This window comes from Brachyhypopomus gauderio, chromosome 20 (assembly GCF_052324685.1).
Source record: "Brachyhypopomus gauderio isolate BG-103 chromosome 20, BGAUD_0.2, whole genome shotgun sequence".
Lineage (NCBI taxonomy): Eukaryota > Metazoa > Chordata > Actinopteri > Gymnotiformes > Hypopomidae > Brachyhypopomus > Brachyhypopomus gauderio.
The window spans coordinates 4,272,810-4,374,543 of NC_135230.1; the positions used below are offsets into that span (position 1 = coordinate 4,272,810).

The following is a 101,734-nucleotide window of genomic DNA, read 5'->3' on the forward strand; positions in this document are numbered from 1 at the left end:
ATATATATATATATATATATATATATATATATATATATATATACATACATACATGAGATATGCAGGAGGCCATATGTAGAAACTTTTGCATAGTCAGAATATCTCAGAAATTTTATCTGTTTAGAGTGACCTAGAGAAGTTGTCCATAGCAGCGATATCAGAATAAATAAAATATATAAAAAATTTGGGTCTTCCAGCCTCACAGTTTGTTCAGAAGCCTGACAGCCTGTGGATAGAAGCTGTTCAGTAGCCGGGTCGTTCTAGCTTGGATGCTGCGAAATCTCCTGCCAGATGGCATAATAGTGAACAGGCCTGGGTGACCACTATCTAGCCTGATCAGGCAGCGAGACTGGTAAATGTCGCATAAGGCTGGTAGTTTATTCCCTATGATGTATTGTGCTGTCCTCACCACTCCTTTAAGGGCCTTGTGGTCACAAGCAGTGCAGCTGCCATACCAGACAGTGATGCAGCCTGTTAGGATGCTCTCTATAGTGCAGCTGTCATACCAGACAGTGATGCAGACTGTTAGGATGCTCTCTATAGTGCAGCTGTCATACCAGATAGTGATGCAGCCTGTTAGGATGCTCTCTATAGTGCAGCTGTCATACCAGACAGTGATGCAGCCTGTTAGGATGCTCTCTATAGTGCAGCTGTCATACCAGACAGTGATGCAGCCTGTTAGGATGCTCTCTATAGTGCAGCTGTCATACCAGACAGTGATGCAGCCTGTTAGGATGCTCTCTATAGTGCAGCTGCCATACCAGACAGTGATGCAGCCTGTTAGGATGCTCTCTATAGTGCAGCTGCCATACCAGACAGTGATGCAGCCTGTTAGGATGCTCTCTATAGTGCAGCTGTCATACCAGACAGTGATGCAGCCTGTTAGGATGCTCTCTATAGTGCAGCTGCCATACCAGACAGTGATGCAGCCTGTTAGGATGCTCTCTATAGTGCAGCTGTCATACCAGACAGTGGTGCAGCCTGTTAGGATGCTCTCTATAGTGCAGCTGTCATACCAGACAGTGGTGCAGCCTGTTAGGATGCTCTCTATAGTGCAGCTGCCATACCAGACAGTGATGCAGCCTGTTAGGATGCTCTCTATAGTGCAGCTGTCATACCAGATAGTGATGCAGCCTGTTAGGATGCTCTCTATAGTGCAGCTGTCATACCAGACAGTGATGCAGCCTGTTAGGATGCTCTCTATAGTGCAGCTGTCATACCAGACAGTGATGCAGCCTGTTAGGATGCTCTCTATAGTGCAGCTGTCATACCAGACAGTGATGCAGCCTGTTAGGATGCTCTCTATAGTGCAGCTGCCATACCAGACAGTGATGCAGCCTGTTAGGATGCTCTCTATAGTGCAGCTGCCATACCAGACAGTGATGCAGCCTGTTAGGATGCTCTCTATAGTGCAGCTGTCATACCAGACAGTGATGCAGCCTGTTAGGATGCTCTCTATAGTGCAGCTGCCATACCAGACAGTGATGCAGCCTGTTAGGATGCTCTCTATAGTGCAGCTGTCATACCAGACAGTGATGCAGCCTGTTAGGATGCTCTCTATAGTGCAGCTGCCATACCAGACAGTGATGCAGCCTGTTAGGATGCTCTCTATAGTGCAGCTGCCATACCAGACAGTGATGCAGCCTGTTAGGATGCTCTCTATAGTGCAGCTGCCATACCAGACAGTGATGCAGCCTGTTAGGATGCTCTCTATAGTGCAGCTGTCATACCAGACAGTGATGCAGCCTGTTAGGATGCTCTCTATAGTGCAGCTGCCATACCAGACAGTGATGCAGCCTGTTAGGATGCTCTCTATAGTGCAGCTGTCATACCAGACAGTGGTGCAGCCTGTTAGGATGCTCTCTATAGTGCAGCTGCCATACCAGACAGTGATGCAGCCTGTTAGGATGCTCTCTATAGTGCAGCTGTCATACCAGACAGTGATACAGCCTGTTAGGATGCTCTCTATAGTGCAGCTGTCATACCAGACAGTGATGCAGCCTGTTAGGATGCTCTCTATAGTGCAGCTGTCATACCAGGCAGTGATGCAGCCTGTTAGGATGCTCTCTATAGTGCATCTATAGAAGCTGGTGAGGATAACAGGAGGTATTCCAAACTTCTTGAGCCTGCGCAGGAAGAAGAGACGCTGACGGGCAGATCTCACAATCATGTTGGTGTGAAGGGACCAGGTGAGGTCATCAGAGAGGTGTACGCCGAGGAACTTAAAGCTGCTGACTTTCTCCACTTCATCCCCGTTGATACTAAGGGGAGAGTGACCGCCCTTCTGCTGCTTCCTGTAGTCCACAATCATCTCCTTCGTTTTGCTGGTGTTTACACAGAGATTATTGTTGTGGCACCACTGTGACAGAGCGCTTACCTCGTCTCTATAGGCAGTTTCATCTCCATCTGTGATGAGGCCTAGGATGGTAGTGTCATCAGCAAATTTGAGGATGAGGTTGGAGGTGTGTTTAGCTACACAGTCATGAGTGTACAGGGAGTAAAGGAGGGGGCTGAGAACGCATCCTTGGGGGGCCCCCGTGCTCAGGGTCAGCGTGGACGAAATACTGTCACCCACCCTCACCACCTGCGGTCTGCTCGTCAGGAAGTCCATTATCCAGTTGCAGAGATGAGAGTTCAAACCCAAATCTTTGAGCTTCAGGATGAGTTTGGCTGGGATGATTGTGTTGAATGCCGAGCTGTAATCTATGAACAGCATTCTCACATATGTGTTCTTACTGTCCAAGTGTGTGAGAGCAGTGTGTACTGTTAATGCAATGGTGCCGTCTGTAGATCTATTGGAACGGTATGCGAACTGGTGAGAGTCTATATTGGCTGGAAGCGTAGAACAGATGTGAGTTTTGACCAGCCTCTCAAAGCACTTCATAACTGTTGATGTCAGTGCAACAGGGCGGTAGTCCTTTAGGCAAGTGGCAGTAGGTTTCTTGGGAACTGGAATAAATTATGGTTACATGTGGCTACAGATGCTCCATTTATACATAAACATCACATAAGCGGTCACGGCGTTAATGAAATAAAGTACTGTATATGGATCGAGACATAAAGAAAAACTCAAACTGAAGAATCATTAGAATGCAAAACGAATTGAGGCACATGTCATGAGTACCGTGTTAATTGTTATTTATTATTCACCAGTTTAACAAAGTTGTCCTAGGTGATAAATAGTTAAGAGTTACTTGTTTCTTGTCGTGACCAAAATTATATTTTAGTATATCTAGCCCTGGTTCAATTTATCCTTTTAACCTTTGTTTCTTCATACTGTATCAGAGTTCTGTTAGACATGTTTTTAATGTAATTTGCTGATCATTGCTTCTTCGTACAGCCCCGTTTTGATCCCATGATTTGTATTTCTGTATTTGTATTATGGATATGACCACCACCCATTTAAGTGACTCTGATCTTAGAATTCCCTTTAATAAATCTCGCTGCTCTCAGCTTTTGTGTCTGCCCAGTCACTACCTGACGCATGTGGCATTACACATGCTCTATATCCCTTGTCTACTTACTTGTTCATAATCAATGAATGAATAAATGAAAGAATGAAGAGATGCCCTGTCTAGGATATCTGAGTAATCAGTATAAAAGTTTTTGAGCGTAAATTTTAGTTTGTAATTTTAGGGCTCACCTAAATAGCACATTAGTAGGGTGACCTAAATAGCCTTCTTCCACCCAAGAAATATTATCAAGTCATGTTTGTTTTAAAATTAGCAGGACGCAAAGAAGTTGGCAGATGCTTTTATTTCAAACAGACTGGATTACTGCAATGTTTACTGGTCCCCTAAATTAATCGATTGAGCAACTTAAGCTAATTCTGAACTCTGTTGCAAGAATGGCAACCAAAACTAGCAAAAGAGAACACTTCACCCTGTTCTAGCTGCACTGCATTGGCTCCCTTTATCTTTAGAGTGGATTATTTGTCTAATTACACAAGTAATCCATCTCTCTTGACTCAGCCCTGTTGCCCCCACACTGTCCTTTGGATTATTTGCTTCAACTATTTACTTGTGTGCCAACTTTTGGACTTTGATGCATAAGCTAAGCTGTAGACAAGATAAGCTGCTGACCCATATGGTGGCCTTGTACATTGGATTTTGCAGTAGATTCAGAAACAGGTCCCATAAACTCACATTCCAAATTTTCTCCACCCCTGCAAGCAGGGTCAACCCAGTAAAGGTCAAAGTCATCTTCAACAGTACTGCTCCACTCTTTTCCTGCTGCTCCTCCACTTTTCTTCTCCTGCTGGTGCTCTTTGTCCCTCTACGTTGCTCTTTGTCCCTCTACGTCTCAACTTCCTCAGTGATGTTACTTATGAACATATGCCATCTGTGTTCACTAGGCCACTACTAAATCTTATAAATAAGTTAAACCTCTCTGAGACACATACATACCAGTCTGAATCTCACTTAAATCCACCAACCAACAGATCAACATTACCACGGCAACAGATTCACCAAATTACTACAATCAAGCTTGACGACGTGGCCACATGGACTGAAACGAAGGCAATCAATTCGTTAAACCGTGAATGAGACTCACATTCCTGGATTTAATAACCAGAAGGATGATTCCCAGCACACCTGGACGAAGTCGCTTTTTATCAACTAGGAGCCTGTGGTGGAAATTGCCTTTTAATTCCAGGAGATTTCAGAGAGGACGACAAAACTAACCAAAACCCTCAACACGTGAGAGTCTAACCGCTGGGCATAGTTTGTAAAGGGCTTAGTTATTTGAAGTGTAGACTAAGTTTCCTGTTAATACTTTCTGGATGTTTTTGTTTAACCCTCTATGGCATGAATTTTTATTTTAGGAGGAAAAAGATTTTTCATTCTAGTATTTGCTAGATTAGGGGTCCCTTATAATATATAAATAATAAAATTTGCCCCCCCACCCTCCTGCCCCCAGATTTTGGTTTGTTGCCTCAGGGCAACAAGATGCTATGAGGGTACTAAAACGCCAAGGTTTTCTGTAATTTTCAGATAAGTGTAATGAGGTACAAACAAGTATTAATCACATTAGAGGTTTTATTTCACAAATTCCACAAATGGTTTATCAATCTGCGGGTTAGAAATTAGCTGCAATGTGTGTTTGTGTTTCTGAATGTTTGTTCCTGTGGGGTACAGATTGAATCAATGTTTCACTTTTTTTGGAAAGCACAAAGCATTGCTGTACCCATGAACTGCTCCAGTTCTTTAGTAGTGAGGTTAAGGGTTTGTTGGTATCACACTGAATGGCATATACAGGAGTTGGACAATTCAACTGAAACACCTTTCATTTTAGTGTGAAAGGTTTCATGGCTAAATTGGACTAGCCTGGTGGTCAACCTTCATTAATTGCACATTGCACCAGTAAGAGCAGTGAAGGTTCAATTAGCAGGGTAAAAACAGTTTTGCTCAAAATATTGCAATGCATGTGCATCCAGTGGTTTAAACATTGTATCCTGAAGGCTGTGCCATGTATCAGGATGACAATGCATCAATACACACAGCAAGACTGGTGAAAGATTGGTTTGATGAACATGAAAGTGAAGTTGAACATCTCCCATGACCTGCACAGTCACCAGATCTAAATATTGTTGAGCCACTTTGGGGTGTTTTGGAGGAGCGAGTCAGGAAACATTTTCCTCCACCAGCATTATGTGGTGACCTGGCCACTAGACGAATGGTTTAAAGTCCCTTTGACCACTGTACAGGACATGTATATGTAATTCCCAAGACGAATTGGCGCTGTATTGGCTGCAAAAGGAAGTCCTACACCACTCTAATAGATTATTATGGTTTAGAATCAGGTGTCTCAGTTTCATTGTCCAACGCCTGTAAATTTGACTGCTCTACAATTACTTCCAAAATGCCTTCAGAAACAATATCTGGAAGTGTTGATATGGAGACACAATATTGTCTAATTTTGGCATGACTTTGTAACACATAGTATATAAGAAGGTATATAAGAACTGGCATCGTGAGGAATAAACTAGAGTGATTTTGGTGAAGTAACCATTCTGTGTGCACGCTCTCAGAGCTCATAACTCTTCTTACAGAGAGACCCTGATTGTTGTGACAGAGGGTTGTTGTGTAAAGTGAAGTAGGTTTAAAAAGTAAAAATGTAGGTTAAAAAGTAAAATGTAGGTTAAGTAAAATAAGTGAAGTAAAATAATACTTAAGTGCATCAGATGTGCAAAAACAGCAGTGTTGAGTTGAGAAATGTGTAGCAGTAGAATGTTTGCCAACAGTAAATACATGTATGTACTGCAAACATTTACAAATGTCAATAGTCCTATCAAATTACAAAGTGTATACATAAAGGTCAATTTTGACCTTATGTTGTGCAATAGAAGGGTTGTTTTTTAAGCAAAATGTAAATAAATCTGGAAGGAGGTTTTGAAACGATCAAAAACAAGTTAATTGAGGAATTCATACAAACTTGAATTATTAAATTAATTTATTGCATAGATAATAAAAAGAAAAACATGGGTTGGGTCACTTTTGACCCAGGTTCTGCATCAAAGGGTTTTAATGAAGGTATTTCTACTTTATTACACTGTGTCACTCAGAAGAGAAGCTGTGGTGCTAAGAAACGGACTGTATTAAATACATGCTAAAAATACTACACTAAAATTATTACACTAAAATCATGACAAGAATGAAGTTCAGGTGAATACCCTTATTTATTCAGTGGCATGGTTGGCATGGCACTGTCCAAGATCAACAAAGACTGAATTCCCAAATGTAACATAATATGGGTGAAGTTTCACTGCAGTGGAATTTCAGATGAGTGTGGATGCCTTTTATGACAAGACATTAATGCAAATGAATATGTAAGTGCATCTCTTCATCCAGTTACAACAAAAAGCAAAGCTAGTTTAAATAGTGTATTCAGTATATTCCTACTGTTAAATAAACGTTGTGTCATGTCTGGCTCACATTACGGCTGGTAATGCCTAACTATATAGCGCTTGTGTTTAGTTATTTTTTATTCCTAGTACCTGTGTAAGTTATGAGGTCTTCCCCTGTTCTGAGTGTTAACCCGTTCATTTACTCACGCCAGTGTTTTACCCTTTGATTGTGTTATATGCAGTAGTCGTGTGTGAACAGCGTGGTAGGTTAGTGTTTCTGTTCCTAGTAGTGTGTTGCCTGTTAGCCGTGTTTACGTTTGTGTGCCCTTTAGTTGATTGTGTTCCCCTTTACATGTTTTTCTTCCCCTGTTCGATCTTCTGTCTTGTTTATTTAAATTAATATTTTTATTCCTGCATTTGCGTCATGCCTGCTGAGCCCCATCTTTACACTTTGGTTGTTTATGTAATGGTTTAGTGGTGTCACAACCCACTATATAGATATTTTAATTAAAATCATTTCATTTTTTCCCAGATTTTGTCATTTCATACACAAAACAAAACATGATAGAAGTATGTGACCTGGCCAATCTGAAGGCGCCACATTAAGCCAGACTACTCCACCTAGGAAGGAAAAGAGCCATAGCAACTCTTAATGTGTTCTCAATTCACCTGCAGGTCCCAGATCAGGTGATATTGAGTTCAAGTACTTAATACAATAAATTCAGAAGCAAATAAACTGTTCTTACTGATGAATGACACCTGACAACCCACCAAAAGGAAAACCCCACACAACAAAACTAAAACAACCATAAACACACAAACCTTGTTGCCAAAAAATGTATCGAAACACCACAAATCAGACACTGGGTCTACAGCACCAGAGGGGACAGTATACACAACACAATATATGGATAAAAACAATAGAATCCAAGGAAGGCACTGAAGTCAAATAGCCACATCCCACGAGAGCCATGAGGGTAGCAAATTTCCAATCTCGGTTTTCCTCGCAGAATATATACTCACGCTTTGCCCGGGAGCAGACCAATCTCAGTCAACGTCATTACCCATTGACTCCTCACACCCGACATGTCACTAGGGTGTATCCTGGTGCCCGCCGGCTGTCGTTTCTCAGTCTATCCGACATGTTTTAACATAATCTCATATCTCGTCTTCCCATTTAAAAATGACGGAACAGCCTCTACGTCCTCTAAAGCGTGCCCCTCTCCCTTGTCTTTTTTACCTATTTATAGAGAAAAACATCCAGACGCCTCCCCTCCCAACAATCCATACCAGGTAAACAATCCCATCCAATTAATACTACAACCGGGATTGGTCTGAATAGAGAAGGACATTGTCACACTCACAAGTGCATGATATTATTTGTTGATGTACAGATTTATCACAGTACAGCCCTGGTCCCTTCCCTTTGGGTGTGTGTATGTATAGTCTTGAGTCTGCTCATGTCCTTATATGTACTTTCTGTGGGTGTGGTTGTGTGTGTGGTTGTGTGTGTATGTGTTCACACCTCTCATTTTCCTAATGTGTCACACTTAAAGGGGCAGTACCGACGTGCACTCTCCCCTGGGCCCCCACGTGTAAACCAGAAAACTACCTCACTTGGAGAGCGAGGGTGACATGATATACGAGTACATGTTAAAACAGCACTTATTTCTGCACAATGAGTAGATGTGTACTAAGTTAACATATAAAAATAATATAATTTTTTAACAATAATAAATAATTATATTTTTTGTTTGTTTTACATTTACATGCTATGATTTTTTTTTCACAACAAGAAACAAGTAACTCTCAGCTATTCATCACCTCGGACAACTTGGTTGTGCCTCAATGCATTTGTTTTGCATTCTAATGACTCTTCAGTTTGCATCAACTCTGAGTTTTTCTTTGTCTAGATCGATATACATTATCTCATTAATGCTGTGATGTTTATGTATAAATGGAGAATCTACTGCCACGTGTGTTATGTTTATTTATGTATAAATGGAGCATCTATAGCCGCATGTTTGTTATGTTTGTTATTTCACAATAAACGAGCACCTTCGGAGCATCAACACCAGCATCTGTGTCCGAGCTCCCCGCATCGCGGCAACCCCGAAGCACTAACTCACTCACCGGTTACGAAGTGGTACATCTTCTCAAGACGTTGGACTTTAGTGTTGGGCCATTAATGATCCTATAGTGCCAATTACGATTCAGATCGTCTCTAGATGCTTTACAGCCGACGGTGGCATGTTATTTTTAATAGTTGCGATGATGAAAATAAATACATTAATGCATACTTTTTGCAGTCTAGGCAAAGCTAAAATATTAGTGAATATCAATTATTTGCCCAAACATCGCGATTAAGATTAATACTTTTTAAGGGCCTGCATTAAAATTTTGTGCGTACTGCTTAAGTAAGGCATTTCAGATTGAGCCCCAACCTTTAATTGTTGCATAGGTAAGACCTCACTCCCCAAGAAGAAGAAAGCAAAAATGTACTTTTTTACTAAGGAAAACAACAAATATAGTAATTCACAGTTACTTGGATAAGTAACTTAAATCTGAATACTGAACTGGAAATAGCAACTCAGATTAACACGTTACTAACCACTGCAGGCATCATGGTGAATTAACGCTGAGGCGCTAGTCCTACTGCCCTCTACTGTTCCACTGGTTCTACTGCCCTTTACTGTTCCACTGGTGCTACTGCCCTCTACTGTTCCACTGGTTCTACTGCCCTTTACTGTTCCACTGGTCCTACTGCCCTCTACTGTTCCACTGGTTCTACTGCCCTCTACTGTTTCACTGGTTCTACTACCCTCTACTGTTCCACTGGTTCTACTGCCCTTTACTGTTCCACTGGTCCTACTGCCCTCTACTGTTCCACTGGTTCTACTGCCCTCTACTGTTTCACTGGTTCTACTACCCTCTACTGTTCCACTGGTTCTACTACCCTCTACTGTTCCACTGGTTCTACTGCCCTTTACTGTTCCACTGGTCCTACTGCCCTCTACTGTTCCACTGGTTCTACTGCCCTCTACTGTTCCACTGGTGCTACTGCCCTCTACTGTTCCACTGGTGCTACTGCCCTCTACTGTTCCACTGGTCCTACTGCCCTCTGCTGTTCCACTGGTGCTACTGCCCTCTGCTGTTCCACTGGTGCTACTGCCCTCTACTGTTCCACTGGTTCTACTGCCCTCTACTGTTCCACTGGTGCTACTGCCCTCTACTGTTCCACTGGTTCTACTGCCCTCTGCTGTTCCACTGGTTCTACTGCCCTCTGCTGTTCCACTGGTTCTACTGCCCTCTTCTGTTCCACTGGAGCTACTACCCTCTCCTGTTCCACTGGTTCTACTGCCCTCTACTGTTCCACTGGTGCTACTGCCCTCTGCTGTTCCACTGGTTCTACTGCCCTCTACTGTTCCACTGGTGCTACTGCCCTCTACTGTTCCACTGGTTCTACTGCCCTCTACTGTTCCACTGGTGCTACTGCCCTCTGCTGTTCCACTGGTTCTACTGCCCTCTACTGTTCCACTGGTGCTACTGCCCTCTACTGTTCCACTGGTTCTACTGCCCTCTACTGTTCCACTGGTGCTACTGCCCTCTACTGTTCCACTGGTTCTACTGCCCTCTACTGTTCCACTGGTTCTACTGCCCTCTACTGTTCCACTGGTGCTACTGCCCTCTACTGTTCCACTGGTTCTACTGCCCTCTACTGTTCCACTGGTGCTACTGCCCTCTACTGTTCCACTGGTTCTACTGCCCTCTACTGTTCCACTGGTGCTACTGCCCTCTACTGTTCCACTGGTCCTACTGCCCTCTACTGTTCCACTGGTGCTACTGCCCTCTACTGTTCCACTGGTTCTACTGCCCTCTACTGTTCCACTGGTGCTACTGCCCTCTACTGTTCCACTGGTTCTACTGCCCTCTACTGTTCCACTGGTGCTACTGCCCTCTACTGTTCCACTGGTGCTACTGCCCTCTGCTGTTCCACTGGTTCTACTGCCCTCTACTGTTCCACTGGTGCTACTGCCCTCTACTGTTCCACTGGTTCTACTGCCCTCTACTGTTCTACTGGTTCTACTGCCCTCTACTGTTCCACTGGTGCTACTGCCCTCTACTGTTCCACTGGTTCTACTGCCCTCTACTGTTCCACTGGTGCTACTGCCCTCTACTGTTCCACTGGTTCTACTGCCCTCTACTGTTCCACTGGTGCTACTGCCCTCTACTGTTCCACTGGTCCTACTGCCCTCTACTGTTCCACTGGTGCTACTGCCCTCTACTGTTCCACTGGTTCTACTGCCCTCTACTGTTCCACTGGTGCTACTGCCCTCTACTGTTCAGCTCCGCTACAATGCAAAATAATTCGTTTTTGAAAAAAAATAATTAAAGCAACAAACTGTGCATCACTCAACAAAAGACAAACATTTTGCCCATATCAAACAGAATGTGAATGTGTGTGTGTGTTCTAGAGAGAGAGAATACTTGTGTTTGGTTTGGTTCACCCCTCCCATCGCTACTGTTACAAAATCCCATTAGAAGCAGTAGACAGATACATTTCATGCGCGTATTTTTTAAACGGTGTCGAGCTGTGGTACACGGAAACAGCTGCCACGCAGTGACGTCCCGTTCGCAGGTGCATGCTGGGAGTTGGAGTTCCGGGGACGTCCACTTCCTCCTCATCTCTCAAGGTAGAAAGTTTCAGTGTTGACGAACTGAAGTTTGCAGCTAGATTAGCTCGTTACCACGATTTTCGGTTTATCGTGTCTTCAACCGAAAATACCAAGTGAGTACTATCTGTAAAAACGCCAAAAACTCCAGATATGTTACACTAATGCTGTATATCACACAGTTATGTATTTTTTGTGACGGTAAGTTTTCATTTATAGGCAACACGTTAAATTTGTTAGCAACGTTTGGGCTAGTTTGGCCGAGCTAACTCACCTCACAATGATTACTTAGATAAAATACACCGATCAAAACAATCTGGGCGGATTAACGCGGACATTAAAGTGGCATAGTGTAATAAAGTCCATGACTGATAAACGAGGCAGCCCGTCTGTCGGGTGGGGTTTGTCTCGGTGGGGTGCTCGCCTAGCCGAGGTCGATTTATTCGGTTGCAGCTGGAAGGTTGTGGTGTCTGTGCTGCTGTATCTGCCCAGGGTCTTGTAGTATAACCCCTAGCCAAGCTAGCTAACTACCGCTCGGATTCACGATTCAGGGCTGTGGCTTGACCACAATGTGCTGGACAAGCTTGTCTCGCCGTCCACTCAGACCACGTCTTCACCTGGTCGTTTCACTACCTGGATCGTATCTACGTTCATTTACACTTGATAGACGAAACCGTCTCCGGTTAGTCACTTTCAAATCCTATTGCGATGTGTATCAGGATTGCGGTTTTAAATGTGTCTTGGGGCGCGTACAATTACTTGTATGTGGATCATGTGTATACTTATAATCCTGATACACCTACATAACCTACAGAGAGAAACTTTCTTTATCAGTCATTTAATTAACACTCTTGACACTGGAGTCATTTTGGACACTCTGAAGAGTTATTCCCTCCTCCTCCTCCTCCTCCTCTCCTCCGGTTCTATTGCAGATGTCTTTGTCCAGTTCCTCCAGCAGGCCAGTTACAGCAGTAGGCTGGACCTCCAGTGGCACCACCTGCCCAGGACATTTCACTCTGGTAACCGTGATGAAACAGCTCCATCTACAAATTAACGAGTTATCTGTATGACTAAAATAACACATTTAACCGATAACTAGCCTATATAATCTAATAGCATGACTAATTGATAAACAGTTTAGATAATTAAAAATCATTCTAAGTGATAACAATGACCAACAACCTGTCAGATATTTAAGTGATGGCTTGTCTAACTAAAACTGCCTAACAAGACCACATAATTAAGAGCCGCTCTGTCTAACTAATGAACATGCTGTGTGAGGAGGCCAGTGTAACTGTGTAACTGTGTCTCATAGATCAGTATGACTGAGGATGGAGCTTCAGCCAGCTTCACAAGGGGCTTCGGTCTGAAGTCAGGCTACTACCTGTGTTACAGCAAGGTACACCCCCCCCCCCCCCCCCCACACACACACACACACACACGATAGCGCAGTGATGTGACTGTCTGGTCTTCTACCCAGCTGCTTGTAGAGTCGTTTGTATTTAAATTATGTGTGTGCTTATGTGTGTGTTGCTAGGATCTGTCAGGTGGGATGGTGGTGTCTGATGTGCAGGTGATCTCCGATAAAGAGACCATTCCTCATGGCTACTGCTACGTCCCAGAGTTCATGGATTCAAGTAACCCACTCAAACCACCACGACATCCTCGTAACCCACTCAAACCACCACGACATCCTCGTAACCCACTCAAACCACCACGACATCCTCGTAACTCACTCAAACCACCACAACATCCTCGTAACTCACTCAAACCACCACGACATCCTCATAACCCACTCAAACCACCACGACATCCTCGTAACCCAGTCAAACCACCACGACAACCTCATTTCAAATGTCTAAGATGAAATGAAATGAAATGTGCCATATTTTGTCAATTGTGATTTTTATACCCCAATCGAAATTTGTCCTCCGCTTTTAACCCATCTGTGCAGTCAGAACACACACACACACTAGTGATTACTAGGGGGCTGTGGATCACACGTGCCCAGAGCGGTGGTCAGCCCTAGCCCGGCGCCCGGGGAGCAGTTGGGGTTAGGTGCCTTGCTCAAGGGCACCTCAGTCATGGCCCTAGGTTTGGGAATCGAACCCACGACCCTCCGGTCACGAGACCAGTTCCCTAACCGCCAGGCCATGACTGCCCCTGATGTGGGGTTATTACTTTAAAGTTCTATCACTTTATCACATTCTTATGACCGTACCCCACCATATGAAAATTAACGATGTTGCAACAGTTAATGGAAGCTTTCCAAGTAATAGTCATTGTCAATTAAATTCTATCTAATTGTGGACTCACAGTGTCTGTCTGTCTGTGTGTGTCTCAGAGGCATCTGTGTGGAAGAAGAAGCGTGTCTGTGTTCGTATTGTCCCTGTAGACAGCGTGACCACAGCTGTTCTGGACATCCGGCTGACGGCAAAAAGCAAGATGATGCTTCAGCAATACACCTGCCTGGGGTAAGCTGCTTACGGAGTGGGAGGGGCTCCCTGTTGAGTGGGAGGGGCTCCATGACAGGTAACCAAGGATGATGGGGAGGGGCAAGTCATGACACTGTTACATCAGTGAGGGTTCATGTGAGTTTTACCTTTTCCACCAGTGAAGAACCGGAAGTGCCCCAGTTCACGTAGCCTGTGTGCGTGTTTTACAGGGACATGCTTGGCTATGTGCTCTGGTGTATGAAGGGACCCTTCTCCACTCCTGTGCCCCAGGCAAAACCTCGCCATATCAGTTTTGACATGGGCAAGATCTCACTGGACAGTACAGGACCACCACTACCTCTTAGACCCAGGTGTGTGTGTGTGTGTGTGTGTGTGTGTGTGTGTGTGTGTGTGTGTGTGTGTGTGTGAGAGAGAGAGAGACTGTGTGTGTGTGTGTGAGAGACTGTGTGTGTGTGTGAGACTGTGTGTGTATGTCTGTGTGTTTATATGTGTGTGTGTGTGTGTGTGTGTGTGTGTGTGTGTGTATGTCTGGGTGTGGGTGTGTGTGTGTGTTATACTAACGCTGAATATCCACAGCAACCAGCCTGCAGCAGCACCTAGAATCAGTCGTCGACGTTCCAACTTGGATGAGAAGGAGACTCCAGAGAGCGTGTGTGATGGCAGTAATATCTACGGCATCACAGGTGGTGTAGACTAGACCTACACACACACCACACAACATGGACACACACAGAGAAACTAAGCTAGACCATCAAACTTCACACGTGTTGTGTGGTAACTGCCAGTTTCACAATATTCATTGAGCAAGAAGTTAATATAGACAAATAATTTTTAATTAGACAAACCACAAGAAAGAAACAAGCAGTTTATTGTACTGTAATGTTGTTTTAAACTATAAGGGACATAAACCACACACATGAAAACAAAATTTTAATCACTGCATTTTCTGTGCTGTCTGAAATATTTTTACGGCAGTGTCCCCAGACGCAGTTTGGCTCCACTGATCATAGTGGAGAGACCGAGCGGTTTGGGGGAGGTCTTGGCTATTTCCTGATCCCTCCACATTTGATCTTAACCCTGTTTGTCTCTTCCTTCCACCTGCCAGCGATGGACGGGGTTCCTTTTGCTCTGCATCCCAAGTTTGAGATGCGACCCAGCGGGACGGTGAGCTCACCCACACGCTCTTCAGTTTGGAGCGCATCGCTCTCCGAGTGCTGAATTACGCTTACATCTTCCTCTTCCACCTCAGCAGGTATCTACACAAGTACTGGATGACATTCGCATCAAATCCCTCCAAGACATAGAAAATGAGGTGAGATGTGTTTGTACCAGCAATATGAGCCCGTGTACACACACACGCACGTACCCCAACTACACCCTCTACACCCTGTACCCCACTGCACCCTCTATAGCCTGTACCCCAACTACACCCTGTACCCCACTGTACCCTCTATAGCCTGTACACCACTACACTGTCTGAAGGTCCAGGCTGTACCCACAGTCACTCGCATCACCGTTTCCTCCTGCTGCTTCCTCATGACTAGCTGGACATTATTAAAGTGTTTAATGTTCTCACTAAACAAAGTGTTGCGCATTCCAAAAATCACACATGGCAATTTAAATTTCATGTTCCTATTATAACCAAGTCTCATTATTTCTCCTTCTCTCTCCACAGTATAACTACACCTTTGCAATAGAGGAGCTTGCTGCCAAGCGATCTTGCCCCTCGGTGCCATCACTCTCATAATTACTCCTCCAGGTCCCCCAGATTTGCTACCCTTCTTCATGTTCTGGAGATTTTTTCACCAAAACATCTGATGATGATGATGTATGAATTTCAATGTATGTGTGATGGTATCTAGGTCTTTGGTTTAATTCATTTTAGCACTTTATATCCAAGTCCTGGTCATGGAGTTTTATTTTTTGTTTGTTTGTTTGTTTTACCTACTGTCTTATTCCATGTTAATCACCATCTCCCAACACATGCACTATACCTCCACCTCCCATTCATCCAAGCTGACCCTGCTTGTAGAATTCTTTTTGTGTGCCTCTGTTCTTGTAACCAAAAAGCATGTTTATAATTTGACACAATTATGTAAATTATGTCATGCCCTTATGTCATGCCCTTTATCTGACTAAAGCAGGCATGCTCGGTGTCACTCACAGCCAGACTCCATGGGGCAGTAGGTGTCCAGTAGAAGAACAGGCCCTGACCTCCCCGTACGTCACACGCTGTGCTGCCAAGCTTTCTAAAGCTTTTAGAACTAGCCTTCCCATGTCCTTGGGACCACGCCTGACTCACGCCTCCATGATCAGGGCTTTGTGCCTTCACAATTCCATTAGTTGAAGTCAGCTTTACACAAGCTGCATCTCAACACGGTCTATCTATGCAAGAGTTCGGTGTCTAAAGAAATTTTAGACACAGTAATGTTGGTGGATTGCTTTGGGTTATGGTAAAATGTATATTAATTTATTGTTTCCAGTATTTATCATTGTATTTGCCATGGGACCTAACTATTTTATGGGTATTTTTCTCTGAGTACTTGCTTTAAAATTTTGCATATGTATGTGTGTGTGTCTAGCTGAAGCACCCCTAAAAATAAGAATAAAAATTCGTTTTGTAACGGATGTTTGTCTAGTAAGCTGAAAATATTAAAGCCATAGAAAATATATGATTAAATAAAAAGTTATTCATCTTCATCTTGGCAAACCTGTCAAGATGAAGGATTTCTCATCAACAAAATCCGACTGATCATTGGCCGCGCCGCCGTTCCTGCTAAGCCACGATTGGCTGACGTCGCCGTCCATCCCAGACCGCAGCCAATAGCGGCGTCCGTGTGGACGCGGCGACGTCGCGGTGGAAGCTGAAGGCCAGGCCCGTGTGCTCGGCTAGTTTGTGCGGCTAACGCGGAGCGGGCTCACTTTCACTCGGCCTCGTCTGGTTCTCTCACCCGTAACTCGACATGGACGGTCGCGGATACGGAACAGGTATTTTATTCCGCACAAAACCAGTGCGTACGTACTGGTCCGATGCTGTTGGGAGTCCGATCTCCGGGCCTCCGCTCCTCCGTCTGATCGCGGCTGGCCTGCGCGGCTCGTCGGGTCTTTGTGTGGCGGGCCGGGCCGAGGCCGAGGCCTCCTAACCGGCGGCGTCTGTCCGTCTAACGTTTACACGTCCACCGCAAACTCCACACGCACACCTCCGTCTGTGTGGCTCGACCGCGGTGTGCTGGCGCTTCTGGCGGCGTTTCGTGCGACTTCAGCGGGTTACACTCGGAGCTAATCGCGCACTGCGCGGCTGTAGCCTAGCGGGGGTCGGGCTGGTTTGAGACGGCTCAAAAAATAACAACAAAACGTTTAATTTCAACTTGATAAATGTTTGTTTGTTTGCGTTTGATTTAAGACGACTCCCTCGGACGGCGAGCTAACCGAGTAATGTTTATCTAGGCCGTAGACATTAGCGAGTCCTCTCTCTCGCTATTGTTTCATTTCGTGGCTATATGAAACGCATTTATCAACAGTACCTGACCAGGTAATGACGCTCAGGTAGGGAAACACGGGCCTCATTATTCGTTTTTATGGGCCTTACACACATGAGAGATGTTTACCTCGCTGTGATATAAATGTGTGTGTTTATTCGGCCAGTCTCTTTCATGAAAGCTGTACACTTGAAGCTCGGACTGAAGGGGGGTGTGATGGTGAAGTTCAACTAAGCAAAACTAGAGAATTGATGTTGGACACCGACGCTGCGAGTAACACTTGCACGTTACAAGCTGGTATTCTCAGTTGGGCTGTAGTCGTAGAATAATCTTATAATATTGATAATATTAATATAATAATCTTATAATGTATAATAACCCAACATGGTAAACACATACTGTTCAATTGGTATGCGTCAGTCTCGAAGTTAAGTTTCTCCTTTATCGAAATATACTTGGTTCATTTGTGCTAAGTATTTAATAACCGGTAGTTTGCTAATTCTCTCCTTCCTCCTCGCTGTGTTTATTGCAGCCCCGTGTACTTTAATTTATGCTCTGCCTTCATCCTTTGACTGACATGTAACAACCTGGCTGTCCAGAGTGGCGACAGTGTTAACCCTTTATCATCTTGCTCGATCTCTTGACAGGATTCTCTAACTGGGGTGGTTCAGGTGGAGGTGGTGGTGGAGGAGGAGGAGCTTCAAACAGAGGTATGGGACATGAAACGTTCAGTGGACTATTGTGAACTTCGTGGTGTGATTATGCACAAACAAACTTGTTAACTTTTGTTCTTTCAGTTCAGTAAAAACTTAAGGTATCATGGCACATTCTCTTCTCAGGTTCAGGAAGCTACGACCTTTATGGCTACAAGGACTCCATGTCGGGTGGAGGCGGCTATGGGGGTGGAGGGTTTGGAGGTGGAGGCGGTGGGGGTCCAATGAAGAGGGCTCTGTCGGGGGCATCTCTGCTGTCCTCTACTGGCACGAATGCTGATGCTGTAATCGCCAAAATCAACCAAAGGCTCGACATGCTCGCACAGCTGGAGGGGGGCGTGAAGGGGGGCGGGCGTGGCGACAGGTAACGTGGACTCTTCTCCTGGGTGTGTCCAAGCGTAGTCTATCCCCACCCACGCCACGAGTAATCTGCCCCTCCTTTCCTGTCTCTCTCCCTCGTACACACACAATTCTCAGCTCAGGTTACTACTTTGCTTCCAGAGCTTTTAATTGTCGATTTTAGAAGACTCACTCAACCAAGTTCAGATTTCATAAGGAGATCTACAGCAAACCTCAGCTCTTTCCACATGATCGGCGTGATCGAACAGCATGTTTACACCCCTCCTTCACTTTTTAAAGATAATCCTTTTTCTGCCTGTTGAGATGTTTGATTTTTGGCACACACTCTAATCAAGACTGACTTGGTCTCAGCCATGGTACAAGAGCAGGCTAATATAGTGTTAGGAGTCTTGCCCAAGGACTTACTGATATAACGTTGTGCATTTGCCCAGACAGTGAATGACCCCCGGAAGAGGTAGCACACTAATCTTGACCTCTGACCTCTACAGACTGCATTGGAGAGGCAGCATTGTTGCTCACTACACATTATTTTTGTCCTCTGTCCCATACAGACACACTCATGAATGCTCAGTAGTTTGTCGTTCCCCATTATCTGAAAATAGAAAGTCCTGGACAGCAAATATAAATCTGTTACTGACATTCACCCCACTAAAACTACCCTGTTTGATCATCAGAGTCCGAGGGGAGGGGGGGGGGGTTACATCTTGAAGAATTAATGAGAGGCTTGCTTGGAGAGTAGTGGAGTAATGTGTTTTTTTTAAAGATCTTTAAAATAATAATGATAAAAGGATGACGTGACACCACAAAGAATCCTATACTTCATGTGGTTTAGTTCAAGTTTGATTGTCACTGAAACACTGCCTGTGTTGGTGGATCACTCGTTTTAAATGCTAGGGCGATAAGGAGCGGTTGTTACATGCAATGTTTTGCGGAGCTGGTCTGTAAACTGTTCCACCATTTACCAGCGACACCCCAAGCTGCTGCCTACCTTCTCTTTGGCTGTTGCTGTATATTGTGCCAAAAGGAACGAAAACATGCTGCTCTAGGCCTCATTCCCAAACCCTCTGAATCAAACTCTCTCCAAAGAAGCTGTCGACAGGTTGTCCAGGTGACGAGCAGCCTCAACGCTGACACCAGTGCTTGCATTTTCACTACTTGCGAACAGCAGCCCCATGACTAAATTCAGGGGTCTCATCATTCCTTCATCTTCATAGTTAAATATCTTCTGCTAGACCTCACTGTCTTGAGGTAAACCAATTTCATATTTGGTTATATGTTTGATATTTCTTGGCTTATTTTTAGGGTTTTCTATCATTTCAGCTTGACATGGTGCCTGAATATGACTGCATGTTTTGGCTGTGTAGGGTGTTCACTTACCCCACAAATGTTTCTCAGTGCCCCTTCTGTGGCCTTGATCATAAGGGATGTCCAGGTAGACATCAGTGAGGGAAATGGCTTGGATGAAGGACAACGGGCAGAATGCACCTCGTCATCCAAACTGATCACTGTGGGACAAAAAATAGTTGATTTGAGTTTACTTTTCCTCTCAGCAGAGAGACATAAAGGGAGAGAGTAAGTGAATCAAGGGGGAAATGAGGGTGTGAAGGAGTAAGGGGAAGAACTGAGGGCTGTAGAACTGCTTCATGTCTGCTTGCTCTGCGCCTCCCTCCCTCTGCAGGTTTGACCAGTACGAGTCTTTCGACTCGCGCTCCTCTGCCCTCGGCCCGCGCGATCTCTACAGATCCGGTAACTATGGTTACGGTGACTCCCGGGGCGACATGATGGCCCAGCGTGGAGGCATGGGCTTCGGGGCGATGGGCGGAGCAGGAGGGGGTGGCGGCTTTGACGGACCCGCCAAAATGCGGCAGGCTCGAGACGCCTTCTCAGGCTCCGGCTGGGGGGCGGGGCAGAGGTCCCCACGCAGGGGCGGAGCAACAGCGGGGCGCGGCTTTGGCCGTAGGCAAGATTCCTCCTCTATGGGGGGTGGAGGTGGGCGGAGCGGAGGGCAAGGCCCCTCCCCCTCAGGACGTGGCAAGCTGCCGTCGCTCCTGGCCCACCGCATGTACCCCGAGAGTGGGGCGTACCAGCCCCAGCATGGCTCCCAGGACTTTCCTGTCCGGAACTTTGGAGGGGGCCAAAGGGCCAACCGACAACGCACCCGCAAGAGGCCCCTCAACCGAGTAAGTACCTCCAGTAAAACACTGGACTTGAACCATCAACCCCTCCCCCCCAAACCCCCTCCTACTCCAGCCTGCCCAGCCTGAGAGGTGGAGACACCTGTGGAAGTTAGATTGTTACTCCACTTGCCACTCCCGTCACATCTGCTGTAGTACACATGTACCTCTGGCCCCAGTCTGAACATCTCACTCCAGTAGGCTCATAAGCACCCGTATAGGAAACCATGGGAAACACTTATTTGCCAACCCTTCCCTTTTTGTCTTTGCCTGCGTTTTTGTTTCATGTCCCAGTTAAAATGTAATTAGTCATCCTGTTGGGCCAATCCCAAACTACATCTCAGGTTCTGTCCTGTTGGTCCAGGAGTCTTAGCAGTACTGTCACCTTCTTTAAAGCCCATATTGGAAACGGCCTCATCCCAAAAACAAGCAGAATCATCTTTTGAACAATTACCTTTGTTCTAAGAGGAACCAGTCTGCATGGTTTTGTAGTGATCAGTACATTGGCAGGTATATTTGATGATGGTATGTGTAGAATTTGTATGTGAAGGTAAGTGCATTTGTGGCTTTATGCCTTCATAATGTGAAGCTGTGATGTTTTGTAGCATCATTGCTACATGTATGTTGTGTGGATTATGTGCGTCTTATAACCATTGTGTAGGCCTTTTGTCATTGTGTCTGACTAACGTGCTTCAGAGCATTTGTGTATATGTAGTGCTGGGCGATGTTTTGTGGGGTTTTTTAACTATCATTTCTGATAAGTATAATACGTGTTTTAACACTATTCTCAATGTCATCAAGATTGTAAAAAATATAACATTAAATCAGGGGTGCCCACAAGTTTTCAGCCTGCAAACTACTTATAAGATGACCAAGTCAGAATGATCTACCTATTTATTTTTGCGGTGTGTGTCGATCGTTGACTGGGGGGGGGGGGGGGGGGGTCAAACCCTAGACGTCAAATTCCTTCGTGATCGACCAGTAGATCACGATCGACGTAATGAGCACCCCTGCATTAAATGTTATTACATATAGGTGGCTATAGTAAGTGTAAGAGAATAGCTTGTAGTAGAGAGGTGGCTATAGGGTAAAATAAACAAATAAAGTGGTGTTAAAGGAGATACTGGCGCGTTGGCGTGGGATTCATGTAGCGTGAATATCAGTTCCATGTGGTCCAGTACATGGGATATAAGATCCCCCCCCAACTGCCAAAATGTCTGTTAATGAGCTCCCAGTTGAAACATTTCTGGCGTGGTGTCCTTTCACATTAGGAACATGTATTGATAAGGAAATTGGATTGATATGGATTAAGTTGCTTGTATTGCTTTTATACTGTGATGTAATTGCACAATTTTAATTCAGCTAAGGAAACTTAATTTCCTTAAGCTTTACTTTTGTAGATTTCTAATAGAAACATTCTAATAGGGAAAAAATTCAATTGCAGGGTTGAATAAGGATAAAAAAAAACCATAATCAAGAATCGCCTGAGTTTGTAATCTATAAAGTTTGTTTTGGCAGTATCGCCCAGCCCTAATGTGATCTGCGTGTTTCTGTGGTCATAATAAATAGAGCATGCTAGTAGGTACGTGTGGTTTAGGTTAATATTGTTTTTGATTGTCGTGTGAGTCCTGTCATGTCTGCTGGAGGGAGGGAGAGGGAGGGATAATGCATGTTGACTTTTGCTTGAATCTGTTCCTATAGCAACAACAACAGCCGCAGCAGGTGACCCCTCAGCCGGAGGTGCAGAAGAAAAGGAAACAATCTCTGACTGCAGCCGATGAGCCCGAACCTAAGATTGTCAAGACGGAGTCTGCTGGAGAGGAGCAGATCAACGGTACCCCTCACTCTACAGTTTAGGGGGTTTATGAGCAGGTCAACGGTACCCCTCACTCTACAGTTTAGGGGGTTTATGAGCAGGTCAATGGTACCCCTCACTCTACAGTTTAGTGGGTTTATGAGCAGGTCAACGGTACCCCTCACTCTACAGTTTAGGGGGTTTATGAGCAAGTCAACGGTACCCCTCACTCTACGGTTTAGGGGGTTTGAGCAGGTCAACGGTACCCCTCACTCTACGGTTTAGGGGGTTTGAGCAGGTCAACGGTACCCCTCACTCTACGGTTTAGGGGGTTTATGAGCAGGTCAACGGTACCCCTCACTCTACGGTTTAGGGGGTTTATGAGCAGGTCAACGGTACCCCTCACTCTACGGTTTAGGGGGTTTATGAGCAGGTCAACGGTACCCCTCACTCTACGGTTTAGGGGGTTTAGGAGCAGGTCAACGGTACCCCTCACTCTACGGTTTAGGGGGTTTAGGAGCAGGTCAACGGTACCCCTCACTCTACGGTTTAGGGGGTTTAGGAGCAGGTCAACGGTACCCCTCACTCTACGGTTTGGGGGGTTTAGGAGCAGGTCAACGGTACCCCTCACTCTACGGTTTGGGGGGTTTAGGAGCAGGTCAACGGTACCCCTCACTCTACGGTTTGGGGGGTTTAGGAGCAGGCCAGCGGTACCCCTCACTCTACGGTTTGGGGGGTTTAGGAGCAGGCCAGCGGTACCCCTCACTCTACGGTTTGGGGGGTTTAGGAGCAGGCCAGCGGTACCCCTCACTCTATGGTTTGGGGGGTTTAGGAGCAGGCCAGCGGTACCCCTCACTCTACGGTTTGGGGGGTTTAGGAGCAGGCCAGCGGTACCCCTCACTCTACGGTTTGGGGGGTTTAGGAGCAGGCCAGCGGTACCCCTCACTCTACGGTTTGGGGGGTTTAGGAGCAGGCCAGCGGTACCCCTCACTCTACGGTTTGGGGGGTTTAGGAGCAGGCCAGCGGTACCCCTCACTCTACGGTTTGGGGGGTTTAGGAGCAGGCCAGCGGTACCCCTCACTCTACGGTTTAGGGGGTTTAGGAGCAGGCCAGCGGTACCCCTCACTCTACGGTTTTATTGGGTTTAGGAGCAGGCCAGCGGTACCCCTCACTCTACGGTTTAGGGGGTTTAGGAGCAGGCCAGCGGTACCCCTCACTCTACGGTTTAGGGGGTTTAGGAGCAGGCCAGCGGTACCCCTCACTCTACGGTTTAGGGGGTTTAGGAGCAGGCCAGCGGTACCCCTCACTCTACGCTTTGGGGGGTTTAGGAGCAGGCCAGCGGTACCCCTCACTCTACGGTTTTATTGGGTTTAGGAGCAGGCCAGCGGTACCCCTCACTCTACGGTTTAGGGGGTTTAGGAGCAGGCCAGCGGTACCCCTCACTCTACGGTTTAGGGGGTTTAGGAGCAGGCCAGCGGTACCCCTCACTCTACGGTTTAGGGGGTTTAGGAGCAGGCCAGCGGTACCCCTCACTCTACGCTTTGGGGGGTTTAGGAGCAGGTCAGCGGTACCCCTCACTCTACGCTTTGGGGGGTTTAGGAGCAGGTCAGCGGTACCCCTCACTCTACGCTTTGGGGGGTTTAGGAGCAGGCCAGCGGTACCCCTCACTCTACGCTTTGGGGGGTTTAGGAGCAGGCCAGCGGTACCCCTCACTCTACGGTTTAGGGGGTTTAGGAGCAGGCCAGCGGTACCCCTCACTCTACGGTTTGGGGGGTTTAGGAGCAGGCCAGCGGTACCCCTCACTCTACGGTTTAGGGGGTTTAGGAGCAGGCCAGCGGTACCCCTCACTCTACGGTTTTATTGGGTTTAGGAGCAGGCCAGCGGTACCCCTCACTCTACGGTTTAGGGGGTTTAGGAGCAGGCCAGCGGTACCCCTCACTCTACGCTTTGGGGGGTTTAGGAGCAGGTCAGCGGTACCCCTCACTCTACGCTTTGGGGGGTTTAGGAGCAGGCCAGCGGTACCCCTCACTCTACGCTTTGGGGGGTTTAGGAGCAGGCCAGCGGTACCCCTCACTCTACGGTTTAGGGGGTTTAGGAGCAGGCCAGCGGTACCCCACACTCTACGGTTTAGGGGGTTTAGGAGCAGGCCAGTGGTACCCCTCACTCTGTAAGGGTGTTTATAGGCACTGCTGCACACATTTGGCCCTGTTTGTCTTAATTCAGTGCTGCCTGGTAGGTGGAGAGCCCTTTGTAGGCTGCCTGTTAGGCACAGCACCTTGAAATCCCTTGTTTCCTTTTGGACATGCTGGTTCTGTGCAGCTTGAGCCTTGACCGTTTTCTGGGAAACCAACTTGGAACAGCCCAGGACCACTGCATGCAAATGAAACAAACACAATCCCCACACAGGCAAAAGAACATTGATTTGTGTTCGTAGAATGCTATTTGCAGAAGTTGTACCGGTGCAACAGTAAAATGGTGGTTTTGTTCAATATCTGTGCTCAGTGTCTGTCTGTGTCTCACAGAAGCAACTGAGCAGCAGGCGGAGGAGGTCAAAGAAGTGGACACTGCAGCCACCGTGAGTGCATCCTACCTGTACATACCTGTGCACACCTGAACTGTTACAGTTCATCCTACCTGTACATACCTTCCTTAGTTTTGCTGTGTTAACCAGTTCAGCCAAACACTGTTGATATGGGTAGTGTGAGTAAAGGGTAGTTTTGGGCATGTTAGTCAAGCTCGTAATGTTGATAGTCCATTTTATTACTTCAGACTTTATTACTTCCTACTGTCTGAGCCATTAGTACTATAAATAAACTACTGGTTTTATGAACCAATAAGAAAATGGGTAAGTGGGCAAATAAATGCAAAACACACAATTCTAATGCATTTGTAATGTATACTTCCAATTTGACTATCATAACTTCAATGGTCAGCGTTTTGACAGTATGTCGAGTCACTGGTGCAGTGGTAACGGCATTTGACAAATTCAGTGTACTGATCTGGAAAGATTTCTGGAGAGAAAATGTAATTTGTAATACCTGTAGCTAAAGTGTGGCTATAGAGAAATTAACTTTCTGCTTCATCCTGCATTAATGAGTTAATGGACTTTGCTAACAGCAAAAGTTTTTTTTTGAGAAGGAGCATATGGTGTGATCTGTTTTTAAACCAATTTGTCTTTGTTTAGCTCGAGTCTGAACCAGTGGCTGAAGGTGAAGGTGCTGGTGAGATTATGATTTATTTGTTGGTGGTGGTTGTAGTAAAGTTAACATTTGCATTAATATTTAAATGGTCAATAATCTGTCTTGATGTCTTGGTTCTTTTATCTCCCTCCCTTCCATGTTTAGATCTGTCTCTGAAAGAGGAAAACCCTCAGCTGAAGACAAAGATGCAGGGAAAACAGACCCCGCCTCCTGCTAGCAAACTCAGAAAAAGGCGGGGCTTCTTTGAAAGGTCAGGGGTCAAGGTCACTGCTCAAAGGTCAGATTCTCCATCACTTAAACTGAATCGCCTAAGCTGTCTCCTGTCTGTGTGAAGAGTGACAAATACGTATTGTATTGAAATGGAGTTGGCAGATGGGGGGTGGGGGCGAGATTAAGTTTGTCTTCTGATTGGCCATCTTGGGTTTCTAGGGTTACCTTTGCTTGCTCCATCTGCAAGTTCCGCTCGTTCTACAGCGAGGACATGGAAGCCCACCTGGAGAGCAAGTTCCACAAAGATCACTTCAGGTTCCTGTCCAATCAGCTGTCAAAACCCACCACAGACTTCCTGCAGGTACACCACTTGTTGCCCTCTGTGCTTTAGTCCAAGTGCTTATGTCTTATGTATTTTGTCTTATGTATGAACTAGCCTATTCTCTCAGTATTTTCTCCCTCCACCTGGTCTCATATATATATATGTCCTTGGGTACTAGAAAGGCGCTATACAAGTTTCACTATTATTATTATTATTATATAATTATTATTATTATTAAGTGCTTTTAGTATAGGGTCCTGCAGTGCTGCTGTTGGTGGTTGACCAATTAAATTAATTGTATAATTGCATCAACCTTTTTTTTTTTTTTTTTTTTTTTTTTTTTTAACCTGCCAACATTTAGTTGAGTGCTAAAAGTAGAATGTTGGTGTTGGTGTGTTGGGAGCGTGTTCCTCTCCAGCTGCTGGGTTGATGCAGTCCACTGCTCTGCATAACTAGTCTTCTCTTCCCTACCATCACGTCCACTGACGACCTACACCTGGTTACAGTATTTGTGTGTATGTGTGTTTTGCAGGAGTATCTGAATAATAAATACAAGAAAACGGAGCAAAGAGTAAATCAAATGGAGAATCACAGTGCTGCCATCTGTCAGGTGTTCAAGGAGCAGGACCTGACCAGAGGTGTGTAGGAGTTCAGATCCTCTCCTTTTGTTTCAACTCAACTTTGTTGTTGAGTTTACTGTTAATCTTTGTCGTGGAAATTTTCTGAAAATGGATGAGGACTCAGACATGGTTAAAATTACTAATTTATTAAAATATTAAGGACAAAAGACGGACACAAACATGAGTCTCATTCAAGCATGACAACTCTGAAGGCAGGGGGGCGCTCCCCCTGCTTATATACAATCTTAAACACAATTCAGCAGTTCTAACAAGCAGGTTATCTTTAGCACAGCATGTTCCAAAACATAGGCGTCCAGCAGGCTACTTTGTTGTGTGTATCTCCTAATATGGACTTCCCTAGAGTTAGCGGAAGCAACTGATGTATCAGTTGAACACAGAGAAAGCTAAATGACCCAAGACTAGTAGCCTAGTGACTACCAGTTAACAGAGTGCTCTTACCCTAACCTGGGTCACAGTATAGCACACATGCATAATATGAACTAAACATGGTTACACTGAATCACACTACTTCATTATTGTAGTCCTTCTGCTTAATCAGAATGACATGTACTAAATCATGAAGTTCATAATGATCTCTTATAATCTAAATGACATGACCTAATCAAGAATGACTTAATTTCTGTCATCTTACATTGTGTGGTGTTCTGTTGGTGTGTGTAGACATCGGTATGGAGCACTTCATGAGGAAGGTGGAGGCAGCTCACTGTGCTGCGTGTGACATGTACATCCCCATGCAGTACAATCTGATCCAGAAACACCTCCGATCACCCGACCACAACTACAACCGCAAGGTACACACCACCCCCATGCAGTACAATCTGATCCAGAAACACCTCCGATCACCCGACCACAACTACAACCGCAAGGTACACACCACCCCCATGCAGTACAATCTGATCCAGAAACACCTCCGATCACCCGACCACAACTACAACCGCAAGGTACACACCACCCCCATGCAGTACAATCTGATCCAGAAACACCTCCCATTACCCGACCACAACTACAACCGCAAGGTACACACACACCCCCATGCAGTACAATCTGATCCAGAAACGCCTCCAATCACACAACTACAACCATAAGGTACACACACCACCCCCATGTAGTACAATCTCCTCCAGAAACACCTCCAATAACCCTGCCCCAGGTGCACCTGCCCCACACAATCACTCAAAATCCCTATTCCAGACTGTTCTGAGCTCTGGGCTTCCTCGCTGCATTTTCTATGCACTAATGAAATGCTGGTTTTACATTCTTACATACTTGCTGTTATAGGCATTTGTGCGGGTCACAGATTTTGGCTTGTTAAACAGTCGTGTTGATCTCCACCTGTTGACTGGTGCTAACTGGGTTCATTCAGCCTCCAAGACACAACTGCCTTCAGTTTGGATTACTGATTTTGCACATGAGCTCTCGGAGGTGTGGATTTCATCCTTGGAGCTTGACCTTTTGACCTCCCGTCTTTATATCTTGCAGGGTATGATGGAGCAGTCAAAGAGGTCAAGTCTGTCTGTGGCCCGGAGTATCCTCAACCACAAAGTTATCGGCAAGAAATTGGAGAGTTACCTCAGGGTACGTACACACACACACACACAACAGCAGAACTACCTCAGGGTACACGCATGCTCTTGGACATGTGCACAAACAGCGATCATATCCTATTTAATATAAATACACACTTCACATTTCTCCACTGTGGTATAAGCAGACTCTTGTCAGTTTTCTAAATTTTGAACTTACAAACCAGCTATTTATGTAAACGTTTTTCTTCCCATAAACAAGTGTTCAGGTGAAGTTGAAGTACTGTATAATTATAGAGTATTCATTGCTGACTAACTCTGTCTTTCTTTCAAATGTTAGGGTGAAAATCCTTTTATTGGTAACCAAGACGACCAGGACCCAGAGGACTCCATGGTGATGGAAGCTTCCGAAGGCGACCCAGCAAACGAGAGCATAAAAGAAGATAAAATAGAAGGGGCGGGTCCTGGTGAGGGAGAAGGGGCGGGTCCTGGTGAGGGAGAAGGGGCGGGTCCTGGTGAGGGAGAAGGGGCGGGTCCTGGTGAGGGAGAAGGGGCGGGTCCTGGTGAGGGAGAAGGGGCGGGTCCTGGTGAGGGAGAAGATGCAGACCTGGCACCTGAGACCACTGGGAACGAGAAAACTAAAGAGAAAGAGGAGGAAGTGAAGAAGGAGGAAGCTGACGGAGGACAGGGCATTGGAGGAGAGCAACAAAAGGAAGTGGAGCCTGAGGCAGACCAGAAGGAGCAGGAAGGAGCGGCCGGTGCAGAACATGCAGAGGACACTGACCTCCAGCAGGGGGCAGCGGAGGCGGGCGCTGACCTCATCGAAAACAAATGAGCAGTTCATCGACACTGTTGCTTTTGATCTGAACTAGGACCAGCTGGACTAGTGGTCTGATGAAAGACTACAGCATGTTAAACTACCCCATTAAACTGATCTGAGATCAGTGTTGACTGGGTCTGTGTTGAATTTGAAGCTGGACTGATGAATATCTTAAATTGGTGGTTAACACCGAGTCTCCTGGGAACTGTGACTTCTGCAGAGTTTTGTTCCAGCCAAAATCTGAATTAATTTTAACCATACAGTTCAGGTGACTAATTTGTATGCCCCCACTCCCAGTAGCTTTTCAGCTGACCTAGCTGACCTGATCATCAGATTTGGCTTATTTAAACTAGCAGTTAATTGGATGACTAATTAGAAATGAATTTTTGTTAATTAGACATCAGGTATGGGGAGAGAATCCGGTGTTTGGCAGGGAAGAGGGTAGTTGACCACTAATTTCAAATGACACAATATAATGAAAGCTGATCCTAGAACAGCCGTATAAAGTAACAGTTTCAAGATGAGTTCTGCACCACTCCCATCTAGCTAATTCACTCTCTGGACCAATCAGTTTGAAGACCTGTCCTTTAGTTCAATACCAGACTTCATTTATTCATCTGCAAGCATGCATATTGGTCTTTTTGTTGTTGATTTGCTCTGTGAATACTCATTTCTATGTTCTTTAGCCTGTTGTGTTCTTTAGATGCAACTCCCAAATGTGTGATTGCCACAGGACTGGCAGTGGAACTGCAGTGTTTGAACAGATCAGAATGTCAGCAGTGTCGTGTTGAACAGGACATTCAAAATGTCTGAGCTTCATCTGCGCTTTCATGTTTTGTTTTTAATTTGTGTATGTAAGAGAGACTAAACATTTAGAACTGATGTCACATTTGCCTTCAGTTGAAAAATAAATGTTTGCAAAGTTAGTGTTTTGGGCTATTGTTTGACTATAAAATGTACCTGGAGTGAGTTCTTTAAATCATTTTATCAGTATGTTTGCCCCTTGTGTGGCACATCCATGACCTTTGTGTGCTCAGCACTTGGGTCGACCCGTTTGCCCATACCAGAATAAGCAGTATTAGAGGCGTGTATATATACCGTCATCTACGGATTATGTTGCACTCCATTTTACCTGTAGGTTGTATACAGTTACATTTCATTAAGCTGTAGTTAGTATTATGAAACATGATCTTTGTTTACGGTGAAACACATGGCCAGTGTTCATATAACCAATAGCTTTAACTTCGTCCCAGAATTAAGAATTTGAACTGAAATCGATAGCTTTAATAATTTTGAGCAATAATTGCGTAATTTTTGTAAGCATATATTAGAACATGCCTTCATCTCTTAAGCGCTTACGTTGTTAGTCTTCCCTTCAAAGGGGCGTGGCCTCGCCGTGCGTCCCGCGTCATCGACGTCTCGCGTCACGCAGTTTTTTTTTTTCCGGGTCGGCGAGAAGGGAAGAGTCGCGCGCACACTGACAGCCCCGAGACTGCGGTAAATAAAACGGGTTTTCACTGCTTCGTTGCCCCGCCGCGTGGGTGGTGGCGGGGCGCTCGCGGCGCGGCCGGTCGAGCCGCGGGGTCGGTGGGGCGTGTAGCGGGGGGAGAAGCTGAGGGGATCGGGCCGCGAGGGTGAAGAGAGTCGCGCCACGGACCACCACCAGCCCGCTAGCTTAGCTACGCCGAGGCCGCTCCGGCGACTCGCTCGGTCCCGTCCGCGCCGTTTTCCCTCCGGTTCTGGGTCCGACCGGTCGTGTGTCGCGCGTTTAACCGAGAGCGCGGCCGCGTCGCGCCCGTTTCTCCCACTTTCTGGAGCGTGTGGCCCGCGTTACCCGTGTGCGTTAACCAGAGAAGGCCGTATTCCCGACCACGGTTACGCGTTTAACGTAGCGTACCGGCGTTGCTGCGCCGCGGGAGGCGCGCGCGCGTTTGACGCAGGGGCTTTCTGGAATATCGGTGCTGCCCAGGTCCAATTCACGAAACATATTTACGCAATGTATTTGCCGTAAAGTACATTAGGACAGGCGAGACGTACGCCGAGGTGAAGGACTCACCGGGTCGGTTAGCTAGCTAGCTGCTCGCGCTCTTCGTCGTACGTCGCGAGTTCAACGAGTGGATCGTTTGTGTTTGTGTTCACCGCGATGGCGATGTTGGCATATATAAATATATATAAGTCGTGTTACTGGGTCGCAACGCCACGGAGGATTCCCTGCGCTAGATTACTACTGTTGAAGATCACGTAGTCCACGTTTGTTTGGTCCCGCCCACTCGCGCTGTGTAGCGAGATCTGATTGGCTGTCCGTGGTTGTTGACGTTTCGCATGTGCGTTTTATACCGACTCGCTCCAGTGGATCAGCTGTTGCTCACTCGGTCGCAGCACACGGGTTCAATGTCTTTAATTAGGGTTCAATGTCTTTAATTAGGGTTTAATGTCTTAGGGTTTAATGTCTGTGCGCAGTAAAGAGGCCCCTCATTCTCAAGCTCCATTTTCTCATACCAGCTGTTGTTTTTGTGATGTTTGACGACCTTTGAGCAGCCAAACAATAAAAAATAAACCCTTCAGCATGTTGTTACGAGATGTTGTAGCTGTGGGGAACAAACAGGTCGTAATTTCGGGAAATCATCTCGTTATTACGATACATGTGTCCTTAAAACGTCATAGGTCATAATTATAAGAACAACAACTTATTACAAGAAAGTAACGTTGTAGTATCAGAAAATACGTTGTAAATGACGTCACTATACAGAGAATTGCTCGTTATTACAACATATGTCCTGCTATAGGTATTAATTATTCATTTACAGTGTCACAAAAATAATTTCTTTTAATGCTGCATGGTACGATTTTGCTAGGGAGACAAGGATTCAAAGCTTTATTGTCATATGCACAGTAAGGAGCAAGTTTCTCTGTACAACGAAATTCCTACTTTGCTGTCCTGGATGTAATAATGTAAATAAATAAGAAATAATGAGTAAAAAAATAATAGAAGAATAATGGAAATATATAACAAACGTGCTCTCAAAGAAATACAAAAATTATTTACATTGTGCAATGGTGGAAGAGGCTACATTAAGTATTAAATATATTGCAGTAATCTGTAATGTAGTGCAATTGACAGTTTGTGCAAAAGAGTTTGTGGGGTAGAAATAAGCTCAGCTGTTCAAGAGACTGGTGGCAGTGGGGGAAAAAAAGAGTTCTTTAACCTGCTGGTTCTGCACTTCACACTTCTGTACCTCCGGCCTGACGGTAAGAGTGTGAATAGTCCGTGTTGGGGGTGGGTGGGATCTTTGATGATGGAGGCGGCTCTCCTGTGGACCTGCATTGATAAGTGCTCTGCAGAGAGGGCTGTTTCATCCCTGTGATTTTGGTGGCTGTTTTTACCACACTCTGCAGGCGTTTGGGGTCCTTTGCAGTAGTGCTGCCGTACCACACAGTAATGCCGTTGGTCAGGACGGACTCGATGATGCATTTGTAGAAGTTGTTGAGGATTTGGGGTGACATGCCAAATTTCCTCAGTCTCCTCAAGAAATACAGCCGAGTCCTCTTTAGCACACACGTGTGGTGTTCTGTGTCCAGGTGAGGTCATCGCTGGTGTGGACCCCCAGGTATTTAAAGGTGCTGACCCTCTCCACTTCAAAATCCCGGATAAATAGTGGCTGATGAATTCTCTTTAGTTTCCTCGTGTCAACCATCATCTCTTTGGTCTTGTCTGTGTTTAGGGCGAGGTTGTTGTCCATACACCAGGTCACCAGACTGTTCACCTCCTTCCTGTAGGCTACTTCGTTTCCACCGGTGATACGATTTATCACAGCAGTGTCGTCAGCAATCTTCAGGATGACGTTGTCGGGGTGGGAGGCGACACAGTCATGGGTGTACACGGTGTAGAGCAGGAGAACTCAAATAGAAATGATGACGGGCCACATTTTATTATTTCAATCACTGAGGGGGCCGGTTACGGGGGGGGGGGGTTTGAACGCATTTGGGCGTCTGCTACCTGTTTGTTGTTGCCATGAAGGCAATCCCCGGCATCGTCTTGAGATCGCGGTGCGCAATTTCAAAATAAGAGTGGATAGCGCGATTGAAAAAAAAGATTCCTAAAAAAAAAAACACTTTTCAAAACAGCTCGCGGGCCAGAAATAGATAGCGGCCGCTATTTGAGTATGGGGGGTGTAGAGAATGGGGCTGAGGACACAGCCCTGCGGGGGTACCAATGTTGGTGGTGATACTGGCTGAGGTCCTGTTTCCAGTTCTGACAGACTGAGGTCTGCCAGTCAGGAAGTTCAGAAGCCAGCCACAGAGGGTGGGATGTAGTCAGAGGGATGAAAGTTTGTGGGTGAGTTTGTGAGGGATGACCGTGTTGAAGGGGGAACTGTAGTCAATGAACAGTATTCTGACGTAAGAGTCCTTATTTTCCAGGTGGGAGAGGGAGACATGAAGGGCAGTGGCAATAGCGTCTGAGGTAGACCTGTTGGCTCGGTAGGCATATTGCAGGGGGTCTGCAGTGTTTGGTATGCTGCTTTGAATGTGGGACAGCAACACTCTCTCAAAGCACTTCATAATGTTTGACATGAGTGCTATTGGCCTGTAATCATTCAAGCAGGATGGTGGGTTCTTCTTGGGGAGGGGGACAATGGTAGTGGTAATGTGGCGGTGATGTGTGTCAGTCGTTGACGGGGGGTGTGTCAAACCCTAGACGTCAGATTGGCTACCGTGTATGTCAATCAAATCAAAATACAACCGTCAGTGCAGATGGACGATAGCCTGTCATTCATCCACTACTTTTTAATGTCATGCGATCTACCCACATTCCTTCGATTGCGATCGACGTAATGGGCACCCCTGGTCTAAGGCCTTTAATAAAAGTCTTATCATGTCTCGTTGGAATTACAAACATCGCTGTTGTGTTTTAGATGCTTGATGCTCCAGCGTCCTGTTAAACGCTACCATGGAGCTGCATACCTGCTCTGAGCATGCACTCTGGAAGGGGCATAACAGCCTAGAATCTATTTTATATATTTTTCAACAGCATCAAAGTATCTAGATGGCAGTTAGCAAATTTGCATTGTCTGAATAAAGCCCGAATGCTTTGGTTTTAAGGTGGTCTTGGTTTTTACATTAGATATGTGTATGCCTTTGTTTTAAGGTGGTCTTTGTTGCGCTTGAGATATGTTTGTGCCTTTTTTTAAGGTGATCTTCTCCATCTTAGTTATTTCCCTGCTAATTACCTGATTGAAGCCATGAACCATATCAGTATTCTAATAATTATTATTATTTTGTTGTTATTATATTCACCAACTTGATTTATATTGCACAAACTGGGTTTACAAAGTGCATTATATAGTAGCAATAACATTGTATAAAATATAGAGTAAATTGATAAAAATGAAACAAAGCAAAATATGAAACAAAGCAAAAAAAAGATAACACATGAAGATAAAAAAAGACACTCTAAAACAGGAGTGGCCAACCCGCGGCTCGCGAGCCGCATGCGGCTTTTTGTCTGGTTTCATGCGGCTCCCCAGCCGGTCCGCGGGCTCACCTGCACAAACGGGGCGACACACTGCTACATCTTCGTGGTGCGCGGTTAGTTTACAAGCCTAGCGAGCCGCTAATACTTTTAAAACCGGCGTAGTGGAAAACACACATTTGACTGTCTTCACAGCTAATAATTTACACTCGCCACACCCCCCCCTGTTCAACAATCTACACTCGCCCATGTATGATGTGGCTCTTTGCCGTAACACAGTAAGAAAAGTGGCTCTTGGTCTATGATGGGTTGGCCACCCCTGCTCTAAAACATTATGACATGGAATGAACCACAGCAGCAGCGACTGTAGGCAGGTGAGTGGAGAGTAGATCAGTAACTGGAAGGTCACGTAACTTCACACCTGACTCCCAGGTGAAAGTCTGAGGATTGTGAGGGAAACACCCAGGCACTGTGGCAACAGTTGATAACAGAAGCAGGGACTGGATTTGGTTCTGAAGGAAAGGTCTCAAGTAGCATATTCCTGGCCCAGGAGTATCGTAGTTTAGCGAGTATGATCTGTGCATGTGCTGTTAATCTTAACCTCACTTTACCTCTGCTGTTTTGTCCTCTGGTGTTAGACATAGCATATGTTAGCTCTACTGTTTCATATGTTAGCTCTACTGTTTTGTATGATGTTGATGTTATCATAGCATTGATGGTGTTGGGTTCATCATTGGTGTTGGGGTGATCGTTGGTGTTATCATATGTATGTTGGGTTCATCATTGATGTTGGGGTGATCGTTGGTGTTGGGGTCATCATTGATGTTGGGGTGATCGTTGGTGTTGGGTTCATCATTGGTGTTGGGTTCATCATTGATGTTGGGGTGATCGTTGGTGTTGGGGTCATCATTGATGTTGGGGTGATCGTTGGTGTTGGGTTCATCATTGGTGTTGGGGTGATCGTTGGTGTTGGGGTCATCATTGATGTTGGGGTGATCGTTGGTGTTGGGGTCATCATTGATGTTGGGTTCATCGTTGGTGTTGGGTTCATCGTTGGTGTTGGGGTGATCGTTGGTGTTGGGTTCATCATTGGTGTTGGGTTCATCATTGGTGTTGGGGTGATCGTTGGTGTTGGGGTCATCATTGGTGTTGGGGTCATCATTGGTGTTGGGGTCATCATTGTTGGTGTTATCATGTGTATGTTGGTGGTGATTATGCTGGTGCTCTTCTTGCAGTGAGGTCAGTTATGGACACGTCGGCTCTGTCCACTGTGTTTGTGAAGCCACGCTGACTGGGAGGCTGACAACACATCCGGTCCATCAAAATGGGGGACACTGTGGAAGCCACGCCCCTTATCTCCAACCCTCCACCCCCTGAGACAAGTATTCCCGCCCGGCCACCGAGACACACCAATCAGCTGCAGTATCTGCAGAGGGTAGTCCTGAAAACACTGTGGAAGCATCAGTTCTCATGGCCCTTCCAGGCACCTGTAGACGCCGTCAATCTGTGCCTGCCTGTGAGTATGTGTGTGTGTGTGTGTGTGTGTGTGTGTGTGTGTTCTAACTGCACAGATGGGTAAATGTGGAGGACAAATTTTGATTGTGGTGAAAAATCACAATTGACAAATATGGCACATTTCACATTCTCTCTGTCTCTCTCTCTCTCTGTCTGTCTCTCTCTCTCTGTCTCTCTCTGTCGCCATCTCACAGGACTACTATGACATCATAAAGACTCCCATGGACATGGGGACCATTAAGAGGAGACTGGAGAACGGGTACTACTGGAACGCCCAGGAGTGCATCCAGGACTTCAACACCATGTTCACCAACTGCTACATCTACAACAAGGTTCTCACACACACACACACACCATTCAAAACTACAACAAGGTTCTCACACACACACCATTCAAAACTACAACAAGGTTCTCACAAACATACCATTCAAAACTACAACAAGGTTCTCACACACATACCATTCAAAACTACAAGGTTCTCACACACACACCATTCAAATCTACAAGGTTCTCACACACACACCATTCAAAACTACAAGGTTCTCACACACACACCATTCAAAACTACAACAAGGTTCTCACACACACCCCATTCAAAACTACAACAACTTACTCCACCACAAAGCACACATGAACATTTTATTGTCCATATAAAATCTAAATGAATACCAGCACAAGCTATTCACTGCTTAAGTGTGTGGCAGGGGCCTGGATGATATTGTGCTAATGTGTGTGTTTGTAGCCGGGAGATGATATTGTGCTAATGGCAGAGGCTCTGGAGAAGTTGTTCTTGCAAAAGGTCTCTGAGATGCCTCAGGAGGAGGTTGAGATCCACACAGCATCAAAGAGGCGCAGCAGACCAAAACTGGAACCTGGTAAGGTGTGTGTTGGGTGTGTGTTGGGTGTGTGTGGGTGTGTGTTGGGTGTGTGTGTTGGGTGTGTGTGTTGGGTGTGTGTGTTGGGTGTGTGTGGGTGTGGTTTATGTAAAATATTCCTTGTTTATGTAAAGCTTTCACTCAGAAGATTTAATTCCCCCCAGAATCTTTCTCTGTCTCATCTGTTACGGATATTGGCCCCCCCTTCACCCTTGACTGCATGTCCAACACTGTGGCGACACCCATCGACACTCCCGTTGTCATGCCGATGCCTAACAGAGCCCTGATGCAGAGTGCCACGCCCCTTACCAAGGTCAGCCAAAAGAACCATCGGCTGTTTAAAGAATCCAGATGTTTTATGGCTTTGTGATGAGGATTTTGACCACAATGATAGATTTTATGACCTTTCTCTTTAGACACAATTCAATTAAACACTGAGTACATACTCGGGGGTGTGGCGAATGAAAGTTGCGTGTGCGAGTGTCGATTGCTAAGATGCAGCGCTTTGGTGCATGGCGCTATAGTGAGCTATTTTTAAAACAAGCCCGCGGGCGACTCATGACGTGGGTGACCCCTGGTTTATTCAATATTGACAGCAGCCTAACTTTTTGATTGACAGCTAATTAAGCAATAGAACACGAGAGGGAGTGTGTTATCGTGAATATATGTACATGCCGTTACTTGACAACGCGTCCGCGGAGTGATACAGAGAATGAGAACACCGTGCTGTTATCACACATATCTGCAGGGTTAGAACACTTCTCAACCAGTCGGATTGTGAACTAACTGTTGTATAATTGGCGAATAATCATTTAGTGTTAGAAGGGGAGGGACAACTGTGAATTTTGATTGGACATAAATTTAAGTAGATTTCTCGATGGGACCAAATTTATATGTAATTCATTGGCCCTTTGGCGAGCTACTGGTAGCTCGCGAGCGACGTGTTGGAGACCCCTGCTATAGAGGGACAATACATGGTGTGAATGTGTTAGCTTTGGTTATCTTTTGACCTTTTCCTCACTTTTTACTTTTGCCCTCTGCTCTTTGACCTTCAACAACAGCAGAGGAAGAGTCAGAAGAGGAAGGCCGACACCACCACCCCCCATGCCACAGACCAGCTCGGCGAGTCTTCTCCGGGGGCTACGGAGCTCCGCCCCCGCCGAGACTCCGCCCGCCCCAGGCCAGCTCGGCGGGACCTGCCGGACTCGGTGGGGGAGTTCGGGGAGACGGCGCCCCCTAGCCCGCGCAGCAGGCCGCAGCTGCAGTACTGCGAGGGCATCCTGAAGGAGATGCTGTCGAAGGAGCATGCGGCCTACGCCTGGCCCTTCTACAGCCCTGTGGACGCCAAGAGCCTCGGGCTCCATGACTACCATGACATCATCAAGCACCCCATGGACCTCAGCACCATCCAGGTAGAGGGACAAACACACACACGACACTCACATACCACCCGGATTAGTCTAGGTCAGCCATACATCAACATCTAGGAAAACACACAAACTCTGGCTGCTCCATAATGTGACGAGCACGTGTCCCGCGTCGTGGCGAGCACGTGTGCCGCGTCGTGGCGAGCACGTGTGCCGCGTCGTGGCGAGCACGTGTGCCGCGTCGTGGCGAGCACGTGTGCCGCGTCGTGGCGAGCACGTGTCCCGCATCGTGGCGAGCATGTGTGCCGCGTCGTGGCGACCACGTGTCCCGCGTCGTAACGACCACGTGTCCTGCGTCGTGATGAGCACCCCTCTTGTGCAGGCGAAGTTGGATCACTGGAAGTACCCCAACGCTCAGGCCTTTGCAGCGGATGTAAGGCTGATGTTCTCCAACTGTTACAAATACAACCCACCGGACCATGACATTGTGCGCATGGCCCGGACACTACAGGTACAGCGACAGCCACCAGCACCTTGAGCTTTGATATGTCCCATGACCCTTACTGCTAACTTAACCCCAACCCTCCCCTGCAGGACGTCTTTGAGATGCGATTTGCTAAGATCCCTGATGAGCCAGAGGACACACCCCCTCAACCCACGCCTTCTCCTGGCCTCCACCTCGCGTCTGTCAGACAGCAGCCCGCCCCTGCCTTGCCCGCTAGCTCCTCTGACGAATCAGAGTCCTCAGATGATGGGTCAGACCAGGAGAGGGCTCAACGATTGGCTGAGCTTCAGGAACAGGTGAGAGAGAGAGGGGTAGGCGCAAGAGCAGTCATGTGTGGTCACAGTAGTGGGTATGTAGGTGGGGAGTAGGTGACTGTATGGGAGATTAGGTGATATTATGGGCCAGTATGTGATATTATGGGCCAGTATGTGATAGTATGGGTGATTAGGTGATATTATGGGCCAGTATGTGATAGTATGGGTGATTAGGTGATATTATGGGCCAGTAGAAGATTGTATGGGTGAATATGTGATATTATGGGCCAGTATGTGATTGTATGGGTGATTAGGTGATATTATGGGCCAGTATGTGATTGTATGGGTGATTAGGTGATATTATGGGCCAGTATGTGATATTATGGGCCAGTATGTGATAGTATGGGTGATTAGGTGATATTATGGGCCAGTATGTGATTGTATGCTGCCCCCTACAGCTGAAAGCTGTCCACGAGCAGCTGGCAGCTCTGTCCCAGCCTCAGCCCATCAAGCCCAAGAAGAAGGAAAAAGAGAGAAAGGAGAAGGAGAAGAGGAAAGAGAAGCTCAGGAAGAAAAGCAGTGGACTGCCCCCTTTGCTGGGGGAGGGGTTTAGCGCAGAGAGCACACCCACACCATGCCAACCAATCAGGAAGAGCAAGACTGGCAAGGACTCGATCCTTCCGAAAAAGACCAAGAAGCCAGAGTATGAACCACCTTTCCCATCGTTAATCACATCTTACATAGTAAAGCGGGAAAAACAACACGTGCTTATTAATATTCATTAATTATTAAATTAATTAATTATTAATATTTCTTAAACACCAATTAATATTCAACACTGTCTGTCTCTCTGTCTCACCCTGTCTGTTCCTCTGTCTGTCTCACCCTATGTCCCTCTGTCTCTTCATAACAGAAGGAGGGATATCAAGCCTAGTTGTTCGTTGTCTACTTCTTCATTGGCTCCGCCCTGTCTGGTCCCTTCAATGGAGTTGGAGGAAGAGGGCGTGTCTCAGGGTGTCGCAGATGGATGTCCGATCATGTCTCTGGAGGAGAAGAGACAACTGAGTCTAGATATTAACAGGCTGCCTGGCAACAAACTTGGACGTGTAGTCCATATCATCCAATCACGGGAGCCGACACTGAAGAGCTCGAACCCAGATGAGATTGAGATAGACTTTGAGACGCTGAAACCATCGACGCTCCGTGAGCTGCAGAGATACGTCTCCGCCTGCCTCAAGAGGAAGAGGACAACAGGTGTGTGTGTGTGTGTGTTTGACCCTGTGTGTGTGTGTGTGTGTGTGTGTGTGTGTGTGTGTGTGTGTGCATGTTTGACCCTGTGTGTGTGTTTGACCTTGTGATGACTGTGTATGTATACTGTAGGTGAGAAGTTGAGCAAGATTAAGATGGACTCCTCAGGCAGTAGTGAGTCCAGCTCTTCAGACAGTGAGGATTTTTCAGCAGGTACACACACAGACACACTGTAGTGAAAGTATGTTTTAGCTTATCTAAAGCAGACCCATCTAAGTATGCTCTAGATCCTGCTTAAATATGGTGTATTTTTTTCACATTATATTTAGAACAGGCCTCCCATTGAATAATCCATTGAATAATAGCGTGTTGTAATTATGTGTACCATGTTAACTCTGTATAATAGCGTGTTGTAATTCTGTGTACCATGTTAACTCCATATAATAGCATGTTGAGTAGGGGTGGGTATCACCACTGATTTCCCAGTTCGATTCGATTCCGATTCACAAGGTCCCGATTCAATTCGATTTTCGATTCGATCTGATTCAATATCGATTCTTGTTCAGTTACAATAAAAAATGTAGTTTGAATGTGAAATGTTGTAATGATACAAGGAACACTCAAACTTTATTAAAATGTATTAAGATATTAGTGTTTATACTGTGATATTAGTGGTTTTATATAAATTAATGCACACACTTCCACATAGCTCCTTTACCAGAAAAGGTATTGAAAGCGGTTTTGAACAGCCCTCTAAAGTGCAAATTAAGTTTTTTTTTTAACTTGTAACAAAAACATTTATGAACATAGTTCTGAATATTGTAAACATTACGGTCCAAAAACTAAGATTTATTCTTGACTGCTTTCTGAAATCTTGGAGATTGTCAAATTTTTCTGCAAGAAAATGAGTTGTTGAGGAGTGAGACAGCTCCTTTGTGCAGTAACAATATTGCCAGCTGTTGAGATAACTTCACAGCTTTATACTTGATGCGTTGCGACCGGTGTGAGGGTCCGCGCACCGAAAACGACGTAATCGTGGTGGCTCCGCCCGTGCGCTGTCACTTCACAAGGTTGTGTACCTCGAATTTTGAAACTTCACGCACGCAGCGCAATGAATAAAGTCATGTTTGCAGGGTTCATACACCTAAACAAGGTGCAATTAAAGCACGTCACACAATATGAAATGCGAGACGGTAAAACAGTACGCATATGCGGGGAAAATTAGCCAATTCTAAAGATCGATCTCAGGTTTAATAAATCGATATCGAATCATTCAAATGAAGATCGATTTGATTTGAAAAATCGATTTTTAAACACACCCCTAGTTTAAAGTGAGTCTAGTGAGTCTGTGTACCATGTTAACTCCGTATAATAGCGTGTTGTGATTCTGTGTACCATGTTAACTCATGATATCTTCACAGGGCTGAGCCCTGAGCACCGGAAGAAGCCTCGTACAGAAAAAGAGGTCAAAAGGTTGAACCATCCAGCGCAGGCCGCAGTGGTCCATGAGCCCCCCCCTCCCTCCCAAACAGTAGTACAGTCCACTGTCACATTCTCCTACCCAACTACCACCAGCCAGGCGCTGGAACCGTCCCATCTCCTAGGCAACGGCTTCGATACAGTCCCCCCGCACGGCATGTCACTAGCGCCCTCGCACAGTCTCTGTGCACCAGTACACACTCTCCCACACACTCTCACACACACGCCGACTGAGACACACCTGTTCCTCAACCAGAACTCAGCGCCCCTCCCCTCTCCAGGTACACACACACACACACACACACACACACACACACACACACACACACCTATCACCTGTCTCATGATCATATGAGTTGCAGTAATGTAATGTAACCTGGATTCTGTCTCTATGTATTTTTTGGGGGGGGTGTTGCTCATTCTCACACTATTGTTTTGACGTCCCTTTTCTCTTTATTTTTTCTCTTCTTCCCCTTTCTCCAAAACCCTCTCTTTCCCTTTCCCTCTCTCTCTCCCTCCCCCCTCTGCCCCTTCCCCCCTCTCTCTCCCTGTCTCCCTCTCTCTCTCTCTCTCTCTCTCTCTCTCTCTCTCTCTCCAGCTCTCCACACTGCTTTGCCTCAACAACCCTCTCGACCAAGTTGCCACGCTGCTCCTCTTCCTCCAAAACCCGCACCTCTTCCTCTGTCTCTTCCTCCCAAACCTCCTGTCACGCTTCCTCCCAGACCTCCTGTCACGCTTCCTCCCAGACCTCCTGTCACGCTTCCTCCCAGACCTCCTGTCACTCTTCCTCCCAAACCTCCTGTCACGCTTCCTCCCAGACCTCCTGTCACGCTTCCTCCCAAATCCTCTCCTCTTCTCCCCAAACCTTCTTCACTCTCTCTTCCCCCTAAATCCTCCCCTCTCCCTCTCTCTCTTCCTCCCAAGCCATCTCCTCTTCCTCTGTCCCTCCCTCCTGCTCCTGCTCTGAGACCTTTGGTCCCCCTCACCCCTTCCCTGCTGGGACAGCTCTCCGCCCAGCCCCCTCAGGCCTTACTGGAGGATGAGGAGGATGAGGCAGATGAGATGCCTCTACCACTCAGTCAGGTGATTGCAGCCCAAACACAGCATCATGGGATGTTGTTTGTCAAAGTCAGGAGGTGTCTTAAATGCTAAACTAATATTTCAGCACTACTAAAACTACTTGTGTCCGGTAAAGATACACACGCACACAATACTGTTCAAATCTTAGGCCGCTCTTTAGGTGTCATTAGTATAGTACAGGGGTACTCAACTGGCGGACCGCGGTCCGGATCCGGACCCGAACACAGTCCTGTCCGGACCCAATCTCATTCCTGATTAACTGGATGCGGACCAAAACAAAACCGTAGCATTTATTTCAGGGCTATTGAAAAAACACTCCGTCACGAGTGTTACGTTTGTCACCCCCGCTCAACAACTTACGTTTCGTGCGGCGAAAATGACGTAATCGCTGTGGCTCCGCGTGTGCCTCGCGCGCTGTCGGTTCGCGCCGCGCTTCAGCGCAATGAACAAAGTCATGTTTGCTGGGTTCATACACCTTTATAAGGTGGAATTAAAGCACTTGTACGTCACTTTCAAGGTCCATTTCAATATTTCCCAGCATGTTAAACATAATTAAGTTAAATATTTATACATATACTCGAAATAATTCGCTTTTTATCACATTATTTAATGGTTGTTTATTTAAAAAACGCCCAATCTTCACGTCTTCACGTTCTCTCATGTTTCGTCCTGGAATTACAAGAGGCTCGTATTTGTTAACCTAATACAAGAGAACTATTCAGTCAGACAGCTATTTGTTTTGAAACCAAGTAGTTACAATTTCAAGCATTTTAAAGTACTTTAACCTAAATTCCAGCACTTTTCAAACCTGAAACATATAGCAACATTAAAATTGGTCAGGTAAATGTTCATTCCCCTGTTTTGAGGGGTGTTTCTACCACATATCGTTTCGGACAAAACGCCTATCGTTTCGGAGAACACTGCAGTGATGCTCGCGAAAGTATAAACGCCTCCACCGTTCGCCCGACACCCCCCCCCCCCCCCCGCTCAACAACTTACGTTCGCCACCCCCGCCGCACCGGACCTCTGGTCACAGGTATCTGCCAAAATTGGACCGCGGACAAATTTAGTTGAGTACGCCTGGTATAGTATGACCAGAAAATACAGGAAATGTGTACACCAAATGTATAGTATTTACTAAAAGAATTAAGAACTGTGCACTAGGCCTGTCACGAAAACAAAAATTTCAGAACGATATATTGTCCCAGAAATTATTGCGATAAACGATAATAATGTCATTTTAAAGTGACATTATAGAATTTTTTCTTGCTTCTGGGCTCCCCAAAGGAGCTTTAAGACAATGTGCCACAATAATAATATAGTAGCATAATCAGAGGAGGTCTTTGCATAGAGGCGTGGCTAGGCAATTGCCTTGGGCCCCTCCCACTGCAGCCCACTGTAGGGGCCCCCTGACTAGCTAACTTGTTTCTCGCATATTAATGTTGATGGGCCCCCTAGCTAAATTCGCCTTGAGCCCTCAAATTGCTAAGTCCGCCACTGAGCATAATAATACAATTACACCAGTTTGCAGTAATGTAATGTATTGTAAAGCTCATGTATGTGGTCATATTTGAGCTTGACCACATATCTGTAGTAGCAGAGTAAAATGACATGTCTTTAATCTCCCTCAGAATGCCATCTTTCATTATATAAGGTTGGAATGGCAGTTTGGGAGATATAGGTTTTCTTTGGCAGTTCATACTGCTTGTCAAATCTTTGCAGCATGTTTATAAATGTTTTCTTTTCGACCGTATTTAACGGCAGCATCCCTTTGGCTATATAGCGAGTTAAGCCTGGTTTATACTTGAGGCGTCTCGGGCAATGCGAGGGTCCGTGCGGCGAAAATGACGTAATCGCGGAGGGCCTCGCACGCTGTCGATTGGCGAGGTCGTGCACCTCTCGAATTTTGTAACTTCGCGTGCACTGCGCCTCAGCGCAATTAACAAAGTCATGTTTGCCGGGTTCATACACCTTTACAAGGTGGAATTAAAGCACTTGTACGTCACTTTCAAGGTTCATTTCAATAATTCCCAGCACGTTAAACTTAATTAAGTTAAATATTTATACATATACTCGAAATGATTCAAAATAATTCGCTTTTTATCACATTATTTAATGGTTGTTTATTTTCAAAACGCCCAATCTTAACGCCTTCACGTTCTCTCATGTTTCGTCCTGGAATTACAAGAGGCTCGTATTTGTTAACGTAATACAAGAGAACTATTCAGTCACACAGATATTTGTTGTGAAACTAACAAATTCCAGCACTTTTCAAACCTGAAACACACAAAGCAACATTAAAATTCGTCAGGGGGTGCAAGAGAGCAGCACTGCGTGCCTTTCTGAAATCTAACGTAGTTGCGGTTTATTCTCATGTAAACAAATTTGTGCGGAAACCCAATGGCCAATTATCGACATCAGTAAAAATGATCGCGGTAAAAAAAAAATTATCATACGATAAGTCGATAATGTAATTATCGCGACAGGCCTACTGTGCACATGTTGAGCTCTTTCGAGGAGGCTCTCCTGTTTCTGTAGGAATGTTCTGCTACCATTCAAAGTTTTATACTGTATACAAATGTAATTTTACCATTGCATATGGTATTATGCAATAATAAATATAATGATTCAGATTTATTTTTTGATAATTTTTACAATTACAAATATAAACAAGGAACATCATTTACAAATACAAATCAATAATTACCAAAAAAAGAGTAGGCTGAAGCCAAGGCTTATACTTGCCTACCCTATGACATGATGACCTATGGCTATTGCATAGTACTGTATGTTTATGGCGACTGTTGTATATCTGTGTGTTTATGTGTACTGTTGTATATGTGTTTGGGTGTTTTGTTGATGTATACTGTTGTGTTTGGGTGTTTTGTTGATGTATACTGTTGTGTGTGTGTGTGTGTGTGTGTGTGTATGTGTGTTTTGTTGATATGTACTGTTGTATATCTGTGTTTGGGTGTTTTGTTGATGTATACTGTTGTGTGTGTGTGTATGTGTGTTTTGTTGATATGTACTGTTGTATATCTGTGTTTGGGTGTTTTGTTGATGTATACTGTTGTGTGTGTGTGTGTGTATGTGTGTTGTTGATATGTACTGTTGTATATCTGTGTTTGGGTGTTTTGTTGATGTATACTGTTGTGTGTGTGTGTGTTTTGTTGATATGTACTGGTGTGTGTGTGTGTGTGTGTGTGTGTGTGTGTGTGTGTGTGTGTGTGTGTGTGTGTGTGTGCGCGCTATGCTGATGTGTACTCTTGTATTTGTGTTTTGTGTAGGCACAGCTGTGTTTACACACTCTTCAGGACGATGTGCAAACAACAACACAGATGTCTCCACCTGGCACACACACCAATGTGACGCAAGTGGACACACTCGCACACACAGCAGCACTGCTGCAGGCTTCCCCACTGGGTGAGAAGTGCGCACACACACACACACACACACACACACACACACACACACAGATAGACAGACATTCACACACAAGGATATACACATATAGAGACATACACACACACACACACACACGTGGTCGTCCCACTGCTGTGTGCTCATGTTTATCCATTCAGAGGTGTGTAAGTTCTCCCCCGTGTTTGACCTCGTCTCTCACAGGTCCGCTGAAGGAGCCATCAGATCTGAAGGAGCTCTCCCAGCACACAGCACACCACCCCACCTCCGTCAGTCCAACCCTCAACACACCAGTGAGTGTATCTCTGTGTACACACACACACACACACCACCCCACCTCCGTCAGTCCAACCCCCAACACACCAGTGAGTGTGTCTCTGTGTACACACACACACACACACCACCTCCGTCAGTCCAACCCTCAACACACCAGTGAGTGTGTCTCTGTGTACACATGCATATGTTTGCATATGCTTGTGTGATGGTGTCACATCTAATTGACAGTCTAATTAAACATCTAATTTTGCAATTACATGGATCCAGTCTTGTCATAGGGTTGTGATGCTGTCTGTAATAAGCAACCGGATATACAATGGTCTGTTAAGGCACCCCAGAGTATTGACTGTGGTGTGGTCTGTAATTGTACTGGTCTGTGGTGTGGTCTGTAATTGTACTGGTCTATGGTGTGGTCTGTAATTGTACTGGTCTGTGGTGTGGTCTGTAATTGTAATATGCTGGTCTGGGCAGGTTCTGGTGAAACAGGAGAGACTGTGTTCATCTCCATTCAGTCCATCTGAGACTAAACCTAACTTTAGTGGTGAGTAAACTCTGTGTGTGCGTGTGCGTGAGCCCGTGTGTGTGTGTGTGTGTGTGTGTGTGTGTGTGTGTGTGTGTGTGTGTGTAGAGGGAACATCTCCACATTACCTTAGACCTGTCTTCAGTGGTGAGTAATCTTTGTGTTTGGAGGCCACATTTATTTCCTGCTTTAATTTAATTGAATGGTTTTATTGCATAATTATATTTCTGTCAGTCTGACTGACTGACTGTGCATCCAATTAGGAGGTGACCTGAAGACTGTGGAGAGTTCTGGGCCCCGCCCCTCAGATATTACAGCTCAGCACCACTCTGCACAGATTAAACATGAGGCAAAAACACCCATCGCTCCCCGGAAGGTAGGTGTGTGTGTGTGTGTGTGTGTGTGTGTGTGTGTGTGTGTGTGTGTGTGTGTGTGTGTGTGTGTGTGCGCATATAATAGACAAACTAATGTGTCAATAAACTAATCATAAACATAGATAGATAGATACTTACAGACTACATAATAATACAGTATATAAAATATAAAACTATATATGTACAGTTTATTTTAGAATAATCACATTTTTTATTTTAAAAAATTTATTTTAATTAAATTTATTTTAATTATTATTTTTAAATACATTATATTATTAATTTATTTTAATTATTATGTGTCTGCTTCTCTCTCTCTGATTTTCTCTCTCTCTCTCTCTCTCTGATTTTCTCTCTCTCTCTCTCTCTCTCTCTCTCTCTCTCTCTCTCTCTCTCTCTCTCTCTCTCTCTCTCTCTAGGATATGAAGATGAAGAGTATGGGTTCCTGGGCAAGTCTGGCTCAAAGACCCACCTCCTCCTCCTCCTCCGGCTCCTCATTGGTGCGTTCGTCGAGTGACAGCTTTGAGCAGTTTCGCCGCGCTGCGCGGGAGAAGGAGGAGAGAGAGAGGGCGCTGCAGGCCGAGCGGCAGAGGGAGCGCGCACGCAGGGAGCAGGACAAACTACGGTAAGAGAGAGGGGACACATCACCAGTCCTGTCTGCCAGCAGCTTCATCTGTGTGGGTGTGTGCACGGTGTCGGTGTGTCTGTAAATTTCATGTGTGTGTGAATGTGCAGGGTGTCAGTGTGTCTGTAGATTTCATGTGTGTGTGAATGTGCAGGGTGTCAGTGTGTCTGTAGATTTCATGTGTGTGTGAATGTGCAGGGTGTCAGTGTGTCTGTAGATTTCATGTGTGTGTGAATGTGCAGGGTGTCAATGTGTCTGTAGATTTCATCTGTGTGTGTATGTGCAGGGTGTTAATGTGTCTGTAGATTTCTTCTGTGTGTGGATGTGCAGGGTGTCAGTGTGTCTGTAGATTTCATCTGTGTGTGGATGTGCAGGGTGTCAATGTGTCTGTAGATTTCTTCTGTGTGTGGATGTGCAGGGTGTCAGTGTGTCTGTAGATTTCATCTGTGTGTGTATATGCAGGGTGTCAATGTGTCTGTAGATTTCTTCTGTGTGTGGATGTGCAGGGTGTCAATATGTCTGTAGATTTCATCTGTGTGTGGATGTGCAGGGTGTCAGTGTGTCTGTAGATTTCATGTGTGTGTGGATGTGCAGGGTGTCAGTGTGTCTGTAGATTTCATGTGTGTGTGAATGTGCAGGATGTCAGTGTGTCTGTAGATTTCATGTGTGTGTGGATGTGCAGGGTGTCAGTGTGTCTGTAGATTTCATGTGTGTGTGAATGTGCAGGGTGTCAGTTTGTAGATTTCATGTGTGTGTGGATGTGCAGGGTGTCAATGTGTCTGTAGATTTCATCTGTGTGTGTATGTGCAGGGTGTCAATGTGTCTGTAGATTTCTTCTGTGTGTGGATGTGCAGGGTGTCAGTGTGTCTGTAGATTTAATCTGTGTGTGTATATGCAGGGTGTCAGTGTGTCTGTAGATTTCATCTGTGTGTGTATATGCAGGGTGTCAATGTGTCTGTAGATTTCTTCTGTGTGTGGATGTGCAGGGTGTCAGTGTGTCTGTAGATTTCATCTGTGTGTGGATGTGCAGGGTGTCAGTGTGTCTGTAGATTTTATCTGTGTGTGTATGTGCAGGGTGTCAGTGTGTCTGTAGATTTCATGTGTGTGTGGATGTGCAGGGTGTCAGTGTGTCTAGATTTCATGTGTGTGTGGATGTGCAGGGTGTCAATGTGTCTGTAGATTTAATCTGTGTGTGGATGTGCAGAGTGTCAGTGTGTAGATTTCATCTGTGTGTGGATGTGCAGGGTGTCAGTGTGTCTGTAGATTTCATCTGTGTGTGGATGTGCAGTGTGTCTGTAGATTTCATCTGTCTTCATGGTGCTGAAGTAAAATCAAATACATTAAATACACTATAAAATAAAATATATACATTATCTGAGAACATTAAATGAACATATATAAATAAAAGAGAGATCCCTGATATTTACATGAGTAAATAATAATAATAATAATCTTTATTTGTATAGCACCTTTCATACATACATGCAACTCAAAGTGCTTTACAGAATAAATAAAAAGAAACATTAAAAGGAACCAAAGATAAGACAAAACGAAAATGTAAAAAGAAATTAAAGATAAAAAGGAAAAACATAAAAATTATAAAATAATAATAATGTAATAAAATAAATATTAAAATAACATAAAATATAACTAAATAAAATGATGTCAAAAAGTAAATAAGATAATAATAATCTGGAAAACTATTAAAATAATTAGAACAGAGTAAGCTACTCGCACTCACACAGAGCATGACCTTCACTCTCAAAATGAGTTAAGTGACACAGGCAGTGTAAATGTAGGCAAATGTGCAATGTTTTCTAGAGAGCCTGAGATGTTTGAAGGTGGTGAGTGCATAAACCACATCATAAGGATCAGGTTGAGTATTGGAGTGCGGGGGGGCATTGGGCGTGTGTAGTATCAATTGTATGAGTGCAGTGGGCCCTGAACCCTGAAGAGGGGCAAAACAGAGCAGAGGGGGGCGGGGCAGGTAGGAGTTGAGGAGGGGTGGAGTTGGCCTCAGTCTGCCCACTGCAGGCATACACTTGATACTACACTTTAACAGACGTAAGCAGTTTTTTTTTTTACAGTCTTAACCCCCCTTTAACGTACCCTGAGAAGTTTTTTTTTTCTTTCATCTGTTGAGAAAATACACTGGAATTCAAACACAATGATAACTGGTGATTGGTCATAACAGCAGTAACTGGCTGTTAATCTGAAACTAAGGTTCTCACATGCCTTCATTTGCGGGGGTTATGATAAAATTAGGATAAACGGATTCAGACAAATATTCAGGGTGTTACTGTGTTACGGTGTTACTGCATGTAGTGGTTATGCAGTGCGTATGTAGTATACACCTACTGCTGACCGATAAACATTATTTGAGCTGCCAACAATAACTATCGGACGAAGAGAACTCTGAGAGGAATCTGAACCCTCACAAAAGTGAATTGAAACTCCCAGTATTTTCCAAAGCTGAGAAAATTGTTGAGCAACTATATCAGCTGTACAGAAGTGGTTTGGGATAGTGGCTCAGATTGAGACAGTAAGCAAAATATGTGTCCCTGGTTGGTGCAAACCGAGATGAGAAATACAACATATCTTTTCTACAGTAACCACAGCCAGTGTGAAAACCCAGCCTGTGTTAGCCTGTCCACATTACAGCCGCTCTGGTGGAGCTGTAAACAACCACAATAAATCTTTATATCTAAGAAACGCAAGACGAATATTGCTCTGACTTGTTAGTTTGTTGAAGTAGATAAAGCATGTTTGCATTTAGCTAAATGTTTACATTTTATTATTCTGTTTTTGCAAATAATCTGTGTTGTAATGCGTAACTGGAAGTTGTAAAGTTTAACTGCTGGTTTACATGGGCTTCTGTCATTAGAAGCATTTTCTTCAAACTGGCTGCATTTTCAAATTATATATCATGATCAATGTCTATTGATTATTATTACTATTTGTAGTAGTAGTCTCGTTTACAAGGGTGTCCTGGCCAAGACAGGACAATACAGATGCAGAATTACATAATTCAAATTATTATGACATACAAACTTCAGTAATAAAGCAACACGATCATCATGCCAAACAAAGAAGTGCACTGAAATCAGGAAAAACACCGGATGAATATTGGAAAAAAATATTTATTGATCATATTTATGCCATATTGCCCAGCCCATATTTGTCAACTGTGATTTTCACTGTGAGTTTGTCCTCTGCATTTACCCATCTGTGCAGTTAACACACACACACACACACACACACTAGTGTGCACCACAGACCCCTAGTAATCACATGTCCAGAGCGGTGGGCAGCCCTAGCCTGGGGAGCAGTTGGGGTTAGGTGCCTTGCTCAAGGGTACCTCATAGGGATGCACCGAAATGAAAATTCCTAGCCGAAACCGAAAATGAGGAAACCAAGGCCGAAAACCGAAACACCGAAATAGCCTACATTACGCCAATTATTAGTAACATTGGATTTATGGCTAACCTCACTAAAATCAAGGCATTGCTATTCAAAGAATAAATCAACTACAAAATTTGATTTGAAAATATTTATTTAGCACTGACATTACAGCAGTGGTGGACAGTAACTAAGTAAATGTAATTCGTTACTGTACTTAAGTAACATTTCCATGTATCTGTACTTTACTCAAGTACTTTTATTTGGTAAGACTTTATACTTTTACTTCACTACATTTCAAAGCGAAAATTTGTACTTTTCACTTCGTTACATTTACAGAAACATCTCGTTCCTTTTTCATTTTTAAATCAACGTTTAATAAAATACCGAAAGGTAAAAGTGTACCACGTCACAGACTATAACCAATCAGCGCTCAGTAAGAGATTAAGATTTGTACGCTAAATGGCTGAGGATCTGACATGGCTGCAACAGATGTCTTCCCCCAACACCCCGGCCTTATTTAGCCGAAGTGTTTGTATTCCTCGAAAAGAAGAATTATTCGTATTCCTCCTCTGCATTCCGAAGAACACATCGCTGTCATCATTTATGAACTCGCTGTCAAACCTGAAAAAACACATCGAAGTAAGTTCACCATTAGATTAGTAGGTTTATATACCCCGGTTAATTATATCACATTGAAGTACACTACATTTAACAGATGCTTTTATCCAAAGCAATGTGCTAGTACCCGAATTGCAATCTGTGGAGATGCTAAGCGCCAGTTTAACACAGGAGACTCCCACATCAAACGTTAAAGCCGGGGACACATACACGCGAATTTGGCCAAGCAAAGCGAACTTCGTAATTTATTCATATGAGGGAGGCGAAGGCAAGTAAATATGAGCGAAGCAAAATTATTAAAATTATTATTAAAATTATTATTATCAGGGTTGGGGGGCGGGGCGGCGGCATGTGTGTAAAATGTTGGCGGGGGTGGCGGCGAGTGTAAATTGTTGGACACAAATTAAGTATTATGTCGCGATCGATCGCCAGTGGTTGGCGCCACAGCGAACTAGTAACTCATTGAATCATAGATGTAGATCAGAGGTAAATAAACTAGATTTTTTTTCAGTGTGAGAAATCGGATGTATGTGAAGTGTAGTGCGAGTGAAAACGGTCTCTGGTAAAGACAGTCAATGCGTGTGTCTCACGCTCATTGCGTGAGAGTTGGCAACTCTGATTATTATTATATTAATTATTCGGCCAAGTTTAATATTATGAGTTCAGTTGGTAGGGCTGCACACAGTTCTAGTTCTAGGTGCTAGAGCTTCTAGCTTCCCTGTCCCGCCATGTGGTGGACAACGTAGAACCTCAGAAAAAGTCCCCCAAGCTAGGACTGAAGTGGCCAGTTCGAAATTATTGTTCTGTTTGGTGGTGAATTATGTTTTTATATAAAACTGTTTGTCCACTTGTCTACCTTTCTAGTGTGAATTATTAATATGGATAAAGTTTGGAGATGAATGTTGTGAGGATAATATAGGCTAGTTTTGTGTATTTTGTGTTTGCTAGGCAAATGTAAGGCACTGTTTCCTGTTCACCTGTTGATCGAGTAGGCCTAGGGGTTTTGATGTGACGCTAAGAAAAAAAAGGTTTTTACTTTTACTTTTAATACTTAAGTATTTTTGAAGGCAGATACTTTTGTACTTCTACTCAAGTAAAAAATTGAGGTGAATACTTTTACTTTTACTTGAGTAATATTCAATGCAAGGTAACTGTACTTTTACTCAAGTACATAATTGGTGTACTTCGTCCACCACTGCATTACAGTAATGCATATTATAAAATAAAATTAGTGGTGGGCCGTTAACGGCGATACCGCTGACAACGGCCGACCACTAATTAAATTAAACTCGCTTGCAGACCGTTTTTATCTGAGAGGATAAATATATGTATTTTATACGAGTTAAATTTAATTATAACTGACTGGCCTGAAAGATAAATATAAATTCTCTCATAAAAACGTGACGCGAGTTGCAACAACATTAAACAGCTCAGGTAAACACACTTCTGAGAAATGTCGTCTCCTCGGCAAAACATAACGGGGCTCAATGTGCTCTATTAGCCTACGAAATCCCTACGGCAGAGAACGGCTGATCGTCTAAGGCAGGTATCACCAAATGGCGGACCGCGGTCCGGATCCGGACCCGAACGCCGTCCTGTCCGGACCCAATCACATTCCCGATTAACTGGATACGGACCCAAATGCCAAAAAAATTTTAACGGGAGACTATATTTTAAACCGGAGAATTTATTTTCAGACGAGTGTTACGTTCACCACCCATTTGAGTGTTACGTTCGCGCCGCCCGCAACGAGTTCCTTAATTTTTGGTGTAATGTCTTTTGCCTCGGCGCCATCACTGGAAAACCTTTTTGCTAGCTTTATCCAAATAAGCGCGTGCAGGTGGCGATTTTTGCTTGCGTCATCACAGCACATTGTTTCGGCCGCGTTGTTTCGGTGATGAAAGTATTTCGGCCGAAAACCGAAAATGCAAATTTAAGCCATTTCGGCCGAAAATTTTCGGTGGCCGAATTTTCGGTGCATCCCTAGTACCTCAGTCATCGCCTCAGGCCTGAGAATCAAATCCATGACCTTCCGGTTCCCTAAACACCAGACCATGACTGCCAAACGCAGGCCGCATTTGACCCCCAGGAGGTCACGTGTAAAGGGGTGATGGGAGAATCACCAGGAGGAGGATGAGCTTGGCTGCTAAATGTTCAGTTCAGTGACCGAGGAGAGTCTTTCTTCACTGATTTTCTCTCTGTCTCCATCTTCCCCCATCTCTCCGATCTTTTTCCTTCGCTCTGCCCTTCCTTGTCTCAGAAACAGTGAGGAGTTGTGTGAGGAGGTTTGTAAAGGTCCATCGGAGTCTCACACACCCCCTCAGCAGGAGATACAGACCCCCTTACCCCAGACGCCCGCGCCCTCACACACTCAGTCCCGCACCAACACACCCACCACCGACCAGCAGAGGGAGCTAGCAAGGAGGAGAGAACAGGAGAGGAGGCGGAGAGAAGTGGTAAGACACACACACACACACACACACACACACACACACACACTTACATATGTACACATAAAACATGGTCACTCATTCATTATTTAAACTCTATAAATACATTATGTGGTTGTTCTGTCTTCTTCCCTGTAGATGGCAGCAACAATCGACATGAACTTCCAAAGTGACCTCATGGCCATATTTGAAGAGAACTTGTTCTGACCTTCAGAGGATGAAGAATGACAGAATAGAGAGATAATGTTCAGAGCCACTTCTATCCCCCCCTTCTGTCTTTCTCCCCCTCTCCCATTCTCTTTCTCTCCCCGTCTCTCTCTCTCTCTGTCTTTCCCTCCCCCTCTCTTTGAGCAAGTGTCAGTAGGTGTTGTTGTGTTTTCTGCACAGTCAACACTGATCCTTCAGTCATGAAGCTTCATCCATACGGAGGAGCAGACAAACTCCATCAGAGCTCTGTGTGCGTGCGTGCAGTGGGGCCTTTTCTTCTGGAACATTCTCCAGAAATAAAAGTCTTTTATTTTTGTTTGGTTTCATGTCATTCTCAGATTGAGAGTAATCTGGCCATGAGGTGTGTGTGAAAGAGAAGATAAAGTTGATTGTGTAAATGATACTGAAGGTATTTTAATGGATGTTGGCTTTGTGTAGTGTACAGAAGTTCTGACAGTGGGATGCGTTTGCCTGCATAACGATTGTGATGTTAGACCCTGACATTGTTGTTAACATTATAACATTATTGTTTATATCCTCAGGATTCTTTGCCTTAATGGTTTCATTCATGCACTCCCATTACAGATATATAGAAAAGCTAAAGTCTAACTATACTATTTATAATCATAAATAAAACACTCTGAAATAAAAACCAGTGGGATTTGGGTTTGGCTGAGGTAAACCTTTCCCACACTCATTTCCCAATTCTTTGGTAGAGTAATCGATTGTGTTTTTAAGATTATAGAATATTTTTATTTTAGAATTGTTTCTGTTGTCTTTACAGTGATGAATGTGTTTATCCCTGTGTGTGTGTGTGTGTGTGTGTGTGTGTGTGTGTGTGTGTGTGTGTGTGTGTGTGTGTGTGTGTGTGTGTGTGAGAGAGAGCGAGAGTATGAATATAAGTGTATTTCCTCATAACTAAGTCGAGGAGGTTTATTGTTTTTCCTAAGGGGAGGGCAGTTTTGTTGTTTGTGGTCCATATCTCCAGAGATCAGTGTGGGCTGGGATGGGTTTGTCTATGCTGGTTTGCAGGGAGGTGTAGTTCTGGCTTTGAGTTGCTTCACCTCAGCTGCTGATTGGCCAGTAGAGTGTTCGTGGGACTCTGTTTGAGTTACACAAATAATAATGAAGAGCAGTTGTCTTCAGGACTTTATTTAATTCTAATTCTAGAGCTGTCTCTAAACAAACATAATTTTTCTGCTTCTTTTTCCGCTACTATGAATATTAAACAAATCCCTTGCGCTGTTTTAAGGTGGTTTGGTTGATTGGTTGGTTTTTCAGTTTATTTCACACTGAACAGTTGGTCATCTTGTGCCATTGTTGTGTCATTTTTAAAGTTTAGATCCCCTGTAGAATTGTAGAGTTTTGGTTGCAAGTTTTTTGGTTGTGATTCCTGTGTGTTTACTGTTCCGTTTACCATTGTCTTTACTATTACAGCTGTTTGCTCATTAGAGGGTTTTTGTGTTTTGTGTGTTATTTTTTATTTTGTTCTGTTCACATTTGTTGTACGAATCTTCCAGTTGTTGCTGAGTGAGGCTGACAGATGTTCATATAAATTTAAGATGATGGAAAAAAGTATTTGCATTTTCTAAAAAGAAAAAAAATCTAATAAACAAAATGGTTGCTTCAAAATAAATAAAAAATGCAAAATTGACTAGAAGTGTCCATCTGTTGCTTTTTACTCCTTACAATGTGTTGAATGTAATAGACAGGACATTGAGCCATTGGGCCACGCTGGTTGTAGTGACACACAGCCCTGTCTGAATGTTGGTTTCTTAATTCACCAGGAGAGGTTAAGCACTTGGAGGACGTGTTCTGACGTTATTCCTGTGTTCAGTGGAAGTATCTTCAGAGTAGAAAGGCTGGTTTAAATGTATTAACCGTCTTTTCACTGCTCTGAGATTCCTAAAGACCACTATCTTCATGACCATCTGTCTTTATTTACAAACAGGAAAAAGATGCCTGCTTTTGATTTCCATTACTCACATAGTTCTTTGTGTGCATGAGTGTACAGGACGTAATGGTTGTGTATTAAAAGCTTAGAGCACACCCAACACAAATCCTCAACAAACCCAAACATTAGTAATGTCATTCATCGCTTCTGTGACTTCTAATGGGTCCTTCTGATTTTTCTTTGAACATTCCAGCACCGGCAAGGCTAAAAAAATTGTTAACTGTGTGTGTGTGTGTGTGTGTGTGTGTGTGTGTTAGGATATAAGTGCTTGGAAGAGGGCTCTGTGTGTGCGTGCGTGTGTGTTAAGACATAAGTGCTTGGAAGAGGGCTCTGTGTGTGTGTGTGTGTTGGAAATATCCAGGTATCGGAGTTAAACTGAAGACTAGCGTACGGTTGAGCTAATGACCTACTGTAGCATGATTCAAGTATCAGCGTCCTTCAGTGCAGATGTGAGATGACTCACATATTCAGTTCTTAGAGACACTGCACAGAAGATATCCTACCTGCCCCCTTGCTTGAACCCGCTGTTCTGTTCTGAGGTTTTGAACAGCCTGCTAACCCAACCCAGTCCATTTCTGCACCACAAATTAAACATGAAGTGAAAACACTCATCGCTCCCGGAAGGTAGGGGTGTGTGTGTGATAGTAAGTGTGTGGTTATTATGGGAATAGTACGTGGGACTCAGCATGTTGTTATATGACTTGTTGGACACAGATACAGGACCCATAGAGTGTTATGGAACTCGTGGTACTGTTACGGGACTCATTGGGCAGTATTATGAGTCTCATGGGCAGGGTTGTGGGACTTGGACAGTGTTACGGGACTCATAGGGAAGTGTTACGGGACCTGGGCTGCGTTGTGGGATTTGGGCAATGTTACGGGACTCCGGGCACTGTTACGGGACTTGCAGGGCTCCTCATTATCACACAGCTTTGCACTGTAGAACAGTTTTCCAAACCAGAAAAAGAAGCAGACTACTTATTTGTCCTGGAGAGCGCCCTCGTCTGGCATGTCTGGACCAGATGAAGCTGTTGAAATTTCTGTGAAATTTGTCATAAAGACACAAAGGGAGAGAGAGGGAGAGAGCGAAATGAATATCAGGTCATAATGTAATTGATCTTGACACTTGTGTTGTACTTCAGCAAGAATGAAGTTCTCTTCCAAAAACCTCCAGAAAACCCTGTTTTCATAACACAATCTGCACACACTCCGAAACACTTGGGAATTCAAGCATGCTCTCAGATACAAACACGCGTTCATATGTTCCTGCCCTCCAGTGGTCCCGTCCCACCCCTCTCCTGCTCGCTCTCTCTCTCTCTCTCTCTCTCTCTCTCCCTCCTTTATTCTCTCTTTGTCTTGGACTCTCATTCTCCTCCTCCTCTCTTTCTGTCTCTTTTCCTCTTTCTCTGGATCTCAGCCTTTTCTGCTCTTTGCCAGATGACAGTAAGCAAATCCATATGACTCATGAAAACACGCGCAGAATGTGAGACCAGTACTTCTGCGGCACTGCTCTAATTACCCCCTACTCACGTGAAAACACGCACATGTGATAGCAATACTGCCTTAGTGCAGCTCTAATTACCCCCTACTCACGTGAAAACACACGCATGTGATAGCAATACTGCCTTAGTGCAGCTCTAATTACCCCCTACTCACGTGAAAACACACGCATGTGATAGCAATACTGCCTTAGTGCAGCTCTAATTACCCCCTACTCACGTGAAAACACGCACATGTGATAGCAATACTGCCTTAGTGCAGCTCTAATTACCCCCTACTCACGTGAAAACACGCGCATGTGATAGCAATACTGCCTTAGTGCAGCTCTAATTACCCCTTACTCACGTGAAAACACGCACATGTGATAGCAATACTGCATTAGTGCAGCTCTAATTACCCCCTACTCACGTGAAAACACACGCATGTGATAGCAATACTGCATTAGTGCAGCTCTAATTACCCCCTACTCACGTGAAAACATGCAGATGTGATAGCAATACTGCATTAGTGCAGCTCTAATTACCCCCTTCTCACGTGAAAACACACGCAGAATGTGAGTCGTGTATTGCAGAGGTACAGCTGTAATTACCCCCTACTCACGTGAAACCATGCACATGTGATAGCAATACTGCAGCTGTGTGGCTCTAGTTACCCCCAACTCACCGAATCCGAAATTATGTACTTAAACAGTACGCACTAGATTTCAATGCAGTATGTTTAGCTCAACTGTTAAGCAGTTTCAGTAGGCGATTGGGCAGTTTGCATACTACCTCGGACATACTACGTCTACCATTTTACCTATGTCATATAACATCACACGATCATAGTTAAATGCTCCAGTTGAATTATGGGATAGGGCAGTGTACTGCAATTGCATACTTCGAAATGGCTCCCGATTCATTAAGTCATCCGGGCACTTTTTAATTACTGTTTAATGCATACTGTGTATTCAAACATACTACATACTACTTTGGCGTACTGTATAGGAGGGATGTACGGCATTTTAGACGGAGACCAGAACTACAGATCTAATACCCACTACTAACGTGAAAACACGCGCTCTCTCCTTCATTATAGTTTCATCAACGTGAAAACACGCGCTCTCTCCTTCATTATATCTTCATCAACGTGAAAACACGCGCTCTCTCCTTCATTATAGTTTAATCAACGTGAAAACACGCGCTCTCTCCTTCATTATAGTTTAATCAACGTGAAAACACGCGCTCTCTCCTTCATTGTAGCTTCGTCAACGTTTTTGCTCTTTAAGCCGATGGTACCATGGCAACAGATTCTAAATGTTTAGGATCAACAGCGTTGTGCCTGATCTGTTAAATCACGAGTGTTGTCTCCTATGTCTGATTAGATACCGCTGTGTTGAATCAGACAGCAGTCGGCACAGTCTATCAGTAGCCTATATGCATGTCGTATCAGAACCAACATTTGGATCACCGACTCTGCTTAAATATGTTTTAACATGAATCATTGTACTATGCACTGCACATGTCAGATCAACAGGCACATATTTTGAAACGAATTCCACAGCCTATTTGCAGGTATCGAAATAACAGCTTTCCTGGTCACCTGGGCTGTCAATCAGCCTTAACCACTTTTCATTGGCCTTCGAGGTGTAGTTGCGCTCGGTAAGGCTCGGCAGGGGCGGGACTACCGTGCTCAGGTTATACTGAGGCGGACAAGTTTCATGGTGATAAGCTGCGAGTCCCGCCACGCCCTGACTAAACCATAAACTTCCCTGATCGCACTTGACAAAGTCATACTATCGGTGGAATATTATTACCTGAAGAGTGTTTGTTAGACAAAAAATGAGTTTTTGATTGATCATAGAAGCATGGACTAAGAAAAGATTAACTGAAAGGGTAAGTAGACGCCGGGTTTGTTTTACTGAGAAATGGTTTCGATGTTTGAGAAGTCTGACCACATTTACATTTAGGGCATTTAGCAAACGCTCTTATCCGGAGCGACTTTCAAAGTGTTGTGTGTTTGTCTTACTAAGTCTATCTTTGTGGACGTGTTCTCGCGGCGTTGTGCAGCTCGATGTTGCTGCGTCAATGGGTTCACCTTGGAGCAGACTTGGACGTCCTGGGTGTCGACCTGGTTGAGTGTCGGTGTACTATCACTGACATGGCTCGCCTGCTTTGGGAATTCAGCTGTTTCTTTAACAAACTGCACTGCCACACGGTCCTACACGTCTGTGCGTATTATTAAAAAAACGCGGAGAGAGGTGGGTGGGTGGATGGATGGATAGATAGATATTTGTTTTTTGTCTGTCATGTCTTACAATGTAGTGTGGTTTCTTGCAACGTTTGGTCGGCGCACCCAAATGTTTGGACTATTTGGATTCCCCGTCCAGTAGTAACGCACAAAAACCCATCGGAACCAAACGAGACCTTCAGTGGTAAATCGCACTTTCCAAGACCTAAATTCACGGGACAGACACCAAGACATTGGTTTTTAGGTTCAACGATGCGTCTCTTGTGACTTTACATCCGCTTGTCACATAAACCTTTGCAGCTGCGGGTTTGCGTGCGTCTGAGCACAGTCGGCAGGTTATTTAATGAAGGGAAATAATTTCTCACTGCGCTGAGTTTCACTAGGAACTGTGTACGGTGTAAGAAGCGCATTTGTTCACACAGCCTCGTGATAGCGCGGAAAACTAAGCGAGTGTGTAAAGACGGAACGAGGCGAGTTGTGTAGCGGGCTAAAACAGGTTACATGGTATGTAGAAGGGCGGGTGGAACTACATCTGTACTGAGCGGATATGTTACGTGTGTGAAAGACAAGAAAAAGGGTTAGTCCTGTATCCTGCCGTTTAACCGAAGAATGCCGAACCGTTCTTTTTTTATTTTCTCTCCAACCTGCTGTACTGCTAAAAATGTTTGTGGTGGATTTAAATTTCCAACCATTAAGGTGATACATTTATGTTCAATGGCAGCAGAGTTTTATAGACCTGTTCAGAGTCCGTTAAGTGTGTCTCTCTTTCGCTCTTGGGTCCTTTTGATCAAACCTTAGACTCACGTGCTTTAGAGTGAACCATTTGAGTTGTTGAACCACGGGAGACCACTGCAGAGTTTAATGGCTTTCCCGCTGTTCAAAGGAATGTGGTGTGGTCTCTCAGAGCCCCATACGATGCGAATTATACAGAATGATACATAACCAAACCATGTCTGAATGTGACCAAAAGGTTTGCTGGCTTTCTTAAACAAGCAGCTGCTCCGAGTTGTTTGATTGTCGGTTTGTTTAGTTCCTGTTAGTACAGTAGACACGAAACATGAGTTAGCGTTAATGTGATGACTGTTAAAGACGCGTCTTTGCTGTTGTAGCGCAAAATTTGATTAGTAAGCGTCCGAACAGTTCCTGTACGATTTCCCAGTGGTCCACGTTTCTACAAAATGTAGTGTAGGGCTGCACAATTATGTTGCTTGGTAATTGTTTCTGCAATACATTTAAATACGAGTATGATGATTGCAATGCAAAAAAGGTCAATTTTATCTCTTTTATTCCATCATATAGGCTAACCTTTCTTACAAATCAGATATCTTCAAGAATGTCTTTCACATGATCGAACAGATTTTTGGTCAAGATTTTGGGTGGGCAGGCACTAAGGTTCCAGATCTTGTAAACCAAGCAATCACGTCAGCAGTGACGCCCAGAAACATCAGATAAGGTTTCAGAGTGATGGTCATATTCCCATTCAACAGGGATATCTTTTGAAGTTTATGCCCCAGTGCATACAGTGCTAACAGACCGGCCAAACCCACAAGAGCCCACCAGCCGTGCTGCTGCTGCTGACCTGTGGACCTTCACGTGAACATCCAACCCATGCCACAGGTCTTGAAGCAGATTCAGACCCAGGGGAGCCACACACTCTTCCGGAAACAAATCCTGGGCAATCAAGTGAGGAAACTGGTTCTTCTGCCCTGAAAAAAAGGATAAAACATCTGAAAAAGGAAAAGAGAAAGTATAAAAGGTAGAAAAAGGGGGGTGACTAATAGGATGTTGTGTAGTAGGCCAGACCTGTGAAGAGAATTGGTGTCAATTTGTTCATTTGAATTGTGAACGTGTTTGCGCGGTACTAGGCCTTGTCTTCCGAGATCAAAATGTACTGTTTTACTTTAATAATAAGTGGCACAATTTACCCCGATGTATTCTCTCTAAAAGTACAACTTACCCCGCACCAGGGGCAAATTGTGCCACGAGACTACTTTTTTCAGAAAGCTATATTTCGTAAATACTATATTTCATATCCAGATTGATTGTTCCCAGGGGTGCACTACATCCTGGAATATATGAACATATTTTAGTTGGAAGCATTTACTGTCATGGCCTCGCTTTAAATCCACTTTAAATAATAATAATAAAAAAAACAAACTTTTTTTTTTACCTCACCCCACTCACCTCTCCTCACCCCACTCACCTCTCCTCACCCCACTCACCCCTCCTCACCCCACTCACCCCTCCTCACCCCACTCACCCCTCCTCACCCCTCCTCACCTCTCCTCACCCCACTCACCCCACTCACCTCTCCTCACCTCTCCTCACCTCTCCTCACCCCACTCTCCTCTCCTCACCCCACTCTCCTCACCCCACTCACCCCACTCACCTCTCCTCACCCCACTCTCCTCACCCCACTCACCCCACTCCACTTCCTGTTCTCTCACCCTTCCTGGACCCAGCAGGGGGAAACACTTCTTTCCATTATTGTCAATACAATATTTTATTAATAACATAATTGGTTTTTGAATATGTACTAGTAAAGTGGAACCATGTTTATAAAAAGCTGCAACAGAAACCATAGAAGTTTGTCGCATAATTCTATGAGATTATCGGCTGGTTGCAAAGTAGAAATACAATTATTGCCAGTCTCATGTAAACTGAGTTTTTATCTGAATACCCAACTGCATTTAAACACATTCATCAGATTACTGATGAAATCCAATCTGTCTACAGTGTGTTAAGTGCATGTAAACGCACTCACTGCTGTGTCCTAATCAAGGTGCTCACGATGGAGCAGGTATTGGTGTCTCCTTCATCTTTCTGTCGCCGTGTAAGACTCTCCATGCCAGCACCACCAAGATTATGCGTATTGACGTATGTCCAGGAGAAGACACGTGAATGTGAGCACTTCAGAGGATGCTCGTACCCAGTATGGTCTGTAGAGGAAGTGTTCACTGCTTGTGGCATGTGAGGCAGACGATCCATCAGGCAGTTGGGGGATGGGGCACCTGGTAGTTCTCAGGAAACTGTTGGCGTAGTCCTGAAGATCTCACTCTGACTGCAGGGGCTGTCTGCCCTGAAGATCTCACTCTGACTGCAGGGGCTGTCTGCCCTGAAGATCTCACTCTGACTGCAGGGGCTGTCTGCCCTGAAGATCTCACTCTGACTGCAGGGGCTGTCTGCCCTGAAGATCTCACTCTGACTGCAGGGGCTGTCTGCCCTGAAGATCTCACTCTGACTGCAGGGGCTGTCTGCCCTGAAGATCTCACTCTGACTGCAGGGGCTGTCTGCCCTGAAGATCTCACTCTGACTGCAGGGGCTGTCTGCCCTGAAGATCTCACTCTGACTGCAGGGGCTGTCTGCCCTGAAGATCTCACTCTGACTGCAGGGGCTGTCTGTTTTCTTTCGTTCTCTCGTGTGGCGCTTTGCTGGTGTGATATGGGTGGCTGTTTGTGCAGTGTGCTGGGATGATTAATTACAGCTGTACAAGGGAATGGAAACCTGGGGACTGGACTGTTTAGCACATCTGCTCTGTGTGTGTGTGTGTGTGTGTGTGTGTGTGTGTGTGTTCTCTGATGAAGTGCAATCTCCTCCATTGAAATGCAGATCTAACACCCATCAAAAACGAGAAGTAATACCTCTGTAAATACTTTAATACTTAGTTTCTGACTACATACGACTGCTGCTATTCATTGAACTTGATTATTGTAGACGGCTTGTATATGAAAGGCATTCTTCTGCGAGATTAGTTTAGGGCACTTTGTAGTGCACTACACATTGTTAATGGCCGTTTTATTTATGTAGCTTGTCTGCCACTTTGAAGGTGCAACATGTTTATCACGATTAAAAACTAAGAATCTATAGTGTACATGAGGCCTGTTCGAGGTAAAGGGGCTGCAGCTCCAACAGGCTGGATGTTTGTGTTTGTGATGAACGGGCTAAGGGCCATACAATAACTTCTAAAATTGCGCTAAAATGTTTCAACAGTAATTTTCAATATTTCAATAAACTCTATTTACAACATTACAATGTTCATAACGGGGCACGGCCGTTAGTTCATTGCATTCAGTGATGGACCACGAACACCACGTGGACACAGCCAGTGCTCAGCTACAGCAGACTATGGTAGTTTTGGTTTTGTCTCCAGCGTGACGTGTACTAGCTGCAAAATGAGCAGCGCTGACCACAATACAAATGTGACTGAACGAGCTTCAACGAGCGATAATAAAGCAGACGAGATGGTTGATAAAGGGGGAAAGACTCATTCTGTCGAGTTTGTTTATTTGATAATGATGTTGTGCTTCATGTTCATATATGAAGGCTGAATACAAATAAAAGGTTGATTTTATTTGTACCATTTTTATTTCTAAAGTAAAGTTTTATACGAGGAGTCTTCATATACTTGGCATTAATTTTTCAGACATTTGTAGATACAGACATCTGTTGTGGGCATTCTTGGCAGTTTTCTGTTGCTTTTATATTGTTCATATCGATATTATATCGGAATTATATCGTATTGACTGAAATTAATAAATATATCATGATATGAAGTCCGATGTTGGTGTTTGTGATGACGGTGCTCTATCTGTCTGAGGTCTGCCAGCAGCAGGCCTCTGTTCTTTGAAAGTTTTTACTTGATGTAAATACCAATCTGATTGTAACCCACATTTCATATGGTGTTAATGCCAGTCATAATAAAATAACCGCCCGGTTGGCGAAGGGCTAACTTTTGCCTGACACACGCGTGGCAGGCAGCCCCCAATCTCAACCAATTAGGATTTAGATGATACACTTTGTCCCGCACGCTCAGCACAACGCCGTTTCCTATAGGAGCTGCTACGGCGAATCACACTTGGGGATCGAGTGTTTCCACCTATTGCTTCGTGCAGTCTACCAAGACCGCCACTCTTTGTTTTGTTCTTTCTGTCGATTCCTCTAGTGTTAAGGAGAGGTGTAGTAGCAACTATCTCTCTCTCTCAGCCAGAGTATTGTTCCCACCTGCTACAAAACAGCCATCGTCCCCATCCCCAAGAAGAGCCCCCCCCACCTGCCTGAACGACTATAGGCCAGTAGCACTCACTCCAATCCTTATGAAGTGCTTTGAGAGAGTGGTGCTGGCCCACATCCAAGACAGCATACCGGACACTCTGGACCCCCTGCAGTACGCCTACCGTCACAACAGGTCCACCTGGACCCCCTACAGTACGCCTACCGTCACAACAGGTCCACCTGGACCCCCTACAGTACGCCTACCATCACAACAGGTCCACCTGGACCCCCTACAGTACGCCTACCATCACAACAGGTCCACCTGGACCCCCTGAGGTACGCCTGCCATCACAACAGGTCCACCTGGACCCCCTACAGTACGCCTACCGTCACAACAGGTCCACCTGGACCCCCTGCAGTACGCCTACCGTCACAACAGGTCCACCTGGACCCCCTACAGTACGCCTACCATCACAACAGGTCCACCTGGACCCCCTACAGTACGCCTACCATCACAACAGGTCCACCTGGACCCCCTACAGTACGCCTACCATCACAACAGGTCCACCTGGACCCCCTACAGTACGCCTACCGTCACAACAGGTCCACCTCAGACGCAGTCGCTACTGCCCTTCATTACTGCCTCTCCCACCTGGAAAACAAAGACTCCTACATCAGGATGCTCTTTGTGGACTACAGCTCGGCCTTCAATACGGTCATCCCGCACAGGCTCACCCACAAACTCTCCACACTCGGCCTGCACCCCACCCTCTGTGACTGGCTTTTGGACTTCCTAACGGGCAGGCCCCAGTCTGTCAGGATTAGCAACAGGACTTCAGCCAGCATCACCACCTACACCGGCACGCCACAGGGCTGCGTCCTCAGCCCTATTCTTTACACTCTGTTCATCCATGACTGCGTCGCCTCCCACAAGGACAACATCATCCTGAAATTTGCTGATGACACCGCAGTGATGGGACGTATCACTGGGGGAGATGAAGCAGCTTACAGGAGGGAGGTGACCAGACTGGTGGCATGGTGTGATGAAAACAACCTTACCCTCAACACGGACAAGACGAAGGAGCTGATGGTGGACATGAGGAAGGAGAGGAGACCTCATCGGCCACTTTTCATCCGGGAGCTCGAGGTGGAGAGGGTGGGCAGCTTTAAGTACCTGGGGGTCCACATCAGTGAGGACCTCACATGGTCACTGAACACCAGGCAGCTAGTCAGGAAGGCTCAACAGCGGCTGTACTTCCTGAGGAGGCTGAAGAAGTTTGGGATGTCTCCTGTGATCCTCACCAACTTCTACAGTTGCATCATTGAGAGCCTCCTAACCAGCTGCAACACCGTGTGGTACGGCAGCCTGACTGCGATGGACCGTAAATGCTTGCAGAGAGTGATGAAAACTGCAGAGAAGATCACCAATTCTCCACTGCACTCTCTGCAGAGCATATACAACCACAGAGTCCGAAGGAAAGCTGCCGCCATCATCAAGGACCTCACCCACCCCCAGCACGGACTGTTCAAACCTCTGCCCTCAGGCCAGAGGTACAGGAGCATGAGCTGCAAGACCTCCAGATTAAAGAACTCCTTCTTCCCCACCGCAATCAGAGCTCTGAACCAGAAATGACTCCTCACACTTTAGATTACAATCGCACTGTTGTACTTTACAACACATCACTGTAATTTATACACACTACTTTTTGTTCCGCTGTAATTTATTCTCTGGTGTAAATTTAAGATTCTATATTGTAGTAGCTTAGGTTTATTATTATATTACTATTTTATTTAGTGTATATTTCCTGTGGCATTCTTAGCGAGGAGCAAAGTAAGATTTTCATTGTATCTTAGGAAACCTGTTCCCTCTGTGCATATGACAATAAACACTTTGAATCCTTGAACTATTGATGAAGTAATAGTAGAAATCCTGCTATTAAAATTCATGAGAACAGTACTACCAAAGAAGAGAATTAGGGACTTCAAATCTCCCATACTCAGCTGAACTGATGGAGAATTATTTGTGCAAGGGCAAATAACGCCGTTGCTGGCTAGACCTGGTCGAGACAGTCTAGCAACGAGTCTAATTAGTCATAGAGGTCAGGTTTTTATCAGAGATCATCAGGATCTGAGGAGACGGTGGTGGATCTACTGGAGAATTAGATGGTGAGCCACCCACTAGTTGGACTACTTTCTTTTGAGTGTCATCTTCACTACATACTGGTGAAGTAGGAACATGCTAGTCTGAAAGACTGCTACCTCCCTTCAACTCACTATCTTGAGCACTACATGTAATTAATTTTTTTTTGTTTCATATTTGATATTTGTGTGTTGGCTTGTTGCTAAATCAAAGCGGACACAAGTGAAATAATTTCCAGCTGTAATTTTTTTTTTTACCCCCTGTAACTCTGTACACCTACCATCATCCTCCAGTAAAGTGTCCACCCCCTTTGAGCCGTATCACAGTCTCCTGTGCATGCTGTCACACACCTCGCCTCCTCACAGAACCTAGATATACTGGTCCATAGCCTTGTTGCAGTTTCTGCTCTCCAGTTATAATGCTAAGGCAGAACGGCTGCAGCTGTAGGTGGTAACTGCGGTAAAGTGGGCCTTACACAGTTCATCAAACTCTTCAGTAACATAGAACTTCAGTGCAATTGCTAGGACCTGTCGCCCGCTGCTAGGACCTGTCGCCCGCTGCTAGGACCTGTCGCCCGCTGCTAGGACCTGTCGCCCGCTGCTAGGACCTGTCGCCCGCTGACGTTTAATTTTTAATTGACAGCAGCTGGCAGACTGTTGTAGCAGGACTGTGTTAAGAACTCCGGTATGACTGTACATCTGCGCCCTGGTGATCACACCCAGGACATCGTGCTGTTGCTGGCCTGCAGGAACAGAGGCGTAAACTCTGAGGTAGTCCAGCACACGGAGCCGGAGACTGAAGGAGAAGTGGCTTCTGGGTGTGTTTTGTAATGATGGTTATGTGGGTTGTGATTGGTTATGTGGATTGGGCCATCTCGGACACACTTTTGTATTTTTTGTATTGTGGGGTACTAGTTTTTTCACACTCGTACACATGCTTGTTTCTCATTGTCCTTATTATAAAGCACAGAATTTTGTGTGTGTGTGTGTGTGTGTGTGTGTGTGTGTGTGTGTGTGTGTGTGTGCCTCAAGAGTGCAGAGTTGTGCCTGTTTCGTGTTACTGTGACGAGAAGCAGCGTTGGTGTATTTGCATGGCATGGGGTTCATATACTGAGGTGTGTGAGAGCCTTTGTCGGTCGGTTTGTGTGTGCTACAATGTCTGTTGTTGGTCTGTGTGTGTCTGTGTCTCTGCTACTGTTTGGACAAGTTATTTGATTTTATCAGCATTGTTGTGCATATTAGACGCATGACATCACTGTGTTTTTGCTCTGGATAAGCATTGCAGCTGTTGGGTGAGATTCTGGTTTAAAGCTTCTAAGAAATGCATTTCTATTTCCAGGCCAGGAGAGTGAAGCTGGACAACTTGGTGTTGGTCTGAAGGAGAGGCACGTGTACGTTAGCACCCCAGTGCTCCTCCTCCTCAGGTCAACCCTGATCCACACCACTGGTGGGTCCATCAACACCCCCGATCCCCCACCCCCCCCCAGCCAATTACATCCTGCATTCTTCACATATCCTTGTGTGGCTCCTACCTCATCCAGAATGGCATTACCGACGACAGCCCCGCCCGTTTGCTATAATGACATGAATGTGACGTTCTTCTACACGAATTCGGGCAAAGTCATCCCAGATGAATGGCGTCCTCAGGACTACCTGGTGGTCAGCCTCGGACTGATGGTCTCCGTGTTCGTCATCCTCACCAACATCCTGGTCATGACTGCCATCTTTGTGAACCGCCGTTTCCACTACCCCATCTACTACCTGCTGGGGAATCTGGCAGCGGCCGACCTGTTCGCCGGCATTGCCTACATGCATGTGATGCTCCACACAGGACCTTGGACGAAGAAGCTCTCAATATACCAATGGTTCCTTCGACAGGTACACACACTCTCTCTCTCCATATACCAGTTGTTAACTCAAGCAGGTACTTGCATGTGTATACGTATGAGTATGTTGTTGTGTATACACACAAGGGGTGAATCAACCTTTTAAAACGGGGATGATTGAGTCATTTTCTCTTGTAAAAAAAAAAGTAAACTTCTGTGTTCAGTGTAATGTATGTTCACGTCTCACAGAACAATGATGTTCACGTTGCAACATTGACTAGCTAGCCACTAGCTAATTGAAATTGATGGGACAGTTATATTACAAGTAAATGAAATGGTGCAGGAGATTAGCCTAAATACTTCTATCTCCTCAGTAATCAAAACATTTTTGTTCCATTTACTATGAGCTGTTTACCTGTATGATGTTTATCTTAAAATGTTCTTATTATGTGAACACTGTTTTCCGGCCTTTTCCCAGACATCAGAACCATAGGTGATGGTGGGATTGTAGAGTATTGTGGTACATTGAGAGTATTGCTTTATTTCAATCAACCTTCACCACTACACTTTGATAGTGAGCACATCACAGCAGCCACTGCACCTGAACCTCTGGTGGATCTCACTGAACGCCTTCTCATCCCACAGATACAAGACGTACTTAAACTGCTTCTTTTTCTCCCCCTCAAGAGGTTTGGGAGGTGCTGACCACTTTATATGCAGCCTCCAACCTCTCCAGTGTATGCTTCACGCCTCTGTACAACGAACCCAGAAAGGACATCATCCACAAATATCCCCAACTCAACCTCCCAGTCCCACAGCCAGTTCCACTCCTGTGGCTTTCAGATTGCCCCGAGTCTCCCTCTATGTCCCCTTCAAACTGCTCACATGCCCCGCATGTGCTTCTACAACAGCCAAAGCCATGACTGCTTTTACTTTGTGATACAAAATCAGGAGCCGCTCCAGTGAGAGTGGCCCAGAAAGCCACCTCCTCTTAACAGCGTCCCATACTGCTGGTGTTGAGATATCCTTTCACTGGAGCCTAGGGGCATAGGCCAACTCCTGAAAAACAACCCCACAGCTATCTCCCTCCTCCACCAAGTTGGCACAGTGCAGTCAGGCAGGTAACATTCTCCTGGAGTTCACCAAACCCAGACTTGTCCATCATACTGACAGATAGAGACGCGCAACTCGTCATTCCACACAACACGTTTCCACTGCTGCAGGACGCTTGATCATGGAATATGTAGGGAGGGAAGAAATTCCACAAACCTGACTAGTTGCAGTAGTGGCATCCTGTCACAGTACTGTGCTGTAATTCAGTGAGGTCTTCAGAGCAACACATTCTTTCACTGCAGATTGCTTGGCTTTGTGCGAGATTCTATACACCTCTAGCAAAGATACCAGATAAAATGCCTGAATTCAGTGGTTAAGGTTTCAAAACATTTCGACCATATAGAGTATGTGATGCTCTTTTCACGGTGGAGGTCTGGAATAGGGTCCACCCAGTCACCATGTTCTCCACCCCGTCTGCAGTGCATGAGAAGGCTGTGTTCTGCCAGTCCTTCCTGGTAGACTCTTGCTACACTTTTAGGACTCTACCATCTCATCAAACTTGCAACAAACCTTGTGCTCAGATATGGTGTTTAAGGGTGAGTCAACAGAGTTCCAGTAGCATCCCACCACTCTGGTTCAGATCTGACCATACAGTACAGTACATCACCATTGACTACCACTGTGAATTTCTGAAGCAACCAAGATGGGGGCTGCCATCTTGGATGCGCTTGCATAGTACATTAGAAGCTGTAGGGGGCAGTATCTCAAACCCCCCAACATCGATGATGTTCGTCAGGGTACGCCCACCGCTATGCACAGGGTTAGGCAACCTTAACCGGAGGGTCTGTTGGAACTAAGCTAGCTTATTTCCACTTGATGTAAAAGTGAATAAAGCAGTTGGCTAACAGTCAACAGTCAATATACAAAAATATAAATGAGTTAAAAAAGTCAAAGGACATTGATAGTTTAATGTGAAGAACTCCAATTCCAATTTGTCCAATTCATAAAACCCTAACCCTAGCTAGCATAGTTTGCTAACATGAGGGGATTTAAAGTTGGCTAGCTAGCTAGTCAAATGTCACACTGAGCCACTTGCCGAACTGCAAAGAATTTGACCCTGAGGGTCAACAACAATTTACTGCTAAACATGACATTGTTTATTTAAAATGTCAAGTGTTGTTAATCCACACTACAATACAGCTGTCAAGTGAAGTTTGTGAATGTGCTCAACAGCAAATTTCTTAATGTTTGATCTATTAGCTGTCAATCACCTCATTGACGCACCCCTCTAAGTAACACCAAAAAACCTCTATAAAACCTTTTTATTGTAGAAGAGAGAAGGGGCTCTTATAGAATTGACAGAACATAACTGCCAAAAAAACTTTTGATGTGCAATGTATAAAGTTTTTCAAAGTTTATCGTCTGAGCGATTCACTTACATTGGGAATGTGTGGGGTTAAAAGCTGAACTGCATCCAGCCAATGGAGGGCAGCCGACAGATGGAATATTCACTTTTCACCCGTTGTCGTCCAGTCCACTTGTATGTACAGACCATGTCCACCCATCACTCCTCTCCAGGCCCTTCAGTCATTGCCCAATTTGGTCCTTAGGAACGTCTCTACAGTTCCGCTCTGCCCAAGAAGGCTGAGTGCACTGCACGTCTCGCTCACAGTGAAGCCGTCTTTAACACTGCCCTTGTGTGTCCCTCCAGGGTCTGACCGACACGAGCTTGACCGCGTCCGTCATAAACCTGATGGCCATCGCGCTGGAGCGGCACCAGACCATCTTCACCATGCAGCTCCACAGCAGCATGACCAACCGCCGTGTCATCCTTCTCATCCTCGGCATCTGGCTCATTGCCGTGGTGATGGGTCTGGTGCCCACCATGGGCTGGAACTGCATGTGTGACCTGCAGAACTGCTCCAAGATGGCGCCGCTGTACAGCAGGAGTTACCTGGTGTTCTGGGCCGTGCTGAACCTCTTCTCCTTCACCGTCATGGTGGTGGTGTACACGCGCATCTTCATTTACGTGCGCCGCAAGAACCTGCGCATGAGTCAGCACACCACGCAGTCCAAGCACAAGGAGAACGTGGTCAGCCTGATGAGGACGGTGTTCGTGATCCTGGGTGCGTGTACACACACACACACACGGAGTATGGGAGTGTTTCTTGGCACTGTTCTGTCTCAGGCTTGTTCTGACTTGTCTAGCTGGTCTTTCTTCATTCTTCTTGCACACAAACCCTTTCCACTCTGTCCTTCACACACCGCCTCACTTGTGTCTTCTTCTCTCATATACACACACACACTCACACACACACACACCCCTCTCCTACTCCACCCATTGTGTTTTCCTACATATTTATATCCTCCTCCCCCCCCCTCTCTCTCTCTTCAGGATGTTTTGTGGTGTGCTGGACTCCTGGCTTGGTCCTCCTCCTGCTGGATGGGTTAAAGTGTGGTTGTGGCGTGCTGACCTATGAGAAGTATTTGCTAGTCTTGGCAGAGATGAACTCTCTCATGAACCCAATCATCTACTCGTACCGAGACAAGGACATGCGGCGCACCTTCAAGCGCATCCTGTGCTGCCTGTGTATGCGTGGAGGGGGCCGTGGACAACACACTGGCGTCCGCTTCAACACCCTCGAGCAAGAGGTACTCACCGACAGCAATGGGACACAAACCACTCACCATGCAGACGCCTAGTCTGGCCCTGGGCGCTGACTGCAAGGTGCCACCCAAGGCTGCAACGACAGTGTAACCTTGGTTTGGAAAACGCACTGCGACCTCTAACACCCTCACCCCACGGCCCCTCCGCTCACACATCTCCCTGCCTTCTGTAGTTGTCTTGTAGAGCAGCTAGCACTGAAATATAACTTGTAATTCAACCTTGGTCATGCAACGGCCCAGGTGCCTCGGGCGTTTGCAGCGGGATTCGCTGGCGTCGTGCCGCACTCTGATCAACACACGGGGGCAGCGTTGAGCACATAGCTGTTACCCAGCAGGTGGTTTGGTACGATCAGGTCGGGAGAGATGAACCATGTTGGCTTCACTCTCCGACTGGAGCGAATCCTAGCTAGAACAGGGACATAGACAAGATTATATAGGATTAAAAACACAAATTAAAATATAACAATTTATCCAGATTCATGTAAATGTTATTTTACTTTTTTAATTTAGTCAATTCTTTTACTACTTCTGTCTATTTTTGTCTGTAGTTAACCATGATATTTCAAGTTAATAACTGGAGTTAGAAATATGTATATATATTATTATTGTACCATTTGGCAAGTGTATGAACAGGTTCACAGACCTGTTGGGAGAGACCAGACTTGGAATACTGTCTGCTTGGAGTTTACACTTTAGAATTTAGCTGTAGAATTTGGCTTTGAGTCACCAAGCAGTGACCCCTGACCTTTATGTCCATTAGCTGCTTGGCTCTTGGTGTTCCTGCAGTGGAATATGCATATAGCATTTGGGTCCATTAGGAGTTTCACTCCAGGTTTCATGGAACGGGATCATCATAGGAACGGCATCGTCATAGGGCTGTCTTCTTTTTTAAATATATGTATAAATGTGGGTTAAACTCTTACTGATTTTATCTGATGGGAAATCAATACATTTGTAGTGCATGTCTATGGTTTATAATCTGTGGTATTGTGATTCGGACCCCGTTTTGGCCCTGGGGCATCTGGAAGTGAACTCGCTGATGGACAAAGTGTGGGTGTGTGATTGTGGGTGTGTGGGGTGGGTCTGTGCGCATGCACACGTGTGGTCTGCGCTGTATACGGGAGGGGGGGGGGGTTTCAGCTCACTGTTGATGAGCACTGACGAGCATGTGGAGTCCCAATAGCCTGCAGTGATTCTTGCCCTCTGAACTGAATCGGGTTTTAATGTCTCTCTCTCTTTTTTTTTTATTTCACTATCCAGAGAAGGAGACAAGAATTGGACGACTCATGGATAGTATGTAAATTGTCTTGCAGTTCATCCTCACAATTGGATGAAAATCAGACTGTTCAACCTTCATGAAAAATCATCCAGACTTTTGTAATGTTTGTCTGTGATCTGTTAATGACAGGAAAAACAAGCAGTTCTGTCGTCATGTTTTTACAAAGTCTATACAGCAAGTGTGCTGAGATTGTGGCAGTCTCGCTGTGTGGTGTAATCAGGTGCTCAGCCTTTCACAGACCACCGTGTGCCTGGGTGGTGTGGGGATACTATACTGTGTTCTTTTTCCGGCTAATGTTCCGATATGCTAACACTTCGAAAGCTAAAGTTCCGATATGCTAACGCTCCGATAGCTAACCTTCCAACCTCATCTGAGCTCACCACCATAACCCTCTCCTCACAAAACCAACCCCTACTCACAAAGCCAACCTTTGGCATGGTAAACCTCAACTCACAAAGCCAACCTTAACTGTGGTGGGTAAAATCCACTAGGGTTCCTCTGCTTCTCGCATGCAGGTCAGATGGGGCTTCCTGATCTGTAGTGTCATGTTGGGATTGCTAACATGATTTACACGTGTGTGGGATGGCGAGAGACAAATCAGTTTAGCTAATAAGGCTGGTAATGTAATGTCTTAATGTGGATGACGTCAGATGCTTCTAATAGAAGATGCATCACATCCGTCACTGCTCTGTCTCTCCTGGGCATCTTTACTCTCCTCTGGTTAACTGTGGAGGTCTTGCAGGGTTTCAGGTATCTGATCAGTCAGGTCGGCCCAGGCAGTCTGCAGTGCTCCTGACTCTGAGTCTGACTGGTCCAGCAGACTCACGAGGCCAAACCTCTGACTGTGGTGGCCGTCTTGCCTTCAAACCAGTCTTGAATACGTTCTCGCAGACCCAGAGTGCTAGAGGGAGACTTTTAAATATCACTCCCTGGCAGAGTGGAGGACACCTGTGTTGTGGACATAAAAGCATGGCTGTAGTTTGGTGTAAACATGCCTGATCATTATTCCTGAAAATTATATCGGCAGGAACTGTTTTCTAGAGACGACTGAACGATTTTCTAGAGACCACTCTGCTGCCTGTTATTGTTTGTAAAACGGGCTTGTTTTGTTGGCTGTTTTTATTATTTTTGTACAAAAATTGATTTGAAGTTCTCCAGAGGTTATTTTTAAATCGGAAAATAAACCAGCTTGAAAAAGCACCTTCTGTCTCTGTTTCTGCATTCAGGTCTGCTTCATGCTTTTGCTGCCATGGCTTGGCCTGAGGAGGCACTGATCGATTGATTAGGCCTGTCTCAGGCTTGCTGAATGTTTACTGAGCAAGCCTAGACAGGCATAATTAGTCAGCCATCTCAGCGGACACACGTGAGCACTCATCCACCTTAATCCTTTTATGTTGATCTAAAACCAGTTCTTCCCCTCCAAATAATATGTATCTGTGTAAGAGAGCCCTACATTTTGATCTTAACCATTACAATATTTTAATTACAGCCATGGATCATGAGAAATAAGATCAGCAGAGATGGGCGAATCTCACAGGATTCTAATGTTAACTCATGCTCCTCGTAACATTATCTGTCTCTGTGTGTTTGAGTCATGGAGACCTTAAGTAGATATTGTGATCTACATATCTTATACTAGACCCATTTCTGGGAATTGATTTAAACATCTGATCTGTATTACTCAAAACACGTGTTGGCTGCATCAGTCTGCAGTGTGAACATCAGCACCATCCCATGTGCTGCACTTAACTCCCCATAGCTGAAGCAGCTAAGCTTGTGCGCTTATGACCCACTGCTACCGCTTCTACATCAGGTAGTGTGGTGGTCATGACCCAGATGATGTCGCTTCAATATCAGGAAGTGTGGTGGTCATGACCCAGATGATACCGCTTCAACATCGGGTAGTGTGGTGGTCATGACCCAGATGATACCGCTTCAGCATCAGGTAGTGTGGTGGTCATGACCCAGATGATACCGCTTCAGCATCAGGTAGTGTGGTGGTCATGACCCAGATGATGCCGCTTCAGCATCAGGAAGTGTGGTGGTCATGACCCAGATGATGCCGCTTCAGCATCAGGAAGTGTGGTGGTCATGACCCAGATGATACCGCTTCAGCATCAGGAAGTGTGGTGGTCATGACCCAGATGATACCGCTTCAACATCGGGTAGTGTGGTGGTCATGACCCAGATGATACCGCTTCAACATCGGGTAGTGTGGTGGTCATGACCCAGATGATACCGCTTCAACATCGGGTAGTGTGGTGGTCATGACCCAGATGATACCGCTTCAACATCGGGTAGTGTGGTGGTCATGACCCAGATGATACCGCTTCAGCATCGGGTAGTGTGGTGGTCATGACCCAGATGATACCGCTTCAACATCGGGTAGTGTGGTGGTCATGACCCAGATGGTCTTGGGCAGTTGCAGCAGAACTGCTTGACCCCGACTCCCCAATGTGTCTGGGTGGATGCTCCAGGTCTGTGGGACAACTTATGGGTCTCACCCAGCCCTTCTATCAGCCCAATGGCCTTTCTGATGTATACTGTGAGAAGACACATAACCGTCAGTTTGACCACTGATGTCTACTGTGCGTTTCTGCATCAGGAATGGATGAGGAACACAAGCATTTCTTCTCTGCTAATTGAGTCCAGGTAACGGGTGCGAGTCTGGAGTGGCACACCTTTTCACTCCATTGCTGTGGAGATAAACAGATGTCTGGCACTAAAACATCTTTATGCTAGTGTTTTGGGCACCATAGCATGTTTTGGGAGACATTTTCTCAAACATACAGTATTTTTAAAATATGTTGAAAATATCAATCGGTGGCATTGAAGAGTTTCCCTCAGGCGTGATCCTAGGATCTGAGCTTTAGGTGTACTCTGAGAACCTGGGGGTGCCAAAGCTCAACATTAAAACATAAGATATCCACACTCCTACCTACCGATAACACCGTGAGTGATCGGTGGTTCAGAGTAGCATGAAGAGGACTGTTGGTACCGTTTCCCCTACAGTCATACTAGTGTGCGTGCACTCAAAGCGCTGCTTCAGGGCCAGCAGGGCAGGAGTAGGAGAGAAAAGTTCATCACACAGTGTGCAGGGTTTTTTATTTTTATTTATTTATTTATTTTTTGGAATTTAATCATATATGATTTTTTTTTCAGCTTATTGGAGACAAACGTGCATTACAAAAATGACTTTTTACTCTATTTTTAGGGGTGCTGGGACTCAATTTAGGGGTGGTTAAGCTCCCCAATAAAGGGACTAGACGCACTTAAGGTTTCCTTGTTTTGGTATCCTGATTACATACGGCCATTACCTGTGATGGGTGTAGCCATCCCACTGTTATAATGGGTCTGTTGTGTGGTCGTATAATCCTGGGACTGCCACTAGTACTTGGAGATGTGCGTTGTGTTGAATTCAGGAAGAATGCTGAGCATTGCAGGGTTTATTCCATGTTTGTACCAGTGAGCGTGGAGACCACAAATCTGGTGTTCAGGTTTGGCCTTTTAGCGTTCATGGCAGTGAACAACCCATTCAGTCAATGTTAACATACAGCATGTGTTCAGCGGTCTCGAATTACAATATAAATATGTGATCACAACAAATGCAGTTACCTGTTTTTCGGAATAATCGTAACAGTCAGAAATGACATTAAAATAAGAACATTAAAATAACTACTCCACCTGCTGGTAGCATGTGTGGAGATCTTATCCATAAATAATGCTTAGAGGTCTCTTATGAATATAAAACCTATTTCACATTCTGCGATAAACGTGTCAACCACACATCTATCAACGTTCGTGTGTGTGGCAGCATGTCACATCTGCCACACAAAGCTGAAGTGATCCAAAATGCCATAGAGTAGTTTTGATTATAAAACGAATACCCGTGACTCTAACCCTGTACATTCATGTTTTTAAAGATTTAGACATTCATTAATTGCCTAATTCTTCATCACAATATTACAATACTCCTGCAGCTTTCGCCACGACTATCCCATATTCCCCCACTCATAGCACAGTGCTGACGTCAGATCGTTGGTGCCAACTTCACTAACTATTCTACAGTCAAGTTACTACCTAATCCTACAAACGGCTTACATAATGTACAAATTTCATGAGTGTACTGTTTTTAAACATAATTTATTTAGAAATGCATTCAAAATCTTCACCAAAAATAAATGTGAACCTCCTTCAGTAACTTGACTATAAAACCACATTTCTGTGTGTGTGTATGTGTGTGTGTGTGTGTGTATATATAATGTGTGTGACTACCCCATAGATCATATATTTAAGTCTGTGCAACTACCCCACCTCTTAACTTGAACAGCATATCAGTGTGTTGTGGCAGCTGGCACTGTTCCTGGCAATCCTCCTAACCGCATCTCTTCCTCCTAACCGCATCTCTTCCTCGAAGCATGAAGTCACGAACATGAAGAAATGGGGCTGAACCCTATGTTTGTAATTGCAGTCAACAAAGCGTAATCCAAACATAGTTTGTCCAAGCATGGATCAAGGTTAAGGCTCAAGAGGAGTGCAAATCCGATTAGAAGATTTCTGTGGTGGTCTCGACACAAGAATTTCTCTGAAGTTCAACACGAAGTAGAGAAATAAGTCTGTCAAATTCTCTTTTAACAGTTCTGAATGATTTTATACTGTACAGATGTTTTTGAGCTGTGGCCAGATGAAGTGTGTATGATGGGCTGATCTGAGCACATGTCTGAGTTAACTTAGAATTATCATGGTTTTGTTTTTGAACCATCCTGATGATTTTGCTAAAGAATGCTCTCTGCTGGCTTGACGAAATGGTCAAAGCTAGAATGCCCAAAAGCTCCTCAACAGGTTCAGCTCTGCGGAGTCTCTTCACCTCCGGTTGTAAGCGTTTGTATACTGACTGCATGTCATTATTTCTGCAGAGTGAAAAATCCAGCTGCCATTTCCTGTGTAGTTAGGACATGCCAGTGTGTCCACCCCACTGCTAAACCTCTGTTGCCCTGCACAGTTTGGCTCCGCCCCCTGATACTAGACGTGCGCTGCCATGCAGTTTAGCTCCACCCCCTGCTCCTAGACCTCTGCAGCCCTGCACAGTTCGGCTCCGCCCCTGGGTTTGATGAGCATCTGAAAGGGACAGGGAGGCGGGACTTCATGAGCAAACCTGGACTTTTATCACCCGAAGGGTTACAATTCCTTCCCTGACGGTCCTAATTACAGAAGACTGAACAACACCCATCACAAACAGCCTTCAGCACTGGAGCCTAAAGATTTCCTGTTGTTCTTTCTGTGTTTGTGTGCAGACGATTAGGCTCCAGAGTGGCGGCCCACTGCACCAACAGAACAGGCCACAGCTGGTGCTCCGAGATGCAGAAGACCTACAACACTCTGTCCACATATGAGGGCCTGCCCAGACACACTGTCCACTGCTGAGAGGCACTGCACTGGAGTAGTTCTTTTTAGCGCTGCAACCATACACCATTCACACACATCCAGCGTGCATGGGGTTACTTACACAACAGAACTGACGAGAGGATAAGGACTTTCACTGGTCAGAACTTACGTACGAGTCCAGTGTGCGTAACATCAAGCACTATATGGGTGACCCGACACTCAATATGTACTCCACACTCGAGTCAGCTGACCAGCTGCCTGCAGAGCCATCCATGTGGGGCCGCCATGCTGCCTTACCTGGTCAGGTGGGGCAGGGCGGGGCACCTGACACACTTCTTATTCTCCTCGCTTTGTTTTCCTATAGGGCATTTTTCATAATTATGCATAATCTCATTTGAAAATTCAGTGTACTTGAAAGTAAATGCACACTGACCAACTGGACACATGCATACATAATGAGTGTGTATATGTATATGTGCCATGTGGTTGGTTTTACAAAGAAAGGACCATAACCCAGTAATTGTTATGTTGTTTTTTTTTTTTATTGATAACAGCACTCTCTCTGCACACTCACTCACTAATCAGCACTCCTCACTGTTCCACTTGTACCGTGTTTGTGTTACGAGATGAAGGACCTAGCTTCTCAGAGTAACTCAAACGACATAGTCATGCAGTGAGAGATGATATTCTGTCACTTTGCCCGTACTTTTTCCATGGTAGAGCACAAACATTTGTAACTTTTAATATGTTTGTAGAAATAAGGATGCTTGTAATCACTCTCTGTAACTACTCAAGACCCAGGGATGAAGGCCTGTCAGTCAATGGCCAGATTAGAAGGTCTGCTGCTGGTTGGTTTATACAGTTGGGCTTCTCATGTCTGCCCCCATGCAAGGGCTCTGCTTCCTTCTCTAGGGCTCCGCATCACTGGGGCGGAGAGAACACTGAGCCACGCCGGACTGCAGATCTTCAAAACCAATGCGCAGCTTCATTTCTGAGCCAGAAATATGAGACTTGAACAACTTCAGTGTGAACGTGGAATATGGTGGCAGCTTTACTACAGGACATGGGCTAGGGCATGGGTGGACCCGGACTTTGCTTTATGAGCTTGGCGTGCATGTCCTGATTCCTGTAAGGAGAGCAGAATTTGCCATGAACAGCAAACATTTTATTTAAAATCTGTTGTATTTAGATGTATTGTAAATGTACCGTTAGGTTTACCTTTACCACCCTGTATGTTGGCACAAATAAATATTTTAAAACCTTTCACAACCTCTGGATGATGTATTGATTCATGAAATGTTTCTTTTTTACACACACACACGCATCTTGCCTTGTAATGGACCATGACACAACGGGGATCCATGTTCATTTGAGGGATAGACCCTTCAGTGAACGCAGTGCACTGCGTGTGTTGCTCAGTGACTTTGACAGAGACACTCTTCTGCTGTTGCCCGCCGAAACCTTCCTCAGAAATATCAACTTCTTCTTTTTTTTCCTGGGATGTAGCGCCCTCGTGAGGCTTTTCCAGGACAGTACAGCTCTAATGTCAGTCTTGGATCTTTTCTTTCTGCCAAAAGGATGTGTTTTTGAGACGGAGGCGCCCATAGTGCTGTAAGAAGAATGGACCTTATGTAAACAGCTCGCCTAACAAAAAACATACTGTATACCTGTACAAAAACATTCATGTTTATATTCGCACGAACAAAGTTGTGACCATCACACACACATCTCTAAACCTTCACACAGGGTGTAAAAAAATGTAAATGTGCCATATTTGTCAATTGCGATTTTTCACCCCAATTGAAATTTGTCTTCTGCATTTACCCATCAATGGTAATGGTGATTACCACCAGACCATGACTGCCAGTGTCTACGTACACAAAAAGTGTTTTGGTCACCATGACATTTTAATACTTAACCGTGTTTTCAAAGCATTTAAATTTATGAATCAGAAATCAGTGTATTAATTAGCCAACACAGAAATGGTTATATTGACGAAACATTTATACTTACTCTGGTAGAGGTGTGTTTGTATCCTGTTGAACTCTTCCTGAAACTGAACAGCTCTTCCTCATTCTTCATTTGGCTAAACATGATGTCTGAGCTGCAGAGCTTGTTTAAACACCATCAAAGGTTCAAACACCATCCAAGCTCTGCTGCTGCGTCTACGTGTGTGGACGCTGTTGAAAGCAGGAAACTGGTGCAGTCTTCACACTCGAGAAGGAAGAATGCAATAAAATTAAAACAAAATATAGCAACAAAATTATTTAGGCTGGGAAACAGTGTGTGGATCTTGGTTTTTGTGATGGAAGTGTTTGGGTTTTGATATCAGGTATGTGAACAGGGAGATGGACAATATGGCTTTTGGATCACACTCGAGTGTCTTTCATAAAATGTTTACAAGTTTATTCAAGGACACAAAACACAGGGTTAAAAACCCAGAGCACACACATCTCTGATACAGGCTAATCTCTCAGAAACTTCCAGACCAGTGTGTCTGCATTCTTGCGTGTGGCTGTGTTTGTTATGGCTCTGACTTGTGAATTCTTCACACAAACCCTCATCCTTCACGCCACCCCCTGCAGTCTGGGATGGGTCAGATGCCTCAAAATGGCGTCATTCTGGGTTTGGATAGGGGTCTGTCCCAAAACCCAGTGAGTGTGCGCGCTCCCGACACGTAGGCGGTCCTAGTTATTGGATATGCTGCCTACTGAGATATCTTAAATTGACCGAGTTTTAAATCCGCATCAGATGGTTCCACAGACGCTAAAACAATCTCATGCTTCAATCTTTTTCTCCTGTTATTTACATTATATTATCTCTGCTGTTCAAGAAATAATAATAATAATAATGCATTTTATTTAATGGCGCCTTTCTAGCACCCAAGGACACCGTACAATAAAATACAATCGTAAAATTAGACCAAAGAAATAAACATTGAAGATAAAACTAGGGGTGTGGGGGGGGGATGCGTGTTTTAACAGGTGTTAAAAATATTTTATTTTATATTTTATAATATTTCATTTTAATATATTTTTGACGCCATCCCCCCACTTATTTTAACAGGTGTTGCTCTTGCTGAGACTAAAGCTAGGTTTATACTTGGTGCGTTAGTAATTAGATCGATTGCGATATAATACTTAATTTGTGTTCAACAACTTACACCCGCCACCCCCCCCCCCCCCCATCAGAGCGGCTGAATGCTCTGCTCCATAGTGACAAGACGAGCAGAGGGTACAGTTAACTGTATGGAAGAAGAGGATCTGAGAGTACGGGAAGGAGTGGTGACTTGAAGTAGATCTGACAGATATGAAGGAGAAAGATTGTGGATCACCTTAAATGTAAGCAGAAGAATTTTGTAATCCGAGCGGAACTTGATGGGTAACCAGTGTAGCTCTTGTAAAACAGGAGTGATGTGGTGTGTGGAGGGGGTTCTGCTGATAATTCGGGCAGCTGCGTTATGGAGTGGTTGGATTTTATGGGATTTGTTGGGGAGGCCGGAGAGAAGAGAGTTGCAGTAGTACAGACGGGAAGTGACAAGATTATTAATAAGAATGGCAGTGGTATGGGGGTAAGCGAGGGGCGGAGGCGGTTAATATTACGAAGGTAGAAATAAGCAGACCGGGTTATGTTATTGATGTGTGATTAAATGATAAGAGTGCTGTCGAGAATGACACCCAGACTCTTAACCTGAGGGGAAGGGGAAACTGAGCAGTTATCAATGATTAGGGAAAAACTGTTTACTTTGTGTCAGGAATGGCAATCATACCCGTGACTGCCAGAGGGCGCCATCGCTGGAATACTGACCAGCACACCTGACTCCAATATAACACTCAACCCACCCTACTTAAGGACTTAAGTACACAACACACCAGTGCGAAGTATTGCCTCTCTGAGCGTCTCCACCAAGCCTTATTTCTTGCATTGCATTCTGACTGATTCTGGTTTTGTAGTGATGGCAAATCGAAGCTTTGTGAAGCACTGAAGCTTTCCTCCGAAATGAGTTGAAAAAAGGTTCATTACTCGAAGCTTCATGACACAGTGCACAGTACATTTACATTTACATTTATGGCATTTAGCAGACGCTCTTATCCAGAGCGACTTACAAAAGTGCTATGTAGTTGCTTGGAATCTCCAAGGTAGAATAGATAGTCCTGAACACAAGGTACTCTAAGCTGGAAAAACCACTAGACGAAAGTCAAATGATACCTAACAATTATACCTGAATATACACATCCCCTGAGGAAAAAGACAGTAAACAATTCCTATAACCCAATTATGCACAATACCTGAGGAAAGAGACGATAAAGTACAATAGACAAAGCATAATTATGCAAAGTGCACTTGAAAGAGGTGGGTCTTCAGTCGGCGTCTGAAGACAGCAAGTGACTCCGATGTTCGGACACACAAGGGAAGTTCATTCCACCACCTTGGAGCCAGGACAGAGAAAAGTCTGGATGCTTGTCTCCCATGTACCGGCATCTGGTGGCCAAAACCATGAAGTGCTTCATGTATCTTGTGGTTTGAAGACAAGGGAACTCTTTTTACAGCATAAACTGTTTAAATGCATTAAAATTTTTACATTTGCTGTTTCAATAAAGGCAACAGATAAAACTACATTGTTTGTTGCACAAGTTTTCCAAATCTCACTGCTGGGTTGAACAGAATGCTGAGAAATAGGAGTGATGGCTGAATAATAAAATGCATTTCATCACAATGTATCACTGTAAACTTCAAAAATTCTTAGAAAAACCTTTGAGCAGGTCTTTTGATAACTTATTTATATTTATCACTCATGTGGGTTTGCTGTATGAGGTTATTAACAATTTTATGATCATGGATGTGGAAGTAGTCAGTGCTTTTTCAGTGGGGCATTGAACATTTTATTTTTATGGTGGGTGGTCATGATTGTGAACTTGGGTAATGATTGTGCATAACTCTACTGTTTTTCTACTGTGCTGGGGCTAAGTTGGTTTATTTTTTTATTAACAATGTCTTAGCATTGATGAGGTGTTGTTGTTATAAGCCAACTGCTGAGAGCAGACCAGGCACTTCACCTGAAACAGAACATTTTTTAAATTTTACAACCAAAAATTCACACAGTGATTTTAATATTATGAAAGAGAAAAATTTATAATGGTGCACATCTTAGTATCCAAAACAATTAAAAATGTTTTAGTGATTTGATGACATGAAACACTACACACAGAAATATGATGGATTTTATACATGTAAAATATAATTCATAATTGGTGCACAGCCTATTATCTAACAGACTTACAAAGTGTCATTAATTGCTATTAATAAGGTAATTGTCTTTATTCCTATAATTTTTTTAATAACCTTATTTGATGGCAAAAGTTCAAAGTGTTTCCAGACTTCAGAACGGTCTCTTTTTGGCAATGGTTCCATTCTACTCGCTAATTTCTCTCTCTCTCTCTCTCTCTCTCTCTCTCTCTCTCTCTCTCTCTCTCTCTCTCTCTCTCTCTCTCTCTCTCTCAATTCAATTCAATAATGCTTTATTTAAGCTTTAAGGTACACTATTGCCAAAGCAGGCAAACAATATACAAATATATATCATAAAAATACAAATCAATATAAATCCATTATAAATATATAATACACAAAATAATAAAACTATTACTACTACCACTAATACTACCACTACTACTATAACTACTATTACTGCTACTACCACTATTAACAACAATAATAAAACAATACCAATAAAAACAGATACAATTATAATAGATATTTACAGAGAGAATGATTATTATTCTTTCTCTCACTCTCTCTCTCTCTCTCTCTCTCAAGATTCAAGATTCAAAGAAGCTTTATTGGCATGACTGTAGTTACAACAATATTGCCAAAGCATTAAGAGAAAGCATATCTCTCTCTCTCTGTCCCTCTCTCTCTGTCTCTGTCTCTCTGTCTCTATCACTGTTGCTACGCTCTCTACCAATCCTCGAACGATCCTCGAAGTGCCCGCGAAGATTTGCTCTTTTGAATCAGTCCCTGAAGCAGTCACGTGGTTGTGTGCTGAAACGAAGCTTCAGACGTCAGCGGTCACGTGATCATTGTGGAACGAATCAAGCATCGATACAGTGGTTCGAAGTAGTGAGTGTTGCTTTTGTGACACAAGCTTCGAAGCTTGTGTCACAAAAAGCTTCAGGTTCAAAGCTTCAGGGATCAAAACCATAGTGATGGCCTTTTGATACCCTCCTGTTTCGCCTAGCCCTCTTGTACCTCTGCCTGCCTTTCTGAAGTCTTTTTGGTTTTTTGACTATCGCTGCCTGGTTTTTGACTCTCCCTTTTTGCCTTGCCCTTTTGTGCTGCTGCCTGCTTTCCTTACGGGGTCTGCTTATTGTTATTTATTATTAAAATCGAGTATATTCATATCTGTTTATGGATCCATATCTACCCTCAGGTTCACCACCGTTACACTTTGGATAGTGATGCTTTTGTACCTATGAGAAGAACCTCAGTTTTATCACTGTTTATTTTAAGGAAAGTTGTTGTAAACCAGGATTTTATTTCTGCTAAGCAGTCTGTGAGGGTAGAAGTCTGGAGGCTGGTCTCTATGATGGTCTAATGCACCCTCTGTATTAAGAAACCCTATCTCAAAAACTGACTTTTAGTCATTACTTGGGTAGCACGCATATGAGCCATTTTAATATAGATTAATCTAGATTAATTTCAAGATTTCAGTGAGATTAATCTAGATTAAAAAAAATAATCTATGCCCACCCGTAATATATATATATATAAAATTTAGGGGTGGGACGCGATAAAAAAAAATTAAGCACATTTCAATATTTAACATGAGAAATATTAATTTAAGTTTGAATGATGAATGAATCAATGAACATAAGCATAAACTTCTTGTTTATTTATTATGTTGTTTATTTTTCCACCAGTCTACTACACAGACCAATAGATGAGTGCAGAAAACAGAGCAAACAGTTTTCAGAACACTGGAAATTCTGACCAAAAATGTTGTTTAATTTTGGGAGTTTTGCTCAGGATATTGGAAGAATAAGAAGTAAATCAGAAGATGTTTTTAATACCATTTTAGATTTTTTTAATTTCCCAGGCCTCTGCCACAGCGATAAAGTCCTCTACACAGGCATCTCCATAGTGCCTAGAAGTCTTCTGCATGTTCAAAGCAAATGACTGGATCTTCCATTCATCATCTATAATATGAGCTGTCACACCAAGATAATTCTTGTTGCTATCAGAGGTCCAATGATCCCAGTCAGAGCCACATTTGTGGCGCTCTTCACAATAACCTGTTTTACTTCCCTTTCCTCATCATACAGCTGCTGGATTTTCTTCGACATTGTCTTTCTGGACGGCAGTTCGTAACTTGCATCACCTGATGCAATTTGCAGCACTTCTTGTAAAGCCTGGATTATACTTTTGCGAGTGACCGTAGCGCGCGACTCTGCCCACCTCGCGCGAACCTCCGCAAACGGCGGAGGCATTTAAACTGCGTCTTACTTAAACCTTCGACCACAGAGAGCGGTCTATAGTCCACAGCAATCCCTCTCGCCACTGAATTGGTCAATTTTGTCTTTTAATTTGAACCCTGACATGTGGTCGAGTGTTGACTGGCGACACTGCTCGTACTAGGAATACATTTAGCAGCTAAGTTATCATTACTGACTTGCGCGTTAGCTCCAACATGTTTTGCATTGAGGTGGTAATGAAGGGTGGAAGTGCTCCTGTGATAAGCGAACTCCTTCCTACATAAAGTGCAAATAACATTATTTTTGTTTGTACTTCCATCTGGAAGTTTCTTATATTTAAATTTCCCATCCACCAGCGTAGCCTCTTCAGTCATCTGAATCATGGTCATCTTAATGTGCGTCCATATAATCTGTATACCTGGAACTTGTGCACTGAGAAACATTCCATGGTACAAAAGTGTCTCATGCGTTAAAATGCGTTTAATTTTTTTAGTTCATTAATTTTCCTGTAATTAATTAATCGAAATTAACGCGTTAAAGTCCCACCACTAATAAATATACACATATATATATATATATATATATATATATATATATATATATATATATATATATATATATAATATAAAATCCCCCGGACCCCCCCCCCAAAAAGTCCTCGGATCTACACGATTCACGTAGGTCACCCTTTTCAACTTCAAAACGGCGAATTTCGCCGAAAGGTGACAGATTTTCATGCCTGTTTGTGACAACATGTGTTGTAAAACTATATATAAATACATTTCCTTATTTCAGAGATTCAAACCTGATCATACTTTTGCTCCACTGAACTGCATGTACCAGAAAAGTACAAAAATATTTTTCAAATCAGTGCCAATGTTTCGACCGTAGTGATATAACATTTTACATCTGAGATTATGCCATGTAATCTCAACCTTTTTGCCAGAAACTGCAGACACTGACTGACGGTCATCAGCTAGGGCACTGCACAGTAGAACGTGAAATCATTTTCTTGTGCAGTAAAATGTCTCATACAGCACTTTTAGCCGACTGGTCACCTGATAAACTAGTCGCTCTAGCCCAAATCAATGATAGATAACGTGAGGACGACCACATACAAATAATTAAGGTAGAGTTTGCAAATCTATGTGTTAAGCTGAACGTTTTCTGTTTTAGGCTTTGTTAGGCAACATAAATTAACACATTCATTTGTGAAAGAAGAAATGGGAAGTTCCCCATTACCTGTGAAAAATGTCCATCTGCATTCATGTAATGACAACACTCAGTAGCCTATAACTCCTTCTCGTACTTTTTGGTCTTTTTTATTTTCTTAATTGTAGGCCTATATTGATTTAATAATTACAAAATATATGCAACAAAGCCTGCAGACAGTGGAGGGTAAACAGAAGTAAACAGAAGGACTTAACAATGACTGTATATAGTTAATATTGGATATGAATTTTATCAGTTGGTGGTGTGACGTTTAGAGAATGTTACAAATAAAAGTCAAATTTCATTCAACATGTGTGTGTAATTGTTTTATAATGAAGTGTTCCATGTGCGCTAAAAAGTGCCCTTTTCCCCCCTGAGCACTTGCCCCCCAAAATGTCTGAATGTATGTATATGTAATATACATATGTATATGTCTGAATGTATATGTAAAGCACAAAAATGAAGGTGGAGGTGTATTTTACTCGTGTATATAAGAAGTTCCATCCAATCCACAGTGCTTTTATATAGAGAACACGGGGGGGGGGGGGACAGATTTAACCAGGGCCATAAGAAAATATGGTTCCCCCCTTGAGTATTGCACTTTAGGAATAGTTAAAGTACTACATTGAGTCGGTAATGCAAATGCCCAAAAGTTAAGGCTACATGACGGATTAAACTACAGGTTCTTCATCCAAGGGAAGATGCATTCTGAGGGAATTTAGCTCTTTTTTATTCAATTTATTTGCACCATTTTCAGGACTTCATGTTAATTTCATATTAATTGATATTTTTTTGCTGATTGGTAATTAGGCCTATAGCACACATATAATATAACACGAGTGTCTTGCTAGCTTTTCGCACATGTAGAATAACATAATGTAGCTTACAGTTGATGCTTTTATATATTTGACAGAATGAATCCAATGCAATACGATACTTTATTAAACTACAAAACTTGTGGAAAGTATCCAGAAAACATAACCAAGACAGAAAAGTACATAATTCGATGACGTGCACAGCAGTACATCATCCAGGGTAAGACAGGGGCTCTGTCCGAAATGCCATACTTCTCTCCCATTCAGTAGGCCAAAGCAGTACGAGATAAAGGGTAGTGTGTCCGAATCAGAGATTTTTATTTTTTGAAAATATTGAAAAATATCTTTTTGAAAATGAATTATAACCATAATGTTAAAAGGTCCTCTATGGTTGTAATTTATTTGTGTGTGTGAAGAAAATATTTCTGCAAAGAATGTTATATTCTAGATACCTTCCAATGTTTTTTCTAAGTTTTATAAATTTTGCATAGGGAATTTTGATGGGAGTCTGACCTATAATTTGCCATCATTTCAGTTTGCAGCGATACAGTAGAAGGTGCCGTTTATGTGTATCTATTTTAGGATTAGAAACGAGAAACCAATTAACTTTAGGCCCAAAGACTCACTTCGACCTCAGAATGAAATCTGAGCCATTTTAATTTGATCTAATTTTCTGAAACTGAGGATTTGTGTGCACCATCTCTAATATCTAATAGTAGAACAATGCAGATCGAGTGAAGTGTGGGAGGTTTAGTGGACCTCACAGTGTATGAAAATGGTATCCTGAAATCAAGGTATCTTATGATTCACCATAGTCAATCGGACAAACAAACAAATATTGTGCATGGCCTATAATGAATACTCTTAAGTATTTTAATTCAGTACTTCAATACTTGTGTCTATTGTGACATTACTATATCAGTAGCAGACAAAATAAAAGCACCCACCCTTAAAAAAAAAACAACAACAAGTAGCAAATAAAATTAGTTGTTTTATCTTAAAAATAAAATGATATTCTTGTATGAAAACAAAGGTGGCTCTTAAGGTGCCATCCAACTCAGACACACATAATTTTGTAGGACACTGAAACATTCTTCACATATTGCTGTGGCAGGAACCAACATGTCACAAATGAAGGCGGAGTCTTGTTTCCCGTGCAAGAGTTGCCCTAAACAGGGTTTTTTTGCTGTCAGAAGCTACACAAGTGAAATGAGAAACCATTGTTTGCTCTGGGAAAAACAACTTCCATGGAATTACTTCACACAATTTACCCTGACAACTCAACATGCACATTTTCCCCAATTGCCAGAGATTTATAGAAAAGGTAAGATATGGTGAGACAAAAAGTAATGATGTTTGTAACTGATATGGTAACTATAATCTCCAATTTTCCATAACTCTTTACATCAAGCACAATTACTTCTGAAGAGTTTGTAAAGTGATATCTAGGCTCTATGAACTGTATGAGTGTGTGTGTGTGTGTGTGTGTGTGTGTGTGTGTGTGTGTGTGTGTGTGTGTGTGTGTGTGTGTGTGTGTATGAGTGTGACTCCATGTGTAAGAATGTGTGAGTGTGTGTATGTGTGCCTGCGTGTGTAAGAGTGAGTGAGTGAGAGCACTTTTGTTTTTTTAGAAATAGTTTATTTCAGTAGCTGCCTTGTGCTGCACATGGAAGGAGGAGATATTACTGATCTACTGTTGTACATCTACGCTAAATAAAAGGAGACCGGTTCTGTTATCAATTACTGCTGTGTCCCTTCATGCAAAATATGAGAAATTCTGCGTTAATTAAACAGTAAACATGTAAGGCTGTAACTGTCGTATGGTTATTTAAGTCCGTGGAGATGTGCTTGTGTGTGAAGCCCATAGGAGTCTAAAACCCTACCTCAAAAATTCTGATGTAAAATGAACAGACATAAAGAAGCATAAACAGCACTAAAACTATAATTTATATATATATATATATAAAATTGTAAATCCTTACAATTTTAATGACGTACTATGTGTGCATTTATACATCATATCTTATGTTTACGGTAAGATTATGAACTAGGGAACAGGTTTGTGTGTTCATTTGGTTTTGAATTATAAGCCTTGACTACAAATAAGTAATTATTTATATTTTACAGGCCAAAAGGGTTTTGCTTTTCTTCTGAGACACAATTGGAGAAAAATGCATGAGTGAAGATACTGGAGATCTTCACAGCTCATAACAAGAACCACGGTTACATTCCTGTCACTTGCTAGATATCATTCGGGACTACCTCCTCTTCCTGAATCATTGCATGCTTGCTCAGGTTAAATTGTTATCATCTGAGTTTGCTAGGGCCCCCCCCCCCTGAACTTATCACTATGAAAAACATCACAGAAAATACTCCATTATGCCTTTATAATGAAACGACCATGTTCTTCTATAACCTAAGTGGGCGAAACCTCACTGAAGAGGAGAGTCACTACCAATCTGTTTTGTTTTTTCTTGCCATGTTGGCCACTGGCCTCATCATCATCATTCTTAATGCCCTGGTCCTGACAGCCATCGTTATAAACAGACAGCTGCACTACCCACTCTACTACCTACTGGGAAACCTGGCAGTGACGGACCTCTTTGTTGGCATCTCCTGTATCGTTATAACCTGCCAGTCCGGGATATGGACACCAACACTCTCGATAAACCAGTGGTTCTTCCGACAGGTAGAAGCATCTTATTTATTTCCTCCTTTTAAAAATAGATCTCAGTAAATGTTACTCTGATAACCAAAGTAAGGTTAAGCAACAACCGCAGTGCAACTCCAGCTGATATGATTCAACGTGCTGATGGTGCAAAAGCTACTTCTCTACCTTGTTTTTATTTACTGTAAATAGATGATGATGATGTGAAGGATAATGTAACTAAATGAATGACATGCAACACAAAAGCCTCAATTAATTTTTCTTGGCTTGTGTGACTTGGTCCCATAAGTATCCCAACAGTATTCTTTTTGTAGCAGTGTTGTCATGAAACACATTTTAACTATTTTTTCCAGAATTCTTTCAGTGGCAGTTGATTCGTAGTAAACTAAAGATAGTTTCAGTGTATTAATGTGGGTGATTAGCTGTTGCTTTGTCTTGATGCTGGTCTTTGCTGGCCAGGGCTTGGTGGACTCCAGCCTGCTGGCCTCGCTCATGAACCTGATGGCCATCGCGCTGGAGCGGCACCAGACCATCTTCACCATGCAGCTCCACAGCAGCATGAGCAACCACCGCGTCATCCTCCTCATCCTCGGCATCTGGCTCATTGCCATAGTCATTGGGATGTCACCTATTATGGGATGGAACTGCGTGTGTGACCTTCCCTCCTGTTGTCAGACACTGCCGCTGTTTGCTCGCAGTTATGTGTTGACCATCTCTGTGCTGAGTCTGCTGGTGATGATCGTGGTGGTTGTGCTCTACGCCTGCATCTTTGTGTATGTGTGGATGAAGACCAGGAGAATGAGAGAGCACACCTCAACAAACGAACACAGAGAAACCATACTCAACCTGGCGAAGACAGTCTTAGTAATTCTGGGTAGGACACACACACACACACACACACACACACACACACTGTGTGTGTTTGCTGAGTAACCGCAAAGTAATGCTACGTTTTCCAAACGTAAAGAACGTAAACAAGTTAAAGGCTTTTTATTTTGCCATGACTCTCCTGTTGGTCCTGAACAGGTTTTTTCACAACATGAAAACACACACACAGATGGAAGCACACAGTGCTTTGATACTACCCCTGTGATACTACCCCTGTGATACTACCCCTGTCATACTACCCCTGTCATACTACCCCTGTGCCTTTCACTAGGCTGTACTGTAATGACCACTCACCCCTCCCCCTCCCTCTCCCCCTTGCTCTGGGCGTTGTTCTCTCCACACTGATTTTTCATTATTTGCTGAAAACCTGTTTTGCAGCTTTTCAGTGTAGCTTCTTTTTATAACTGATCTCCTTCATCTGAGCCCACAGCTGCAGGCCTCACTGTCTTATCCTGGCTAGGAATAAGGTTTGTTGTTGTATGTAAGATGGTTTTGATTGGCACACACACACATCCTCACAAAAGCTATATACTATAAAATACCTGCATAGATAAATATTACCCACGGCACTCTAAGGGACACTTTGCTTCAAACACAAAGTGTCCCTTAAGAGTTTTCTCATGACAACGACGGGGCATGTGTGAATCAGTCTTCACCCCTGTAGGGTAAGAGCGCCCCCCACCCCCCTTGTAGGGCATGAAAAACTTTAGATCTCTTTTGTGAGTACAACAATACATTTTTGGTGTGTGGTCTGTGTCTCACTCAGGGTGTTTTGTGTTGTGCTGGACTCCAGTCCTGCTGCTGCTGTTCCTCGATGGTCTTCATCACGTTCCGCAGAGCCTGCTGTTGGCCGAATCTTTCATCATGGCGCTGGTGACCTGCAACTCCCTCATCAACCCCATCATCTACACATACCGTGACAATGACATGCGCAGCACATTCAAACACATTTTCTGCTGCTTGTGCCAAACCTGCCAGTAGAGGGAGAACTAATGTATTATTTTATTAATGTGTTATTTAAACCTTGCTTTTAGTTTTATTTAAACCTCAATTTGTGTAAGACATTGAGATTTTGAAAAATGGTCTTTCATGTATTAATTAGTGGTGTCAATTCCAGGTTCAGAGATTAAAGTTCCTCACCAGGATTTTGCTCAAGCTTGCTAGATTTTCTAATTGGCAATCCAGGTAAAATTAGTGGAATCAACACAATCCAGGAAGCCTGAGCAAAATCCTGATGAGGACTTTTAATCTCTAAACCTGGAATTGACACCTCTAGTATTAATCACATCAATAATATATTAACCAACAACTCGATTTGTTTTTGCAATTTGTTTAATTCATCTCAATTTACTTGATTAAATATTAGAATGTGAAAGTCAACTAATAATTTTCTATAGTTATTAACTATATGTACTACTATGTACTACTGTAGTACTGTAGTACTAAATCTGAAGAAGATTCAAGGTGAGTAACTACAGTGTACCTTAGGATGCTTTGGACGGATGTCTGTTTCTCTGGAAACTTTGTGTACTTCACTTAATCACCTGGAAGCTTCTTATACACGTGATCGGCTGGGAAGCTCAGTGGATTGCCCCACTGACTTCAGTTCCGGAAGTGAGTTTGAATCCTGTCCAAAGGGAGGGTACTCCCAGTGTGGACCCTTAGTGAACCTCATCCACCCCTGGAACCTTGCAGCCAAGGAGTTTCAAAACTATCCTGGTCACTTTGGCCTGAGTGATGGGCGAACTCTTGTCCGAGTCCTCCAGTTCTGCTTCCTTTATGGAAGGGGTGATGGTGGAATTTATAAGATCGTCAAAGTATTCCTTCCACTGCCTAACGACATCCCCAGACATCCACCAGCAAGCCAGGCCCGCTAGGACTCTTTCTTTAGTTTGGCAGCCTCCCTTACCCGGGGAGTCCACCATCAGGTTTGGGGATTGCTGTCACGACAGTTGCCGACGACTAGTCTGTCCATAACTGTTACGTGTATTGTGGACTTGTTTGGGGGTTGTTTTCTCTTTTGGTTTAATAGGTGGATTGCCTCATTACTGGTGGATCGTGTCGACCAATCGAACATTGCGATTTGGATGTGGGGGTGGATCTTCGACTTCATAAACTGCATGATGGAGTTGCTGGAAGGTGACGCAAGCATTTCTGTCTGAGCGGTTGTGTGTGTGACCTTTGTAAGACTGTAGCTCATGATTCTCATGTGAGAATTGAGGATTTGTGCAATGGCTTTTGTATAAATGGTCATGTTTAGAGTTGTGAAAATATTTTGTTTGTTTCTTTTCTTTGGTGCCATCTACTACTCTTTTCCTTGGTTGGTTGGCTTATGGGTTTATGGTTATTTATGTATTTATGTACGTATGTGTCTGTTCAGTGTGTTGCTGCGTAGATAAGACTCTTCTGCTATATTACCACTCTGCAGTAAAGAGTTTTCTTGCGTATCCGTCTGGTTTTCGCATTCATAAATTACATCTTATCCACTTCGCACATGCTACTACCCCACACCCCAAGCTTAGACCCATGACATTGTGGGGTCATAACATATGGGGGCTTGTCCTGGATGTTTTTCTTTCGGACTTATGGGGAGAGTTGCTCAGGATAGAACTTTCTGGGTTATATAAAAGTCGGTTAGTGGAATTGGAATTATGTATGAACAAATATGCCTGCAATTTGTATGAGCAAATAGACTGCTTAACAACCTGAATACGGTAGTGTGCAGCAATAAATCATCCTTTCAGCATTTCTCAATGTCTTCCAAATTAGGAGCAGCAACAAACGCCTGCAAAGTGAAAGGGTATCTGCGGTAACGATACAGCAACCCATCTTTGGTGACCAACTTGTCTGCTTCCCGTTTCATCAAGCATAGCTCTGGACTTAATTCAGAAGGCCAGTTGCTAGTGTTGAGAGCCTGTTATGACTATGTTACTTTCCTGTGCAGCCTCAATACCTTCTCTGCTCATCAGCTCCATCTGATCTGCTTGAAATGAGAAAAACAGAAACTGTAGGTATGGCTTCGGCAGGGGTGCATAGTTGTTCAGCCAACCTGAAAGCCGTCTCTTGTGATTCTTGAAACTCCATTGCAGATCGCTTTTATTCCAGGAAGGGATATGCTTTTCCACTCTACATTGGTGCCATCTCCCAGAGAACATCGGGATAGCAGGTCAGCGTCTGTGTTAATCTTTCCTGGTCTGTATTCAATATCAAAATCAAAGGTTGCCAGGGCTGCAAGCCACCTATGACCCGTAGCGTTCAGCTTCGCTAGTAGTCAAAACAGGGGGTAGGGGTATATCTTAACAAATACATATAGAAACCTCAGAAAATAAAGTCAAATATCCAAATCCAGGCTGGTCGACCCATCAGTGTAACTCAGTGGTACCAACGAGTACATACCGCGTGTAAAAACAAAGTGAGAGGTGGTCCCAAGTGCTGGCTCACTCTGACAGAGAGATAGGTAAAGCCTATTGTCAGTGTGAAAGAGAGACGTGAGCACACATGATGAGCGAACGGTCAACAATCAGAGACGAGGGCACCCATGACCGCTCCGCGGATCCATACCCCTGCCAGACCACGACAGCCCCGGTTCTGGACTGCTTTGCTTGAGGGGGCAGTAAAACATAATGAGGGGGCATGTTGATAGTCATGTTTTTGAAGCCAGAAATATATTCAAGGCTTGATTTGTGCATGAATGATGACAGCCAAACTATTGATACTGGCTTAAAGTGATGTATTAGATAAAGAAATAAAAATGCACATTTTCGAACTTAAACTTAAAACCCAATGATTAAAAAATACATGTTGATTATGTAAATGGAGAAAAAAAATTATCTTCAACATACTGAATTAACATGACTTGCAGTTTTGTGGAAAACTGCAAGTCATGTTAATTCAGTATGTTGATTAGCCTTATTCTGTGTTCACAGACCACACACACACAAACGCAATTGATACTCTTACACATGTAATCGGAGTGTGAAGTTTAATAAAGAGACGAAGGGAAGAAGACAACCGCTTCATGGTGTTCTTACCGACACCCCCCATACAACGCGCATCCTAACATCAAAACCAGCACATACAGTCCTTAAGAAGTCCTCCATTACAAGCTAAATGTGCAGCACATAGAATAGATGCGTCTAAGATCACACAAGGGAATAAGGCAGCTGATGAAGCTGCAAAGGCAATTATGGGAGCAGATAAAAGGGGCAAAGTTTTTCTTACACATGTAATCTAACAATAGTTGCACATCAACACTACAACATACAAACTTCGGAACTACTTACTAGCTAGTTAACTCAACACTTAATAACACTTACTTTGTTAGAATGTACGCACACAACTCCTCACATGCTGTCATCTTAAAGCTGTGATCTAGCCAACTGAAGCAATAACTTGCATAAAGCAGCAAAGCTGAACGTATGCTCTATGCTCTGTACAAACTGACTAAACTGCCTGCGAAAGGGGCGGGGTTAGGCTTCAGTGCTAGAGTCTTTCGTACATAGCTATTGCTATTACTTTAGGCTTCTTCATAGCATGCAAAAACTATTATTTGAGTATGATGTTGTATTAGAGAACCATCTGTTTTCTTAAACCCTCTGTTTTTCCACACGGATCCAAACAAGTGACACACATTATGTGCATAGGCAGAGTCAGTATATATTGTCACTTGCTTACCTTCTGCTAACAAACATGCTTTAGTTAACCCCACAAGTTCAGCAAGCTGTGCAGATGCAGGCTGTGGAACTATTCCAGCCTTCTCAACAATAAAACCAGTCCCTTGGGCTTTCACTACTGCATAGCCAGCACTCAATTTATCTCCTACACGATATTAAGACCCATCAGTCCAATACTCTAGATCTGCCTCATGCAATGGGAGGGCTTGCAGATCCGATCTAAGTCTTGAGTATTTCTCTGCTTCATGAACACAATCATGCGGCTCACCATCTTCAGGAGTCGGCAAGTTTTCTGCTGGATTCATCGTGACACATCTTGCTAGTGTGACATTTTCCTGCTCTAAAAGCCTGATAGTCTCTAAATCTAGACATAGTCAATATATATTTTCCATAATTCAAGACTTCTAATGCTATGGTGGTTAAGAATTCAAATTATATTCAAATTAATTTGGATATCCCATTGTGACAGATGATCATACATACACTGGCTGTGGGTAGGAAACACCAGAAACCTCTGATGATGGCTGGAGCACTTGAATTCTACTCAAGTCAATTTTTTGATGGAGTACTTGTACTTTTACTCAAGTATGGGTCTCTAATACTTTATACAACACTGCTCTTGACACATAGGCCCTTGGGTTCTCTTCCTGTCCCAGTGGCTCAATGAGAATATTATCAGGATATACATTTGTCGGGAATGTATCTCTTAGCGGTCTCCACACTCGACCTCTATTTGCAGAAAACAACTCAGGATCATTCACAGCAGTTCCCACATATCTGCTCAGTCCAGCTTTCAGTATGATCTCTTCCATACCTTGAACCCTTAGGAGATTAGCCAAAAGTCTCTTAATGTCTTCTATGGCAGGCTGTGTCCCCACCATGACCTCTTCTAACTTTGAAATCCACGGATGTGCTCCATCTTGAAGAGTAGGCAACTTCTCAAGTATGTCTGACATATCAGTATTCTGCCAAGGCTTGTACTCCATACTCTGCCCTCGAATGATGACTGGACACATCTTCTCAGGTCGCTTCACTTTTCTTGAGCATAATGCATATTTCACTTTTGATCTTAGGGAGCCTTGTCTCTCAACCAGGTCACTTTCATCATCTTCAGATTCCATCTTCCTAATCTTCATTTTACCCTTAGTTTCAAGACTTACCATTTTCTTCTTGCTTTTAGAACTCGGATACATCTTGATAGTTGTCTCCGCTTGTCCAGTTTCTATTATTTTATAGGTATGATGAACCAACGTTCGATGCGAAAAATTCTAACTCAGTAATGTGTTCCAAACTACGTTGTACTTTTGTAAGGGTGTCATATAACATCACTCCTCACCGCCTAGCAGGTGTATGTTTTTTCCTGAATACTACTGTGACTTCGTCAAGCACAACCCAGCCAGTCATCAGGCACTGCTAATAGTCAACTCTGATGCGATTTCAGGTCGAGAGACCAGCGAGAAGATATTTTGTTGTTTTCAAGCAGTCTGTGGGCTTCATCAACGCTCCGGACACCATCGAAATTAATGTGGACCTAAAAAATACAGCTTTTATCTCAATACTGACCAAATTTAATCGAAATCCGTGCAGGCGAAAGTATTTTACTAGACCGCGGAAAATAGGTAGTCATGATTGACATTTGTGTATCGAACGTCACGGTAGCTAGCAACTTTAGGCTAAAAGCGGTGTCTCGGTTGAACTCGTTCCCACAGTGTTTTCTTGAAATCGGTACTGATACCAGTGTTGTGTAGTTTAATATTGTGATGATGGGAGGCGGCAGACGGACGAGACACAGATCCGCTGGTTTTCCAACAACGACACGTTTATTGAGAACACAGATATTGCGCAATAGCGCACGAGTAACAAACACGCACACACAACATGCAGACTTTAGACAACGACGAGCACAAGACACTGCGCGAACACACATTAAATAGACAGACCACATCAACCTCACGTGATGACGAGACGAGCCACAGGTGAGACGGATAATTACAAGACACACCCGCACCCACGGATATACACTGACGCAGACGAATAGACGCAGACAACGTTAACACACGCCCCAAAGGAAGGGTTCGGGTACCGAGCCCGGGAGGGGACATGGGTAAAATATAAAAATTAAACGAGGGAACGTTTTACCATTCGAGCGCACGTTTTCTGTAATTCGTGCTCACGATTTATTAATTCGTGCGCACGATTAACAATTCGTGCGCACGTTTTGTTTTAATCGTGCGCACGTTTTAATTAAACTCGTGCTCACGATTTAGTAATTCGTGCGCACGATTAAGAATTCGTGCGCACGATTAACAATTCGTGCGCACGTTTTGTTTTAATCGTGCGCACGTTTCCATTCATTCATTTGCAAACCCTACTGGCCTAAGCGCATACATTGCAGATACAAGGAGAGAGGCAGTAACAGTTCCCTGAAACTGTATATACTTTGATTGTTTATATTTATGCCACAATGAACAGAGATACGTTTATTAGGTCTTATTTGCTTATGCGTCATGAGGACATTGTAGCTTCCCTTGCACAGCGGGGAATCACTATCAGTAAACGGCATCTGAAGCGAATTCTAAGCCTTTTAATGAACATTTATGACGAATTTTAATGTTGCTTTGTATTTCAGGTTTGAAAAGTACTTTAAAATGCTTGAAATTGTAACTACTTCGTTTCACAACAAATATCCCTGATAGCACATATACGCAGCCCCGTCGACAGGGGGGGACAACCGGGTCTGTTGTCCCGGGCCCTAGGGCCAGGGGGGCCCATCAAAGAGCCCGGCAATTTATTTTTTATTTAAAGTCTATAATTTTTAAATAATCTTGAAATCTTTCATTAATATAAAATTATGTACTCATAATAAGCTCAATGGCTCAAATATATATGTTTTTTACCTATCTGCATATTTTCCATTAAGTGCATACACCCCCGCCTCCCACTGGAAAATGGTTTGATCCAGCACCGACTGTAGCCGGCCGGTATCCGCCCAACAGCGGGAAATACAGTGGTGGATAGTTAAAGTAAATACAGAAATCTGGAGCGCAGAAAAGAAAGGAAAAACATTTACCTGACGAATTTTAAAGTTGCATTGTGTTCCAGGTTTGAAAAGTGCTGGAATTTAGGGTAAAGTACTTGAAATTGTAACTACTTCGTTTCACAACAAATAGCTGTCTGACTGAACAGTTCTCGTGAAGACGTTAAGATTGGGCGTTTTGAAAATAAACAACCATTAAATAATGTGATAAAAAGCAAATTATTTCGAATCATTTCGAGTATATGTATAAATATTTAACTTAATTAAGTTTAACGTGCTGGAAAATATTGAAATGGACCTTTAAAGTGACGTACACGTGCTTTAATTCCACCTTATAAAGGTGTATGAACCCTACAAACACGACTTTGTTCATTGCGCTGAAGCGCGGCGCGCGCGAAGTTACAAAATTCGAGAGGTGCACGACCTTGCGAACCGACAGCGCGCAAGGCCCTCGCGCATGGGCGGAGCCACTGCGATTACGTCATTTTCGCGCGAACCCTCGTGCCGCTGGCGCTGGGGGGGGGGGTGTCACATGAATCTTTCATGTCCCGGGCCCCAGCAAGACTGTCAACGGGCCTGCATATACGTCTCAGAGACGTCTGCTGGATGTAACACAGTTCGTCTGGAATACGTATTTAATAGAGCGTGTGCTCATCGGCAATACGTCTCTAATACGTCTCTGGTGGATCGTGAAAGACCTTCAGCAGCTGCATTCCAGACCCATCTGGTTGCGTCATGATCGCGCCTGCGTCTCGGAGACGCTTATGAGATCTCTCCTAGACTATTTAATACGGCATTTATTCATCTGCAGTACGTCTTTTAAACGGCAGACTTGGATGCCAAAATGACGTTCATACGCTGCATTCCAGACTTATATGTACAGTATAGCTAAAATTGAGCATCTGAAAATACTTGAATGCGGCATTTAAAATCAAACCTTCTTAGATTAAATTACATTCAAAGCTGGATTTTATATTCTTCTTCCTCCCTAAGTTATGAAATACACAAACAGCGAGATCGTATGAGCCATTAAGAAGCCTAGACTCAAACAGA

At 44.2% G+C, this 101,734-nt stretch overlaps 5 protein-coding genes and 2 long non-coding RNA genes across 17 annotated transcripts; 5 read left to right on the top strand and 2 right to left on the bottom strand.

Annotated features, from left to right (window-relative positions):
* Positions 1-11,486: 11,486 nt before the first annotated feature.
* On the top strand, positions 11,487-16,625 carry mvb12a (multivesicular body subunit 12A). Of its 2 annotated transcripts, none has more exons than XM_076982847.1 (10): positions 11,487-11,636; positions 12,453-12,539; positions 12,836-12,919; positions 13,058-13,157; positions 13,865-13,994; positions 14,186-14,326; positions 14,553-14,659; positions 15,082-15,140; positions 15,226-15,288; positions 15,652-16,625. In XM_076982847.1, the coding sequence occupies exons 2-10, from the start codon at positions 12,453-12,455 to the stop codon at positions 15,721-15,723; spliced, it is 843 nt and encodes a 280-aa protein (XP_076838962.1). In that variant the 5' UTR covers positions 11,487-11,636; the 3' UTR covers positions 15,724-16,625. The 2 variants fall into 2 exon arrangements, with proteins under 2 accessions (XP_076838962.1, XP_076838963.1); XM_076982848.1 differs by having other exon boundaries at positions 15,229-15,288; positions 15,652-16,624.
* Positions 16,626-16,809: 184 nt separating this feature from the next.
* akap8l (A kinase (PRKA) anchor protein 8-like) lies at positions 16,810-30,139 on the top strand. 2 transcript variants are annotated; one of them, XM_076982761.1, is made up of 13 exons: positions 16,810-16,964; positions 18,103-18,165; positions 18,295-18,532; positions 20,207-20,708; positions 22,404-22,536; positions 25,020-25,072; positions 25,682-25,718; positions 25,842-25,974; positions 26,127-26,268; positions 26,762-26,867; positions 27,531-27,661; positions 28,350-28,445; positions 28,734-30,139. In XM_076982761.1, the coding sequence occupies exons 1-13, from the start codon at positions 16,940-16,942 to the stop codon at positions 29,226-29,228; spliced, it is 2,154 nt and encodes a 717-aa protein (XP_076838876.1). In that variant the 5' UTR covers positions 16,810-16,939; the 3' UTR covers positions 29,229-30,139. The 2 variants fall into 2 exon arrangements, with proteins under 2 accessions (XP_076838876.1, XP_076838877.1); XM_076982762.1 differs by having other exon boundaries at positions 25,842-25,947.
* A 508-nt stretch (positions 30,140-30,647) lies between these two features.
* Positions 30,648-55,734, top strand: LOC143484146 (bromodomain-containing protein 3-like). Of its 5 annotated transcripts, none has more exons than XM_076982701.1 (20): positions 30,648-30,710; positions 35,919-36,199; positions 36,393-36,530; positions 36,941-37,073; positions 37,238-37,386; positions 38,135-38,485; positions 38,823-38,951; positions 39,035-39,241; positions 39,658-39,902; positions 40,113-40,453; positions 40,580-40,660; positions 41,869-42,207; positions 42,525-43,009; positions 46,294-46,429; positions 46,631-46,719; positions 47,174-47,243; positions 47,486-47,598; positions 48,013-48,218; positions 54,499-54,694; positions 54,827-55,734. In XM_076982701.1, the coding sequence occupies exons 2-20, from the start codon at positions 36,008-36,010 to the stop codon at positions 54,893-54,895; spliced, it is 3,669 nt and encodes a 1,222-aa protein (XP_076838816.1). In that variant the 5' UTR covers positions 30,648-30,710; positions 35,919-36,007; the 3' UTR covers positions 54,896-55,734. The 5 variants fall into 5 exon arrangements, with proteins under 5 accessions (XP_076838816.1, XP_076838819.1, XP_076838817.1 ...); XM_076982704.1 differs by having other exon boundaries at positions 54,505-54,694; XM_076982702.1 differs by having other exon boundaries at positions 38,138-38,485.
* A 1,357-nt stretch (positions 55,735-57,091) lies between these two features.
* On the bottom strand, positions 57,092-63,706 carry LOC143484238 (uncharacterized). Its single transcript, XR_013122587.1, has 3 exons — positions 63,343-63,706; positions 62,158-62,284; positions 57,092-57,889 (listed from the first exon to the last, which is right to left on the bottom strand). It is a non-coding gene; the product is annotated as an uncharacterized LOC143484238 (long non-coding RNA).
* Positions 60,017-81,182, top strand: LOC143484201 (lysophosphatidic acid receptor 2-like). Of its 5 annotated transcripts, XM_076982831.1 has the most exons (7): positions 60,017-60,223; positions 68,742-68,824; positions 69,049-69,156; positions 69,251-69,587; positions 72,300-72,714; positions 72,984-73,240; positions 79,829-81,182. In XM_076982831.1, the coding sequence occupies exons 4-7, from the start codon at positions 69,252-69,254 to the stop codon at positions 79,925-79,927; spliced, it is 1,107 nt and encodes a 368-aa protein (XP_076838946.1). In that variant the 5' UTR covers positions 60,017-60,223; positions 68,742-68,824; positions 69,049-69,156; position 69,251; the 3' UTR covers positions 79,928-81,182. The 5 variants fall into 5 exon arrangements, with proteins under 5 accessions (XP_076838946.1, XP_076838945.1, XP_076838943.1 ...); XM_076982830.1 differs by having other exon boundaries at positions 69,049-69,587; XM_076982828.1 differs by lacking the exon at positions 68,742-68,824.
* LOC143484231 (uncharacterized) lies at positions 80,908-82,279 on the bottom strand. Its single transcript, XR_013122576.1, has 3 exons — positions 81,933-82,279; positions 81,250-81,528; positions 80,908-81,045 (listed from the first exon to the last, which is right to left on the bottom strand). It is a non-coding gene; the product is annotated as an uncharacterized LOC143484231 (long non-coding RNA).
* An 8,309-nt stretch (positions 82,280-90,588) lies between these two features.
* LOC143484207 (lysophosphatidic acid receptor 1-A-like) lies at positions 90,589-95,418 on the top strand. The gene is made up of 4 exons (XM_076982841.1): positions 90,589-90,739; positions 91,543-92,104; positions 92,543-92,957; positions 93,738-95,418. The coding sequence occupies exons 2-4, from the start codon at positions 91,766-91,768 to the stop codon at positions 93,950-93,952; spliced, it is 969 nt and encodes a 322-aa protein (XP_076838956.1). The 5' UTR covers positions 90,589-90,739; positions 91,543-91,765; the 3' UTR covers positions 93,953-95,418.
* Positions 95,419-101,734: the final 6,316 nt, after the last annotated feature.

Bases quoted from the DNA above. Each gene is read 5' to 3' on its own strand.
- LOC143484201 (XM_076982830.1), top strand. From the start codon at position 69,252: ATGGCATTACCGACGACAGCCCCGCCCGTTTGCTATAATGACATGAAT. The intron at 72,715-72,983 runs GTGCGTGTACAC...CTCTCTCTTCAG, and splicing joins GACGGTGTTCGTGATCCTGG to GATGTTTTGTGGTGTGCTGG. The intron at 73,241-79,828 runs GTACTCACCGAC...GTTTGTGTGCAG, and splicing joins TCAACACCCTCGAGCAAGAG to ACGATTAGGCTCCAGAGTGG.
- LOC143484146 (XM_076982701.1), top strand. From the start codon at position 36,008: ATGGGGGACACTGTGGAAGCCACGCCCCTTATCTCCAACCCTCCACCC. The intron at 47,244-47,485 runs GTGAGTAAACTC...GCATCCAATTAG, and splicing joins GACTAAACCTAACTTTAGTG to GAGGTGACCTGAAGACTGTG. The intron at 54,695-54,826 runs GTAAGACACACA...TCTTCCCTGTAG, and splicing joins AGAGGAGGCGGAGAGAAGTG to ATGGCAGCAACAATCGACAT.
- akap8l (XM_076982761.1), top strand. From the start codon at position 16,940: ATGGACGGTCGCGGATACGGAACAG. The intron at 26,269-26,761 runs GTACACCACTTG...TGTGTTTTGCAG, and splicing joins CCACCACAGACTTCCTGCAG to GAGTATCTGAATAATAAATA. The intron at 28,446-28,733 runs GTACGTACACAC...TTCAAATGTTAG, and splicing joins AATTGGAGAGTTACCTCAGG to GGTGAAAATCCTTTTATTGG.
- mvb12a (XM_076982847.1), top strand. From the start codon at position 12,453: ATGTCTTTGTCCAGTTCCTCCAGCAGGCCAGTTACAGCAGTAGGCTGG. The intron at 12,540-12,835 runs GTAACCGTGATG...TGTGTCTCATAG, and splicing joins GCCCAGGACATTTCACTCTG to ATCAGTATGACTGAGGATGG. The intron at 14,327-14,552 runs GTGTGTGTGTGT...GAATATCCACAG, and splicing joins CCACTACCTCTTAGACCCAG to CAACCAGCCTGCAGCAGCAC.
- LOC143484207 (XM_076982841.1), top strand. From the start codon at position 91,766: ATGAAAAACATCACAGAAAATACTCCATTATGCCTTTATAATGAAACG. The intron at 92,105-92,542 runs GTAGAAGCATCT...TTTGCTGGCCAG, and splicing joins ACCAGTGGTTCTTCCGACAG to GGCTTGGTGGACTCCAGCCT. The intron at 92,958-93,737 runs GTAGGACACACA...TGTCTCACTCAG, and splicing joins GACAGTCTTAGTAATTCTGG to GGTGTTTTGTGTTGTGCTGG.